General features: G+C 41.0%; 1 protein-coding gene across 1 annotated transcript; it reads right to left on the minus strand.

The window, feature by feature from the left end:
- Positions 1-25,019: 25,019 nt before the first annotated feature.
- PIGN (phosphatidylinositol glycan anchor biosynthesis class N) lies at positions 25,020-121,529 on the minus strand. The gene is made up of 28 exons (XM_086468904.1): positions 121,277-121,529; positions 117,128-117,249; positions 115,943-116,041; positions 111,098-111,204; positions 105,146-105,270; positions 103,754-103,884; positions 99,616-99,732; positions 94,855-94,895; positions 92,869-92,928; positions 91,517-91,609; positions 89,581-89,636; positions 71,490-71,568; positions 69,076-69,258; positions 65,637-65,773; positions 64,477-64,576; positions 64,261-64,353; positions 62,788-62,879; positions 58,393-58,504; positions 52,603-52,711; positions 47,946-48,048; positions 45,438-45,540; positions 43,161-43,247; positions 39,985-40,040; positions 39,426-39,501; positions 38,122-38,195; positions 35,184-35,226; positions 33,424-33,476; positions 25,020-25,434 (listed from the first exon to the last, which is right to left on the minus strand). The coding sequence occupies exons 1-28, from the start codon at positions 121,501-121,503 to the stop codon at positions 25,311-25,313; spliced, it is 2,802 nt and encodes a 933-aa protein (XP_086325030.1). The 5' UTR covers positions 121,504-121,529; the 3' UTR covers positions 25,020-25,310.
- Positions 121,530-138,294: the final 16,765 nt, after the last annotated feature.

Genomic DNA, 138,294 nt, shown 5'->3' on the forward strand with positions numbered 1-138,294 from the left:
TGTTTGCTAATATATTAGAAGGTATTTTCTTTGTTAATTTCCACAAATACCAAGTCCATTCTGCAGACATAATAAACGTATAGAAAAAAAAAAGTGTGATCTATCTAAAGAACATAGATGTTCTCTTCATTGTGTCTAGCTGAAGTTATCAACTTCAGGATTTTGTAATTCATAGTTAAAACTTTCCCATTAAAAAGATATTTCTGATAGTAGATGGCTCTTTATTCTAGGAGAAAAAAAAAAGTGTAGTGAGGCTTAATGGCTGGAAACTTAGCTTAGAAACAAGATACAATTTATTTGATTAATCACAAAACATTGAGAGCAATTAGCTGCTAGACCAAACTACCAACGAATAATAAAAAAACCTTAATTTCTGGATTCATTTAATTAAAACTACATGTTCCTCTATAAGGTATACTGTAGCTCAAACAGAAGTTACAGGACTGAAGCAAAAATTATTCAGCAATATGCTATGACCTGTATTATGCAGGTCAGGCTGGATGATCTAATAGTCCCTTCTGGCCTTAAATTCTATGAATCATGACTCTAGGATGCTTTCCTCAGAGTTTCAAAATGCTTTGCCAACACCAGGGTGAATCCATTCTTGTACTGCGAGCCAGCCACAGCATCGCCTCAGCATCCCAAAAGCTGTGTTATCTGAGTTTTATGGCCATGTCTAAAGGGATGGGTTTTACCCATTGGGGAATTAAATATTCCAAAGGAACAACTACCAGACTTTGTGTGTGGAAAATTTCCCTTTTACAAAGTGAGAGTGGGGCAGAGTGGCATTATGAGCCCCCGGTCCACTCTCTTCCCTGCAGAAGCACCTCTAGCAGAGGCAAGGTGACCTCAGTTAACAATATGGTGGCAAAACCACATAAAGTGACCATCTGCCCCACATTTCTGTACTACAGACAAAAGACAGGGAGCAAAGGGCCAGACCTTCCCAGCTTAGGTACCGCTAAGTGAGCAAGGCAGCAAGTCAAGGAATACTGACACCAGTATTCAAATGTGTATTGTCATAGCAGGGAATAAATTACCAAGAGGCAACTTCCAGCTATGCAGGGATGGCTTATCTTAGTTGCAGACTAGCATGGCTGTGAGTTGAACTTGGCTCTATGAAAACTCAGCTCAAGCTTTGGGAGATTTATCTGCCTTGACACAGTAACACAACAAAGACTGTCTCCAAAGCAGCTTGGCTCCAGGAGGAGATGTCCCACTTTTATGCAGCAGGGAGCCCGAGCTAGCCAGCCGGCCTGGCACAGACAGAAGAGTTTTTCCCTTGGCACCCTCCCACCGCCAGCACAGTGAGATGCCCCAGGGCCAGCCCATGTCCAGTAGCTTGACATGTCTGGGTGCATTCAGGGTTGCTTCAGCAGAGCTGCTGGGGTGCCTGCGCATCGCGTGCCCCAGCATAGTAGATCTCCAGAGATGCCGTGTAGTGTGCTGAGCCACAATTCAGAGCCCTCTCCAAAACATCCAGCTCCCACCTGAACCATGCAATGCTATTGCAGGGCTCTGGGGGGAAGTATTTGCCTCTGAAGATCATCCAGGCGCGGGAAGCCCAAAAACCTCCAATGAGATAGCATTAATGTGCCTGAAACCAAATGGTTTCCGGCACAGAGGCAAGGATTGCTTCAGAGCTCTTTTCTGTCTGGCATACCTTTCAGATAAAATGAGGGCTGACTGCGCCCATATAAGCTTTAATAGTGAAACAGGTGCATCAACATCAAGGCTTGGAACAATTGTAACCATGCAAATTTCTAAGGGAATCTAATCACTGCAGTACCAGAACTGCTGAAGCAAGGTTTGAGAGCAGAGAGCAGGGAATGACCCCCTGAGAGCCTCATCCTAGGCCCCTGCTCTTAACAGGGTGTGACCAGGCTGCTGGTCATGCCCAAGTGACTTTTGTAAAGCCTGTTGAGGCATCCCTCCATTGCAATCATCAAACCACAGATCTCGTATACAAAGCAACCATAGAATGAGCCCGAATGCTCTTCTGTAAAAGCCTGATTCAAACCTACAAAGATGATGTCACCATTAACTCAAATACTTTTCCAATCAAGCCTATAACAAGTGTTTTCTAACATGTTACTGTGTTGTTCTTCATGCCCTTTCTCTCCCTTAGCAGTCACATGGCTTTACTATTCAGTTTTATTTTGACCTAAGGTAGCATTTTCAGCAGGCACACATCGCATGAGCAAACCAACAATTTAACAGGCTGGTGATTTGCTGCTGCTCTTGTTAAGTAGAACAGAGAGAGCACTCTTGTTTTCATAAAACACTACTACGAAAACCACAGCCAACAGGAAAAAGTTAGGAAGCTTTTGCTCTCATCAATTAGCCTTAGGTCTGCTATGAACCCTTCTGTAATCAAGTGAAAAAGTGGGGACAAAGGTCTTCGCTTCCTTGGTGAGTGTAAAGGACAGTCGATTTTTTTTGCCTTAAACAACCTGTTTTGCAGATTTTATGCATGTTTTGAACAAACCTGTTCTACAGTGCAAGTTTTATGTATTAGCCTTAAACCCAGCCTGCTTTGCAGTACAGCCTGCTCCAAGGAGGGAACAAGCCCTGAGAAGGTGGAGCAGTGCTCCCTCCTTGGAGATAAGAGGGTGAGGCAGTGTTCCCCCCTTCAGAAACTTTAATTGGGGCGATCAATAACGGGGCTTCAGCTGGAGCGGCTACACAACCTCCCCTATCCAAACGGACAAACCCTGCAGAAGACGGGTGTTTCCAGACTTGGGGAGGCCCACTCCCTTATCTACAAGTGAACACTGGACTTGGGGCAGTCCCTTCCCTTATCTATAGTCAACAACCCCCGCCTTGAAGTCCCCAAAATGTTGCATACTGTGCCTGTGTCCTAATTAGTATGAAGAGCAAGAAGAGGAGGAGATAATGTGAACAGGACTCATGAATATTAATGGCAAGGGACAATAAAAATACCAATAATCAAGACAGGTGTGCACTCACCACCGAAGAACCAAAGATCAGACTGGACCTGCGAGACGTCGTTGGACCCCAAAAGTGGCAATATCTCTTTCTCTCTTTTTTCCTTTTTTTTTTTTCCTCTCCATATTATTAGATAAAATTAGGGAAAGCCATACCTTTAAGTGATCTGTGAAATATTACTAATAAAGTGCATTATTGCTGCCAATCTACTGACCAAAGAGGGTTATTACCTCACTACCTTTGCTGAGCGAAGGGTCTCTGCCATGCAGAGGAAAACCCCTTTTAAAAGGGAGGATACAAAACATACCTGCCCTGAAACCCACTGAGTGGGATGGGACACCGAGCCTTTTTATTTGCTTTTGCTAAGGACTCCTTGCTTCTGAAAAGGGCTGGGTCCCTTTTCTTATCTGTGGCAGACTGCACCAGGTCAACGTCACAGGATGTATGTCGGTATGAGGCAGATGGGAGCTATAAGCACTAGAGCATTGGCTGCATCATCTAGGACAGGGTTTAATGTTTCTGAATCATTGTGCTGAGGTTCTTCAAGACTTGGGCAAACAGATTAAACACGATAATAAAACATGTATTGAAACAAATATTCTTCTTTAAAAGGAGGAAGAAAACCCTTCCAAGTTCGACACTTTGTCTCAGTTCCATTTGTGTAAAGAGGGGGGGTCGTCACCAATATTAGCTCAGACTGATGGGCTGAACGATGGATTGTGAAAGGCACAGCTACTACAATAGTGCAGCTCTGTAAATATCTTAAAACAAAAACATATGGATAGATACATGTAGCTGAAGGACTTCATACTTCCGTGGGCATAATTACAAAATATCAAAATAATTAAATTAGTCCCTTAGAAGTCTTGAAAACAATTGGGTCAAGTTTTATAAGATAATTGTGACCAATCAATACACCCAGTTTTTGGAAGCAGAATTCTGCAGCTCCTTCTCTTTTCTTTCTGCATCCAAAAAGGTGGGTGAGAGAAAAAATAGATAAGTCTGAGCACAGTTAGGTCTGCAATATGCCGCTGGCTTTTCTCCATACAGCTCCCTTTAAGTCAAACCAGCCCGCCTCTGTACAATCTCTTTCCCCACCACCAACAAAAAAGGGGAATTGTTTTTCTGGTTGCCTGAACCAGAACAGGGCTTCTAGGATTTTTTCATGCACTCTCCCTGTGTAGAAGAGTCGACATATTAGTGCAACACGGCAAGATGTTGAGCCACGGTGCCAAGACAACTTGCACACTTTGCATTTTTCTTATAAGAGATGCATCAGTGATTCGGGAAGAGAAGGAGAGAGATAAAATGGTACAGAACAGTCAATTCCAGTCCCAAAAGCCTTTGTGTTTTCATGTTTGTATCAAGATGGAGCATTACAAGACAATGAGGATTGGTAGCATTCAAGTGTTGTAATAAATTTGGCTCTTTGTTAAAACTGTTTTCCCAGAAAAAAGAAACAAAACTATAACAACAAACCCCACCCAAACCAAAAATTCCAACGGACTGGAAGATTACAAACTGCGTAGCTTCCTCAACTGCAGACCTCATGCTAAGATGAGCAATGGGTGAAAAACTAAAAGAAAAACCTTCTTTCAGATCCCTCCTCCCAGCTTTTCTGGGAGCTATTCCCCCCAGATCACAGTACCAGAAACTGTGAGTTCCATTTCTTAATACCAGGAATCAAGAAATGTTGCATTATGGAAGTTTCGAATGTGTTTTCAAATTTTCATGTTTATTCCGAACTTTGAGCTGATTTTACGCTGGTTTGTGCAGGCTTTTTTGATTTTAAAAATATTTAAAAACTAAAATATGTGGATATCCATGGAGCTGATGTTTCTGAAAACACACATAAGAACCTCGATTCTAAAACATGCTTCCCTACCAGGTAGCCATTTGAATTAGATTTTAAAAGACTGACCCACGAAGTTGAAAGGGACAAAAATTTACTACTAATGCTGTCATCCAGCAAGTGGATCAAGGAAGGAAACTCTTTGATCAAGAGAGAGGACAAGAAAATCCACTCTCTGAACATTTTGCAGGATGAACATTTTCATATTCTACACCAGGCTTTCAGAAGGGAAAGGGGGTTTGTACTTTATCTCTGCACCTTTCCAAATCAGGGCTCTCCCCAGCACCAAGGCAGAGAGCAGCAGCAGCCAGAGGCAGGCCTTATTTGCTGTGGTGCCCCCTCCTGCAGCAGCCTGATGGTTGGGTGCCTGCTGTGGTATCCCTGGTCAGGGCTCCCAGCCCTGCTCTGGCTCCCCCTCTCCAACCCCAGGGTGCTGTGTAGGAGGGGGCTTTGAGCCAACCTGAGCATCCAGGGTGCCTATTCTGGACCAAAGTGGCAAAACCATACTTGGGTAATCACCCACCTGCCCAGGCTCGCTGCCTCGCAGCAGAGCATCAGGGCCACCACTGCCCTTCTTCCCATTTGCACCCTGCGGGGGAACAGGGATGCTAGAGAGGCATTGAAGCCCATCCTATACTGTGTCCCCAATCTCACAGGGAGCCTCATGCCCTCTCACAGCTCTTGAGCCCTTTTAATCTGCAGTGACTGAGAAAGGAGTTGCCCATTGCTGAGGAACCCCCCCACCCAGGACAGTCTTGTCTCCATGCTCCAGCACACACAGAGCCATTCAGTCATAAGGAGAAGGCAGTTCATTTTCAGCCTTTATCATTGTAAATGCATCGTGAGATTATGGGGAAGGAAGGTGGCAGGATTTCTAAGGGAAATTAGCATAATTATAAATTAGAAACATTAAAATAGATTATCTTTACAAATGAAAGTATTAGCATGTAACTGTTACAAAAGCTCCTACTCTGCTGTTTTAGCACAGTCAACTTAAAACCTCAAGGCCAATAAAAAGAGTTCACTCTCAGTGCTCTTGTTTTCAAGTATATAATAGTGACAAGATTTTTGGATAGACTTCCTGCCCCACCCCCTCATGCTTTTAAATGTCACTAAGTTGCATCATAGTATTACTAACCCGTGAGCTGTACTGTAGATGTTTGCTCTGAAAGGTCCACAAAACCCAACCGTTTGTTAGGTGACAACCTATGCCTGCGGCCCTGGCAGAGATTATTAGCTTTACCATTTTGTAGGCTTTCTGACAGAGATTTTTGATCCTGCAAATTATTTTTAGAAGGGTTACATCAAGCAAACACGCATTTCAGAGCCGCTTTATCATCTATGAATCAAGCCTCGGCTGCGAATTATGAACATCATCCCTACTTGAGAAGGGAAAACATATGCACATACAGGGATATAACAAATTAATCCTTCAGACCCATCTTGACGATTAATCTCATGGATTTACATTATAAAGATGCATCAAAAGAAGGACAAAAGGTCACAAGTTGCTTCCAAATAAAGCCCTATTTTAGCCCCAGCACAGCTTCGGGTACAGAATTGTTAACCTGAAATTTGCCAGATGCACTTAGCAAGTGGCAGAGTAAATTTTCTTTTTCAGTGAAAAGAAGATTAATTGGAGCCTTGTTTTTTGGAATATGCTCAGTGAAGGGTTACCCTCTGTTAAGATTCTGACTCCCACACTGAACCAATCAACATTTCTGCAAAAATAATTTTTTCTCTGATAAAAATTTAAATATAGAATCTAGGCAAAGGAGACCTACTTTTTCAGACAGAAATCACTTTCCAGCAAAACATTTCTCTTTAGCCTTGCCTTTCAGTTAATAGTGGTTTTCCAAACTACCTTTTTAAAGACCATAAAGTGAACTCTGAAAGGGCTGGGCTTTTAAGGAAGGGCAAGGCTTTTTGTTAGATTTTCTTTTTATATATCTATCTATCTATATAAAGAACAAAGTCAGTAAGATAATTTCTCAGAGAAAATTTCTTCACACTTTTTACCAGCTTCACTGCTATCTCTTTCTAGTGCAAAGCAGATTAAAAAAATAGTCTCCACACCCTTCAAACTCCCTAAAATTATTTGGGGGGGGGGGGGGGGGGTGTGAGTTGAAGAGTCTTTCAATTAGCCCAAACTGCTACTTTCATTCAACTGTTTGGGGCCCAGATCTGATCTCAGTCATTTCATTGGGATTTTTGAGACTTTCTGGTTCAGCTGATGTTAAGCAATATTTTTGTCACTTGGTTTCATCGAGAGCAGGACTGGAAATAAGGGAGATGTACTTTATGCAAGGGGTTAATTGAAGCAAGAACGTTAGGAGCATTAACTGGCTGGCTGGCTGCCATCCATAGGGTCACATCCATAGTACCATTACGCAGCTGTGGATACCTTTTGGCATGTGAGAGGCAGGGAGGCAGAGGCCATGTGTGCACACTTACACCCATCTGCACATAAAGCCAAAGGAGAACGAGGCTTGGCAGATACAGCAAGCTCCTTCCTTCTTGGGAGAGCCCGTTAGCCCATGACCTCTCTGTCACGGCAGCAAAATGCCATTGTCTTAGCAAGGGCCCACTGAGCCCTGAACTCCACAGGGCTGAAGAAGCCCCTCCTCAAGGCCGCCAGCTGGGTGCTAGAGGTCCCTCACTCCTGTGGGCTTGCATCGGCCAAACGCCGATGGGGAAAAATCGCTGCAAAAGCAACAACACGCTGCCAAAAGGGGCATGGCAATGGGTACGGGGTTTGCCCTTCATCGGCTATGGGAATCCCAGCATCTCTTCTGTAGCTGGTTGGGGTGGAGTCTTAAAAATCTAATAAAATGGGAGGCAAGCATCACACTACTTTGGGAACCGTGTCAGGAACCACGTCCTCAGATCACCCTTTGGTTGTGTTTATGCATTTAGGCTGTATGCAAAGTTTGTGGTGAGCTATCAATTATAAATCATAAAAGGAGTTTGTACTGTTAACGTTTCTTATAATATATCATTTATAGAGCCACACCACAGTGTTTTCCTAAGGAAAAGCATGCAGCCTGAAGCCAGGAATGAGGTAATTACTTATACAACAGAAATGCAAATTCAGTAACCTGGACTGGGGTCGGGGGAAGACAAAAGTGATACAAGTCCTTACAGAGCCAGGACCCAGGGGTAAGTCACAGACACCAAAAGGCAATCAGACAGAAAGAAGAGAAAGTTTTTCTGTGAAGGAACACAGCAACCAGAATAGTTTCTCTAGCAGCCACCTTGAAAATCAGAGGAAGAAGTAGCAGAATATGCCAGCCCCAGGGGCAGCAGCTAATGAACTACCCCAAAAAGCTAACTGGGTTGCAGAAATAGCCAAAAAAAAATACTTAAAGCAAAGTACAATATTAATAGTTCTTTTCTTTCATTAACTTTATTCTTGGTATCACACACCCACAGTGCTAAGTAAATGTCCTTTATCCTTCAATCTTGTCTAGTGAAAATGCTGACTGCTGAGTAACACAAACCAGAGTTTCCATTCCTAACGAAGTGGAATCAGAGAATTACCACGTTTTTAAAACAAACAACAGACAAAAAAAAAAAAAAAAATCCTGCAGTACCACAAAAGCGGCAGCACAGACCGCCACTTAGCTGTGAGTGCAGAGAGGAAATCTTCAACAGCAGCTGGCCACGGAGCCCCTCTGATACGCGGCAAGAGAGCAGGGAAGGACCCTGAGCCCAAAAGGTGTCCAGCACAGATACACTAGCAGCTTTGAAAATCTTTCTGTCTCGTGATAAAAACCGACCACCAAACCCTCATACAGCAAGAGCCCAGGACACATACCTGAGGGTGCTAAAGGCAGGAGAAGGAGGAGGAACAACACTGGAGCCATCAGGAAGGAAATAACCAGTAGAGCCCCCAGCAATCCCACCTCTTGGGCTCAGCAGGCAGCCCCCTCATCCCCCAGCTGTTTCCCATCATGCTCCAATCCCTCTGTCTATACAGGCCACCTGAAACCCGTAGCCCGAGGGCACCCCGTCTGAATGGCTCACAACCCCGAAGGGGTACAACAGCTGTATTTTGGCCAGACCTGACTCAAAGCCCCAGTCCTACATGCAGCAGAGCACTGGCAGCAGGCACCGAGGGCTGTGTGCATGTTGGACCACTGCTTTGGCAGAGAGCTGGGAGCAGGACTGTGGTCCCCCTGCCCACATGCAAGTTTCCCCAAAGCAGTGACTTCCCCTACCAGCTCAAGCTCATCAGCTGGTGAAAATCAGTTCAGCACGCCCACCGCAGGCACGGCTATAGGAATTTACACCCAGCGAGGCTCTGGTCTGTAGAATGAACCCCGGTTTCCTTTACAGCTCTAAAGACAAATCTTGGTATTTGCTGGGGTTTGGGATGGGGCTGTGACACCTACATCCTGAAATGTTTAAATAAATGAGGGCAGCAGCGTTTTGAAGCATTGCTGGGTCCTCTAGAGGCTTTGCCAAAAAAAAAAAAAAAGTGTGACCTTGCGACTTTTTTGTAAAACCTTGCTACATCAGAGAGTTCAAATATAAACAGCTGCTTTTACTGATTACATCAGTGCAGCTGGGCTGAGCGGCCTAATCCTTGGGTAGCAGTGTTTACAAACACTGTTGAGACAGGCAGGTTAGATCAGATTAGCTCATGAGCTCATTCAGGACAGGTAGCTTTTATAGGTGGGCATGTTATCTCTTTTAACTGCCAGCTTTTGAAAGCCAATCATGGTTTTCAATGAGTCAGTCCTGGGGAGGAGGAGGTGGCAAAGGAGATCATCTTTCATCACAAACCTAACATAGGTGAAGCTGCAACTGGATTGATGCCACCAGAGAATATATCACTCACTGTCAGGCAGAGCCAGGCTGTTTCCGACAGGTAGCTACAAACCTGCAGCACAGCCCTGGGCTCTCCCTGACAGGCACAGGCCCCCTGGGACAACACTGCCCTTGAGGCACTGTGGTTTTGCCCTGGGGGGGAGCATAGCAGCAAAGGATATGGAGCTGACCTCCTCCCTCTGCACACCCAAGAGCATCCCAGCACCCTGGCAGCCAAGGTCTGGAGTCTTCCCATTGCAATGCCTTACACCAGAAACACTAGTGGGGGAGGACAGAGAGAAAGGACGTGCATATTTGAACATGGGTTGCTCACCTTACCATGTAAGCCAAAGTTGTTGGCACCAAAGGGCAGCAGTGCTCTTAGTCAGATCTGCTGGCACTGCGGTTGCTGGCCCTCGGGGGTATTTATCCCAGCAACACAGTCACTTCCATGGAGGGCTACATACCCTTAGCTAGAGGAAGGTATCCTGCAAAGAAAGGATTTACCTGCCATAGAAACAATGAAAAGAAGCTGCAATGCCAGTAGAGCTCAAATATAGGAGGATGACTAATTAGAGCATAGCTTTGGACAGCCTGTGCCTGGCAAGAAAGCATTAACCCAGACCTTCTCTGCCAGGACACAAAATTTCTTTCAGTTTTGCTGCCTTTCAGTTGATCATTACAGAGGTGCTTCACTGCAAATAGAGAAAGGCAAACAGAGGGCTGCAGCCCCAGGGAGAAATTAAACCATCAGAAGTGAGGCAGGAGAAGTGCCACACAAAGAGCAGATTAAAGAGTGTTCTGAAGAACATGGCACAAGGCCCAATGCCTGACGCTACCTCGGTACTTGCCCCCTATGCTGTCCTCACGCCAACCATCATAACAGTCGTTGTAGCTGTGGGCCACAAGCTGCCGTTCCTGTCAAAATACATTTTGTGGCAATCTTGCTGCGGGCATTTGACTGATGCATCAGAAGAGCCCAGAGGAGCAGGAGGGAGGTGACATTATTGCTGCTGCGGAAGAAAAGTGCAGATAATAAAAAATTGCAACTGTGTCAACAGTGCTGCTGAGGAAAGGCTTTTTCCTCCCTATGTTTCTATTCCTTTAAAAAGAAAAGCAAACCCCAAAGCACTGGCAAAAAGTGTTTTTTATGGGAGCTGACTGAAACATGTATCAAGCATGAAGCCATTTGAGCTTACTGGCTCCACTGGTGTTAAACCCAAGGCATCCCTCAGTGAAGGACATTGGGCAAAAGGATTTTTTCCCATGTTTTCTTGTGTGTCCTTCCTTAGGGTGACCTCACTTCACAGGTGGTGCCAGCCCAGCTGAAAAAAAGAAGTAGAAAAAAAGCAATTACCACTGCTGGTGGTAATGGGCTGGTGCATGGCAGCAGCCTGGCGGGGGGAGATTCTTGCACATGTCAAGCCCACAGGGGACAGAAGTTCCCTTTCTTTCCCAAACTCCCACAATCCTGAAAAAAAATCAAAGCTCAGGTCTTTGGGGCACCCTGCCAACTTCAAAGGAGTTGGTAGTGAAGAATGGGACGAGCTTTGTTTGGGCCCTTTTGGACCACAAGGTGCAGAGGGCTGCCTCCCCAAAGGCAGTATTTGCCCAAAAAAGAGTGATCTACCTAGATGATTTCTACCAGAGGGCACAAGTTGTCTTTAATCTCCAAATGCCATGGGCTGTGGTAAGGGAGGAATGGGGAATAATGGGCAGAGAGAGGCCAGGGTCATTAGCCCACGTCCTCAGGAGAGAAGGCTTCCCACATCCCTCCCTGTCTCTTCCTCAAAGCCAATTACAGCTGAATTCAATGGAGTCTCACAGGTATAAGTCTCAAAAAGAATTGAATTTCTACAAGGCTAATGAGACATAGCAGCCTGGGAAAATAAGAGATTCCAGGGGAAAGCATGCGGCCAAGACTGGGCACAACTGGCCAAGACTGGGCACAACTGGCCAGTGGGTCAGCAAATGCCACTCATCCACCTGTCCCCTGCCTGGGGCACCCAGGTGACATGGTCAGGCACCCAGGGGACAGGGGCACAGGCACAGCCTTGACCAGGCTCTGCTGGGTCTTCTGCTCACAGGACAACAGAAGATGTTGCTGGGAAGGGGAAACAATTTTTAGACTTATTTTCTGTGACTGATTTCCTTGATGGGGAGGTTTCTGTGCTATACATATAACTCAGTATCAATTCCGTAGCTGCAGTTTGAAGGTACATAACCTAGGTTGAAAACAAGCTCCGTATTTTCAGAGGTGATGGGGATTTGTCATGTACGCTACATGAACACAAAGTTTTCCGCTCGAGCTTGCACATCTTTCTTCAGCAACTTCCAGTTAGAGCTATAGGCTTGATGCAGTAATATCTGGTAGCTGAGCACACTGGTCCTTTGAGCATTAAAATTAATTCATCTAAAAATGAGAGTAAGCTAATCACTTTCAGTTATAATTGTATATGTTTCACAGATATCAGTATTTACTCAACAGTTGTCTTAGTGTATCAACGAGATTACAAGGAAAAAGTGGGGAAGACAACAAAAATTCCTTCACCTTTGCTTACATATCACAAAGCAAAAAAAGAAAATGAAACAAAACAAACAGATGCAAGTCCTTCTTTCACAGTCCATTTTACAGATTTCTTCAAAAAAACCCCAACCCCACCAAATCAGTTTCTATCACTTCTGACATGACTTACAGAAGTAATGCAAGTTTGTTTTGCTTACGGGTCTCTGTGCATAGCTGGTGGTAATTATTCTTACTGAGCCGTGGGGCATTCTTCTTTGTGAAAAAATCAATAAATATTTAATTCATAAATGTAAGATACAACTAATAAAGATAAATGGCTTTCGTACTCATGAAGGCTTCTTATTAAAGAGTCAGTGGAAAAAGTGTCCCTGCTGGGCAAAGAGAAGAAAATAAATTGTGGACTTTATACTGCAAACACAGCATTTAAAAAAAAAAAAAAAAAAAAAGAAAGAACAACGTTAATGCATCATTAAGGTTGAGCATTTAAATCTACAGAAGCCAGCACAAACATGAAGGAAGATTCCTGCGGCAACGTTAATTGAGACTTATTGTGGACTGTGTTATTGATGATTGCATACATTCAGTTGCATAAACAAATTGCCAAAGCTGTATACAACTGGAATGCAAATGAGGGATGTGCAGCCATGTGGCTTCTCCTACACTGTGAGACTCACCAGGTCACAAGCGCAGCCAGTATGGCTTACAGGTCGCCTACAGATACACACACATGCATGTATATTACATGTACAAGCATAAGGCAAAAAAAAAAAAACCAACCTACCAAATCTTCAAGATACATCTTCTAGTTATTTGTGTTTGTTTACTTGCAGGCAAGTTAACAAAGACTGTGGCTAACAACGCATTCCTTTAGTGCATGCATAATTTAATTTGCTTCATCTGTTGTCTGCAAATCTTGAAACATGACAAGAATGTAACACTCCTGAAGTCGTAAAGTTCTTCTATTTAGTCATTTCTATGGCCAGATTAAAACTTTGTGTTATTTCATGTCCCATATTGCCAATAAAACCGCAGCTGAGCTAATACACCCCAGTCCCTATGCCTGTTTTACAAAGCACAATGTCCTGGGGACATATTCTCTAAATTGCCTACAAAGGCTTCGAAGGCTTCGGAACAAGACAAAACCAGCCCACAAAAAGACCCCATCCACCCTGGCAAGCACATACCAGTGCTATGCTGGAAAGGCTAGCGCTTGTCTCAGCTCCAGCATTACCATTGGACCATATCGGCATCAGGCGATCAAAACCCGGGAAATGGCATTTAGCCAATGATGGGGGAGGGTGTGCGTGTGTGTGTGTATTATTCACATTACTGTGGTTCCCAGAGACCCCAACTGGGATCAGACTGCTGCTGCACACAGTACAAAGGTAGCGATAGGAAATTACCTCTTATGTCTGGGTGAGCTATTAATCTTTGAGAGAAGGGGTAAAGTGTGGGTCATTGTCTCAAACGATTCCCATCTCACAGGGGAAGTACTGGCATGGGCTGTACCTCCTACCAAATGCTGTGGATTGCAGTGGGAATTTTGGTGTCATGATGTTTTGTTCAAAATGAAATCAAATGCAAAAAAGCAATCCCAGACACTTTATTGAGTTGCCCGAGGTCACACACAGTGACCGAACCCTGAGCTGCCGATTTCCCCAGTAGCGTTTCTTACAACTAGTCAGCCTCTTCCCAGCTTTTTGTGGCTCCTCTTTTATCAGAAAAAAAATAATGGAATGGCTCATGCAGCGTTGCATCTTCACTGCCACTTCGGCTTCCAAGTTCCCCAGCATCTGAGCACAGGGTGAAACAGATAGGGGGTGACATTCTGCTTAGAAGATTCAACTAATCTCATGCAAATGTACTCTGCAGTCTTGGTATCCATTGTGCTTTCACCTATGTAACGGCCAAGCCAGCTTTTTTCCAAAGATAATAGCATTTTTATGCATTATTATGCTTTTTATGCTCACACCTGAAAAACAGCTCTGGCTGAGGAATAACTGAAATTAACACACTTAGTCTCTGTCCAGGTATTTATGCATCCTCCTCCCATGTCAGCTGAAGAGAATATGATGATGATGATAGGACATTATTAACATGTCTATTCCCCACTTCCCCCCCCCCCCCCCCTTACTTTCAGCATATGGAATGGAAAACTGCAATTAAACATTTATCACTACATCTTTTCTGGCTTATATCAGAAATACTGCCTGCCTGCATTATCTTGCATTTGAGAAGCAGGAAGGATTTTGCAGGCAAGACAAAACATAGAACTGGTTTAAACCAGAAAACAATAAACTTGCCACTCCTGATATGAATTTATGTGATTCACCGATTTCTGAATTGTTTGAGTCTGGAGGAAAAGAACAAAAAAAGCCATATATATATATATATATAGTTTTCTTTAGTAACAGAAGCAAACCAAACCCACTCAATAATGGTAATGGAAGAGTTGTGATCTCCTCGTTCGCATCACTCAACCCCTCTCAAGTTAATTTGCTGGTGACAAAATCCACCCCAATGTACCTGCTCCCCAAGGAATCACGGTTGATTGTGAAAACAAATGCTACCAATTTTTCCCTCTTCACAGCTGATCAGGTGTTGCTCCTGCCCATGCCTGTATAAGCTGACCAATATACTAAGAGTTTTGGGTGAAGGTTGGGATTGCAAATCTGAGACCAAGGGAGATGGAAGATTTGGCTGGAGGGAGTGGGGTGGGTTGCATATGAGAAGACAGTCAGCTCGTCATCTCAACCAGAACCATTACTTGGAAAAGCTGCAGCAATGTGGCACCTGTAATAGCATACCAGAAAGCCACGACTTGCATGTAGTCCAGTATATCAAACCCGGCTTTAAAAAACAAATGACGATAGACTTACAAAATATGTAAGCGCTTGAATTTTGTAACAAGCAGCCTTTAAGTTAGACTCTTGAAAGAGCGTTGTGACTGTTGATCTATCTACAGTTGACCTTTCAATCTATTGGCTTCCACAGGTTTTGGGAAATTCCTGCTGATTTTCGTGGCTGTTGGCTTATATCCACGGTCCATGCATTACACAAGCATAACATCTATTTTGATGCTTTAAACAGATATGGAGAAAGCTCCAGCCCCCATTACCTTCTGACTACAAAAAAATATGGCTACTTTCGTAGTAGTTGTGTTGTGTGTCATGCTGTTTGACTGTTTTTCAGTGTCTTTCAAGCTATTTCCATTATGAGGAGAAATTGCTGAGGGATTTAGGTATTTTTATGCAATCCTGTTGATTTTGCAAAAAAAAAGAAACACAAAAGCACTGAAGGTAGTCTGAATCGGATCAGAGATAATTTCTTTAACATTCTCTAACCTGCACTTAAACCTGTAAAGAGGCTTTTCAACCATTCTCTCCGGATCAAATTTCCAACTTTTTTCTGCCTCCAGGACTTTCTAGATCTTTTCCCCTGCTTGTTCCTTGGCTACTCTGGAAAATACACACTCCAGTAACAGTATCTTATTGCTTAGATCTGAATTCGGGCCCTATAAAAATCTTTTCACCATCCTTTTCTATTTCTTGTTAATTACCGAAAGCCTATGTTTTAGGCTCTGAATCCATTCATTTTTATTCCAAAAAACGGAGATTCTAATCTTCCTGCATGTCTCCTGAATGAAAGACACCATCACACTGACATGCTTTAATTAAGCTTCACCCAACTGCTGTGAATTTTAGACATATTTTAAGAGAGATATCAGTGAGGTAAAATGAAGAAAAAAAATATTAAAATTATGGCATCAAAAAGCTTCCCAAAAAGCAAAGAACACAAAACAGTAGTGGATTCTGCTGTGGTGATGTAAAAGCCCACAGGGATCATTGTGAAGATTGCGTGCTTGAGTGAATGCTTGATGAATCTAGAGTAGCCATTGCTTTCAGGTATCTCCTGGAGCATATGTTTCTGACAGTGATACAAGACCAAATATCCTCCTTTAGGAGTGATAAAAGGAGAAAGCAGTAGACTTCCCTTGTAGTTCTAGTTAGCTAAATTTCACTCAGGCACATGGAAACATTCCCGCATTGTTACGTGGAGTCCAAAACCAACTTCGTCAGAATAACCCTGATTTGGACCTTCAACTTTTGCTTAACACTTGTGGTTCAGAGCAGCTTTTTACCCCTCCAACTCCCAGAACTTCCAAATACGCTGTAAGAAAGTGGCTTGTGATGAAGCAAAATTACTAACAGAATTCCTGGTGGATAGTGTAAGGCCAGTGCAAGATGAATGGTGGAAGAGAGTTTCAAGTTACTGGAAAAAGAAAACACTTTGTTGGGAGGTTGGGGGTTTGGGGTTTTTTTGGCCTAATTCAATTTCCAGTTAAGTCATTTAGTGAAAGCAGTATTTGGCCAAAGCAGAATGAGATTTTCATGGAACAACAATAAAATATTTAACATGTTTATGTTCCCAAAAATTAAACACAAAACAAAACTGAACAAAATGCACAGAACAAAACATTGTTCTGAAATGGGCAGGCTAGATTAGTCTGTTGCTGGAATACCTCAATTTTTGCCCTAAGTCTGAGAAATACCAGGGCCACGCAGATGATCAGGGGGCTGGAGCACCTCCCCTGTGAGGACAGGCTGAGAGAGTTGGGGTTGTTCAGCCTGGAGAAGAGAAGGCTTCGGGGAGATCTTCTAGAGGCCTTCCAGTACTTAAAGGGGGCCTACAGGAAAGGTGGGGAGGGACTCTTGATCAAGGACAGCAGTGATAGAATGAGGGGTAACAGTTTCAAACTGAAAGAGGGGAAACAGATTAGCTGTTAGGAAGAAATTCTTCACTGTGAGGGTGGTGAGGCCCTGGAACAGGCTGCCCCCTCCCTGGCAGTGTTCAAGGCCAGGTTGGATGGGGCTTGGAGTAACCTGGTCTAGTGGAAGGTGGTTGGAACTAGATGGTCTTTAAGGTCCCTTCCAACCCAAACCATTCTATGGTTCTATGGCTCTCAGACTCCATAACTGACAAATCCCACTTCATCAATAGGAGTTGGGGGTACTCCATTCATGATGAGCTCTGATCTGTCTACAGTCCTACTTACTGCTGCCATCCTGATTTAAGCATTACACGAGAAAGCTCTTCCCTTTTGTAAGCTCTCTTAGCCAGACTCTGGTCCTCCAGGTCACTTAAGCACATGTTTAATTCAAGTGTACAAACAGTTTCTTGAACTTAAGAGAGGACCTGACGCTGTCCTACCGCAGTCAGCAGAGCCAGGTTGCTTGAAGTTAAGCGCATGCTTAAGTGCTCTGCTGGATTTTTGCCCAAAGTGTCAATCTTTTATAGTTAATCATTTATCACCCTGCTTATGGGCTGGTAGTTATGCTTCAGTGTGCAAATATGTAAATTGCTTTCATAAAGCTCTGCGCACCGAGCACAAATAATGCTTTCTCAGCCCTTTACAGGAGTTCTCCAGTCCTATGACATCTCAGGTAGATCAAATGGCACTTAGAACTGCAAGAAAGTTACTTCTCTGTTAATTAAACAGAATCATTACAGTGTTCCTCTTCTTAATAGTGAGGCGCCTTCACAGACTTGCAAAATAAACAAATAAATAACATCATTTAGCTCTAACCTGACAAGTGTCGCACATTTTGCCTTTAGGAGCGTGTACATTGATCCATCTTACATACACCGCCACTCGCCACTCGGAGAGTGAGAAAGGGAGCAAGCTGTCAAATGCATGATAAGCATATTTCCATAACTGTGGCACAGATTAAGTAAAATAACTACCTACAAGGGTATTTGCAATGTATCACAAGGTAATTCTCCCAAACACAAGTGACCATTTTAATTTTTCTTTCCCTTGCTGAGGTTAATTGCTGTGAACTACAGGGGAATGTCACCTCCTCTTACCTGTGCCCTGTTGCTTTGTATTCAGAAAACTCACAAAGCTTTTTTCTTTAAAATTCTTTTCACAAATTAAAATTGCCATGAGGAGAGAAAATATAGCTACTGCCATTCAGTTCCAATATACTGTATTGGAATGATAGGTGGCAATGGTGCCCCACTGAAATAGAGCCTTAAAATACAATTAGTTGCAGTTCTGAAGATTGCAGAGCCAGTTATTCTGCGCTCCTGCCCGTGGGGCCTTCCATGCATCCACTAATGAAAAGGCTGCTTTTCCCTAAATGTCAGGTACTTTTGCAAGAAATGAGTATCAGGAAGGGAAAATGACAGAGTCTGTTCCCTTGCTCTGTAGAGCAATTTTTACAAAAATTTATTCTCTATCAAGCAAACTGCCTGAAAATAAATGCAGTCAGCCACTTTTTCTAAGAGGAAGCTTGAACACTTCTCAGATTGAGTCATATTAAAATGAATTCATGCTGACAGCTGGTCTCCCAATCATTAATTGAAAAAAACCAAACCCCAAGCTTTAAGTGCCATTAAAAAAAAAAAAAATCCAAAACAAACAAACAAAAGCAGCAAACCAAGCAAACTGGCTCCCCCATGACAGACTGGCTGCCATCATGACCTACCGAACAGGACAAAACCCGTCCCCTGAACCCTCCTGGGCTCGGGTGCTGACTCTGCAAACACTCCCAAGCTTCTGCCGCAGATCCAGGCTGGCAGGTCAGGTCCTGGGCCACCCAGGACACAGGCAGAGAAAGGCAAGGATAGGAGCGACTCTCGAGGGGAACTGGGGAAAGCCATGCTCAGGGAAAACATCTTAGGCAGGGTTCACTGCATGACTGTTTTGGGATTGGCAGGGAAATAAAGCCTGAGGAAATGGAGGAGCTTGGGACAATGTTTTGGAAGGCTTGTGTTCGACTCAGGTCCTGGGTGAAGATTTGGCTGTCATCCCAAATAAGAGATTTTCCTTCACTACGTAATTCTATAAAAATGACATGCATGTTTCATTTCTACTTTTGGCTGTAAATACCAGTCAATTGCCAAGTTATATTAAAGCAAATAAGTTTGCAGCACCTTAAAGAAAATATAATGTGTTAATGTAGGTTAGAAGAGATGTAGAAAGATACTGCTTGTTTGAAAATATGCATGGTGGTGAAACCGATATTTTCCTTGCACAGTAGGTCAGATATAACAAGCTTCCTCCTCAAAGATCACGATGGAAAATATCCACTCATTTCTGGAGATCTAGTGAGATGGAGACACAAACATCCGAGCAGCTAAATATAGCTCTGGATAGCAGCGCTTTGTAATAACGTTCTACTGTGTCTTAATATGGAAATATATACAAAAATAAAGTAACAGTATTTTCAGACCCTGTCTCTGCTTGTGTGCTCACTGGGACTCACACCATCAAATTTCAGCCCCTGTTGAAATCACTCTGCAGTTTTTGTCCTGCACTGTCTCACATGCCAAGAAGGCAGAATAATGATGTCCAGCACAAAAGGCCACGGCTGCTGAGATATATAAAGGTTACTCCACAGAAAGTCAATATAAGAACTGCGCTCAGAGTGCCTTGTCCTTTAGCATTTCTGCAAGAGCGATAAGATAAGTTTAATTAGAGGAGTTTAGGTCTTGGTCAGAGATTTCCCCAACCCTAAATGCCAGTGGTTCAGTTTTGCAACGTTTGTTACTGGACACATGCCCTTTGGATCTGCTTGCTGTTGCTGAAGCGTGGGGTCGGGCTTGGGCAGGTCCTGCTGCAGCAACGCTGCAAACACCCTGAGGAGGAAGAAGAGGTGGTGAGAACAGTGAAGAGCTGTGCTAGTGACACATGGCTTCCTCTTATTTCTCCTCCCATCTTGCTGCGAGGCAAAAATGTTGGACCTGGGTGTGACTGCACTTGCAGTGATTTAAATTTGAATTCCCCAGGCCTGACTCTGCACTATCCTGGCCCTTGCTCAGCCACTGGCCCAAGCACAGGGCGTGCAGGACTTGGCAGCCTGTACATTGGATCACAGGACAATTTGGGTCAGGAAGGACCTCCTTCCAGTGGAGGTGACATCCCAAGAAGCAGGGCTGCAGATGGCAAGAAATTCAGAGCAGAAATGGGCTCCACCACTGGTCATTTCCCATTGCAAGCACGCTCAGCTGGAGATCTTGGTGCGGTGCTTTCTCCCTCTCTCAGAGAATGCACTGGATGGTATCCAGCCATTAACAGCTGTACTGACCTGAGTAAAAGCTAAACCTGTATGTCAGCTTCACCTTATGTAACACTAAAGGAAATAAAAAGAAAAAAAAAGGCGTTTGCTCTTACAACTCACATGGAAAATAAAATTTTTAAAAAGGTGTGTTTTCTTCTATTTCCACTTGATATTATCCACCTTCAAAGTTAGAAAGTTATGAAGCTTGTCAAGCATAGGTCAATAAATAAACAAATAAAGCCAGTATCAACAAGCTTCATTTCAAAGGTCACGGGAAGGGAGTGAGTCCCATGCTTTCAGCCTTCTCCTTCCCCTTTTCAGTCCTCAAATACTAGCTGTGCCCTGCCTCAGGGCGAGGAGGGTGCCCTTGCAGGTAGTAGCTGAATTCAGAGCTTCTTTAAGCTGACAAACTGTATTCAACCCTGCACATCCTTATAAATGTAACCAGAGCAGGAAAGACTATTGAGGAGAGAGTTGTAAATAATTTGGTGACCACCAGGCACTGCGACTGTCAGTTCCAGCTCACCCACAAGCCCTGTCTCATGAACAACCAGTGCCAATCTGGGGCTGTCCCACACATGTGGCAGCAGTGCAAGATAGGTTCCCAAACCTTCCTCAGCCATGGCAGCTCCCAAAGCAGCTGCCCAAAGACAACACAGGAGAAGGAAGTCAAAGTTTCTTGCCTTCAGGCTCGATGAAGCCACCTCATGACAGAGAAGGGGGCACCCGGAGCTGCCCCACCACTGTGACACAGAGCACACTTCAGAGTAGGTGCAAGACAGAGACATTCTCCCTTCCCCACCACAACTGTAGCTCCCCAAAATATTCACTCCAGCTGGCTCCTGCTCACAGCACCCCACATCTGTCAGGATGCAGCAGCAAGCCTGGCACCCTCCATGCTCTCATTCTCTTTGCCAAAGGCATCTGAGAAGTACCCTCATCACCTCAAAGGCACAGGAAACGGAACTGCAGGATTCACGCGTACAATTTTGAAAAGCTATGAGCATTACACCCTTACAGATTAGCTGGGGTGGCAGGAGCTGGAATGACATTTGTATCAAGGCTTGACCAAACCAGAAACCACAGTTCAAGGGCAATGCTAGAGAGCAAGGTTTAGGTAAGACCATGAACGTTCATTCATATCTTTGTTCTTACTCAAGAATGCGAAGGCTGTAGCAGCCTTACAACCAAGCGCCACTGCATGCACTGAAATTGCTAAAGCTTGTAAAATCTGATTTACTCTGTGAGGGGGAAGAGGAAGTCATTTAGTTTGAGTCATAAGAGGTCTCGATACAATCTAAGCTTCATCATCTCTGAAGAAACAGCTCACTCCCTGGACGGATATCAAAAGGCTGCTGCGCACAGCCTTGATAACACAATAGCAGAGAACAATTCCTAGCACTGAAGATTACAAAATCTTTGTATCAGCTGTTCTCTAGTACAGCTTCTCTCGCATTACACCACCTGATGAGCACTCCAGGTTTATGGTTAGCTCTTCAGGAGTCCATGGCTCTGAAAGCAAGAACGTATAACCTTTGCAGAGGTTTTTGCACTACAAGTACAGTTAAAAATATATTCTGCAGCCTCAGGTGTAAATAACAATGTCTATCTACCTGCCTTTCCCTGCCTGGGGTTTTCACTGTCTGGAGTCCCACCTGCTCTAGGAGTCAGATACTCTGCAACTCTGCTGCAGGTGAAAGAAGGTAGGCAGGAGGGCTCGGTGTAATTCTGCCTTCACACTCTTAGCAAGGAACACGGGGGCTGGGTGATACCCGCACTGGCCTGCAACACTGTGGGCTCACAGCCCCTCTTTCTGTGGCTCAAGTCCTGTCTGGGCCTCATGAAGAGGGATGATATGCAAAGACCCACAAGTAGAGGAAAAGAAAGCTTAAACTCAGGTGAAAACAACATTTTATTCCCTACCTTAACTCCTAAAGTTGGGGAAGACTTTTCACTGCTGATGACATTTGTTTCTGGAAAGAAGAGGAACACGCATCTGTGGGAGGGAAGAGTCGACTTTGTCACACACCCTACGGGGTTGTGTAAAGTAGCTGAGTGGGAGAAATTTTGACACCTCCCTGTGCTGGAGTAAACCCAAAAGTGCAGGCCAAGAGTCCAGCAAGAGCCTCCCCTGGTGAGACACAGGAATAGCACAGCCAATCCTGCCTTTCCGCGAGAGCTGCTCTCCAGCATTCCCGCAGCCTCGGCTAGAAACCAAACTTACAAATGGCACAGAGATGCAAGGGACCAGCGGGGGAAAGGGAAAGGTCAGCTAAGGTTGCTACCACTATGGCCCAACCAAAGCAAATGGCAAACAAGAACAGACTCCTGCAGCACTTGTCTTACAGCAACAGCACTGGGGAAAAACCAACGCACTCGTTGCAATGTTCCCCCGTGCTCATCGTCTCCTTTCTGCTCTTAAAAGAATGGATGTAAAAAACTTTGTGGAAAGAGACACTATGGAAGCCATAAGCAGAAAGAGTAATTGAAGCAGGTTGTACTTTGGACAGCCATTTCCACTTGCCTGCATACCAGAGTATATGGATTATTCCTTCTACCATAGATGAGCAGCATCAGATGCAGTGGGGTGAGATGCTGTTTTATTACAGCCCCCTGTGGTAAGAAAAGACATCAGGCTTGAGCTCCTGTGCAGCACCAGACAGCATGTACCTCCCGTGTTTTCGCTTACTGGGTAGGATATCCACTTGGTCTTGTCATAGACAACAAGCGGTTTTGACATAATTGCAGAAGATGTGCCTTCAGGGTGACAGCCCTGTGGGTCCCACATTCCTACTTTTTCAGTCAATCCCATCACATCACACCAACACCAGCTGTTCAGCTGTTCCCATCAGTGAATTTGCTCCACAAACAGTAGTTTTGCAAAGAAATCACTCCAGCAGTGGAAGCTGGGATGCTGGATGGTACAGCTGCCTATAGCCGACAGCGCTGTAGAGAGAGGTCTCAAGACATCAGTTAGGTCACACAAAGCTGATGGTACAGCACCCCGCAATGATACAGGACATTGTAGAAACTTGTACACTGGGGATGAGGTGGGGATAGCTCTCCATAGCAAAGACTCACTGGATTGAGGGAGAACAAGCGTGGCAGAGTCCCATGCCCACACACAGTTTTTGCTGCAGCAGCAACTTTACACGTGCTCATGGTTGCTCCTTGCCTTGGCCGTATGGTATGACTGCCAGCAGGGGGCACATGCCCACCTTCCGGCATGCAGGTTTGCGGGTATAGCCTGTAACAAATGTGAAATACCTTCTGTGACTGAGGCCAGCTGTGCCAGCAACATGCCCAGTAGGAGCACCGCACCACTACCTAGTGGAAAAATGACTCCCTCTCCAGAGCTCAGACACTCTCAAGAGGTACGGGGAAGCTGCATGGATGACTGGAGGCCCATAATATGATATTTTTCTAGCACTCAACAAGCAGATGGAGGTTTGTGACTGGTTTCTCCCAGCCAAACCTCCTGCAGAGGGATGACTAGATTCCAGAGTGTTAAACAGACATGTGACCACGGACAAATGCCAGATGGCTGAAAAGAGTATTGGAGCAGCCCTCTTGATGAACGTCTAGCCTTGGCTGCCAGCATCACATACCATATATATCAGCTCCCAGATAGGAAGGCCTCGCTGCAAGTGGTGAGCATGACACAGGGATATTACACAGCACAATTTTTAGTGATGTCACCATACAATGGGGCAGAAAGAAGACTATTTTTTCTTTCACTCCCTTCCTCCATTCTGCAAAGGGATCTTCTTCAAAGGCCCTTTTACTGATGGTGTAGATGGAAAAAGGCTCTGTGCAAGCCTCCTGCTGAGCAGGAGATAAAATTTTCGTGCAATTCTCACAACAGATGACTTCAGGAAAGGATGAAGCACTGAGGTTTAGGTGGGTACTGTAGTTTGTGCTACTTAACTGTGGGCTAGTGGTAGCAAAGCTGATGCTTGCTGTTGGAAGGGCTAGAAAGTTACAAGTCTAGCTCAAAGCCTCATGCAATGGATTTAGAGCTACTGGGTCCCCAGAAGCACCCACAACAGCACAGCCTCTAAGCACCCTGGCTCTTTGCTCTCACTTGTAATCAGTATGCAGCCAGGGGATTTGTGTCTGTGTTTGACTCGTGGCACAGCCATTACTCCAGCCGATGCTTGTGATCAGCAGTAGAACACAAGTGGAAAAGAAAACAAGGAAACAAAGGAAAAAAGCCTCACAGTGTGGCATCACTCTGTGCAAACCACCAACTCCAGCTGCAATTCCGTGACCTCTTTATGCTGGTCTAACTCTGGGCTGCAACTGAAACAATCAGCCCTAACCTTCCTGCTCACCCTGTCATGAGCTGGACCAGGGAATCTGAATGCCATTTTACAGTTCTTTAATCAGGTTCTTTTTCATTTGGATCAATTACCTGAGCTGCCACACTGCTCAGCCCACCCAAGCGAAGGAGACAGCAGGAAAGCACGGTCAGTGGCAGGAATCTGCACCAAGGTTTGCTAAAAGCTGTTGTCTTGCAGCAACGCCCTCAGAGCACACCAGTCTTAACCTGCCTCAACATATTCTCACACGTACTTTGACACAGCTTGCAAAAAGCACAGCCAGTTTCAGAGATATTCAAATATGTATGCCACATTGGCGACATACAAATCAGCGATCTGCCCAGACTGATTTAATTTACATTTTAGTCTGTGAGATGTTTACGCAAGACATGAAATCAAGCTAGGACTTTGCAGACTCCTAAGGAGAGTGAGCATGTGAGACAAACAGCTGGCAGACAAGTTTTAACAACCAAAAAAACCAACCCGAAAGATGGTTGCCTATTCCTTTTAATAAGAATTTTGTTGCTGTTTTTATTTTCAAGAAATAAGTACACTTGGAGAATAAAGCTGAGGCTTTTTTAGCCCCGTTGATGTCTAAATGGCAACCTCCAAATGCAAATTTGAGTCATGGGACAGCATTTAATCTGTATCAGCAGAGCACTCTGATCCCTGGACGGGATTTTGGCATTCTAGTCTGTTAACTTATATTTACATTCCAGAGGTGGAGGTTGGTTCAGAGGAAGCCTGAGGATGGGAACAAGGCAGGAACATTTATCAGTTTATCACATGGAATGGTGCTTAGTCCTTCTGAGAAATTCAAGTCTCCGTATAGTTAGCAGCTGGGCCAGTCCATTCATCAGCATCATAAATATGGTCAACGACATCACCAGCACATAGTGGCTAATGCTGCAAGGAAGAGAGAGATAAAAGTAGTGAGAGAAAAATGCAAATTTGCAGAGTAAAAAAAAACCCTGACATAAACAACCCTCCAAATATATTTTTTTTCCTTTTTAACTAGGCCAAATTACTGCCCTAGTATGTAATTTTATAGATGCTACTCCTAGAAGGCAACTATTATAACAGCACCATCACGTAAAAAACAAAATCTGGAAGAAAATAAAATGGTGGGGACAACAGAAAACACAACTGAGCGTATACCAAGTGAATAAGAGGTACTGGGTATATTTTTCATTCAAGTGGTAATTCAATGTATGTTACTGAAACCATTGCAAATCTTCCATTTGCTGTGACTTGATAATGCAGGATCCAGGGAGAACCCATCAGGTAGACATTCCCTGGTAGTAAGACAACTCAGCTGAAATGCAATTTTCTAGAGAAAACACTATTTCAGTGATGAGCAGTTTTAAGAAAAAAAAAAACACTACTTTTTCAGTCAACATTTCTAAACATTGTGGAATTCTTTGCTGTGGTAACACATGGTTTCAAAGAGATTAAACAAATGAGTTAAAGAGTGGCTAATACACACAATGTGAAGGTACAGCTTCTGGGTTAGGAAGTCCTTAAGTCACTAACGATTAAAACGATAACAAGCAGAGAGCTTACTCTGCACTGGCTCAAATTTTGGTACCTGATGTTCACTAGTGTTACATATGGGCTATTTAGGGTCAGACTGAGATTTGACCTAGGATATTCAGCATCATGTGTTCAATGTTGGAATTGAGCTGCTGTTAATGTAAACCACTAGTCACTGAGAAATTAGAATTTTTCCAAATCCAGTGACATTTCAGGCTAGAGTTGCAGATGAAATGCTACTGCACCTGTGTCCATCATGCATCCAGTGCAGCTGTTTGTTTTTTTCCTGGGACTACTGAAAATACTGGTGTTCTGACATGAGAGGTACCCATACCTCCTGATGCACCCATACCCACTATTGCAAAGCAGACAGCTCTTTAGGTTGAATAGGGTAACTTCAGACTCAAAGAAGTCTGAGTTTAGGCACAAAAAAGGATTGTAAGGAGCACTTGCCCGTTTAATGACCCGGAATTTCTGCCAGAGGACTCATTCAGTTTGAGAGTTTAGCCACGGAAGAGCAGTAAAGCTCATAATGCTGATGCTATCAATCCTCAAGACCCCAAGACTGTGGCTAGCCTAGCGCAATTTAGCTCTGTGAAGTGGAGAAGCACCTGCTCTTAACAAAGCTGGGCCACTAACTAGTGTGAGGTAGTAAAAGTAATCCAAAAAGTTCACTAACGAGCTGGAGCTCTTCCACAGCCGGGATACAAGCAACCAAAGGAGCTGAGGTCTAACCAAAGTGGACAGAGAACACTGAAAGCAACTGACTCATTCTACCAGATTTTTCTGTTTCAGTTGAGTCTGACTAAACCCTCTCACAAATACCTTGCCCAAAATACACAGTTTTAAGAAATCAATTACAAAAATCCACCAGCATAAAGGGGTTCAGACCTCAACAAGCATAATCCACCCCAACAGCCTGCAGCTTGCACCTGTGTAAACTCCCACCTGTATGCAGCACAACTGAAAATATTCACTAATGCGAACAACTCAAGGTTTAAAATATCAGACGGGAACATCTTTCCTCCAAGCATATACCACGCCCCCTCCAGCTTTAAGGTGCAAGACACAGTGAGAGCACAAAGTCAGGCACAAAGCCCACTTTCACCTGCTCTATGCACTTTGGACTTCGTCGTTCGTTCACAGCACATGTACAATAACAAAGATAACACAACTCCCTCAAGAGCTGCCTTTGGAAGGTCACCTGCCTTTGGGTGTGTTACAGGTTTGCTTTCAGTTTGCCACAGGAAAGTACATGTTGCCAACTGAAAGTCAAACCCAGCTTTACTTCTCAGCTGGCATCAGAATTGTAGTTTTTCAAATAAGTAGCAACACCACTTTCCTTCCAGCTTTCAAAGAAAGCTTGAATGAGAAATCTGAATCCAAATGAAGACCCTGCCTTTATTCCTACAGACACCCTGAGACAGTCACCAGAGGATTGGTGACTTGCAGCCATCGGCATGGTCCTTACACAGGCATCTGAGTTCCTGTCCACCCCAAAAGGAGCTTTTCCAGACGTGGGTGCTAATAAATGTTTTGGGGGGGGCATAGACAGGGGCTTTCTCAAAGGAGAAAAGTCTCCACAAACTCTGCTTAGTTACCTGTCAGTTGCGAGACTGGGTCCTCCACACTTTTGTGAAGAGGAGAGTGCTGCACACACTTCTGCCCTGCTATACTGCAAAAGGCTGAATAGTTATGCTCCTTTGTTAAAATATCAGATGTTCAGAGTAAAGAAACATATATATGTATTATGCCATAGAGCACAATTAAAAACAGTTTCAGGTTCCTTGTCACAATTACAAGGAGGCAGCATCTCTGGGGCTATCAGCAACTGGTACTGCAGTGCCTGCAGGCAGCTCTGCTTGGTAAATTAGTTCTCAGGCTGGGGTAATGCTGTAATAACAAACAAATAAAGCAAGACTCTTACAGGTATATGCCACAACAGCAGTGGCAAAATGTTGATCCCTATACAACCCAGAACTGCACCCTGTTATAGTGAAGCAGGTAATTCTCAAAACAAGCTTCCTCCATCAGAAGTCAAACCTGAGCTAGTAAGAAAAAGGAGCGAGATTCTAGGCTCCAGGCAAGTTAGACCCATGTGGAAGGAGAGGAGACATTAAACAGGCACAAGAGAACCACACAGTGGGGCACAGTGGAGCAATGCTTATAAAGGATGAGATAGGCAGAGGCAGGTAATGTAGAGAAGTAGCTGGTGTAGGGGCTCACAGACGATCTCAGGTAGGGCAGCACTGTTCACTGGAAAGGAGTGCCTATGCATGGACTAAGGTCAACAGACAAAGCTGGTGCTAGGAAATTTTATTATCAGGGAGGAAGACACCTGTTTTGGTGGCAAGAAACCAAAAGGAGAACATGAGGTACTCCCATCTCTTGGCTTTGTGACAGTATACATTGGTGAGAAGTACTCAACAAAGACAAGAGGAATCAAAGATCAGCAAAAAATGAGGGGAGGTGATGGGGGGGGGGGGTAGGGGGGGGATATATCAATCTTGCTCCAAAACGTGGCTTTCTCCTCAGACAAGCTAATTCCTAAGATGGCAGACCTGATTAGAAGCTGGGAAGAGGGGAAGACAGAGTAAGTTACCATAGCAATTAGAAAACTAGAAATAAAACAAGTAAAACAAAAACAACTCGTGCAAGGACTTGGAAGACCAATTTCCAGAAGAGTCTGAGGACGTTATTTGTACGCGACATGCTAGTTTGAACTGTGGGATCATTCTCAAGCACACACTGAGACCCCAGATTTTGATTCTGAATTTTAAGTCGCTTGCATTTCCAGCCAGTATCCCACACCTTCTCTCCTCTGTTTCATATAAAACAAATCACAAAGCACATCACTCCTATGTCCTGTCTTACAAATTGTTGGTAAACGCTGTTTTCTTCCTAGTTACAAGACCTTTGCTTTAAGTCAGACCTAGAAGCTCTAGCATCCCAAATCTGAAAATGATTCTGTTGTCCTATAACGTAAAAAACAGTTTCCTGTGCTTTATCTGTGCCCCCTCCCCCCCTGAACTTTGAAACTGCAGAACTGTGAAGATTGTATCTTTATCTTCCAGCAACTGTTACAAAAAGAGGAAGGGAGTAGTACAGTATGTGTCTGTATAAGATTAACTAATTCTATCATATAAAGAAGCTTTTGGGTTTATTTTGATTACCTGAATATATAGCTATTTACAAATTGTATATACTGTATAGGCTTTAAAGGATATATCTCTCTATCTAGATAGAAAGATACAGCCTTTAAAGCCTACTATATCTATAGAGATCTATAGATAGATAAACACACCTTTTAAGCCACAGAGAAATTATTTTAGTGACAAAGAAGCTGAAAAGCATCTGACTGTTATTCAAAAATAAAAGAACCTGTCAGAACAAACTTCTCATGATCAAGTACTATACACTGATACATCAGAAATACAAGCAAAACTGTTTTATTATTTTTATAAAATGTAACAGTGCATTCTTCTAGGGCACATGATGTAATTTAGGGTGACCTCAAGATACATAGGTAGACGGTAAGGTCAGCAGACCTCAGAAGCTTGCATAAGCCACTGCTATGAGTTCTGCATTCACTGCAAGAATATTATCCTGTTATTATATCAAAACAATGAAAAGCACACTCTGAAAAAAAAGTTCACATTGATTTTGACATGACCATTAAGCAATGGGGCTTTAAAACTTTCTAAGAAGCCATAAATATTTATGTTAATTGATAATTTACTCAGAGGAGGGAATCAATGGTGCATTGATAATTTGCTGAATGTGGTAATACGGTACTGCATCTTGGATTTGTTGCTCAGCATTTTATTAATGACCTGGAAGAGTGGGAAAAGTAGAAATCTCTTTACATTGAAAGACAATACTGAAGTGGCATGGTGAATTCAATCAGGAGAATAAAGACATTGAATTGTTAAGGCAGATACGAGGCATGGTAAAATGACATGTAATGTGGTTAAGGCATGGTAGAATGAGATGTAAAAGCCAGCAGTTAGGGGTGAAATTAAAGAAAAAGGAAATATGTCAGTTCAGTAAATAAACCCTACTTCAAAACAATGAAAGAGATCCACTAGGAGACAAAACATCACCATAAATGCAGTGAAGCTCATCTTTTTTTATCACAAGGGATTTAAAACCAGCTCTTACACATGTAACTTTTGGGCACTGGTACTGGAAAACCCAAGTATTGCCTAATGAGGGCTTCACACTGAACTTGCACACTCTTAGTATGAGAGGGCATAAAGGTTTGAAGCATGGTAATTAGAAAAACCATAGAAAGCTATCACCACAAAAAAGAATGAGTATGGAAATATACATCAGACGCTTTGCAAATGCGGCACGTACAGCACTGGACTCTGACAGACTTTAGAGGAATGAACCTTCACTGGGCAATTAAATTGCTGCTTTTCCACCTGTGATTTCAATGATGCAGTAACCAGTAAAATAAAATGAATCCTTATAATTGTGTGTCCTGGGTTACAGTGTAAAATGTGCCAAAAGGAAAAAAAAAAAAATTCTATTACCATCTTCAGGAGCTGTTGAGACCAGGTGGGGCGGTGCTCCCTGCCTCCCCCCTCTGGACTATCTCCTGTTAATGGGCACAACAATGCCTTACCGCCTGACCCATCGATAACTCGCTCCTGGGCTATCTCCTGCTAATGGCCCATCAAGGAACTGCCTCACGACTCCCCATCCCATTGTGAGATGCTCCGCCCGGCGGGGGGGGGGGGGGGGAAGGAGCCAAGCAGTCCATGCCAAATAAAAACGGAGATTTTGAACACCCTAGCAGCCTTCTTCCACTGGATTCCCAGAGGAGCTTTTCCCCCCACTGGAGTTCCAGAGGACAAGAGCTACCTACCTACCACTGGACCTTCGGAGGAAGACCAGACACTTTTCCCTGATTGCTGCTTCCACAGAACTACATCCATCGCTTCAGGAGGACTGCAGCCAGCAGCTTATCGGACTGCTACTGCCACCCTAACAGGGTGTCAGGTTGTATTCCTGACTCTGTCAGTGTAAACCAGTGGGTTGTTTGTTTTTTCCCTGCCTTGTGTTATATATATATATATTAGTAAAGAACTGTTATTCCTATTCCCCATATCTTTGCCTGAAGGCCCGTTAATTTCAAAATTATAATAATTTGGAGGGAAGGGGGTTGCACTTTCCATTTCAAGGGAGGCTCCTGCCTTCCTCCACAGACACCTGTCTTTCAAACCAAGACATTGTGTGTGTGCATGCACACACACTTCCTATCAGTGCCACAAAAAATATAGAAAAAAAAAAAAAAGATGAGAGCAGCTATCCCTAAGGATGCTCCTACTCTTTGTTCCATGAAATCCTACACAGGTTTTGCTGAGATACAAACAGTTCGACAAAAAAGAACTGTCATTTCCTTAACTAACTCAGCCTTCTCGGGAAAATTTTGGCAACACCTAAAATGTCAACTGAGATGGGATATTTTCAGCCCTTACTGTCAAAGCAACAACAGAGAACACTGCAACGGGAATGCCACAGAGCTGTCACTGCAGTTGCAACAGGAGGACAGGAAAGAGCTATGTTGGTATCTCTTTCCCACTGGCTTTGGGAATTGCCCAAAGCCCCATGAACCTCATCTTCCCTTTCAGGAATAAACAAACAAACAAAAAAAATCTTCTGCTGTTGCCTGTTAGTTTTGCCAAGCTTGAGGCAACACATTAGAAATCCACTCAGAGGAGAAGGTTCAGGTGCCAAAATATTGCTCCGGCTAGGTAGAAGGAGGACTACTTCAGCTCTGCACCCGTGGCTTCGCCTCTTATGCAATCTAGTCATTTTTATCCTATGTGCACATATACACACACACATATATAAAACCTATATTATACAAAGACACTACAATAAAATAATGTAGGTGGCAAAGTCAAGCACTCAAAAGTAAAGTAGTGACAAATTTAAGGCTGCTTGAGCATTATGCATTACCACATTAAAAATGAATCACAAATTACTCTTTTGAAAGGACTTTTTCGGTGCTTCCTTCAGTGCCCAAAACACACACACACAGGCAGAATTATGGTTGTGCATAATGAGCTCCCTTAAACTCTTCGCGATAAGGCAAACTTCCAGCTGAAACGGATCCAACAATCTATCACTACTCTAAATCTCTATGCTAGGAAGACCATGTATCAGAGAGGAAGATTTTGGGTACCTGTAACAACTTATATTTTTGCTCACTAACTCCCAATTAGAAAGCTTCTTGCCCAGCAGAAATGGAGCTTTTTCTGAGGTCTTTAACATCCTTATTAATCTGCATAGGAATTCAAACCAAAGGGTGAAGCTACCTGATTTACTGTAAACTGACCACAGCAAGGAAGTGTGATGCTAAACCATCGTTTCCGCTATTTGATCTAACTGTATCTCCTCCCATTAGGAACCTTCAAAAGGTAGCTACAAGCAGGAATTTGAACCTCCAAAGAAAACAGGCAGAATAAGCGTGAGCGCATGTGTACACACGTGCATGTGCTGAAGGGAACACTGGGGCTCAGCAAAGCACAGAGTAAATGTAGACTAAACAGAATATTAACAATGGGTCACTATTCAACTTCTGTTTAAATAACAGTGTCAAGTGACCAGATTGGCTGGATTATTAACAACACATTCCCTACTAAATTTATTACAGCATATTATCTATCCCCACAACTCAGGGAAGGTAAATCTGAAACGTGTATTTCTTTTACTTGTTATTTCTGGACTAGTCACAAATAAGACCGCACAGTTGAAAACCTACCCTTACATGATGTATGCTGTGGAGGCTAGTACGACTCATCATGCAAAACAAATTCTCTCATTTTAGCTGTGATTTCTATGTTTAAATGCTTCAGATTTACTCTTCCCCAACTAAGTGGGGAATAAACACATGGGTCTTGGTAGCCACCAACATATTTGCACAAGGTTTATTAATTCACAAGGGATTGTATATGGAGGCTTAATTAGAGTCAAGACAACCAGCAATTCTGATAAATTGTCATTTTAACAGTGACTACAACTAATTAAAATGCAAAACAGTAATTAAAATATTTTTTGTGTAATTACTATTCTTTAGAAATCAAACAATCCTACTAACTGTATTTCTCACCATTCTAGACTCATTACTTACTCCATGTTCCTCTGGCACAAATTTAAGACACAAGTTTTAGCTTGGGATATACATACACGTATCCACATGTGCACATGCATTTTAAGTACAGGGAACATCACTGAAGCATTTGATTAAGGAGAGTAATTGGAAAAAATTACAAGAGTTCTGAGTAGATAAACAACAATATTAACCTATGAGCCTTCTAAAAATGCAATGGAGGCAAAAAAATACTGTACCTTGTTCCAATATCCAGCCAGCTTCCATAATCTTTAACCAAAAAGAAAAAATGCTAGGAAATAAAACAACTTTGATTACTACATCAAAATTGCACAATTTGAAGCACAAAATTAAAAACCATGTTTTCACGCGGTTTACTCCAAGTTTTTAATTCTTCAAGTAGAACAAGGGCAAGAGCTTTCCAGGAATGCTCACTGGGGACAAAGTAAAGAATAGTCTAGGAGACAGAAATAGATTCAACATGGTATCAAACACAGCTGAACAACGACTAAGTTCTGTCAAGCTGGGCTTGCAAGAAACAGCAGAGAAGCTTTTCAGTAAGAAAAGCCAAACCACCTTATTGTTTGAAATAACGGGATCCTGAATAATGCCTAGTGCTGAAGAGAAGGCTGCATATTGTTTACATAGAATTCTGCCACAAATTTCTTTGGGCAACTCTGGCAGTTCCTCACCTGTAAAACAGGAATAACATTGGGAGATAACAGCACTTGTCTGTTAGTGAATCCCCCAAATTTTAGCTGGTGGCCACATTGATTCAAGACCAGAAATGAGTTCTCTTTCACTTTTTACCTTCCTGTCACTTTCTTATTTCTTGATGTACACACAGCTCCTGCCTATCAAACCTCTTTGGTAATATTTTGGTTTATACACCAAGCACATATTTGCTAATTGTTTTAAAATAGTTAAACCAAAATAGGAGAATACGTGAGATACAAGACCTGGATATACTGGGTCTCGCTACACACTAGTACATGCCTGCACCCTTTTTTTGGTCTAGTTAGACCGATTTTATTAGTGAAATGCTGTGAGTGTGGTTTATTGGTATTTTAATCCTTTTCCTGTGGAAGTTATCAAAAATCAGATTATTCACAGAGATTTATTTGAAACTACACAAAACTATACCTTCTCCATTTCTCACTCTACAGACAAATTAGTCATTATTTGCTTTTTTACTCGCTGTTTTTCCTACCAGGTGATATCCACAGATCACACTGCACAAGGAAATCACATCAGGAATGCTTACTCCAAAGAGATGAAACTAAACCAGCACGTACAAAGTGAGAAGACCAGCTCTACCTGCTGCTTTGGAAAGGTTTCTGTTTACCCTGTGATACTCAGTGGCATTGCTTGCTGGGCTGAAGACAGTTTGAGGGGGCAATAAATATGCACTTTTAATCTGTAAAAATTACGTTGGGGTATTGTTCAGCTTCGGGTTGTTTTGCTAGCTTTGTTTGTGGACACAAGCTTTCTGAAGACAGCATTTCCTAACAGATTATTACAAAGGGCACAAAGTGTCTTTTCAGATGTTGCTGATCTCCTGGATTTTGACAACTCTAACAGAGCTGGCGGGTAACAATTTCTCCTTCTCCCTTTTTCAAGGAAGGTGGGGTGAGTAAAAGGTTCAAAATTCCTGAAAAATGAACTAAACCCTGCACACAGCTAAAACTGATATTCTTCTTTAAATTCTTCCTAGGAATTTGATCGGAAAGCACATGAAAAACTCAGAATGATAACTTGTTACTTCATTTTTGTCTCATTATTATGAAAAATATTGCTTCTTTAGAAGCGTCAATTACATGAAATTCAAAGAGCAGTGATTGGAGGAGTTTTATCTCTAAATTATGCTAGGATTTCAATCCAATTCACTGCCCTAGTTACACAAACTTTGAAGTCTGAAACAAACTCAGATCTCTCTAGACGGAATTAGGAGAACTCTCTGCTTCTTGATCTTATTTGAAGAGAATGTGCAACAACTTACCAAAGCCATAATGTCTGAAATCACAAGAACAATGAGGAAAAGGCTGCAAAGAAAAAAAAAACAACAAACCAACCATCAACCTTTATTTACAGCCACAGATGTTACAAAGCTTACTAAAACCCCCATAAAGAAACTAAATAAGATATGATTTCTTGCACTTGCCTTTCAATCACTCAAATACATTTCAATGTATTACAGAACAGTTAAAATGCATGACTAGGACATCTGGCATTTGTAATCCCACCCTGCTTGAAAAAGGCATTTCACATTAACAGAGTTTAAATTTTGCAACCGAGGAACCTAACATGAATTATTTACCAGAGAAGAGCAGCATCTTACAAACAGCATTTGCCCATCCTTGATGCAGGGAGCTCATGGGCTGCTTAGGCCAAAAAAAGCTGATTTAGACGTTTCAAGATGGACTCAAGAGTGAGCAAAGCTGTTTGGCGGAGGCAGACAGATATCTGAGCCAATCGGTCCCATCCTGACAACCACCCTGCTGGGCAGGAGGCTGCTAAAGGAGGTGCTCACCCCCCTTCCAGATCTCTGGGTGCGCGTAACGTGCTCTGGGAACGCCAGCATTTTGGTGGCGTGCTCCCAAACCCACGGGCCTCTCTGTAAGGCAGCAGGTTATTTCTGGAAAGTAGGCTGCAGCCAGTAAAAGGAACCAGAAGGGAGCATGCAGAACTATTTTTTTTCCCCCATTAACCTAATCTTCTTTTCATTAAACTATGGAAATCCTAAATTACATGCAAGCAATTGCTGTAACTGGTTATAACCAGTTCCTAAGTTAATGATACTGAAGCAATGTTGCAAACAGCTGACCCATGAACAGAAAAGTCCTTAACTACAATACAGTTAATTTAGCAGTACTACAATCACAAATCCATGAAGCTTTTTTTGGGACAGTGTCCTGCTGCAGTGTTGCGTGAGCATGTACTGGGGCGACACTCATACCAACACCTTCTGTTAAGGAAGTTTCTGATATTATCTATATAAGCTATGCTTCATTAGCAAATAAGGATGCAACAAACCAACTGTACCTCAGGCACACTGAAAGGCTTCTCTCACCTACCTATGGCTCAGATAGGATGTTGCAATCTTGTAGTGCCTAGGGGGCACTCAACTAGAGAGCTGTTTTCACAGGCAAGCTCCAAGAACATATTCTAACAGAACATTCCCCACAAACAGCAAAAAAACAAACAAACAAACAAAATCTTTAATGTGTAAATGAGGTGTTCAGGAACAACTTATCCAAATCACAAAAATCTGCTTTTTGCCTTTCTGAACTGCAGGAAGCCTTTCACCACAGAGGCACAAAACTAATTTCAGGGCATGTCTATACACTGCAAAGGCAAGATTGTCCCCTGCGATGGTTTAATTTATCCAGTAGGGACAGCAAGAGCAAAAAAAAGAGTGCAGCATAGACTTCAGGACGCGCTGAAAACCAAAGCACAACCTCTCCAGTGATCCTGGGCATGTTTTCCGGTTTCTGCCTTGTTCCCAGGCTGACGCTGTGGCAGTATCACTGCTATTATTACCTCAGCACAGCTAAATGAAGCCGGCACAAATACCAGCCAGAGTTACAACCACAGCCTCCTAAAGCAGCACAGACCTACTCATGTCTCCCGGTTTAAGAAGCTGGTATTGTTTCCTCTCTCACACACTCACATGCACATTCCATAAAAGCTTTCAATACTGCCAGTGCTGCCAAAGCAAGCATTTGCAAGTTCGGAAATGCTGATCTTTATGATGCCTAAGCCCTAGAAATGGAAATCACTAGCTGGTCTTTTGAGCAACCCCAGTTCCTCCACACACCCCTGCTCTTCTACAAGCCTTAGTGAGGATGATGAATAGCCTTCCTTGGGGGTCCAGGGAAAGCCCAAGCATGCTGGACACACAGCTATGGCACAGAAGGTAAAAGGGAGGGTGAGCCTTGTGCTGCCCCTCCAACAAGAAGTCAGACTTTGGGCTGCCCTGTCCCTTGTTAGTACCAGGTGGCGTTGTACAAGGAGACCACAGGCGGGATGAAAACAAACAGAAAGGCAGAGGACATCACACTGAGGGAGGGCAGCTTCCTCCTGCTCAGCTGAGCAATATGCAGGACAGAGCCCCTGCAGTCCCCTTGCCACTGACAACAAGACTTTTGGTCAAGCCCACACAACGTCCCACAGTGACAAACTCAAAATCATGTGGCTGACAGGGATCTCCTCCATCTCAGCACCATCCGTAATCTCACATTATGAGCAGAAGATTCAGTCATGTGCACTGGGTCCACTGAAAGGGCAGGGAGGGCTAACAGTTAAAAGAAAATAAAAATCTTGAGACAGTGAAAAGCGTGAGAGTATTTTGAGTCTGGATACAGCACTGTGCGAGGCAGGGCACCTGTCTCACATTCTCTCTGATAAGTCTTTGGAGATGGGGAAAGCCTGGCAGCCATCTAGTCCTACTGCAAAAGTACTGAACACACCTGGGAAGCACTGAACTGCAATAGAAGGGCATCCAGTCCCCTCTCCCCTTCACTTGTGGTGAAGTCATCACTACAAAGCTATAAATTGACATTATAAATGGGTTATTTAAAAAAAATTATACTATAGGCAGAGATGCAATATAAAACAAAAAACAGACTTTAAATTCTGCTCATTTTTCTACATTATGGAGGGAAAATTGCTCCTTCTGTGTATTGTCAACAAAGAATATTAAATATCTGATTGTTTCAGACAGGGCCAACACCTCCATTTATACTCATTTATCACTTACAAAAGAATTCCTGAGCTTGCAAAAATCACTGAACAAAAGTCCAAACCATAATAACAAATAAAGGTAACAATGTGATCTACTTTTTTTTTTTAAAATTAGATTGAGATTTGACAATTCTGAATTTTTGTAAAACAGATTTGAAACCCTTGCTAATGCATAAATATAGCACTTACTGTACCTCTTAGAAGACAGTTGTGTTGTGACTTGAACAGCTTCGAAAGCACATGATACCAGAACAAATGGGATTACAACCTGTTTAAAACACAAGCTACATTTTGGTTTATAGCCATATTTACAAAACAAGCTGGCAGGTTGTGGAAACATTTTTCTGCTTTTGAAATTATCACAGAATGCGTATGTTACAAAACCAAAGCATTGGCAAGAAAGGGTAGAAACTCATTTTGCAGGAAGCACATTTAGTAAATGAATAGAAAACCCCTTCCATGGTCATAGCTGAACTGCAGTGAAATAAGCCATGAGGCAATACGGAAAACTATAATTAAAACACATTAATGATCTTCACTTCATTTATCCATTTTATCAAAACGAAAAAATCATATCAACCACAAAAAAATCTGAATATACAATATATTCAGTAAGGCAAGGATCACCCTGCCCCTCACAATCCAAGTCAAGCAAATGTAAACAGTCCAGTAAATGAAGAACAAAACAAACAAACAAGTCAGAAACATGAATGTTGCCTATTGTTCCTTCCAAAGTTGACTTGTAATCCTTAAGTTAGTAGTGTAAATGCATTGCTAAAACCCGTTATCTCGTATAGAGAAGGTCTGCATTATTGACTTAGGTCCTGCAATAGAACACGCAATATACCTGTAACTGAAGTCTGTTTTCTCTTGGACAGAAGCAGCAGAAAGGCAGAGGCATGAAATACTGCTTATTTGAGCAACAACCCATAAATTCCATGTCTCCCTTCCTGTTTGCCTCTTTATCCCTCTGGCAGACCCTTTACTCAAATATTAGAAAAGAGCTCCCACACCTTGTCTGCAAACAAGAAGTGCAATCCAATATTTGATAGACTATGAAAAAATATATAAAAAAATAATATTCATTGTAAAATGACAATCTAATCAGTAGAGTATCCAAAGCCTACTTAATGGGATGTAGACAGAGCTAATAAAATATACATATCCTCAGTGTTTCTGTAGATATTATAATATAGGGAAAACTCACAATTTTAAAAATAATTTAGGTCTTTTCAACATTTAAAGTTTCCATTTTAATACAATAAACCAGTCTAATGCAGTTAAATTATACTTCCATGCACTTACCTCTTTTGGGAAACAGAAGGATCCGTCTCTAGAAACACTACAAAGGCTGAAAGCTTCACACATGCTTAAGAAGGCTTATGAAGCTCAAATGCATATATATGGTTTTGTAAATTGCAAAGTAATAAACATGTATTTGATACATTATTTATTAAACAGCTCTTTGACAGAATTTCACTAAGGTAAGATTACTAACCTTCAGCAGAAGCAAGCCTCCCATCACAAAGGGACTGAACACAGTCAAGAAGCAATAGACAGAAACAGGATCAAAACTAGAGGAAACATGAAAAAGACATTACAACCTGTCTTTGAAATGGCATTTTCCACTAAAAAACAGAGCATTTAGTTACTCCTGTAACACACTGAGTATATACATTTTTAAACAAGGCTTCCAACTTTCTCTTCTCTCGCTCAAACTTTAAATTAGCAGGGACTCTCTACCTCACTTTTCCTTCTCTACAATCTTTCTCATGTATTTCAAGGCTCGTGCCATGCTGTTGGTGAGCAGCCAAGCTCTCTCTGCCCACACTGCTGACAACTTCTAAAGGAAATTGATATGACATCATAACCAACAAGCTCAGGCTCTTAGGGAACATACTACTGAGAGCAGAAACTAAATAAATTGTTATCATTATTCCACTAACTATTGCTTTAATTCTGCTGCCCTGATTTTGCTAACCAAATTTATATTTAGTACACCAACTGCAGGAAGAATTTTTTGTACCCTGTGTCTCAAATCAATGAATAAAATTTACCTGTTAACAGAAGCTATGTTTCCAGTGCCAAAAAAGGCTGTCACTATGAAGAAAACCTAGATGTATTTAAGGAAAACACGCCACAGAAATGGCTGGAGTAAAACAAACCACTGCTCTCCCTCCCTTCATTCCAATTTACTTTCAAAATCCTATCATGAAACTACAAAAAAGCTGACCCACTATTACAGCTTTACACTGCATTAAGAAATCCAAAGTATTGTCTAGCTCTACCCAAACTTTCACACATGACTCTCAATTTTAAAAGACAGGGACTGTCTGAGTAAGATTTTAGAGCCTGTCTTGAGGCCCCTGCTAGAAAGCTGCAGCTTGCTTTTTCTGGGCCCCTACATAGCAAGATAGGAACATCCCTGGACCACAGTCCCAGCTGTGCATTTAAACACACAGGCTTTCACAGCAAGTAATGACATATGCATGTGCACTGCACAGCACAAGAGACAGCTTTATTGAGGAACTGACCGTGGAAGAGGTAGTTGGCTATGAAACAAGACTAAAGGTTCCTATGCTATCCCTCTCATAGGTTTGTTGTCCAAAGGTTATGCTGAGTCTATCCATTGCAACACAGGACTCACTTTCTTTACTTGAGGGAGGGAGAACTACTCTGGCAATATCTGTACAGCTGGAATTTTTTTATAAAACCTACCCTTTCCATCTAGGTACAACACTTGCTGCTATATGAACCTACAAAAGACATTTTTCTACCTCCTGAGCTCATTGGGGCTCATTATAGCTCACATCTCTTCAGTCAAAGAGTAGTTTTTACTTTTAACTGTTGTTTTGCATCAGGCAAGAGGGTTAGTCAGTGACGATGTCTGCTGCTGGCAGAGCTCCCTCTGGTCCTTCCACTCCTGTTATAGCTCCTGCACAGGATCATTTAAGTCCCTGCACAAACAACTTGCTACCAACTGTTCAGCAGAATCATTTGGATTCTGCATGTAATATTTTGGAAGGATTAGGTCAGCATAACTAAGAAATTATGCTTCCCAAGAGTATCACATCATTTCAAGTTTAGTAACACAGCAGTCTAACAGCATAGCGCAGTTCTGCCAGTTAAGATATAAAGAACAACAGTTCTGCAATAAAACAAAAAAAATACCAGTAGCACATAGGTCTAATCAAAATGCTAAGCATAAGCAATTTGAATCTTTTTCTGGAAGATCAGGCTATAAGGTGTCTCAGCACATGCTGACTTTTGGGCCCTCTATAAGAACCGTAGACAATCTTAAGATAAATAGCTCACAGGGCTGTAATTGCAATGTGACCGCTCTAGTAGAAAAGGTTTCTTTTCTAATACCACTATTTATAAACATCAAGCCGCATCTAAATTAAAAAAGCCACAACATCTTTTGAGCAGGTGTGTATCATACCCGATCTCTGCAAAGGCAACCTGCAAATTGTGTATTTTTTCAGCTGCTGAACAAAATACATTCAAGTATTTCAGATTAAGATGAAATTATAGTAGTGCTACATTCCAGTGTTAGATTAAAGCAGTACTATGCTGGAGCTTTAAAAATACTACTTGATTGTTTGATTTTTGTTTTTGCTAATTTTAGCATCTGACAGACAGCAGTAGCTTCACTAAAAGTTCGCTCATTTTTTGTTAAAATAGCAAAATAGCAAATGAAATTGATAAATTTACTGCAAGGATTCTCAGAGGCCTTTCAGGTATACTTGAAAGCATTCAACACCTAGCAAATTGTTTTGCCTCCTTCCTTAGCATGAACTGCCTTCTTCATGAGGGATCTGTCACTCTTCCTCTGCTGCAGGTTCCCAATATCCAACAGCATTATCCCGAATTCCAACAGCGTAGCCTCTGCGACTGTGATCCACCCTCTCAGATTTGGCTATTCTACAAACTATAAAGTCTGTTTTTGCAGAAACCAGTACTGAGACAACTCCCTCCCCAGCTCCAGTTATGATAACCCACCTGCACTAGAAACCCATATGTTCTAAACTGGCTCATAATTTCTCTCCCACTTGCACACCCATCACCCTTGCTACCAGATACCTCTCACTTAACTGCAGTCCCACGATGGAAAAGAAAAATGACAATGTTATCAAGTCTGTACAGTATTTTTTTTAAAAAAACCTGTAGTTTCAATTACAGTAATGCAAAATAATTGCTATGTTAGTGAACAAACAACTCCTCCCTCCCAAGACCATATAATTTCTAACAGCAGAAACCACGTGTGATATAAATAATTCCAGGTCAGATTCTGGGAACACTTAGTGACTAAGAGTCTGCAGGAACTTTCCTTGTCATCTCACCTGCCTGGCCATGGCCAATGCCTGCTCCCCAGAATTTTCTTCCTAACACACTGCCATACTCTAAAAATGAGAAAATGAGAATAACTTTGATATCACATTTTCCAACTGATTTAGAATCATAGAACCACAGAATGGTTCAGGTTGGAAGGGACCTTAAAGACCATCTAGTTCCAACCCCCCTGCCATGGGCAGGGACACCTCCCACTAGACCAGGCTGCTCAAAGCCCCATCCAGCCTGGCCTTGAACACTGCCAGGGAGGGGGCAGCCACAGCTGCTCTGGGCAATCCCTGCCAGCATCTCACTACCCTCACAGTGAAGAATTTCTTCCTAACAGCTAATCTCAATTTCCCCTCTTTCAGTTTGAAATTGTTACCCCTCTTCCTGTCACCACACTCCCTGATAGAGCCCCTCCCCACCTTTCCTGTAGGCCCCCTTTAAGTACTGAAGGCCACTAGAAGGTCTCCCCGGAGCCTTCTCTTCTCCAGGCTGAACAAGCCCAACTCTCTCAGCCTGTCCTCACAGGGGAGGTGCTTCATCCCCCATTTCTGAAGGCTGAATGAGTTTCCCACAGTCAAAATGTAATAAAACAAAACCAAACTGAAAAAAGGACTCCTTCGGAGAAAGTTTACCCCAACTGTAACGGTCATAAAAGACCAAACTTTGAGAAGTGGCCAAGGAACCAGATTCCAAACCACACAGTTCACAATGAATTTTTTACTACTTTATCAAAAAACATAATGTACAAGACCATTGTCTTTTACGCAACACGAGTCAAATCATCTTCCCCAGCTTCTCTTTCCAGTGGCTACCAGGCTACAACTTTTGATGGCAGGGCCTTTTGAAACAAACCCTTCTTTTCCCTGAAATACAGCAACTGGCAAAAGGATACAAAGAAGAAAGACCTGCGGACGTCATCTAGGTGAAGCTGTCGAAACTGAGTTATATCAGTAGCACAGGCAAAGTTGAAAACAGCAAGCTGGAAAGACAGCAGAAGAATCAATACCGAATATCAACTGACGTACTTTGATAGAACCACCACATTTTTACTTAAATGAATGAGAAATAAACCTACTTCCCTGACGTACTTTGATAGAACCACCACATTTTTACTGAAATGAATGAGAAATAAACCTACTTCCCTATAAGCTGTTATTAGAGTAGTATTATAACAAGGCCTGCAAACCTTTCCCATATTTCATTATACTTTAATGAATCTGCCAGAAAGATTGTACAAGTGAGATGATCAAATGAACAGTGGAGCTTCCGCTGTTATCTACCCTAAAAATGAACTGCTATGCCTTAGACTTATCATCATCTTTTTTCATCATAAATATTCCTCACACACACATGCACTTCCACTGCTCACGTGAGCATGTGGATAAAGACCCACAGAAATAAAAGACTGCAATTATCCTCAGTTGACTTATGTTATGAGTGAGAATGCTAAAATATTCTCCATCTCCTTCACTCAGTTCTCAGCACAGTATCGCTTGACCTGAAGAGAAATTGTCTTCATGGATTTAAGAGGCCAATGAACTCCTTTTCACTGGGGAAAAGAAAAAATTCAAGTAATAGATATTCAACATTGACAACATTCTAATTAAAAACAATCTCACATGATCAGAGAACTGAGCTGGATTCTCTAACACAAGATTTACTTCGTGGCATATATTAACAGGCATGCTGGAGATGATTTTTCTAACTTAAAAAGAGGAAGCAGGGGAAGCATTATTGTTCCTTTCACTTGAAACCAAAAGTCAAATGACATACAGGGAGTGAAAACAGAAAACTTAATTACAGCTTACCTATGTTATTTTCATTTGTATTTGATTAATAAAGTGTTCATCACTGTTTAATACTGCTTTAATAGAATTGTGTTTTAAAGCAAACAGAATATCAGACCACCATCAGAAAGGCAAAGATCACAGCTGCTTGTTACAAGATGCAAAAGGTAGAGTGGGTTCTAGAGTGGAAGAGAAAGTATATCCCACAGATGACTCTGCTGTGCTAGAAACCTCCGGTTGCAATCATGGCCTCATGCTAAGTGTACGTTTTTACATTCAGATTCCTTCTCTATCGCTTAAGATACGACAAAACATGCTCACACAAAATATCATAACTATATGTAGCATAAATAAAAAGTGATTCCCATTTCCATTTCTGGTATTCAGCCTTGAATTGGTAAAGCCTGTTCTTTCTCAAGTTCTAAAACTGCCCCCCTTGCAGGAAAACCACAAAATCACAGTATGTGTCAGGCCCACTCTGGTGACTGCCTTGGCTCACATTTTACCTCCTGGCACTTCTCCCTAATTATTATAAGCTGCAAAAGGAAGGAAAGATATGTATCACCACTTAGAAGTGCCTCTGGTCACTCCCGTGCACCCATACCCAGGTGCTGTGACCTGCACCAAGGACAGCACATCTGGGAGAAGCGGAGGAGAGCTGTGCTGCACACCTGGCTGGCTCCAAGTACCCAGACAACTCTGCAACCAGCACTTCGGACCTAACCAAATCAATGGCATAGCCACAGTTTGTTAAACCCTTGACCTAACCTAAAGTCTAAGCAGAAGGGATAGCAACATGGGCTTTGAAAATTGCTGACACTATACTAAATGTTAAGGTGAAAGAAATTGCACTGATTACAAAACTCCTTCTCCAGGCAAATCCAGGAAGGTGCTAGTTCTAAGTTAGTCTCTGGCTCCTGGTATGTCTAATCAGAAATAAAACTCTGTCCTTGATGAAAGAGTGGAAGAACAAAGTCAAACTAAGGTTTCTGGTGTTTCCTATGGGTCATTTCAGAAATCAAATTATTTCTTTTCAGCCTCTCACTCATGACTCTGCCATCAGAATAAAAAAAAGTACAGTGACATTGTCCTTAGTCTAAAGAGTTACTGTACCTTATGCTGAATCAGCACTGCACTTGACAACAGAGCTTTGTATTCTACAGAGCATACCACTAAGTCAAACTGATTTCCTGCATGCCTAGAAATGGCTCTGATGTGGAATATCTTCAATAACATGAATTATAAATCTCTCTTAGAGTCAGATTCCTACTTCATAAACAGCAAAGTGTTGCTCTATGAAAACCTCTCAGAATATATATCCTCAAAGAAAATAAAAATATAAAGCTAGTAATTAACCTGATATAGCTATCTGGAGCTATTACCTTTGGTTTGAGTGAAAGACCATAGTATTGCAGTGCTTCTTGCTCCATATAAATCCACACAAACATCAAACCAGACAGTACCAGTGGAAACAGAGCTTCATACCTGAAGAGCAACATAATAATCATAGTAAGTGCAGCACTAACAACTCTCTAACATCAAATACTGACATGTTTCTTTTCTTTTTTCTTCACACAAATGATATATCGAAGACCTAGTGGCCTTCTCCCCCTTCTCTACCCATTTCTGAGGAGTACCCACAGTTGGTTGGTTGAAGCTTAAAGTCATACAGTAATTAAATGGTAAAAGCAGGAAAAACAGAGGCTGCTTCAGCTTTGTCATGTTCTGCACACATTTTCTCATTTGACGGCTGCTACACCATTGGACGAGTGCCCTTTCTGTCATGATTAATTTTAACAAAACTGGAATAAAATTTAAAACAAACGGGAAAAAATGAATCACATTTGGCACCCATTTTCTGCAAAATGAAAAATTTTGTAATGAGAGCTATTGGAACTGAAGGGTTACAGTCTAACTCAGACAGTGACTACAGATTGTGTCTCTTTAGGACCTAATCACACAAACTCACTTCGGTGATCTCAGCCTAGTTCCAAGGAGAGAGGCATCTGTATAATAAAAAGAGTATTATATTGCACCAAAGTGAAATGTACTTTTCTTTACTATCTACCAATCTATCGCAACAGCAGCATCAAGTCACACTCTAGCCAAGGCCACTAAACTGTTCTAGCTACACCCCCAATCTCAGACAAGTACTTCTGGCTCCTACAGCCCTCAAAACCAGCAAACTGTACTTACGTGAGAGAATAAAACCCCCAGATAACTTAGGGTGTAGATTGTCATTGGATAATAGTAATAATTGCCCTCTGCATCTCAGTTGCACTTCATGGTACCTCTCAGTTTTTTCTTCTTTCAGGATAAAATTATAACACTGACACTGACTGTGACACTAATACTGACAAGATTGCAAAGTTTTTCCTTTTTACTTTTTTTCCTCCTTGGTCACACACTTATTTGTCTAAAAACAAGAAAATCATTGCAGTTAATCTTGGTATTGTTTCTGTTGTGCCTCCCCACTAGTGTAGCTACAAAGCAGTTTCAAACTGGAACAAAATGTTTTGGACAGACATTTCTGCTTTAATAATCAGAATGACAAGCAGTTAAACACGAAGACAGCAACAGCTGAGTTGTCAGTAACAAATTCTCACAATAATCTACACTTGCCTACAAATTGAATGTCTTCAACCGAGTCAGTGACAACTGGTTGTGTACAATCATTCTCTTCGTCTGGCTTCAATACTTCCACTGAAGTGCACCTAGAGAGGTGCTGTAAGCACCTGGGCTATCATTATGTGGTGTAACAGAGCACTGAGGATAGTTTTGGCACAGAGTGCCTCATTTTTGCTATGATTGGTTGTTTTGGCGTTTTGTTTTGGTGGGTTTTTTTGATTGTTTGTTTTTTTAAAGAATTGTTCCAAAATTCGTTGGTCTATTTGAACATTGTAGGAAGACGGCAGAGTGCTGTCAGAGTTTAAATGGTTTGGTGTGGGGCCAAAATACAAAGCAGGAGGTTACCAGCCTCAGAGAACAACATCCATGTTTTATCCAGTAGCCAGGCCAGGCTAAAAAGACTGAGTGTAAGACAGCATGTGTGCGGACAGGAGTAAGATCAGGATTAAAATCTTAATGGGGAAGTGGGAGGAAGGGGAGGCCAGAGATTTAAGAAAATAATAATAAAAAAAGATGCTTCGTCTAAAATGAGAGTATCCACAAGAGGCAGCTATTGCAAAATGTCTGCTGCAAGATATTTTTTTATTCCACTTAGGTTTCCAGTGTAATTAAATCCAGAGGATAAGTGGGAGGGAAGGTGGAAAGAATGGTTCCTATACTCTCCATTAATTATGCTCTTATGAGCTACTGAGTCTCAGAAAAAGAGTTGTCTGACACAGTGTTTTCTTCATTTACAACCTCTGAGGAGTTGTCTTTCATCCAAAAAGAAGCAAGTCCTACTCTTTATGGGAAGCAGCATCCCTTTGAAAAAAATTACTTCCATGAAAATCTCTCTGAATAAAATTTTGTCTCATTTTAGGGCTATCTGATTCCTGTCGTGCATCATTTAATCCTAACTAGACACCAGTGCTGAGCTGCTGTGAGAGAAGTTACTTCCTTTTCTTTGCAAGCAGAAAAGCACATGCCAAAACAACAAAAGACATAAACTAAACCAGACTTTCTTATTTTGGTGTAAGATTGTTTGAATATCTACCCTTCCAGCTGCTTGGTCTAGCTGAAAGGAATGTCAACGGAACAGTGTTTATAATTCAAGGAAACACGGAAGTTCCTCTGAAATTTTAGGAAACTAAACAAGGGGATAAATGTCAAGACTATACCTGGAAGCACAAGTTACACCTTTAACAGAAGTGTTCATGAGATTCAGCAGTTTCACATAACATTTCATAAGTAAGATTGATCCAAATAGAGCAAGAAAGAAGTACCCTGTGCTGAGCAGCAGGTAGGTGGACATCAAGGAGAGCAATATGCTGAACAGTCGTTGAAAGAGAAACGTGGGGCTCAGTAACGGCAACACCGAGGAAGAAACTGCAATAAAAAAGAGATCCATCAGTCACTACACGTAAAACATTTAATCCTTGGTAATGAGATAACATTGTTCAAATCTTGACAGTTTATATACAGAAAATCAATTCTGGTCATATGAACTCTTTTATTTTCAGAAGTTACTTTTGCTAAAGAAAACCCAATGTTTGGAATGCTTAATATTTATCAAAGGTAATTTTAAGTCTCTCTCATTTTAATTCCCTGGCTTTCTACCTCACACAGCCTTTATAATTTCTCACAAACTGATGTAAGTTCTTAAGATGATGCAGAAGCACTACCTCTAAAAACAGTCAAATATGACTGTTTAATACTGCTCTGAGAACCACTTACCATGGCCCCAAGGACCTCTGGCAGCTAAAAGACTGCAGTTACAGAGCCACTGCTCAATTGGATTAGATTAGGAAACCTGATACATTTTGAGGTGCAACTGAAAATACTGGTATTAAAGATACAGGAACTATCAACTTATTAGCCTCTCTACTTAGAAGTTTTAAAACAGGAAAATTTAAGGAACTACAGGGGACCTGTCTGTCATGATTCATGCCTCTTGCTTTCAACTTGTAACGCATTTCTGTAATGCGGATGCGGGACCTTAGAGTTGCATGTCACTCCTTAGTGCAGTCCTGTCCTGGTTTTGTCTGACAGAGCTAATTTTCTTCCTAGTAGCTCATACAGTGCTATTGTTTGGATTTAGTGTGAGAATAATGTTGATAACACACTGATGTTTCAGCTGTTGCTAAGTAGTGCTTATCCTAAGGCAAGGACTTTTCAGTTTCCCCTGCTCTGCCAGCAAGGATGCGCACAAGAAGCTGGGAGGGAGCATGGCCAGGACAGCTGACCTGAACTAGCCAAAGGGAAATTCCGTACCATATGACATTAAGTCCACAGGATATTCCATACCATATGACATCATGCCCAGTATATAGACTCAGGGAAGCTGGCCAGGAGGGATGGATCACTGCTTGGGGACTGGCTGGGCATCAGTCAGCAGGTGGTGAGCAATTGCATAGTGCATCACTTGTCTCTGTTGGGGTTTATTTCTCTCTCTTTTTGTTATCTTCCTTTTCATTACAATTGATCCAAACAGCAACTAAGCACCAAACAGCCACTTGCTCACTCCCCACCCCATCCTCCAGAATGGGACAACTCTCCACTGGACAACTCCATGCGGGGACAATTCCACACGGGTCTCTCACAGGAGGCGAAGCGGGGACCAACTGCCAGCTCATTCCTGCTGTTCATGCAGTATACCTCATAAGGGGGAGAGGGAGGAGGTGTGCAGGCAGAAGCGTGAGCAGCATGGGAGGCAGCAGAGGGGAAGGAGCAGGTGGAGCAGCTCTGGGCACAGGGAGGGAAGCCTGAGCACTGCCTGGCCAGCTCAGGGTGTTGGGTTGACTGTGACGAGTTGTCCTAGAGGCCCCACCCCCAAAAAAAAGAAAAATAAACAAGCAGAGGCCATCAAAATGGCAGGGTCTCCTGCCAGGCAGTGCTCAGGTGGCCAGCATCATCCCCTCGTGCCCAGAGCTACTCTCCCTGCTGCTTCACCCCCTGACTCCGCTGCTGTTCACCCCCTCGCCTGCACGCCGTAGCCTCCTCCTCCCCCTAACGCAATGCACACTGCAGGCACGGCAGGAATGAGCTGGCATCGCACAGAGCCCCCGCCAATGTGCAAGGGCTTTGCGGAGCTTGCCGTGCAGTGAGGAGGACCAGCGTGGTGCCGTGCGCTGAGGACGACCAGCGGAATCTGCTGACCCACATAGAATTGTCCCTGCGTAGAGCTGGCCACCTAGAGCTGTCCCACAGAGAGCTGGCCTAGACTGCCCCCTGTGGTGGGATGGGGAGGAGAATCGGAAAGGAAAAAGTAAATATCATGGGTTGAGAAAAGGACAGTGTAATAACTAAAGTAAGAAGAACAACAATAATAATAATGAAAAGGGAGATAACAAAAAGAGGAAGATAAGCCTTTCAGCATCACTTGTAGCTTCTATATTTAAAGAAGGCCCAACTCAGGGAGGAACTCCAGGGACCTCAATGCAAGTCAGAACAACTGGAAAGAAATTCAGCATGGCAAGTGTCCTTTGTGAATGACACTCACCACATCAGATGTGTATCACTCTCTGAGTGCAATCATAGATGAGAACAGATGAGTGGCTGGTAGGTGACAATTAACCTTTCCCTTCCATCTCTGATATGACACATCAGATATTAACCTTCAAAAGACCTGTAGGTTTCTGGCTGACCTATACAAATCTCTCTATGTGTCCCCTGCACACAGTTGTAACACCAAGTTCCTCAAAATTTGGCAAGTTGCTATGACAGATTTCCACAGATGAAAACTTTAAAACATAATATACATTAATTTAGAAATATCTGCTAACATAAAGACTGTTCTGAAGAACATGGGAAGCAACTCAATTAACTTTATGCCTCCTGATTTTTTCCTCTATGTTTGTGGTTAATGTACACCGCACAAACCATACAGTTTAACAGCTACAGCCAGCCGGACACAGGTCTGCAGGAACTCACCCACCACTAACTCACTTGCCTGATTCTCCAAAAACCAGTATTACTTTAAAAAAATAATTTTAGGCGTAAATTAAAACCTTAAACAAAGTAGGCTTCATATCAATCAGAATGATTATCTGGGGAGGGGGGAACAATTTGCTAGAAAACTTCAGACGTCTTACTATAATCCTGACATGATAATAATAGTCATCAGTATTATTATGAATACTGATAACTGTGTTTCTGGTTAGATAAACACACACAGATGTGCAAAATGAGAGTTCAGCAGGTAACCGTGCTATTCTTCCACAACTAAGCAAGAACATGAAAAGGAGTTTGACCACCTGTAATGCCACCAACCTTGGAAAAACTACAGTAGACCTTGGTACTTAATTCTTATGGTGCCACATTTGTGGTATACACTAGTAACAAGGCAGATGCTAGTTGCAGTTATGGTAGTGACAAGGAATCTCTCTCCAACAGGAGTACTGAGGACATGTTGTTGGATGCCTCAGCTTTTCACCTACTTAGTTCTGTGTTTTACTATGTAGAGCAACTTCAGTAAGTACATAAAGCTCCTACCTTGTATATCATACTCACTTAAAATGATTACTTCCAGTCTGAAAAACTTAGCTAAAATATTCAAAACTACTGTGGCAGCAAACAGACTTTTTGGGTACATAGTTTACGTCACTGTCAGCTTTATTTTTATCACAGAAACATCACCCACAGAAAGAGAATTTCTAATATACTTTTTTCGTCATAACTCTAGACCTCTCTGACTGCCCAAATCATCTCTTAGATGAAAAATGATTTTCTCTCACCCTTACACAGGAGAGAAAGATAACCTTTACCCTCAATTCCTGCTCCAGTAAGCCAAGCATGACCTCATTGATTTAATCGACTTCACAACTGCAAGGAATTCATCCACACAGAGATCCCCACTTAGCTTAGCAGGCTGCGAAGAGTTGAGTTAGGAGAGCATGGTGGAAAGGCTTCAAAGAAAACTACATTACAAAGAGAGTATTGCTCACACACACGAACTGATCACAATCAGTTGTATTAATCTTGAATCCATTTGCTCAAACAGAAGCAGGATTGCTAAAACTAAAAAGATCTGCTTAAGTTAAAAAAACGTCACCAGTACAGGAATGTACAAGACATCCAGCAACTAGATAACAAGAGTTATAATTCTTCCATCAAGCTATGTTTACATTCTTGGTCCTGACTTAGCAAAGAGCTGGTATCAAAATTTGCATGGGATGTGTTTAGCTCTAGAACAAATCCCACGTTTCAGATCACTCAGGGATAAACAATGCTTAACATTTTCTAATGGAACCCTACAGAACCTATTTTATAGCTGAAATACAAAAGGTATTGCTTTACTGTAACCCATAACCCCAGTGATAATTACATTTGTTCTGTTTAATCATCCTAAGATTTTAATTTTAGAGCGGTGAAAAATCCATAAACTTGTAAACTGTTTTTTTCTTTAGTAATGAGGTTCTAACAGATATCAAACACACATTAGCATCATTAGTTCACTGTCAGCTCTGAAAAGCACTTCCATACTCCAAGGGTCTCTGCCATCAGCTGAAACTTCAAGTTTCTATTGAAATACAGCAACGATCTTTCTTCACTTCCCTATGCTTAACTGGATTGCTTGCAGAACATCTCAGATCACCCTTATATGGCTCCAAGTGAAACAAAAAGGGAATTTATACCATTGTATACCGAAAAGGCATCTTCAGGGTACTCAGAATATTCAAAACAAAAGATAAAGCTACTTGTAAATCAAAGTTGTTTGCATTTTAATACAAACCTACAAAGCAGCAATATTTTAGAAGACTAACACATTCCTCAAAAAACCTCACTTAGGAAAGAATACTGAACACATGGAAGAACTATTAGGAGTCAAATAAAGGAATATGTTCAAAAGTAAGATGTTAATGAAAAGTCGAACTGCCCCCCACCCAACCCCAAACTTCACATACTATCAGCATATACGTTTGTGAAGGAAGATGTTCTTACCTAGAGTCATCCAGCTAATAGTTTGATTCAATAAAGGCAATCCCTGTTTGTTCTTAAGACTCTCATGTGTACTGCTCACAACATATGTCGAAAGTGCAATACTCAACATCTAGAAAGAAGAAATTGGACAATGAAACACACAATTAACATATGGATTTCTGCCATCCCATACTAAATATGCAAATATGCTGTAGAGTTGCATAAACACCTCATCTCAATCAACATAAGAACAGAAAGTCTGATATGTAGCCTCGAGTATTTCTAGCTTTTTGCAACTTATGCTTTTTAAAATTTCCTTCTAAGTTTTTTTTTTTTTTTAAATTCTTATTATTTATTTGTGCCCTGGATCACTGATGTGACATGGTATGCTCTTTCTCAAGAGTAACTACTTAAACACTCATGTAAACCACAGAAAACATATGCCTCCAGTGTTTCAAGGAGCACTTGTCCTCAAACAGCAAAGGTGAAGAAGTAGTAGAACCTCTGGCTTTGCTGCAGGATCAGGTACAGGGTGAAGGGGAAGGCTAGTTAAGGCAAAGAGCTTTGCATGGACAGCACAGCTCCTGTAAGAAGAGACAGCAGCGGTAGAGAAGACCGGAAGCGGATTTTAAGAGATGGAAGGAAGCTGCAGACTGTTCAAATGAAATGGTCTGAACCACTTCAAGCAGAGTCCTCTGCCTTGGAGAAGCAGTGAAGCTGAAGAGGGTTTTTTTTTCTTGATTAAATCAAGAGACACCATTCAGTCATCAAGTAGGTGCAAAAAACCTTAGGAAAATTACCCCATGAGTCACTTATTTTTGAAAGCGACAATTATCCAAGAAAATGCTTGAGCCAAGTTTGCAATTACTGCTATTTATTCACAACTCTGCAGTTTCACTAAAAGGCAAATCAAGCATGCACTGTACTTTGCCAACATGTACTTTAAAACTGCATTACAAGATATAATTGCTGTTGTGGCTTTTTTAGTGCAAAGCAACTACACGGTGTTCACATCCATCACTTTTTACCATATGAATACCTGCCATTCCCTTTCCAGACTAAGTGATACCTAGTGGTACCTGCCCAGAGGATACAACTTGCTCAGTATCTGCTGCTTCTATTTAATTTCAGGCCACAAGAACATGTAACTTGTAATTCTGTGTGACATCAATAAGCTAGGTCAAAGCATTAACCCTCCAAAAGCTCAGGGAATTGGTCTCTTTAGACCTGTTATGTTATTGTTGGGATGTTATTTCGATGCTTTTGATGTATTCAGGCCAGATCTCTCCCCTTCAATATACCTTTTCAACTTCTTTTAGTGTCATGAGCTCTGGTAATCCCTCTGTTATCCCCTAGCCGCTGGTGAAGTCACTTTGCACTCACTTTGTGTCATCTCCCATAACACATCTCATGCCTTGGAAGACTTGTGACGACCTGGGCACATTAGTAAACCAAATTTACTGCTGCTAGATCTATGCTAGTGTCCAGGGAAGGGCTCAGCATCTGCTTTTGAGACTCCTGTGTTTGCAGTTCAAGTAATGTTCAAACTGTTGTCAGCTTTCACCATCATCTCCAGGACTGTATAAGAGCATAGAAGCAATCTGAAGATGCAAACTGAGGTCTCTAGCTAAGAATCTGTCTTTTTTTTTCCCTTCACAACTTTCTTCGAAGTTCAGGTTATTCTTGAACAGCTTAAGAGATGGCTTCTGAGAAACAGTCATCCATCAGTCACAGCTAGACAGAAGAAACCAAGGGTGACACCTGCAGTCCCAACACCTCTTTGCTAGCAGCTCTGGCTGGGAGCTCTCCTAAGCATCGAAGGTGTAACAACCCATAGAGAGAGAGAATGGTAGGAGAACAAGCATCACCAGCTGGACACCATACATGGCTGGTTGAAAACACTCCTGGGCCTAGTTCCATTGATACAACACAGGTTCCTACTGTTTATTTCTCATCCTGATTTAGAGGAGAACACTAATAAACTGACCATCTTGGACCCACATGAAGTTCAAGCCTCCTAGGAACAGTAACTTGGCCCAAGGTTATCAACCAATGGAAACAGCAGTGGTTTTAGTAGTGCAGCAAAAACTGGACTTCATCTATGAAACTGCTGGCAAAGAGAAACTGGTGTTCTCTCCAGCAAAAAAGCTGTACAGTAAGCACTGCAGTAGTCCAGCTGACGGATTATAAATAACTCCTGTTTTCACCATTCCTGAAGCCTTAATGAAGTCTCAGAGATCATAGAATCGTTTAGGTTGGAAAAGACCTTTAAGATCATTGAGTCCAACCATAAACCTAACACTGCCAAGTTCACCCATAAACCGTGTCCCTAAGCACCACATCTACATCTCTTTGAAATACCTCCAGGGATGGTGAATCAACCACTTCCCTGGGCAGCCTGTTCCAATGCTTGACAATCCTTTCAGTGAAGAAATACTTCCTCATATTCAATCTAAACCTCCCCTGGTGCAGCTTGAGGCCGTTTCCTCTCATCCTATCACTTATTACTTGGGAAAAGAGACCAACGCCCACTCGCTAGAAGACAGAAGTAGCATTAACCAAAAGACAATTCTCTCCTTGCTATAGCAAACAAAATTCAACAAAAAATGTTATTTCTGCTTTAGGAATATCAAAAGAAAGCCTGAGAAACTCTTGGCAATTTTCAGAAACTGGGGGGGTCTAATTAGTATCCTCTGCCTCAACCAGAGACATCTATCAAAACTTCAGAACTAGGCCTAAATGTAACTGAAGCTTTTGTAATAGAAACGTAAATGTAATCATATGGAGTTACTCAAGCTTGCATTTTTACTTTTGAATTTTTCTTTATTTATACACTTTTGAAAAAATCTTTTTGATCATGCTGATTGGTTGCCTAGGACAAACAACCAAGGTTGTTTCTTTAAGGCTGATACCGACGTTGGAAATCCATAGTGTGCAGATGAGAAAAAAGTGAATAAATAAGTAGCCTGTAAATGGCCTCTCAGATCCATACAGGTATGCAGTTCATGCTCGTTTGCTAAGGTGTACACTCTGTCCCTTCCATGGGGAAACCCACACAAAAATACATAGTTCAGGACCTGATCAGAGGGAATTACCTTTTCTGTGGAGGATTACACTCAAACTGGCGGGTTTTTTGCCTACTCTGATGGTCTCTGCCAACTCAGGTTTCTTTTTGAACAAAAGGAGAGCAATTAATGTAATGGAATAAGCTTTGTTCTTTACCAGGCATATCGTCTTCACTACAGGCTAATTCCCAGATGGAAAAGGAAGCTCACTTGGACAAGAAAGAAGAAAGTTGTCTTCAGAAGAGAAAAAAAAAAAAAAATCATAAGCACAACAAAAAACCTAGGCTATGCTGAATCCCTCTCTTTCTCCAACTGAAATAGGAAGAGAACTGAAAAGGGAAGTGATTTTATTCAGATGCAATCCCGAAATAACTTGTGAAGAACAAGCCAGGCAAATAAAAACTACTTGAGCCTTTGGGAAATACTATCTTATTTCTTGTATCATACAAAAATGCATCTCGCCCCAAAGGAGCAGATGCAAAAATTTGAGGTGAGGGGAAATGAAAGATGCAAAAGAAGGTTCTTGCACACAGGCACTATCAAAACAAAGAGGAAAAGGAATGAAAAAAAAAGAAGTCAAGGGATCCTGATCAGAGTTCAGCTGGATGAGTAGGCTTTTTGCTAAAAAGAAAAAACCCTAGAAACACCAGCTATTCCTTCTCTATTGTGTAATTTAAAGGTTTTTAGTCAGAGCTGAATCTGTAAAAGATGTTAGCAGAGTGGCTAAGGGAATCCCCAAGACAAACAATAAAGAGTATGAGGAAGGGATGCCATATTTTCCCTTCCACTTCAGTCAATACTTGGGAGGACAGTGGCACAGAAAGAAGAAAGACCCGTCACAAATTTATCTTCTCGGTCCCCAAAATGAAGAAACATCAAACAACCAATCTTAGTTACCCATCTAGGAAGGAACGTTACCAGAAGAAAGCATAACCTTCACTGACTGCCTCCAGACACCCCATATGGGGCAGCTGCAAAAATTACTTTCAAGAAACACCTTGTCAGATGCAAAGCAGGAACCTGATCATGTGTGCTTATGTGTATGAATGTCAGTGCCCTGATCACCGTCTGTCATTGCAAAAAAGGTACGTTTCCTCTGACTAGAGGAATCATCTTGCCCTTAAAACTGGGAGTTATAAGTCAAAACCAGCATTTTTGAAGATTACCCCCTTACCTGTCCCCACTGAAAACTCCAACTCAAAAGAAAAAGGAGAACAAAGGAATTCCATTGCCTAGAAATACTAGTCTCTGACAAACAATTTCCTTTTGTATTCCTGTATGTTTCAAAGCAACTAAATGCAATTTAACCTCAAAACTAATTATTTACTTAGAAAGGGGTAATGCCTCTGTAATGTCCTTTTCCCCTCTAAATCTGAATAATCTCCCCCTCCCAATCCTTTCCTCACCCAGAGTGTGAATAGTGGATCCCATGTTTTCCACTCCCAAGTAAGCTTTTGAAATAAAATCTAACAAAGACTAGTAATTAGACATCACCATTGTAAAACATCCTCTGCTTAAAGAGCAATTTGAAGAGCTTTATGATCATCTTAAAGGTTGAGAGAAAAACAGACATTACTCCCCGAACAAGCAGGCAGAACACTTCCATCTAACTAAGTAATTCAGGGCTCTGTGAGTGAATTTCCTGATTCTCTAAAGTTGGCTCAAGAATAGTCTGGCATTACTTTTTGGCTACAGATCTATTCCATCATCATCCGTGAGTTTCTCCACAAAGTTACACTGCATGAGATGCCACACAGCAGTTGTGTGATGAGTTGATGTTGGCCAGCTGCCAACCCAGCTGCGCTCTCACTCTCCCATCCAGCACAATTTATTTTCAGGCATTCCAGTGAGAAATCCGCTGCTGAGTATATACTGAAAATATCTGTCCCAAATGCTTCGTAAAGGAACTGATACCTCTTTTCCACAGTTAAGCTGGAAAAGTTAAAAGAAACCACTAGCACATTATACATGCTCAGATAAAGGCATTTTAAGCACTCTCTATTCTTTCCCCTCCTCCCTCTAACCAATTTGAGCTCCATACCTAAATCACTGATATAATGAATGCATTGCTTAGCTCAATAAGAAACTCCAGCACATAAGTCATAACCAATAAAAAGCTGGTCCTGAAATAAAACCATTATCTTGTAATAAGTGTTTTAAAAAGAGGACAGCAGACATGCAAGGTATTATTAGAATCTTAAAGGCTCTCTAGAACGTAATTAGCACCTACTATGAAAAGATCTACCTACTTCATGAAGCTATAAAGAAAAAAAATCTCATCTTTCATCTGGAAGAAGATTTAACCAACAGAAAACCAGCTCAATATCAGTCCCACGTTGTTATTCAACAGTCAGAAACTGGAAAGAACCCCTTGAACCAGCAAGCCAGTCCTTAGTGTGCACATGCAATACCTGCAAAGGTCACTGGAAGTTACATACAGACTGAAGACAGGACAAACTCTCAAAATCTCCTAGCAGAGCATCAAAATGTGTATGCATGTCCATGTATCAATATATATAAAAATGCATAGGATGAGCTTTTGAGAACACAGCATTATGATATTTAAAAAGGCATATTTCCATGAGCACATGGTCCTCTTGATATAGTCAAGGGGAAAACACTTAAGAACAATAATTTTCTTCTTGAAAATTGTGGCCTTGGTAGGAACATGTTCTTAGAAAATATGGAAAAATTTGCATGTGAAAACCCTCTAACATTCAGAATTACTGAAAAGTTAGCAACTGACCTGATAAAAATGTACTTTCAGATCTTCGTTATTTCTGTACTTATTTTCACTTTTACAATGAGATGCCAATGAGAAGCAAGAGATCAAGAGAGTCAGCAAACCAGTTGCTATTCTGTAAAAACAAAGAACAATAAAATCCCAGGAAATATCATCAAAAGGTTCAGGAAATTGTCATAGAAGTGTTCACTAAGATGAAATAATTCATTGTAGTATCAAGACTTAATATGTTAAGGAAACTTCAACATCCAGCTTTAGAAAAACAAAATCCAACCCAGAATCAAGTGTGGTGGTGGGTTTTTTTTGTGGTCAGTGGTTTTTTTTTGGGGGGGTGGGAGTGGTTTTTGTGGGTTTGGGTTGGTTTTTGTTTTAGTTCTTTTGTTCATTTGTTTCGTCGGATTTTTTTATATACAAGCTTGCCATCCACAAATACAGTTATGCTCTTTTCATGGCAGTGGCAAAAAATACAAAAATCTCCATTTTTGCCACATGTCTGATCTGTCACCTGTTATTTTCAGGTACTTTCAGTTAACTCCAAATAATATTTTGAACAAAATAATAATGGTGATTGGTGACCCAAAGACAGCGGTTTCAAGGTTTGTCAGGTTTGTCATTTAACAAGGTAATTACACCACCATTACTATCAAATAACAGCTTTGTTTAAATCCAACAGCAAGACTAACAGGAAGATTGTCCCTCATCATGTAAACACAGGAAAAAAAATAATTCTTTGTCATTATTGAGTAAATCTGCTAATTATGAAACTGTTCCAAAACAACAGACATGATTGACTGAAAGATCAACACTAGTATCGCCTCCAATTGTCTCCCTTCAGTCATCAAGCAAGCAGAGGAACTGTAAAGGCAGCAGAAGTTTTTGCATGTATTTCTCTGTCATGCTACAACCTTGGTATGGAAGTAGTCAAACCACGCAGTCCTCACTTCCACTTTTCCCTTGGCATCGCCACTGAGAGACTACTGACAAAAACGCCCATTTGTGACTGCTCCACTCATGTTTTCTCAAGCATAACATAAAAATATACAAATACCTCCTATTCAGTAAAATCAGTCTACGCAGGCATATCTCAATAGCAATTTTCAAGTAATGATCCAACCAATAAAGGAACACAGTTGCAGGTTACTCGCCCACAGAATAGAGGCTGGAAGGCATCTCTGGAGAGCAGCCTAGTCCAACTCCCTACTCAAAGCAGTGCCAACTACAGCAGGCCGCTCAGGGCCATGTCTAGCTGGGTGTTGAATACTTTCACTGATGGAGACTCCACCACCTTTCTGGGGAACGCGTTCTAGTTCTTGTCCTCCCTCAGTATAAAAAAAAAAGCTTTTTTTCTTATGTTTAATCGGAATATCCTGTATCTGAATTTTTGTCCATTTCTTGTCTCTTCACTGGACACTGAGAAGAATCTGTCATCTTTACTCCTCTCCCCTAGATAGGAACTTATATACATTGATAAGGTCCTCTTGAGTCTTCTCTTCTTCAGAATAATCAGTTCCAGCTCTCTCAATCTCTCCTCCAGGATAAGCAGTCCCAGCTCTCACACCTGTGACAGGTTCTAATCCCTTACTCATCTTAATGGCCATTCTCTAGACCTGGTCCAGTATGTCCACACCTCTCTTTCTGGAGAGCCCAGAACTGGACACAGCATTTTCAGATGTGTCTCGTCAGGGTGGAGTAGAGAAGAATAATCACCTTCTGCATCATCATCCTGGTGATGCCAAGGATACCATTGCCTTTCCTGCAAGGGGCACATTGCTGGCTCATAGTCAAACCAGTTGGTCCCGGCCTGTCCTGGTGCATGGTAATTAATTCTGCTCAGGTGCAAGACTTTGCACTACTCTTTTTTGAACGTCAGGAGCTTCCTGTCTGCCCATTTCTCCAGCCTGTTGAGGTCCCTTTGAAGGGCAGCATGTCCATCTGCTGCTGCATCAACCACTTCTCCCAGTTTTGTATCACCTACAAACTTGTTGACAGTGGATTCTGTCCCATCATTTAGGTGATGTTAAAATAGTATTGACCTCAAAACCAACTCCTACTGTACACCACTAGGGACTGGCCTCCAGCTAGACTTTGTGCTGCTGATCACAATCCTTCAAACTTGACAGTTAAGCCTGTTTCTAGTTCACCTCACTGTCCACTGATCTAGCCTGTACATCATCAGTTTCCATATGAGGATGTTATGGGAGACTACCAAAATCCTTGCTAAAGTCAAAATAAACAACATTCATAAATTCATGCTGACTACTCCCAGTCACCTTCTTATGCTTCATAAGTTTAGAAATGGTTTGCTTCCAGGGTTAGTTGCTTAAGTACCTTTCCAGGGATTGAGGTGAGGCTGACTGGTCTGTAGTCCACTGGATCCACTGTCTTGCCCTTCCTGAAGATAGCAGTGACAACATCTGCTTTCTTCCAGTCCTCAGGAACCTCTCCCACCAGCCCCTGGCACAATCCTTCAAAGATTATCACAGTGACATTGGCCAGCTCCCTCAGCATTCTTGGGTGTATCCCATCAGGGCCCATAGACTCATGCGTGTCCAATTTGTTTAAGCGTTCCCTAATCTGATCCTCTTCCACTAAGGTTATGTCTTCCTTGCTCCAGACTTTCCCACAGCGGTCTGAAGGCTGGGGTTCCTCATGGCCAGTCTTACCAGCAAAGACAGAGGCAAAAGAAGGCCTCAGCCTTTTCCATGTCCTTTATCACCAGGTCCCCATCCCAATCATCAACAGGGCTGCATCTTCCCTAGTCATCCTTTTGCTGCTGTGCGCTGCCTTGTTGCACTTTACATCCCACACCAGATTCAACTCCAGGAGACCTCTGGCTTCCCTAATGTATCCTGCATATTCAGACAGCATCTCTATGTTCCTCCTGGGTCATCTGACCCTGCTTTCACCTCCTGTATGCTTCCTTTTTATGACTGAGTTGAGTCAGGAGCTCCCTGTTCATAACATACAAGTTTTAACAATGCACTCAAGAAGCCCTGACCTGCCATATAGTGCCACTGCTCAAGAACAGATTTAATAAATGCACCTATTTCTCACTAGCACTGTAATTTCTCCCTCCTGTGTCTTTTCTCCCAGCATCTCCTTATCTTCAATATCCTGAAGCGCCACATATACATGTATTTTTAATTGTTGCTTCAAGCCTTTTCAGCTTCAAAACTCCCTTGCCAAGATTCAGACAGGTGCAAACTGCTTCACATGTACAATGTTTCATTCGAAGAATAAATAGGAAGATGTACAGTTTGCGTAAAGTGAATGTAAACAAGTGTCAGGGAGGAAGATCTGAAGGTAATTTAATCCCATTTTGATTTCTAAGTTGTGCTCAAATGTTCTAAAGTCTCAGTTTGGACCAGCAGAAATACATACATGTATATGTACATATGTACATATAAAGCTGAGCGGCTGTAATACAGCTAAAGCAATATTTCTAACATGCACAAGCATCAAGACTAAGAAGTGTTTTCAATAGATTTAAATTGCAGTGAAAATATCAAGGCAGAATGTCAACAATCTTGGAAATACCTGGGCTCATAATTCTATCTGCAATCACATATTAGTGCTCAAATCCCATATTTTACTGAGGATCAGGCACCCAGGCTATGATGGGGCACAGTATCTTCTGCCAGGCAGCAGAAGGAGACGTTGCAGTCTAGGTCAATTCAAGTCTCTCTCTGCAGTAACTACAATACCACAAGCCTAATGCCTTCAGGCCAGCCACCTGGATTGCATCCAGATATAAGAGAATCCTTGTATGATGAAAGAGTACCTCACAAGGGGAGAGGGACAGATGACAGATGCACTAGAAAAAATGCAAATTAACAACTGTAAAAAAAAATCAGACAAGCAACACCAGAAAGGAAAAAGCAGAAGAGAGACGCCACGGAAGAAGAGAGCTCTGCCCATCCTATTTGTCCTATTTCCTGAATATCTCATTAGGTACAGAGTACTATTCAAAGACAGATTATGCAAACTTAGATGGAGGAATTCAGAAAGATGCTGTCAAAGTAAATTGCTTTTGAATAAATGCTTTTATTTGCATATGTCAGGCTATTTACCCCATTTGCACCCCAGCAAAGCTCCTCCTTTTATGATGACCTTTATTTTCATGTAAAATTTGCCATTTTTTGTATTGTGCGAAATGTTTCCCTTGACAAGAAATTACAGAATAAGGCAAAGAGCAAATGGATGTGGCAAAAGAATTAAAAGTCTATTCTCATTCACATTAGTGAATAATGGAGGTCTCTATAATCACGTTAAATTCTCAATTTCCATACCCATCTCAGCTTTCAATTACACCACTCCTCACATATATCAAAAGTCAGCATAAATTTTGAATATCAAAGAGGGAAATAAAAAGTTTAAAGAACAACATGAGATTCTTACACCAGAGGGATGTTTGGTTCTCTTCCTACAACAGGCATTAAAGGAAACACTGCCAGGAGAACACACAGTAGAGTCCAGATTAACGCTGTTGTCTAAAAGAAGAAAAACAAATGTGATTTTTTGGACATCATGTGGACAGACAATTGTCTAATCAGAAAAAAATACTTCAGCAAACTACTAATGGCTACTAGCATGTCCCACAGGCAAACCCCCTGCATCTATCAAGAGTAAAATTAACTGAAAAAGGGTACAGGGTCATTGGTATTACAAAACTTACAGAATCTTCCTTACACAGCTGTCAAAATCCTATCAAAGACAACGTGAATTAAGGCTAAGCTTATACCCAAAAGCATTTTCTCAAAGTGTGGCCTTTACACACATTGCAGTCACCAGAAACCGATGAGTAACGTTATGGAAGAAAGGAATAAAACTAATCTTATCAGAGTTTGCAGCAGCTAACTAATCACCTATTCTCTAGCAATATGGTAACATTTTCCAGTCTTTAAATCTGAATGTCATTTGATTTAACCACCATAATCATCTAAATAGTTCTCTAAATTCTTTGCTAGGAGGAAAAAAAAAAAAAAAGTATCCCAGATATTTTACTCTAAATAGTGTCATTCAGAGCTATATCACTTAAAGTTTTCAAGCTCAAAGGTTCAAGTTCCTGAAAGGAAGTTTTCAGTGCTACAAAACATCTTCTGCGTGTACCCTGCTTTAAGACAAGTTACTTGATTACTCAAATACAATTAAAAAACCCTGTAAATAAACAAACACAAGTCTCCATCTTGACAGTTCTTGCAGAGCAAGACTTAGCAATTTGACTCCAATTTTTGTTGTTTTAACTAAAATCTTAATGTTACCCCAGAACTCTAGGTTTTAGGTATCCGGTGAATTAAGAGATGTTTGAATAAAGCAATGGAAGAAAGGCCTCATATTAAAGGCTGTGTCACTTCATACCCATATCTACAAAAGTGAACTTTTTCCCTGGGAAAGACAGTACAGAAAGCTGCCATTGAGGAACAATGCATGCCAGCTGACTGCAGACAATAATGAATTGACAAGCATTTTTCAGTTATCATCAATTTTTTTTTCAAGAAATGATCATATTACTTAAATGGTGGCACTTTCTCCAATCATACATGTCAACACTTTCGTCACTGTGACAATTTGATAAATTTTGTGTATTTCAGAGATTTTAAGTCAAGCATTTTTTAGTTATCAACAATAGAAAACTGACTGCTAACTTCTAGCTACCCTGAAATTCTTAAGCAGTTAAGACTGCTTACTTGTCTTGTGTAAGAGATCTATCCAGATATATTAAACTCCCTTGCCCTGCTACATGCTGCTCATGACAGAGATCAGAATAAGAGCATAACTGAAGAATACAAAGCAGCATTCAAAAAAGATCAACCTCAACATCCTAAGTTGTTAGTAATTTAAAACACTCTTTTTAAGTGAGCAATACCATACCTTTGCTTGAACCCACATCTGTGTGATCACTGGCCAACCAGCAAAGACAAGAAGACCAATAGTAAGCGTAGAGCGGTAGAAAAAGCTGAAGACCTAATAAAAAAAATTCCAACAGAAGACTGAAAAACAAGCACATTAATAAAACCTACAATTCCTCAAAGAGGTAGAATGCTGGCAATGAGATACCCTGTCGATACACATGGATGAAATACTTACTAGTATTTCAATTCCCAGCATACAAACCAAGAGGAATCCTACAGACTGACTGATATGAAGTGACAAGAGACTTGTGGCAAGGTCTTGAATAACAGGAAGTCTGTTCAAAATGATGGAACAAGAGTGTCATTATTTTTAAAAAACAGAAATAATATAGGATTTTACCTTTGAAGGGCAGGGAGGAGGTCAGAGCACAAGCAACATTTCAGCTATTGCTGATCCTGCCTGCTCTTTAGAAACAGAGTAGGTGATGGCCTGAGGCCCCTTCTGCCCAATTTTACTTGATATTATAAAATCTACAATAAAACCCTCCAGCTTTTTTTCTCCCATTTCTGGCACATGTTTGCCAGTATTCAGACAAGCTTCAGATTATTCTTTATTCAAACCAACTCTGAGTTTATCAGCGTTTTCGGTTATGCTGTGCTTAATGTCCATCATAACTGATAAAACATTTAGAAGCTATAGAGAGAGAAAAAAAATCCCCAGTTAGCTTTTCCAGCGTTTTATGAGGCACCTCATTATCTAACTGCAGTTGGTCTCATTTTCTCTGAATATCATCAAGTTGGTATATACAGAATTGCCAGTACATTAGGTAAGTAATAGAAATCAAAGAGTAATGAGTATTTTCGGATTTGGAGTAAAAGGAGACCCAAACAAGACAAGTTTGTTTCAATATCAGAGCACAATTCTCAATGTGACTAGCACATGTTCTCCAAAAGTATCTGGAGTTCAGCATACTTGACAGTTTTCAGGATCAGACTATTTCAAAATTACTGAAGAAAAGGACCAACCTGTCACAATTTACAAAAGTCAGCTGCTACAGGTATTTGCCCAAGATTTTAGTACACTTTTGCTACGGTTATGAGAGTACTAAAAACATTTCATCTTGGAGAGACATCAATTTATTTTTGCTAATAGAAAAGATAGCTTCTAGAATTGGCAGCTGTATCAGTTAATTTGGAAACTACTCTATATGTCAACTGAAATATGAATCAGAGTCCTCGGGAATGTCTCAAGAAGCATTTCAGGAAGTTTAATACAATTATATCTAACTTTTTCTCCCAAAGTTATGGGAAAAAATTAATTGTCAACAAAAAGGAAGCACAACAAAAAGATATAGTTTTATAAAACATTCTTTGTAAAATGTATTCTTTACTTACTCTCTCACAACTGCATACCATACTGGTACTGGCAAGAGACAGTATACATAGTATGTCCAAGGACATGTTTGAATCAGCAGGAAAAAAACTATTATCATTCCAACAAAGGCAAAACCATAGAAGAGAACAGCAGATTCCTGAAAAACAAATGGTTGGACAAACATTCCTGAAACAGCAATAAAATGTTTTAAACTATACACTATTTTCCATTTGTTAGTCATACAATAAAGCAAATGTTATTTTAACCCAGCCACTCAAGTTGCCTTTTGACTATGTACACAACTCTGGACACTGTTTCCAGTCAGATGAAAAGAAACTCAACAACACGATTTGAAGATCTAATTCTAAATACACCTCTACCTAAGGTCCTGCAGGAAAGTCTGCCCAGGCACGGCACTTGTACAATCTGGAAGCCCAATGTATGCAATGTTATTTATGTTCAATGGATATCTGAAATCCAATTCAAGCCAGAATTGCTAAGGCTTTTGGAAAAAAACAAACAAAACACTCTCAAATTTAAATTCTAAAACCAGACTTGGAGCACAACCTTTTGAGTTCAAGTTCATAGCATTACAGTCAAAATGTTTGATTCCATTAGCACATGCTTCCTCCTCCTGCCTGAGGACTAATTAAATTAAAAATACAAAGCATTAACTCCTACTGGAAAAAAACCCAACTCCTCAGGATCTAGGGACAGCTACTGAAGGAGGCTTGTGACTAACCTTCCACAGGAGAGAACCTTACTCAAAGAATCCACAATTTCAAAACACAACAGAGGACTAGAGTCACACGGCACTAAAAGTTACTATAAAACTTACTATATGTAATCCTAAACCTAAACTACAATGCCAGCTTTGGGCTTTTCTAAAAAAAAAAAAAAAAATAAAAAAAAAAAAATAGGAGATTAGAACATTCTCCCTGCCATGTACTCAAAGAGACACATTGTAGGACTGAGAAAGCTGTAAGGAGGCATATCAAAGAGAGAAAGGGAATTTTTTAAATGGGTAATCTCAGACAGGTGGGCTAGTCCTTAATCATCAGGTAGCAGCAATCTCTTGTTTGTGCAAAGAGGAGCATTTAAACAATCTTTCTGCATCTGCCTTTTACCTGTTCATTGAACTACTCCTCCTTATTTAGGGACATTCAGATATCAGAAGAATTACTGGTAAGGGAAAATTATGTAAAAGTTTGAAATAAACAATTTTATCTTTGTGTGTTGCAACTTGACAAAAGGCAGCTTCAGTGACTGAGCAGTCTCCAGCATATTATGCAGCTAATGACTGCGGACACTGTTTTCGTCTACATAAATATCAGTTTCACTGAATGAGTTGTGTAGACAGATATACAACTATGTTAAATATGCTGAGAAGAAAAGACATTAAAGTAGCAGTTCACACAGATGGGTTAACATTTTTTCCTGTGTCCCCCCCGCTGGAACTGACACGCAACTGCCTTGATCTAAACTGACAGCAAATACAAGTTCTAAATGATTTTTAAAATAGAATTTCTGCTAAGATATGCCATTAAAGTAAGACAAAATATGTCATATAGAAAGCTGACCTAATGCAATTTTGTTTTATTAGTTTTAAATTTTACATTTGTTAGTGTACAGACAGAATGAATATGTATAGATATGATAGACATGCAATATCATTTATCATTGAATGAGTAAACATAAACAGTCAACATTTTATTCACATATAGAGACATGAATATTATAGAGTTCAGTATAGTTGGTCATGCATTGAAAATAGAAACCAGATTTGCATTTTCTGTGTATGTTTAAGAGGTTAGGCTTCTTGCTAAGCAAAACAACATGCCACACAAAGAAAAAAGGTTATTTCATACACAGCATAAGTCATCAAAAACTTTTGAAGATGATATATACAGGATATGCAGTTTTATTTATTCAGATTTTATAAGGCTGTGCTTTGCAGAAGACTTATTTGTCAATGATAGATTAGTTTCTTAGCAAAATTCTTTAAGTAGCTCCAGTATTAGCTATAAACCAAATAACTTCCATATATGAACCATTTGCCTCACACTGTGATTCCCTCAGTATTTAGGAACACTAAAAAAGGTTTCTACAGAAAAAGGCCTCTTACTAAAGCTGAGGAAAGAAAAATTCTATAAACAAAGAATCAAGGAAACTATTTTTTTTTTCTACCACTGGCATTAGCATAAAATTTGTTTTCAACATGTAAAATCAATATACTAAATGAAAATCTGATGTCAACTAAAAATATAAAGTTTTTGCTTAATGTAGTTATTACTATGCCCAATACTCAGCCTATTTATTGTAATTATTTTGTTCATATCTAACATAACATGCATCTTGGATTATTTCTTCTCAATTATTTGATGAAAGAAAACATAAATCATGCAGTACAGCACTTATGAATAGTTTCCATTTCAATTTTGTTTGATTGTTTTCATAAAAGGCCAAAACTATCTCATTTCAGCCAGTAGTAAAAACCTCAAGACAGCAGGAATTTTCTCAGAGTAATATACTGAAGGGCAGTAAAGATGCTAAATGAGTGCTCATTCTCACTTACATTACCAAATGAAACAATTCCTTTCATTCCGAAACAAATTCTTCAAATTTGAGAGATCCTTCCCCCGCCACTCCCCAGGCTTTAATCCTTCTCTAGTGAAATGCTAGCTTTTTACCTGTTCACCTTTTTGATGTATCTCTTTTTCAGATTAATGACTGAAAGTAAATTAATTTCCTAGGATTTCTACTTTGTGAAAAATCAAACCATAACAACCTTGTCAAAAAGAGCTTCCTTCATCTTTGATGTCTTCTGCTGCACCTTTGCAAATCACAAAGAGCATGAGAGGCAGGCTGATCTGCAAAACCACAGTTCACCTTTCTACTAAAACAAGCTATACATTTTAAAAACGCCATGATTGGGCTGTACCGCTTCTAAAATCTAATTTCACATTGTCAAAGAGGACAGGAATAAAATAATTTACATGCTAATTTTTTTTTTTGGCCTTACAGTAAAGAGCAAAGATCAAAATGGAAGCCTGAAGTCTATATTCTTCCAAAAAAGTATTATTACAAAAAAGTGCTGACTTTTCTAAAATTAATGCTGAAAATTGACTTCTAAAGACAGACCCTCTACTAGTTTTAAATCACTCATTTGCTTACACTTGCATTAGCACCTAGTAAAATGCATAGCCATAGGAAAGAAGAACCTAAGAAAGCACAGTATTGTATACTCAGACTTACACAGCTTAGGAATACTGATCCTAATAAATGGACCAAATACTAACACTAGCCCAGATTACAGTAGCTAGAAAACTCCACAGCTTGCCAGTTTCCACATGCAGTCAAAAGAAGTGGAAGGTGTGCAATTTGTCCCCCAGAGAGAGACTGAGCAGACATATAATGCTGAAAACTGACAGAAAAAATCATCGCATATTTCTGACCTACCTTATTATTAGTCTGGACAGTCTTGGTCAAATTGGTATGGGTATTGATAATCACCAAAATCACGTAAATTGTCCAGCCCACAAAACTCACAGCAATACTTAGACCCAGGAATAATCTGTCATAAGTATGATAATAAGACAAGCCTTCCAAAGCAAGGTTAATCAGGGTTTTGCACAGAGATACCTAGAGGCAGACAAAACATATAAGCAACAGTTTAGAATAGTGTAAACTCCATTCCAAAAATCAACCTAACTGACAGCAACTGCAGCTCAAGCAGCTCTGCCACTCTTGGAGTGTCTGTCCTTTCTGCACTCAGGTATAGTGTTTTGGATGGCACCAACTCCCGGAGCACACTCTGCTTTGGACTCCTGTTTGACATAAAGGCAACCATCATTTGGCTCCTTCGCCATCGCCCCAGGCCATGACAGCGGTCAGATGGTAAAAGCTACAGAACACACCTTGAACACCACCTACTGCCGAGCTTGCCACCTGTTTTTCCCATGAGCATTTGACCATGTATACATTCCAGTATAAGTGACTCTCTCCCAAAAAACAGTCACACGCTTATGAAGGCACCACATTTACACAGAAAGATTATGGATGCAGCTGAAACATGGTCAGTCTCCACAGCCTGAAAGACCCCCTTCCTGGTGTTTGATGTTCTCTACTTCAGTAGTACCTGATACCTCCAGTGCTTTGCCTAAGCACCTGAGGTGAATTCAGAGACTGAACTGGAGCCCCAGTTTCATTCACAAAGCAGCTGCTCGAGGATATCAGGATGCAAATCATTTGGACACAAGAAGGGTTGTGCCCAGTCTAATCAAGGTCCCCTTACACCATACTCCCACTGGTGAGGCACCATGATAAAGACAGTGGTTTTTCCCACCATGAGTTTCATCCCTTACACAGAGGTGTGCTGACCCCTGTGATTTACCAAAAAATGGGAAGCTCAGCTGTGTAATTTGTGGTCACAAAGGATTCTCTGATGATGAGAAGATCTGTAAGAAAGATTATAATAAGAAGTTGCATACATGATGATGCTTCTTTATATGTCCAGGTATCCAGTTGGGACTTAAAAGCAACAACCAACAGAAAAAGGTGTGTCAACTACTGAAGAGATTACAACTCTGCCAATGGGCAAACTCACCCAAAATCACATCATTCCTAAGGATACAACTATGAATGCAAAGAACTGCAGAGTGGAGACGGCAAAGAATCATCTACACCCCAGCAGCTGGTAAGGCACCTACCTTTCTGCATTGCGATATAGGAAGCTGAGGATAACCACGGCACAGGCATAAGCCCAATGTGTTAGTGATCAAGAGCGGACTTGAACACATGAGGCACTCAAGTGAACAAGGGGTAAAATTTATATATAACCACTACCACAAACTTGCAGATTCTACTGCTGAAATGTGTAAAACATCTCCTATAAGTAAATGTGTGACAGCCAAGTAGCAGTATTAGGAAAATAAAAAGAAAACCTGCTTCCACAGCAAAAGAGAGCCATTGATTTAAACTGAGCTATTTTCAATTTACAATGAGGTAAATAAAAAGGCACAAGGTATAAAATAGATTTAGCTGTCCTGTGCATAAAATAGTAATTTATTACACTGAGAAACATATTAAGGAAAAATAGAGCTGAACCCTAACACATAATGGAATTACTCTTCCACGCATCTGGCAGGTTAAATGTAATCCTACATATTCAACTTTTTCATACACTTTTTAACACAAAAGTCAGTGACTAAACTAAACCTGTTAAAATGAAAGATGACTTTGTATCATTCAGCTCTACAAATTATTTCTGTGAATGTCAGAACACAAGCACTGGTGAACTGCACCCTTCGAGTACTGTCGCACATTGAGGGCTAGCAAATGCTTAGGAAAGTAATACCAGAACTGGGAAGCACAGAATGATTCCACCCACGACTCCTAGTCTCTGCCAAATTGAAACGTGAAATTAAAAACAAGAACAGCTGGTTCAGGTAAAAGAACAAAACAAAGCAGGATCTATGATGAAGTAAGACATCATACTTTTTTCATGCAACTAGCAACCTAAGAAGTGAACATGAATTACATTCCTCAGTTTCTCTCTCAATTTGCCCTTTTCTGCAGTGGAAAATAAAAACATACACTGTGTGTTAGTATACTATGGAATGGTAACAAACAGTTTAAGAAGTATGAGGAAAAAATACCGCAAGTCCATATTACTCATTAGAACTGATGTCAAAATGCAAAATTTTGGAGACTTACAGTGGGATTTTATTTATGTTAATGAGACATGCACTGTAAGGAAGGAAAAAAAGTTTTACTTCCCAGTTTCATCTCAAGTTAAACAAATTAAATATTTACATATAACAGAAATTGCTGTAAAAAGTTTCTAGAAGGCATATAGCAAAAAACAGACTTACCGCTTCATCGTACTTCTGCTGCTGAATATATAGTCTCGTTTTCTTTAAAAAGTTGATCTGTTCAGAATCAGAAAGTGGTCTATACAACAATATAAAGAGATATTAATGTTTTTTCTTGTAACCAAACAGAGGAAGAGGCAGAAAAAACCCGCTTTGTAATAAAAAAAATTACTCTGAAATGAAACATACCAAAATTTTCTGAACTTCATTAGAGGTAATTAGGTAATTGGAACTAATCCATTCCTCTATATTCATCTTCACACTTGTGTCAACACTGCTGCTAACTTACCCCAAGATCTTTGCATTAAGAGACATTTCTTTTATGTAGGTGTTCCCATCTAATACTGCTGAAAGTTACCTCCCTTGTGCATTACTATTGACCATTGCTCCGGACAAGAAGCACTGCACATAAAAGAACTAAAAAATTTAACTTATTTGATAGATGGTTGCAAGCAGTTCATAAGCCTGTCAGCATAGGATGAATTGCTCAGGTTCCACACTAACAGTGGATGATGCCTAACAAACTTCTCTTTGAAAATTATGAGTTTGTCTCCTGTTACACAGTGAGCTGTTAGCAGAGTCCCCAGAGCAGGGGATAACACAGATATCCAGCTAAACCGAGATCAGTGACAAAAATCTCTTTGATTTTAATGAATTTGATCAATCTAGATAATTGTTACAACTCTTCCCTTACAGAAAATAGCAACATGGAGAAACAAGCCAGTCAATCAACTTCCACCAAACAAAAGGGGAAGGAGCCATTTTTCCCTGTACCATTTTTTTTCCAAGTTAAGGACAGCAGCAGGCCAGAGGATCCCAGGCTTACCCTGGGCAAGTTATAAGCCACAACACAGTCACCATCACTCTAGGCACCACAGGCAAACTATCATGGGTTACAACTTCCTGACAGCTGATGAATGCATACAGCAGTTTTCCTTCATACCCTCCACAATGCCACTGTGGCACAGCATCACCTTCTCAGCATCCCCAGCACATGATGGCCCAGTTGCATACCTCCCTCCCTCACATGCACTCCTTCACATGCCTCTTATGCAAGCACTAACATCATGTTGCAGCTGTGCCAAATCAGGATCGACCCTGAGGTGTCACTCCTGCTATTTATATCAGCAGCGGTCACCTGTGGTCGCTCAGCTGAGCCACAGGGGCAGGTCTTGATCTTACCCAACTACTGCATGGAAACGTTCATTCCTGCAGCTCCTGAACACTTGGGAACCACTTCTGCCTACAAACCAGAAGCAGCTGATACACCGTCAACAATATACATATCTTCTTTTGAGCCGTGAAATATATTAACAGGATTCTGTACCTGAACAATCTGAATTTTTATTACTACTAACATCCTGGTATATTTTGTGTGGTGGTTTGGTCCTGGCCAGATGCCAGGTGCCCACCAAAGCCACTCTATCACTCTCACCCTCTCAGCTGGACAGGGGAGAGAAAAATATAACAATGGGCACGCGGAAGTAAAAGCAGAACAAAAGATCTTATTCTCTACTTCCCATCAGCAGCCGATGTCCAGCCACTTTCTGGGAAGTAGGGCTCCGGTACGCGTAGCGGTTGCTCTGGACGACAAACGCGAAACGAATGTCACCCCCTTCTTCCTGTTTTCCCCAGCTTATATTGCTGAGCAGACGTCATGTGGTATGGAATATCCCTTTGGTCAGTCTGGGTCAGCTGTCCTGGCTATATCCCCTCCCAAGTTTTTACCCACCCACAGCCTACTGGGGAAATGTTGGGGAAGCAGCCTTGGTGCTGGGTGAGCCTTGCTCAGCAGTAGTCAAAACACTGGTGTGTTATCTAGCTACCACTGCACAGCACGGTGACGGCTGCATCTCAGGCAGACCCATTACATTTTGGTACTGTTTCCTTGAGTTCAGAGCACAGCAGGATTGTGCAGGAGTCTTCTAAAACATTGGACAATAGGAGCAGCAACACATCTTACTTTTGAGAAGAGTAAATGAAATAACTGTATCAAAAAATGTTTGACTTGTCAATCCAGAAAAGAATTGAAGGATGGTATCTACAAACAGGTAGGAAGAGAGAGGTCCCATAGAAAAGGAAGAAGGGAAGAAAAGATTATGTCAAGGTGTCAGTAAGTGTTTGAACTTTGGGGGGAGGATTTTAGAAAACTGAGTTGAGAAATAGCAGAGTGAACGTTGGTTGTTCCTGCACGCTCATGACACATCCCTATGAAAGCTAACCTTACAGCTCCACAGGACGAGGGCTACCAGCATGTAGCCAGCAAGTGCACACCAAAGTTGATGATGACTCAAGTTAGAATAAATTCTTCAAGTATGCGAACCAGACCCCAGTACTGCCTCAATGAAATCTATAATCCTCAAGTTTTGCTAAGTTTTCGGCAGGGGAAAGGGAGCAAACAACCAAACCAAGGTGGGAGTTTTCACCATATTTGGAGAAAGAGAGATATTTTAGCTTTTAGGCAAGGATTTAAAAATATCTGGAATAAATATTAAGCAGTTTTATTTAAGACTTAATACATCCAACATGTTCCTATGTTCACTGTCTCATTGTTATTGTTTTACACATACTATTTCTGTGGATTTTGTCCTGGTCATATTCAATGCAAATTTTTAATATGCTAAAATTATCACTTTGCATCTTTAGTAATTTAGCTATAAACCCCTTAATTATCTTTTTACTCTCAATGAATCATTTCATTATTAATGAACAATAGTCTTTACCTATTCCTTCTTAGATGACAGCACCTGGGATCTCTGTACACAGATGGTATAACAGAATAAATGGGGTTTTTAAACAGTAAAGCTTCAGTAAGTCAAATGCAGAAGGCAATTATTTTGTCAAATAGGGTTACCATTAGCAGGTGCATTGTTAATTTTCCATAGCTAACATCATACCACACATTTTAACTTACTTCCATATGCATGCTTTTGAAGATGCTGAATTTATAATTGTCTACAGGTTGTTTCTGTAAAGTTTATTAATTACACCAGAAACTAAGGACTGTTCACATATAACTGAATCAAAATCCAAGTTTCATTCTGAATGCAAGGGTTGGTCATCTTCTTAAGATATTTTTTGCCTCTCTATTAAGCAAAAACTCAAAGAAGTGATTAGAAAAATTTTGCATGTCTCATCAGAATAGAAAGAAAAGTTACCAAATATGCTGATTATCTCCCAGTTAAGGAATGGGTATAGTTTACCATAAGTGGTTTATCATCCATTGAGGACCCTGATTCACTTCCTAAAGCTGACAAAGTAGGTAAGAGATTTAAAAGGAGCCCCTTGCCAGGTGTGTCAGAAAGCATAAAGAGACAAAGCTGAGCCGTAAACAGAAGTGGAAAGTTGCCTATAGAAAGAAACCAGGAACTTCAGAAATGGTGATTCTATAAAACCTACAAGACTCACCAAACAACAAAACCACAAGGAAAATTTACATCTGAGAAGTTAAAGCTTGAACTATTCTTAGCACCACTTAAATTTAACTTGCACTATTTAAAAGGTTTTGGATACGAGACAGTGTTAGAAAAGAACAGAGTTATTTCCCTGTGTTTTAGTAGGCCAGGGACACTACTAGTATGTCAATGTATTCTCAAGGTCACTTAATGCACATATTCGTGTAATTAATATTAATAGTAACAAAGTGAATTTACAGATCATTATTAGAAAGATTATGAACTCTATAAAGAAAACGAAGGTATGAATGTGTATGTTCTTCCCAGCTACCCATCACCAAAATCCAATTCTACCAAATTCAAGATGAATAGTCTTGACTAGTAAAATCAAAAGTCTTTTTCCGTAATGCAAAAACATCTGTCCTACTATTAACAAACATACAGAAAGAGAACTCAGTCAGTGGACTCAATTCTGTCCTCCTATTCTTTTCTTGAAAGTATTGCAAAACACATGCACTGTAAAGTGAAGTACTCTGTGGTTTAGCTTAAAAGAAAACCCAATAACTCTATGGTCGCATATACTATAAACATACATGTATCCACAGTATCATCAGGATTCTAAAGACTTAAGATTGCGTTCTTTACAGAAAATGATGGTGGTTCTAGAAGAGTAATTTTGTTTTTCACAATGGCTATTAGATTAACTTTCTAGTTAATCTAGTTCCAGACAGAAATCACAGCTTCATCCATGAATAAACATAATTAATTATGAAACAAAACAATTCGGCTAATCATGCAAGTGTTTGTAAACTATCCCTTCTGAGACTGTTAGCTACTCTTGTCATAAGTATACCTGACAAAATTAATCTTTCCATCACATCATTCACACTTCATATAAGCTAAGCTATTTGACAGCACTAACAACAAGCCTGTGATGAAGTATGTTCACCATAGCAATGTCAAGGGGACCACTCTTTGGCCAGTGAGTCTTGTTTATCATCAGACTACAGAAATTACCATCCTCAATGGTATAGGTAGCATGCTGCAGTCAAACCATGAAATAAAAGTCTTGGAACAGAAGGAGATGTCTTGCAAATACATCTGTATCCACCACTGCTAGTTTGTTAATTTTACTATGCCTGGTTAATTGGGTAACAATTTATACTCATTTTATTGTACAGTAAATTTTCCAGAATTCTACTATAAAATGTAACCCCTTAGGATCTGTAGTAGTTTAACACTTAAAATGCTGCATATTTAATAATGAAAATCAAGGAAGCATCACAGACCTACAGACACAACGTACCAAGAGAAAGGCTGAAATTTTGCCTAGAACACTGTCAGATGAAAACAAATTTATTTCAGCTGCTTCACTCCACACACACAAACTCCATGTACCTGACTATTGTCAGCTCATGCACATCTATACCCTTCTATCACTGCCTTTTCACTCTCCCCATCAGAAAAAAAACCCACTGTACATCCTACAACCTCTGAGAGTGGCAAAATTTTCAGAAGACACAGTGATCACATTTCTATGACCCATACCCAACAGCAAACCAGAAGCAGCTGCTCAGCAGACTTCAGTCTTCTAACTTTTCATATTGGCTGTTTGGGGGATAGGGAGAAAAGGACCAACTTCTGTTGATGTAAAACTAAAAAAGCTAGAGGACAAGGATATACACCCCTTGAACCTTGTGATAGCCCCAAGATGAAGCAAGGCCATCTGAATAAAGCCTGCTAGGATTTTGTATGGGTTACCTTCCCCTGAACACCACATAAGGCAGACCTTCTCACTTGATTTGCTATGAAATTTCTAACTGCAAAATTGTTAGCAGTAAGAGAGGCATCAGGCTGCCACTGTCCAGACAACTCCAGCAACCACTTCTGCCAAAAGTCTGAGCAATCACATGTTCTTGTCCTCTTCTCCAGAAAGCTTATCCCTGGCATCTTAGTAACCCACAACCTGAAAGAAATCACCCAGGTTAACATTGACCTTCTCGTCATGAAGTTCTTCCACTGGCACCATTGCACAGAGCATCCCAGGCCTCTGCCACCCACTGCTGTCCTCCTGCCACTTGGACACTGAGGGGGGCAGGCACCAGTGCCTCTCTGCTCCCACCATGTGAGAAAACTGCCAGCCACAGAAGCAACTGAGGATGTTCAAACTCTATTGCCACTCATCCCTCTGTAAGAGAGTCAAACTAAGGAGGAAAGATGGCTTCCAGTCTAGCAATTCTGCAATGAGCTGAAATAGTACTTACAGGACCCACTATTACTGCTTTGATCCATATCATTGCTGCTGGGAAAATGGCAACTTGAAAGCGCAGATGTAAGACTGGCCCAGTATTTTTGCAGGGCTGCTATTCAAAAGTTACACAAGTAAGCCTTTTTCAGAGTAACAACAGGCTTCAAAAACAAAGTCAGTTGCCCATGAGAGCCACCTTCAAACATTCCCACCATACAACAGAGACAGCACTTCAGAAAGCATCAGGTGGGTAGTGGGAAAGTAGAGACACAGATCTTGCAATGAACAATATTAATTTAGAAGAAACACGATTGCATGCTTATTCCTGCTCCACATCAAATTCACCCCAGTTAGCATTCCAGTGCAGAGACTGGATATTAATGATAGTGCAATCACAAACTAGCCTAACTTTATCCTTCTGTTGTTTCTTTTGAAGGTATGGTACACAGCCTTCTAGGCGCAGAATGAAATACACAATACAAAACCTTCCAACTTCATCAACAGCAGAGAATCATCAGAAAGAAAGGCAATAGCAAGTGATACAAAGTCATGAGTTCATTCAGCAAAGCATGGAAAAATTGACCAAATAAATGTTTCAAAAATCAAAGTCTGGAACCATGATGTTTACTTTCTGTTGAACTTGCTGTCCAGTACAAAGTACATGATGCTACCAGAGGCAACGATCAGGAAAAAAAACTGTGTTACAGTTCTACTGACTTTACCAAATTACATATTTACATAAATTTTAATAGCCAGAAGCTGATTTTTCCCATTTTCAAAATATGTTCAATTCCAGTTCTTTAGATGTGCCTACTCAAAAGAAAGAACTGTTTTACTGTATCTGCCAAAGACAGACTGAAAGCACATACAATGAAATATACAGACAGTCCTTTGCATGTGTCTTAGTTTTGATCAAAGAGTGAAGTTTCAAAGATTAAATGATTTGGTGGGTAATTCAAAGATCCTTAATCTGTTTAGATGGCCTGAATCTTAATTGTTTACCAAAATACTTTCATTGCCTGCTACTACAACAGGCAAGTGTACAAAACTTGATTTTCACAATTCAGAAGCAAGATGCATGCAGTTTACAGATAAAAAGTTACAGCGATGATTCTAGTGTGCTAAACCTGTGCTTTTTTAAAGAAAAGGTACTCCACACAAACCTACACTAAATGGTTTATTATGGCTTCTAAAAGCCCAGGACCATCAATATTCCCGCTCCAGACTTGATCTCCTGTCTTTTCTCCTGCTGTGCCACTGCCAGGGGTTTAAACTTACAGGGTTTAAATTTCAACTAGGTTTCTGTGCTTCTGGATTTTCTGACTACCGTGTTAGATTGTAAATCAGCCAGTCTAGCTGTAGGGTTGTACTCAGTTATCTTTGCAACTTTTTTCTTTTAAGAAGTGGTAAAAAGCAGTGCTGCATGTATCAGGCACTCAAAAAAACAAAAAAAAAAAAAAAAAGAGAAAAGGGGTAAAACAGACAATAAGAGGCTCCTATTTTAAGTTCTGAGGTTTTTGTTCTTTAAAGCATAATGAAGAGAGGGGACATTCACTTCCACAGGCCAAAGATAGTAAAAAACATCTTTACTGACACATTGCAAAAACCTACCAGTACACGGTATGCTTTTGTATTCAGATTTACAAACATGCAAAGGAGGAAACAGTGGGACATCAGTGAAACCGCAGGAAGTGGTCTGACTGCTAATGGTCTAATCCTGGACTGTCAAGTTCTAGGAATTAAAATGGCCTTTTAATTTCCACAAATCAGCACCCCTGATGCAGCATACTCACATATTGAACAGTAAAGAGCCTTAGGATATTTATGTAAATCCTTTAGATAGCAGAGATGAGAGAAAAAGGAGGAGGCAAGCTAACTGCCAGCTGCCAATTCACTGAACAGAGAAACAATTAAGATAACTGGGCTGCACACAGCAGATTTTGCATGCAAACTACCACGGCAAGAGCTGCCGACAACCAGAGGCCAGGAGGGAGGAGGCCACGCTCTGAAGTGGTCCCTGCAGCCCACTCAAAGCAGAACTGAGAAGCTGGATGCAGGGATCTCACAGGAGCAAGGGTTTTGCCCGAAGAGCCAGTAGGACATGATAAAGCAGCTTTGGGAAGGGAAACAGCTTAACAGGGCAGATGAAGACCCCTGGAGGAAAGGAAATGTACAATTTTAAAGTCTCTTCTATTTCACTACTGCGGGGAACATGTAGTGACTCTAAATAACAATGCCCTATACCCATGCAGTAAGTCAGCCCTCACCTCTGCAAAACATATGGTGATTTATGTCATACATCAAGCTGGATCTAGATATCTGCAGTGTTGTGGCTACGTAGTGTAATACCACAGGTCCTCTTCCACTCCACAGTCATACATGTCAAACCTGAAACACAGTGACCATTTTCCAATGAGTTGCCCGTGGAGCAGGCAGCACACGCTGGGTTTGGGCCCCTGCTAGCGGGGCCCCATGGCCACTGAAACATGTGTTTGGGCAGTCCCCCTCCACTGATCCTGACCAGGAGACCATCATACACCAATAAGTCGGTGACCCAGGTGACAGCTACTCTGAGTAGGCCCAGGCCTGTGCCGCCTGCCCCTCATGGCTCCAGGCTGTGCTGCACAAATCCTCGGCTAAAGGACTAACCTAGCCAGCTAGTAGTAACCGAGGGGCCTGCAGGCAGCTCCCACTCCATACCGGTGATTACGTTGTCTGTCCTCACCTTTATCTGAAATGCAGCAAGAAGTTCTCATGTGAACCTCCATTCCGTTTGACAGCAGAAATGATTTCTAGAGTTGATTTCTTGCAAGAAAATCAAATAATAGCTTGAATGACCAAAAAGAGGAAACGTCTCCACAGACAAGATCTGTGCAGCACCATGGGAAAACCCATTCGGGCTCCATCTGATACTGCACAAACGCAGGGCACCCAGCATCTGAAGGGACATACGATCTACTTGCTATCTATATGCTTCTTTTTATTTTATCTTATTAAAACAGCTATTTTATTAAGCTATTTGTTATCAGGCCTTCCTTACTGAGATCCAGAAAGAGCTCTGCACTGTCTCTCTTACCTCACACCCTGGTGCAGAGTATCTTCTGCCCGTCCCACCACCCGCCTGTACACCGTCCCTCACCCTCACTGCATGAAGCCTCACAAGACCCAAGAAAATGCCAAAGGTATTTATACAAGGAACCAGAGAAATACACATAAATCTTGTGATATTCTATCTTATACGTTAGCCTCTTAGCTCCTTCTAAAGACCTTACCCTGCTTCCTACTTGATAGTAAATCCAATTGTGCCTCATCCTCCTGTGCAGAAGCCACTGCCAGTAACCTTTTCACGTACAAACTAAAAGCTCCTGAGGGCACTGCTGAAACCCAAGACCAGCAGGATGCATGCTTTCTAAGAGAATGGCATCCTCCCCAGCAGCGTGTAACTGGGGAGTGCTTCAGACACAGCCCATTCAGTGAAAGAGAAGCTGACATTTTTGCCAAAGAACATGCATTTTGCAGCACATGCATTGATTTCTCCCTAAAAAGATAATACATCTACTATTCAATCCTTTTTTTTTTTTTTAAATAATACAAAGCCATTATTTCCATTTGAGTACTTTTGTCACTACTGCACTGCATTTCTATTTTTTGTTCATATGTATTTATGTAGGTTTCAAAAGCCAAGAGTGGAGGGGTGAGGGCTGCCAGCAGGCTAAAGGTGCCCATACTGCCTGCTTATACTAGCTGCCTCGGAAGCAGGCTGATGCCTATGTTCCCACCTGGTAACAGAGTTGGGAATAGCTGGTCGCTCTTTCAGGGTTCACTAGAAGTTGACAGAAACTGCTGTCCCTCACTCTTGATCACAGGATAAAGGGGATGAAATGCCTTCTTTGATAAATCAGTGCCTCTGCTAAATCAAGGTTCCTCTGGAAACACTAAGTATTCAGACAAATGGAGAGTAATTGCTGTTAGAAACACCTTTCCCTACTGCAATAGCTTTCACCCTTTCCTCCTGACATTCAGTCCTTAAAGTTTGCTCTTGCAATGCATTATCACATTTCACAAATACCTCTTGTACTAACATTTATTTAAACAAATACCATTTATTCAAACAAAACAAGAATAGGGTGTTTCAAAGGATGTACTATGTTTACTAACATCTTAAGGGACCCTGCCCCACTTCACGGTGGAAGAGAAATCACTTACTTCACTTTGCTCCAAATATCAATTTTGTGGATATACCTATTATTTACATTTTGAAAGGCCATCAGATAGAGGGAACAATGTAGTGCTGTATCTCCAGTTATCAGAGAAAGGATTTAAAAAAGAGGTATTTGTGCATATGGCATTTCTTTGAAGTTGCTGTACATCTACAAACACACTCTACATTACAAAAGAACTATTTTCTTTTCTATCACCATGACAAATACGTGATGTACAGTTGTGTGGAAAGACTCAGTCTACATGATTGATACTCCCTTGGATCAAATCCATGCAAATGTTTAAAGGAGTTATATCTCAGTTCATATTGTAGGGCAGAGGAGAGTTCCATTTCATACAGTGAGGGTGAAGCACATTTTTATTGATTAGCTGTACACTGCACATTAAAAATGCAGTGAATTTCTACATAACTATGCAAGTTATAACTCTATTATACACACAAAAATAAGTATTTGGGATGACCAAAATGTAGTATCCAAACAATGAAGTTACTTAAAAAATGTAGCATCAAGTTGATACGGGTTTTTCTCATATACCATAGAATAGTTTAGATTGGAAGGGAATTTTAAAGGTCACCTACTCCAACCTCCCTGCAGCGAGCAGGGACACCTTTAGCTCAGTCAGGTTGCTCAGAGCCCCTTCCAACCTGACCTTGAATGTTTCCAAGGATGGGGCTTCTACCACCTCCCTGGGCAGCCTGTGCCAGTGTTTCACCACTCTCATTATGAAAAATTTTCTCCGCATATCTAGCCTAAATCTGCCCTCTTTTAGTTTAAAACCACTACTTCTTGTCCTATTGCAACAGGCCCTGCCAAAAAGATTGCCCCCACCTTTTCTGTAGGCCCCCTTTAAGTACTGGAAGGCCACAATGAGGTCTCCTGGAACCTTCTCTTCTCCAGGCTGAACAACCCCAACTCTCTCAGCCTGTCCTCACAAGGGAGGTGCTCCAGCCTTCTGATCATCTTTGTGGCCCTTCTCTGGACTCATTCCAACAGGTCCACATCTTTCTTATGCTGGGGGCCCCAGAGCTGGATGCAGCACTGCAGGTGGGGTCACACCAGAGTAGAGGGGGAGAATCAGCTCTCTCAACCTGCTGACCACACTTCTTTTGATGCAGCCTAGGACATGGTTGGCCTTCTGGGCTGCAAGTGCACATTGCCAGCTCATGTCCAGCTTTTCAGCCACCAATACCCCCAAGTTCTTCTCCGCAGGGCTGATCTCAATCGTTTCATCCCCCAGTCTGTACTGATACTGGGGATTGCCCCAACCCAGGTGCAAGACCTTGCACTTGGTCTTGTTGAACCTCATGAAGCTCACACAGGCCTACTTCTCAAGGGTGTCCAGGTCTCTCTGGTTGGCATCCCATCCCTCAGGTGTGTCAACCGCACCACTCAGCTTAGTGTCATCTACAAACTTGCTGAGGGTGCACTCAATCCCACTGTGTCATTGACGAAGGTATTAAACAGTATTGGTCCCAGTACGGAATGCTGAGGATGCCACTCATCACTGATCTCCATCTGGACATGGAGCCATTGACCACTACTCTCTGGATGAGATCATCCAGCCAATTCCATATCCACTGAACAGTCTATCCATCAAATCCCTATTTCTCCAATTTAGAGAGAAGGATGTTGTGAGGAACCATGTCAAAGGCCTTTCAGCAGTCCAGATAGACAACATCCATAGCTCTTCCCTTGTCCGCTGATGTAGTCATTCCATCGTAGAGGGCCACTAGGTTGGTCAGGCAGGACTTGCCCTTGGTGAAGCCACACTGGCTGTCTTGAATCATCTCCTTGTCCTCCATGTGCCCTAGCGTAGCTTCTAGGAGGATCCGTTCCATGATCTTCCCAGGCATAGAGGAGTGACTGACAGGTCGGTAGTTCCCTGAGTCCTCCTTTCTAGCCTTTTTAAAAATGGGTGCAATGTTTCCCTTTTTCCATTCACAGGGGACTTCACTTGACTGCCATGACTTTTCAAATATTATGGAGAGTGGCTTAGCAACTACATCAGCCCATTCCCTTGGGACTCTGAATGCACCTCATCAGGTCCCATAGACTTAGCTATGTTCAGGCTTCTCAGGTGGTCACAAACCTGATCTTCTCCTACCATGGGAGGGACTTTGCTCCCCTAGTCCCCATCTTGCAGCCCATCCACTCAAGAGGTGCGGGAAGAGAGGCTGCCAGCGAAGACTGAAGCAAAAAAGTTGTTTAGTACCTCCGCTATCTCCTCATCCACTGTTACCAGTTTGCCAGCCTTGCTCATCAGGGAGGATTCTGCACCTTGGTCTTCCTGATCCTATCACTACACAACCGGGCAGTATCCCTATACTCTTCCCAGGACACCTGTCCCTGCTTCCAGTGTCCGTGCATTTCCTTCTTGCCCTTTAGTTTGACCAGCAGGTCTCAACTCAGCCATGCTGGTCTCTTGCCTTGCTTTCCTTATTTCTTACACCTGGGGATCAAGAGCTCTCATGTTCTATGGAAAGCATCCTTAAAGATCTGCCAGCTCTGTTCTGCTCCCTTGTCCCTCAGGACAGTTTGCCAGGGGGTCCTACTGACTAACTCCTTGAACAGCTGGAAGTTTGCTTTCCTAAAATACAGGTTCCTGACTTTACTCTTCACTTGCCCCATATCCCACAGGGCCATGAACTCAACAAGTGCATGACCACTGCAGCCCAGACTGCCTCCAATCTTGACATCTCTCATTAGCTCACTTGCGTTGGTGACCATCAGGTCTTTACTTTAAGATACTTAAGCTGTTTCCTGTTAAAAAAACCCTTATTGATATAAATTGTTCAAGACATTCCACAAAAAGCACAGCTAGTGGAAAGCAAGCACTGATTATAATTCAGCTGCTCGTCTCTTGTTTCTTGTGTATGGTTCTTAAACTACTGCTCCTGCCATCTTACCGTGGCGCACCAGAACCTGAACAGCTGGAAATACAATCTTCCCTGAAAGCACTGTATACACTAGGCGTACACAAAAAGCACTCCTGTGCTTTTGTGTAATTCAGTATCTTAAATCTCTAGTACCTGTTGGGGTAATGAAATTGCATTAATTGGTTAAGAGGATTTTAGTGCAACAACTGATGTCCCATCTACTCATCTCACTACAATGTTCCTCCTGCTACTCCTTGTCAGGTTACTTTCACAGCCCAGAGATGCCAGCTTTGGGAATGCTTTTGCAACAGTAGCATCTGGCCCCTTGGCACATTCCACTTCAAACAGTGCCAGCTCTGCAGTTGCCTTAAGGTACCTCAAATGGTCAGAAAGCTAATAAGATAGTTCACTACCCTGGACATCAGTTTTCCTCTGTCAGCAATCTTCAGATTTGTCCTCACTCACTCTTCCTCCAAAGCATCTGGCATCTTGGTATCTCCTTTTCTTACATGTAAGGGTCAAAGCATTGTGCCTGTGTCTCAGAATCCTGGTAAGAAAAGTCTCTGATTTTGCTAAGCAAATAATTTTCGAAAACATGTCTTTCATAGCTGGGGAAATAAGGTAGGGAGCGTAAGGAAGTTGGAAGGAAACTCATTTCAGACAGTAAATCCCTTCAGGTATCGAACTGGAACCGCAGATAATCATTCTAAACAAGTACTTAATACCAGCAAGGGATGGCGTTCTGCTCTTGTGCATTCATTCCGCTGGGAGCAGGTTGTGCACCTTGCCTTGCAGAATCAGCATACTTGCAGCTGAGCTCTTTCTGAAATGTATTCTCAACATTTTCACAGGTAGCCTTAAGATACTCTTTTACACATCCTTATTAATAGATACAGCTATCCAAATTCCAGCTTGCCTCAAACCTGGTCAAGTAGACACTACTAAAGTTTCTGTCACATAAACTTCACAGTGATTAGCTCCATCCTCCTCCTCCTCATTATACACCTGACAAAGGATTTCAGAGAGAGATGCAATTCAGATCCAAGTAGGAAAGGGCACATGTCTAAAGGCCTCCTTCATTCCCTGTCCACTGTGCCAGCCACACTGGGATGAGTGGGATGAGATTCCCCATAGAAATCAGAAGCCTTATATCAATTCAAGGTACTTTCTCTGTTGCCAACATTGTGTAAATAAGAAGTAAAAATAGGCTCATAATACGTATGTGTGTGTGTGTATATATATCTATATATGAACAAGCTTAATGCTTTTGGTGCAATATATTCAACATACAACTCAATCACTAGTCTTTAAGTCATTGCATCTGAAGGTCATGAACAGTTTTCCAGTCATTTAGTAATAAACCACCTGAAATTCAAGCTCAGAAAGAGGATTTTCACCTCAGAATATTAAACCAAACTTTTTAATGCTATTTCTTGAGGTTTTTGTTAAGTTGTAGTTCTACAGAACATGTTATTTGTGAATATATTCTTCCCTCCAGATAAATACATCTTCAACAGTAATTGTATCAACTGCCCTGAAACCAGAATGTCTCAAATCTGAAGTTCTAGATTAAGAGTTCTTCTGGAACTCATATCTCATTTCTGTTATACAGACTTTATTCAATTACATAATTTAAATAATTTAAGAAAGGCAGTTCTTAGAGAACAGGTTATCAACATGCTGAAATATACATAAAATCTATAATATTCCAAAACAAAATATTTACATTTTCAATTTCTACATATCTTGACAATCCCAAAGCACTTCAGACATGAATTATGCTTCACCAACCTCCAATAAACTAGGAAGGAATAAAGCATTATGTTGGAGCACACACTTTCTGAGCTTCAAGTTACAGATTTCAGGCATCAGAAGGATTAAAAAAGGATATAATTTCTTTATACAACTGAAATCAATGAACAGTGGTGGAAGAAGCTATTTGTGTCTGAGTAAAAGGACAGTACTGCCTAGCAGAAACAGCACAGAACTGAGCTCAGCTGCAGCAGCAGACAAGGCCAACCTTAGATTAACACATGGTAGTGGGCAAACCTGCCATTAAACATCAGCACACATCAGCATTGATCAGTGGTGCAGTCAGTTGGAGGCCTGTGGCTAGCAACGTTCCCCAGGGGTCAGCACTGGGTCTGGTCTTGTCCAACACATTCATCAGTGACCTGGATGAAGGGACAGAGCACACCCTCAGTGAGTTTACCGATGATACAAAACTGGGAGGAGTGGCTGACACACCAGAGGGCTGTGCTGCTGTTCAATGAGACCTGGACAGGCTGGAGAGCTGGGCAGAGAGGAACCTAGTAAGGTTCAACAAGGGCAAGTGTAGGGTCCTGCACCTGGGGAGGAATAACCCCATGCACCAGTACAGGTTGGGGGTTGACCTGCTGGAGAGCAGCTCTGCAGAGAAGGACCTGGAAGTCCTGGTGGACAGCAAGCTAGCCATGAGCCAGCAATGTGCCCCCAAGGCCAAGGCAGCCAGTGGTACCCTGGGTTGCATTGAGAACAGTGTGGCCAGCAGGTCGAGAGAGGTTATCTTCCCCTCTACTCTGCCCTGGTGAGGCCACACCTGGAGTACTATGTCCAGTTCTTGGCTCCCCAGTTCAAGAGGGACAGGGAACTACTAGAGAAGTCCAGCGGAGGGCTGTGAAGATGAGTGGACTGGAGCACCTCCCCTGCGAGGAAAGGCTCAGACCTGGGGCTCTTTAGCCTGGAGAAGAGAAGACTGAAAGAGACCTTATCAACACTTATGAATATCTAAAGGGCGGGTGTCAGGAGGATGGGGCCAGGCTCTTTTCAGTGGTGCCCAGGGACAGGACACGGGGCAACAGGCACAAACTGCAGCACAGGAGTTCCACCTCAACACGAGGAAAAACTTCTTTACTTTGAGGTTGACAGAGCACCGGAACAGGCTGCCCAGAGAGGTTGTGGGGGTCTCCTTTCCTGGAGATATTCAAAACCCACCTGAACGCAATCCTGTGCAACCTACTGTAGGTGAACCTGCTTTAGCAGGGGGTTGGACTACAAGATCTCCAGAGGTCCCTTCAAATCCCTGCCATTCTGTGGTCCTGTAAACATGGGCTGACAAGTCCAAATAGCATATAGATGTGCAGAAATGCAATCTCCGTACTATTACCAATTACAATGAAACATAGCACAGTATACCAAGAGATTTCTTGCTCCAGAAACAGGAGTAAACTATCCCAAATTTTGCCTTTTTAACTTCTCCTGAATAAGGCAGAGTAACTTACCCTTTTATCTACCACCAAAAAAAGTGTTGCAGTATAGCCAACAGAAGGGGATACATGCCTTTCCCTCAGTATCTCACTCTGATTCAAGCAAAATTTGTTTGAAGAACTGATGAGGGTTGCCTTACACTAATGCATCAAATCATGACCTGCAGCTGAAGCTCAGGTTCATGCTCACTGCTCACACACAGTCACCTCCATATAAAGGAGGGGCTAGATCCATAGACAGGTCATGTCTAAAGCTACCTCAGTTTTTCCTTCAGGTTCCTGCAAGCTGGAGCACTCGGAAGTTACTCGTCTGCTTAAAAGCAAGTTGGTGTTCACTTCATCCTTACTATTAGTAACTGGTTGGACAAGGCCCCTTGGTAGCTTTCCAGACATGGGCCAGACAAGTTTTGAAAGTCAAGGAGAGTGGTGAAGAGTAATTAGAATCTAGCCAAACTCCCCCCTCCCCCAGCACACTGTGAATGAGTATTTGCAGTAATGTGTAATCATCTGTGGTATGTGTATTCTTCTGTTTTCCTAGAGCAAAGATAAACAATATCATCTTGAGGAACCAAAGAAAGTCTTTACCCATACAACACACAAGCATAGGCACCTTTTATAAGGTAATTCACACATCCAAGGAGTTCTTTTGGCCTCATACAAAAACCTTTCCTGGAAGGACCATTAGCCCAAATTCTGATTCAGAGAAGTTTTAAGAATATCTAAAGAAATTAAAATAAATTTATTTTTGCCATGGACCAGACCAAAGTAACAACATGTTCATACCAAGCTTTAGTCATATTTTCAAAGTGATGAATGTCTCAGGCATTTCCACTTAAAATAATCCAATATAACACAAAAATAGAAAGATATCAGTTCATAAGGCAATCAATAACACTTAGTTCCTTGAAAGATAAATTTAGCATTAAGAAAAACACATCTCATTGTACAGAATCAGTCTTATTTCTTGCGGAAAGGTAAAATTTAAACAAGAGCTGTGAAATCAAAGTCTTCCCACAGAATCAAAGACAACTGACCATCCTTTCTGTATTGCATTTTTGTTCCATATAGATTTGTAAATTCTTTGATAATGCACCTGTCATTCTTAACCAGAATTTGATTTAAAACATTCATTATGTACCTAAGATTGACTTGACCCATGCCTCAAAGTGTCTTGAACCCTTCCTTTTGAAGAAGCCAGTGCCATAAAGTAACACAGTAAATCTCTGTTCAGAAAGACAGCAACCTTATTTAGCGATTAAATATACTTCACATGAAGAGACTGAAGTACTTTCTACCGCTCCTATGATTTAAAGATCTTAATTAACATCAGTTTTATTTCCCAAAGGAAAACAGCTGCTCTTGGTGACAAAGCGTTTTTGGAGCACTCCACAAACTGAAAGCTGAACTGAACAGCATCATGTGCACCCACAGCAAAGCTTTCAAAAACCTTTCAGAGGGGAAAAAAAAAGGAAAAAGCAGCTTTAATTGGATAAGACTGAAGGGTGAGCGGGTCAGTAACTGCTCCACAGACTACAACACAGAGCTTGCAGATACACAAGTCACTACAGAGACTCCTTTCAAGCACTGGAAACAATAACACTAGGCAGCACAAATTCTAAAGAATATGAGCTTCTTATCTGGATGCAAGGTATTTTGTTTGTTTTCCATTAGAATTTAAATCACAGAAGAAACAATTCTTAGTTCAACTTATATATATATGTACAAGAACAGATTGTATTTCCTGACCCTATAAGGACTTACACCTCCCAAGGAATGCTAAAAGAACATTGAAAAAAAAATTAAAAAACAGTGAAAACTACCATGCAGTCTATATATAGTTACATTGCCAAAAAGGTCAAGCAAATAACTCTTATCGGAAAACTAGATGTAAGGAATATATTTTTTAAAAAAATCTACTTCTAACCAGAATTTTTGAAAGAAGTTAATGGCACAGAGTTCTAGTGCGAAGTTTTATAGTCAGATAAACACTATCATTTAAAAAAAGACTGAAGAGACCAAACTTCTGTTGTTGTATCTCACTGAAATACTGATGTGATAAGACAAACAGTCAGATAAAATACATACAGTTTTTACAGACACTTACTTGAACGGTGTGAATAGAAATGACAGTGTTGTTTCCTTTTTCTGATTCATCTTAACCTGTACAAAAAGCATTAAACCATTATATGCAAGTTGCAACAAGACTAAAAATTGTATCAGGAACGAAACTAAAAATCACAGAAGAGTTCTCAGACTTTGGAAAAGGAATGAAATCACACTGTCAATATATTGTCCAGGAAACTGGGTGTTATACTCCCATATGTGCAACTCCTCCAAGTTCCTAGAAACCCAGACCTGCTCTAAAGTAGGTAAAAAACTACTCCCCAGCCAGTGACTTTCACAGAAGGACTTCTACAGGTTGCAGGACAAAGGGAAGACACGGCCAGAAGCACTGCCAGACTTCAGTGACAACCTCCCTTGATGAAACCAGTATTATTTATGCCAGAAAGGAACTAGTACACTGCAGCAACACTGCTGAAGCAATGTTGTTAGATTGATTAACCTGCACATGGATAAAAATAGGAGGTTTTGATGCCATCAGAGCCACTTTGCCCAAGGCCCTTCAAAACATCTTTAAGACCTCCTGCAGCAGCCTGACTCGAGTCTGACTGTCAGCATAAAGCGCAGACAGGAACTTTCTAAGTGTACTGCTCCCAAAATCTGACAGCTTGAAGTAGCAATCTGCACATCTCATCCTATCCATCCAAGGCAACATCCTCTCCAGGGAGTACAAACTGTGGTCAGGTCAGTCTATCACAGAAAAAGTAAAAACCCACTTGGCATGTCTAAGCCAGTGCACTACTGCTTCAGCAGAGAAATGGAAAGGAAATTCGCACATGATCCTTCTAAAACAATGCTAAAGACAAGAAAATAGATAATTTAGCACTAAGTTTATTTTTATTCTGTCATTTTGTAAAGAAAAGAAGGACCAGAACTTTTTCTTCTTTTAAAAATAATCCCTGAGACGCCAATTTAACTGAAAAAGACCTGAGTCACGTCCTTAATTCTTAAAGCAGAAGTCTTCAAACTGTGGAGGTTACACCAGCATGCTTCAACTTCACAGCCAGACAGTCGCTTTACCTGCTACATGCCAGCTTTCCACCACAGGTTTGGAAGTGACTCTGCTGCTGACACTGCCAATGTGGTATCAACACAAACTACATTTGAGAAACCAGCACTGAAGGGACAGAAGGTGCTGATGGTGCTAATCTATTGAAGGTACTCTCAGGATAATTCCTTGTTCTGCCCTTCTCACACAGATTTCCCGACAGGGCAACAGTTCTCTCTCTCAGCTTCCTGTGTATGGAAAAGATGGTTTTCCCCCAGAGCATTTCTTTGTCTTGCCAAAACTGAGATTTTTGGATTTGGGACTGTTTCTTATTCCACAATTGAAAAGCACCTAGTAAAACATAACTTCTTTTTGTTTGGACGACATATGTGTTCTCATAATACGATAATATCTGATATTAGATGAATCAAGAACAGAAGCCAGAGATGAACACTTGCAGAGCAAAACAACAGATACAACAGCATTAACTAAAAGTTAATTAGGCCACTAATTTAATTTCTTTAATGGACAGGTGCCTGTTACCTTTTTGATCTGTTTGTGTACTAATCCCAACTTAAGAGCCTTGTCTCCCAACCCGTGTTGCAAAGGCAATACTTCCCTTTCAGGTATCGCAACTCAGATTCTACCTACATACTGCAAGTAGGTCTATATTAATATCGATAAACATTAAAAGAATCAAGAAAAAAGTTCCACATTCTCCTTACAAAAAAGGTGTTTATTCAAGTCTTTCAAGCTCCTTCAGATACGGCTCACAGCTAGACAATCAGCATCACCCAGTATGCACATTCAATTTTAGTTCTTTGAATTACAGCTTGCTATAGACAGTGTATGTCCTACCTAGTATACTTGTTTTACACATAGCAACAACTATTATTCAAAGAAATATTTTGTTTACCATATGTTTAGTTACCTTAAATTGCTCAAGAACCTGAACAGCGTTGGTAAACATGCTCTCTGCTTTGAAATGAGCACTATTGTTCAGGTATTCCAGAGGCAGAGTTCCCTGTGGAAGAAAAAGGCATATATACATAAAAAAAAAATAAATGAAGAAACAGCAATTTCTCTAACTGAATAGCAGGCCAAATGAGCAGTAAGAAACTAACAGTTTGCCCACAGAGGTGGTGGAGGCCCCATCCCTGGAGACATTCAAGATCAGGCTTGATGGGGCTCTGGGCAACCTGATCTAGCTAAAGATGTCCCTGCTTACTGCAGGGGGGTTGGACTAGATGACCTTTGGGGGTCCCTTCCAGCCCAATGCATTCTATGATTCTATGATTCAAATTACTGCTGAAATAACTATTTTAACTCCTTTGAAAATACTCTTCTTGCATAATTTCTCAACACGACAGGGACTGTTTATACTCTCTCTGCTTCTACAGGAATGTAAAAAAGGCAAATAACAGAAGTTTTTATTAAACTACATACTATACAGTAATACAATCTCAACCTCTAATCAGAAGCCATTTTTGAAACACCTAAAAGTCTTCCATCCAAAACCTCACCCAGGCCTGACTCACCCAGTACTGGTGATGGGAAAGAGAGCAGTTCCCCTGCCACCCTATGCTGGGCAGCTTTCCTTGCATGACCAGCAATGAGCGCAGGACAGGGGGACAGAATTTGAGGCAGAGTCTCCAGAAGAAATATTTTGAAAAATGTGCTGTAAATAGGTGTTTTAAATGTGAAACAAGCAGCATGAAAGCACACTAATGTAATGCAAATTGTCTACTAGATATTTATGCAACAACCTTTGGATTATCTAATAATATGCAAAAAATTCAAAGAAAAAGCCATCTCCCAGTGAGGGCGCTCACTGTTCACTAAATTAAGCGGCACAAGATACCATCTGAAGAAAGTACACTAGTTTAAACAAATACTTAAATATTACATTGCAGGAACCAGCTTGTTTACAGGCTCAGCTTTTATGATCAAAATAATTATTCAAATCATACTGCATTTTTACCAACCCTGAAAAACAAAGTAATAAAAAACTTTTATGCAGCTTAAAAGTATAAAGTTGCAATTATAAAAGGATCAGCCGCCTTTCCAATTGAAAGCACTATAAAATATATAAAAAGTTTAAGTTTATGATCTAAACTGAAAACACATACACATAAAGCTAAAACTACAAGCAGTCTCCATACGCTATAGCACTTTTCCAAGTCCATACTCTTTCCCCTCACATGCCTCAAGTCTTGTCCCCAACACCTCCCACTCTATGGCGAGCAGATTTCTATAATATCGAAAAACGTTTGTACTTCTTACCACAGAATTCAGGGGGAAAGGCACACCGATAAGGGAAGCCATCAGTGGTGCTATATCAGCCTGTGCAAACAGAAGCATTGCCATTTTAATACACCAGCCTACACAGCTAATAGATTCAGTTTAATTTTAATGTATCTGCATTTGCAAAAGTAAATGGCTTAATGCTGTGAAGTTATGATGCACAACTCTCCTTTACAATTTATTTTTTTTTTTTTTTTTTTAGTTTCCAGTAGTCATCATGGCATGATTAGATTCAAAATGTGAGGATCCACTACTGACAAAGCTCCAAAAACACATTTAGTTTAAAAGCAAATATAAACCCCCACAGTATCTATTCAAAGGAATGCAGTACCTCCTTCATTGCACTCAGAGAGGCATACCACTTTTTATGACTATTTATACCGCAGAAAGAACAAATTTCATATTTACAGTTTTAAGCAGTAATATACTGAATATACTGCTCTTCACAGCACTCCTTATCCCATATTTCCATGGTGCCAATTACCTCCTCCCCTTCAGTGGGGGATTCTGCACTTTTATTCGTGTTCAGTCAGCCCTCAAGAAGGCCCTTCAATCTACATCAAGGCATCTCATAAAATAAGTTACTATTATCTTCTACTTGTGATGATAAACACTGCCTCTTACCAGGTTTATATTTTCCTTTAATATAAAACTATGCACCAAAATTCTTTGTTTCTCTAACATCTGAAGAAACTACATTGAAAGCACAGGCACTGCTCCAGCCTCAGAGCTACTGTGCAGGAGCAGGCTCCAAACCTTTATTTGTAGAGGACAATGTACATGTACTGTAATAGTAATCAGAAGTCTAGTCTGCTATTTTAGTCCCACATGTACTACAGGACAAAAGCTCTGTCTTTGGGGACTCCGTTACCCAGAACAAAGCAACACTTGTGACTCTTCTATACAGTCTCAGAATAACATTCCCGTAACTCCTGCCAACCTTGAGAGGAAAACTGGTCTCTTAATTTTGTACAAGGGCTTTGCTGAAAGCATTTGATCCAGAACATTCCCAACTTCAACCTTCTAGCACGAGTTTATTTCCCTTGGTTGAGCACATTTAGAGTCTGTTATTCATACAGTGGATTTCATAGGATGATGGGAAGTAAGAAGCAAACAAGCTTCAGGTGCCCAAATGTACATGTGTTGTCGTCATGATTTTAAAAAACTCGACTGATTTAGTATCAAGACTTAACTCATCCACCTTTTTTTTCTTCCTTTACAGTACAAATTGTATAAATGCTAAGTGGCTGGGCCATAATCACAGACTCTGTTGAAAAAACCCACAGTTTAACAGTATAGCAAGAATTGGTTTTGATCCAATAATGACAGCAACCTCTAGAAAAAGTGACAAAGTACAGACATTGAAACAGATAGCTCTGAAAAACTAAACAGAACATACACATGGCAAACTTAAGTGTAGCAAAAAACATACAGCAGATTCTCACAAACTCATCAGACCATGCTTTCTTTCTGTTTTGCTAGGCACCTTCACAGGAGATATCAAGGAGGTGTAAGCTCAGCTCTAGAACATTTTCAAAGGAGAAAGTTGGGGGAAAGCATCAGAAGTTACTTGTAAAGGTTTGCAAAAACAAATCCCACTCTGAAAACATATTAGACACTATTCAGGTTACTTTTGGGCAACTGTCAATGAGTTTGAGGAGTATTTGGCATATTGTACTGCATTCTTTCTACAATGGCAAATGATCACTTCACTAAAAATGATGTGGTAACGCATCTTCAGGAGGAGAAGTTGTACATAGCTGCCAGATGTATTAACAAGCAATTTAAACTTTTCCATATTATGTTCAGTGTTGGTGTGGTTCCTGCGACTCTAAGTAACATGTTCCAGAGAAAGGCTATGTCTGTGTGATCATTCATTCAAATTCCATAAATTAGTTTAAATCACACAAAACTCACAATTTAAGGTGAAAATTTATGAGCTATTAAATTAGGTATGTTTGATACCTGATTGACATCCAGCCTCTTCAAGTTCTCCAGTTTCCATTCTGCAAGGAAGAACAGAGCACATGAACAACTAATCTATAAAGATTTGAAAGGGATAATTCAATTGACATTTAATGTCTTGTTGCCATTTTCTGTAAAGTGTTGTTACTAAAAAAATCATAATTTGGCTTTAAGATGCTAGCTCAAGCAGGGTCACAGATGGAACTCAACAGGCAGAAAGAACTAAATGCATTCATTTCAGTTCACATTTTCTTTTACCCATCAGGATAAATTGCTGCCTGCAATTGTGACCCGGATCAGTTGAAGAAAGTCCAAGGTTTTTATTTTCTTCAGTACAGTACAGAAAGTGATGCATTACCTCCTGTGTCAACTGAAAGATTCAAACTCAGGTTTAGAATGGCTGTTAAATCTCTTCAATAGTTTTTAAAAAAGGTTAACCCAAGGTCCCAAACATACTGGTACAGAGCGGTACAAACATACTTCATGTCTGCCCTAAGCAATACTGGCCAAGAGCAAGCTCAAGGGAAAAGTTCAACAATTTAGCAATCAGAACAACTACAATGAAGGCAGAGAAAAAGCCAAATGTACGAGCCCTTAAAGCTGTGGTGAGTCACAGAAAGAGCTGATTCAAAACTGTATTTTCCTGTTCTCCATTAGCCTCTAAAGAAATAAAGAGGAAATTGCCTATTGTCTTTGGGGGTTGAGAGTTATTTAAAACCAGAGTCTAGCAGGGTTTGGTTTTTTTTTCATGTCTTATTTTCCTAATGTTTAAATTTGCTGCCCTACTACCAACAACAATAATACAAGCAGGAAAAAAAAAAAAAAAACACAACAAAACAAATCCCACCCCCCCCCCCCCCAAAAGATGACAAAGCTTTTTTTTTTTTTTCATTCAAGCTTGGGAAAAAAAAAAAATCAGATACACAGGAAAACACGGTAGGTACTGAAACAGACTTGCTGATATAGTACTTAAAATACTGCCAAGTGACCTACCTAAAGCAGTTCTCAAGTACAGGAGTAAAGATGTTGGGGGCACCTACATTCAACTTAGGAACCAAACAATGTTAGCAACAGGGGCACAGCCACCTTCCTCAGTACACAGAGAAAGCTAAACGGGCCAGTCAGTGCCCTGCTAACACTCCTTGCTGAAATGACACCACAGAAACAGCACAGACAAAAGCAGGAGTCCGCCTAGCACCTCAGACCATTGGTGGTGCAGCCACATTACCCAAAAATATCCTTTGGCTTTATACGAAGTGGAAGTTTACATGCACCAGAAACAGTCTTCATAAAAAATATCAGTAAGCTATTGCTCAAAGGTCTGGATCAACCTCATTTATTTTCTCCAAACAGGCATTCAAATCCTAGATCATACCACCTTTTCTCCATCTTTTGATACACGCTGTCTGTGCCAGACCCAAACCCGTCTCAGCTGAAAATGGCCCGAGACAGGAAACATCCACATTTGCAGTATTGCATGTACCAAACTTATTTTCACTAATTAGACATACAGTTACAGTAAGTTCCCATGGCAACGCAGGGAAAGTATTATCAGCATTAATCATGAATTGTATTAAACTCACACCAAAATGAACAAGTTTGCTTCCTTTTGCTTCCCAGAAAAGGAAATGGGTTTATATTTCTAGAGATACAGACTCTCACCCATATTTCTATTATATAAGTGCATTGTCTGTTTTCCTTTAAATAACGTTTTCCAATGAAAAATATTGGAAAACTGTCTACATGCACACAATGTGCTTAAGGTAGGAAGAAACTGTAGCTGTGCTAGAGAAACATCTAGCTTTGTCAGAAGCTTTTACATCTCTGCTTCCCCTAGTCAGATATTCCCAAAAGGCAGAGTTGACGACAACTGCCTTGGACCAGGAGCCATAAGACATGAAGCCCAGGAGCCATAAGACATGAAGCCCAGGAGCCATAAGACGTGAAACCCAGGAGCCATAAGACGTGAAACCCAGGAGCTCCTGAGGACCACGACACAACTGCAGATCAGCCTGTCTGCGCTTACTCCCAGGAGTGAGACACCTTGGGTGTATGTGCTGCCCATGCTGGTTTACGATTCCAGTTCACTGTCTAGATTTTCTGTACAGTGCTCAGCACAGTTTTCCACCCACTTGAAAGCATTCTTTTTATGCTTTATTTTTTACTTTATCCACTGGGCAGTCAGATGCAAATAGTCCAGGGGAAACAGCAGGGAAGTGCCAGCTCAAGAAGAGGCTGAGTATGAGGCTATGTGATTCCAAGAAAATCTGATGTAAAATCTCACAGAAGCAAAACCAGGGAAGGGATACACTGAGCTCCCTCAGCCATGGCAAAGCTTGCTGAGCCCCCTCCAAAACAGGGATGTGTATAGATGAAAACAACCACCCCACGCCCTTCTGCTGCAGAAGGCTGTGGCTTCACTTACAACCCTGTCTGGACTTGCACTCCAAGGCCACCCAGCAGGGCCTGCGCTGAGGAGCTGAAGAGCAGCTCTCTATTCTCTTTCTTTCTGAAGGGTCAAGCCAATGGCCAAATGGGCAATACTACACGTCCTCCACAGGATGCAGGGCTGCCATCACAAATCTTTCCAGGATGATTGCACGGCCAGGCCAGAGGGAAGCAGAACACAGGTGAAAGGACTGATAAGAAGGCTGTCATCCCAGAGCAGACACTGTGCCCTTCCAGCCATCCAAGGAGCACATTAATTCTTCCCTGACAAATTGAACAGACTAAGCCCTGCCTGTTGGCACTGCCTTTGGGGGTATCGACCCTTGATGGCAATGATGAGAAGAGAGACAATTCACTGAGCAACCTACAGCCTGCTCGCACTGAACAGAGCATAAGTCTGTCAGCATTAGAAATATTCTGCTGTTTCCATGAACTCTTAACTCAGAGAAATTAGGAAGGATTGTCGATAGACACAGGAACTCGAACACTGGTGCAAGTGATCAGAAATGTAAGCCAGACACCCACATACATCAATGACACAGCAGTCTTGAAAACGCTCTCCTCTCCTGCAGTCTCAACTGCATTTGTATGAAGCAGGAAAGGCAAATTCAAAGAACTTTTCAAGAGCCCTCTTTTAAGCATCTTTTCTCTCATATGTTAGCTTTGTGAAAATATCTGGGATTGTAACTTAATGGAGCAGCTGAACTGCATTGACCTGTGAAAGTGCAAAGTTCTGTTTCAACAACAATTTTTTCTTTACTTTTAAGCTACATAGCCTACTAGAAGCTGTAATGTACTACCATAGAGCAAATAGTCACTTTTTAAGAAGATACTTATTACACAAATAGAGATTCAAACTCCCAAGATACTCAGAGACTCAAATCTCCAATAAAGATTACCCCTGGCAATTAAGAACCTGTAAAGATAGTGTCTAAACAGATCAACAACATGCTTGACAGCTAGAAAGCTGCAGAGCAAGTCCAGAACAAACGGAGGATGTTTGCTTTGGGGTGTTTCGGTTTTTTGTCTGGTTGTTGATCTGGGGTTTTTTTAAAACATTCATAAGGAAAACATGAAGCAGGCACAGCAGGATGCAGACCTTTAAGAACATGTCCATATGTCCAAAATAGCTTTCCCTATTGTGTACCTGTAAGTCAGCTCAATACTCACCTCTTTTGAAATACTCTCACACCATTTTCATCACTACTTGAAGTCAAAGGCTGAGGTTTGTATTAAAGCTCGTGAGAATCAAGGAAACTGACAGCTGTAAAAATCAACTATTACAGATCAGCCCTCAGAGACATCAAGCGTCCTTAGAAGTCTAGCAGATCAGCCATCACAGACACCAAAATCAGTTGGTTTTACTCTGTTTTCTATTTTTTATTCTAGAACTCATTTTCAATTTTATCAGAGATTTCATAGTTTTACAGCAGCAGTTAATCACAGTGTGAAATGTTAGCAATGGTCTGTATCTGAGAAGTCCTGTTTAATCTATTACCAAACACCTTCTCAGGAGCAGAGCAGGGTTAAAACATCAGGGTTGAACTAATTTTTGCCTGTTTTCTCTAATGTAGTTTGACAAACAATCCAATAAAATAGAAAGTCATTACGTCATTGATCATGAGTAACAACCTGAGAGATTCAAGGCATCTTAAGAAACAGAGCAGGCTACAAGAATGGGGCACACGAAAGAGAAAGAGCTTTCACAGTTTAATCACATGGTTCTAGAAATCCATTGATATTTCAGTAAGCCAGTATTACATTATATATTTGAAATATTAAAAATGATTTCTTTTAAAAACAGTTTATTCTTAAATAAATTACAAAGGGGAAAAATAACAGTAAAGTGCCACAGTTTTTCACTGAGAAAAACTGTCTATGTTTCTGCAACAGCCAGAAGGACACAAGTAAGATAAGATAGCCCCCGAAAGTCCACAGAGTTGTACTGTGAAGATAGAAAAGGGTCTTCAGACATGTCAACTCATCATGTTTCTGTACAAACAGCTTTTAACCGCTGGGAGTCTTCCTACGAATTAAGTCTCCTCTGGAACCAAGTTTTAGGAGTGCAAATAGCCTCCTGTACCCAAAGAGAGAAAGTCTTCAATTCCACAATTAGAAAAGAAAACAGACTCTGATATTATCTGTCCAATTTCGCAATACCCTTGCATACCTTGTCAACTTTTCTTTCCACACCACACAAAGGAAGTAATATTTACTGTAATGAAATGGAGGACAGAGAAGATCAACAGGTATAACGGTTAAACACCTCCCTTTCCACCAAAATTTTGCACATAAGTTTTGTATCTTACCTACCTTTCAAAAAATTGTCTTCAAAGAACTGGGATGTGACTTTCTGTGGATAATTCACCCCAGCACCCCAAACAATCAGTGGCGTTAAAGTTTCTGAGGGATTACCAGCTCCGTGGGTTCCTAAGATGCAACAAACAAACAAACAAACAAAAAGACTAAACTAAACAAATGAAACCTACACATATATCCACACATGTACTAAGTTCTTGTTAGAGCATAGACACTAAAATCCTGTTACAGATGACCTATTCCAGCTTCAGAGCTTATTTTTATGCCACTAACAATAAAGGCTAAATTCAAGTTGCAAGTTGGGAAATCAGTACCACTTAAGTTCAAGCCTTTAAAGAAAATACTCAAACTGTTAACATACATAAACTAAAGCCAAAGTGTTTGAAATCCTCAAGGTGTAGAGGAGTTATTGGCTCAAAACACATGCATGTGCCTATCCTGAACATCTCATGGAAACCAGGGATGGCTGATATGAGTAAAATTAGGCACATGCTCAAAAAATCACATAGAACTGATCTCTGGTTCCCAAATAAGGACTAGACTTCCACTTCAAAACCAAATATGCATTGCAACTGTCATCCTTTTCCCAGGGATTACAAGTTCATTTTTAAGATTTTAAAGCCTAGTAGCACACTCCTTAAAAATCGATAAAACATGACTTCCTTCCCTAGGGAAATTAATTCCCTCCAGATTAACATATCAGATGCCAGGAGAAGGAAGGCTCTAGAACTAGACATCTCAACAGCAGCTGCACTGAAGCAGAAGTCACACAAGCTTGAAAGAAACACTGGTCATTGAACCCAGTGGGTGAGGCACCACAGCAGTGAAGTAACCCAGTCTCAAAGGGAATGACACTATTGTACAAACTCTATCCCTGTCACTGCATAGTCTACAAGATTAGAATTTTCCTTGTATTTGCATAGACACACACTCTTCCCTCTCTCCATGTGTGTGTATGTATATATATTTTAATAATTACAAAGGACAGAATAACACATTGTTTTAAGGAGAGCTTTGTTTAAAAAACCAAACCAAAACCAAACCGAACTAGAATTTGGTATGAAATTGGAATAGCATTGAGGCAGTACACCAATCGCTGTGGCAGGGCTGAAAAGCCAGCTTTGCTTTCCTTAAACAGCCCTAAACTTAAGAACACACAGGTCTGAGAATAAGATTTCCGATGTTCAGAAATCCCTTGGAAGGTATTCTGGACTCAAAAGCAGGAACAATTGCTCTTCTTCACAGAGCTTGGGAAAAGAGCACATGGAGGGAGCACTTCCTCCATCTCCCAGGCATGAGTTATTTCCTTCTATTGCAGGAGGGAAGTGCAATTTTTGGCCAAGCCATCAGCTCCATCAGCATTGTACTGAGACTCTGCTTCCATGAATACTTGAGGAGGTACATCTGAGAGAGGCAGCTGTATCCACTCTCCCCTGTTATAAGAACCAAGTTTCAGCCTGATCTGAATTATAAGAGGGGGAAACAATGAATTTGATTTTCAGCTGAGTCTGTTCCCTGTTCCACCCCCAGCACCCTCCAAACACACCTTCTCAGGGGAAAGGGAGGGAATAGGTGCTGTTTAGTTTTCTGTTCTATGGTCCAGTGCACCACATAGTAGCACTTGTGTGAGGATGGCAGCAGGAACAAGTGGTCAAGGTGGGTGTGGGACCACCTATGTTGGTGATCAGCAGCCCCACCTGAGACCACCTTAAAGCAAAATCACTGAGTCAGACTGAGAAAGCAAGTGATTTTATTGATCTTTGCCAACAGTCACAGTTTCTTTGATCATGTCAAGTTCAGAACACGTTCTCTTCCCTAAGAGGTATCCCTGCCTTTTTAATTTTTAATTTGTTTTATAGCTGGTGCACATCCCATTCTGCAAATAAACACTGAGACTGCAGCAGTTGCTGATACTACAAGCTCAAATAAAAAGCTACTAAACTAGCCTTCAGATCACTGGCTATGGGCCTCAGCATCATCTCTGGCTTTGCTCTTGGACTCACTAAAGTCAAGTTTAAAGTTATTAACACTTCTGGTAGAAGATCAAGATTTTTCTTCAAGACAGAAAAGTATGACAGACCAGTGGTTCCCAAAGCCTGAAGAGTTACTCCTATCAACTTTTATTCCCCCTTCAAAGGATCCACCACAAGACACCCCAGCAGCATGCTCTGGCAGCAAGGAAGGCAAACAGCACCCTGGCTGTGTTAACAGGAGCACAGTCCAGGGAGGGGATTATCCTCCTCTACTCAGTACCTGCGAGACATTTAGACATTGGTTACAGTTTTGGGCCCCTCCAGTGCAGGAAAGACATCAACCACCTGGAATAGGCTCAGTGGGCCCCAAAATTGGTCAGAGGAGCACTTGTCCTGTGAGGAGAGGCTGCGGGACTGGGACTTGTTCAGCCTGAAGACGAAATGACTTGGGGGAGGATGTAACAGAGCATCGTGCCTGTACCCCATTGCAAGGGGGTTTGAGAGAGGATGGAATCAGGGTCTCACCGTGGTGCATGGTGGGCAGATGAGAGAAAATGGGCGTAAATTGATACAAAGGAGGTTCAGATTGCAGACAAGGAAAATCTTTTCCCCTCCATGAGGACAGGCAATCAGCAGAGCGGGCTGCCCAAAGGGGTTGCATAGGCTCCATCTCTTTAGGTTTTAAAGGCCCTGCTGGATAAATTCCAAGCAATTCTGTCTGATCCCAAAGCTGATCGCTACTTTTAACAGGTGGTTGGACCTCCCGAGGTCCCTATGATCATATATAATATACATAAAAAATATATATATATATACACACCTCCCTTATAAAAATTATGAAATAATTACTTGAAATAGACAAAAAAAGGCAGAATAAAAATTTTATTGCAAGGGGCAGTCAGCTCAACAGTAAATAACATTCAAAACAGACTATTTTGCAAATGAGCAGATGGTTATTAGGCTGATTTTGAATAAATATACGAATATTTTTGTCATCTCTGACAGAAAAAGTCTGCATCCCTTCCATTTAAAAAGTTTAGGATTTCACACAGAATAAGACGCTGAATTTTGCCAAGACTCCCCCTGAAGCATCCTTGGTTCAGAAGTATCACAGTTAGGAGTTACAAACACACACAGCATTCGAAGAGAGACTTACCACTTTCATTGGCTGCACACAAACTAAAAAGTATTCTTAAAATTCTTGAAAAAAGAAAAAAGGGGAAAAAATATTTGTCTAAATGACTTCACCACCATAAACTCTTCTTGTATGCCCTTAGTCTAGTTATGCCAAAATTGCCTCAAGTCATTTGGCCACTGTGGTCATGCCCTTCACAAGCGTCTTCTGTGGGTACCCAGTCTGGCCAGCCACCTGTCTCACTCTCATGGAATCACAGAACATTAGGGGCTGGAAGGGACCTTGATAAATCATCTAGTCCAACCCCCCTGCCAGAGCAGGACCACCTAGAGTAGATCACATAGGAATGCATCCAGGTGGGTTTTGAATGTCTCCAGAGAAGAAGACTCCACAACCTCTCTAGGCAGCCTGTTCCAGTGCTCTGTCACAGCGCTCTCCTTTCTGTACTCTCAGATGCTCCACCTAGTCTCCAGCACCAGCCTCCTCTAGAAAGATCACACAGCAGTCCTGTCCTTTCTGCTGTGCCTAAAAGGCAAAAATAGGCAAAAAGATCCACCCCTTTAAGTTTTTCATCAGCTCCTGGACAGATTTGCCACCTTTTCCAGGTGCTTCAAAGCATCAAAGTGAAAACTCTCTCTCCCAATGGGTTGGAACAAGACCAACTTTGCTGCTGGCAGCCAAACAACACAATCTCCTCCTGTTTGGGCTAGTTTTCTGCACAGAGGCTCTGACAGAGGTGGTATTCACGTCTTTTTACCCCTACTAGCAGTCACTAAGGGAGTTAAGCTTTACCCTTTTAATTTTCTTTTTTCTGTCCAGATATGCAACTGAGCTGTCACAGGGCTGATGAGGTTAATTGCAGACAATTAACCATTTCCTAATTTGCATGAGTTTCATAGACAAGCAACACTTAGGATACCAAATCAAAGCAGGGGCTCCAAAGCTTCTAATGGGACAGAGCTCTAATTGCATTCCAGATACTCACCCATAAACTCAGCTGACTCAACATTTAAAAAAGACTCACCCCAATCTGTCATTCCATGGTCAGAAGTTAGAATAAATGCAGTTTTTCCATCATTTCCATAGAAATCATCAATCATTGAAGCAATTTCTTGTATACCCTCATCAACCTTTTTAATATTCTCCTTGTATTCCCTAGAAAAATAAGAAAAAAAAATGTTAGATTCAAGGTGGCTGTCGCACTTGGTATAAAGCAAGTTATCCATAGTCATAATGCCCAGTCCTTTGATTAGACAGCTTTATCCTCTACAGAACCTCAAGCTAAGAAAAGGCATCCTAGCTGTAAAATCTCTCCTCCTCTAACTCTTATGTGAAATACGAAATTGTCACAGCACAGTTTGAAGGTTCCTGAAACTACAGTCACAAATGGATTTTTATTTATATTTCAAGTCTGACCTCTCCTTGATTGAAGACTATAATTTAATCACCCACAGCTATTAGGCAAGTTAAAGAGAATGCCAAAACTAAGGAACTCTGGAAAACCCAAATGCCTTAAATTGTAATTTTCAAAAAATTACCTTAAGCCAGTAACTAAATCGCAAAGAAAAATCCCTCCATGCAGGAACTGTTTTGAGATGATTCACAGATCAGCACAGATACCAGAGTTTTGAGGGATAGAGGCTAAACCAAAAGTTTGTGGATTTTTAGGAAAAGTGACCATGATTAACTTTCAGCTAACTGATCTTCTATTTATTGCTGTTGCTAAAGTCAGTTTTAAAACTCTATCTTCAAAAAATCATAACAAAAAGAACATGAGACATACAGCAAGTATGAACTTTGGAATGATGCAGGAAATCAGAGCAAGGATTTTGAAAATATGCAAGGATCAAGAGATAACATCCTACATTCAAAGCATGTAAAGAAATTAAAAGAAAGTTCTCAAATAATGCACTTCAAGATGAATCGGTGTTGAATACTGTTAATCTAAACTTCTCTTTGTTCAAGTGTCCTAAGGAAAGCTAAAACATAACACTGGAATTTGCAACCACTATTCCTGAGCTTACTGTTGTCTATAAATTCATCCATACCATTTCAGCTATGAGGAATCCAAGAACTGTTTCCATTTTACATTTAAAACTGCGATTTCCTACATATCCTCTAGATTATGTGTTGACTATAAATAAGACCATCTGCTAAAAATCAGACTTGAGTACACAAGTATAACTAGGCACACTGTATATAGAAAAAATCTATCACTTCTACAGAGGAGACCTTAAAAACAAAACAAACCAAACAGAAAAATGCAGAACAGAAGTAATCACGATGACATATATGACCTATTGTAGAAACCCTCAAGACTAGAAGTCTTGTTTCAGGCTTGATAAATGGCACTGTTAAAAAAGTTACTGTATGCACTTAAAACTAGTAAGAAAGAAATGTTTAATTGCTCAATTACCTTGAGTTTGGCCGATGAGCATGTCCATTTGTGTCTATGCCTAGCAAATGCAGGAACAGAACCACTTTCTCTTCATTCAGTGCAGAGAACAATGTTTTATTACTTCTGGAAGAATTAAAGAAGCTCTGTATGGAATAAGCCATTAAGATGTTAATCTGAGTACAACGGAAAAAGATGATATGCTGCCTATTAAAACAAAAACACAGCTGTTTTCACATCAAAATACTAGTAGCTATCAGAGTTACGAAAGAGAAAAATTAATAACTTCCCAATTTATTTCTTGGAGTATAACAACCATCAGTATAGTCAGTCCAAAGTTTCAGCTTATCTAAGGTAACACTCCTCAGAGGCTGAGGGGTCCTTGCTGGGTTTTGGGGAGGGGGTGTGTGTTTTGTTTTGGGGAAATTTTTTTTTGGGGGGGTGGGGTGGGGTGTTGTCTGTTTGTTTGTTTTCAGTTTCTTTAGGCAGAAATACCACATAACTGCATATCATCCCTTCTTTGCCTCCTGAATAATCACAATGATGAACCACTCCAGAGCATCACTTAGGGCTTTACATTTCCATTGATCTATCAATTTCAAGCTGGAAGCAAAGGTCTCAAATACTCTTCCTTTGGAAGCAGGTTCTGCAGGACTGAGATACCAAGCTATAGCTTGTTTGCAGATATTTAATTAAAACAGAACAAAACAAGACATGCTTTGCAAATACATGAACTACAGAACATACACATGTCCTACTTAAGCATCCCTCAGGCAGATGCCAGGGGGGATTTTCCCCTTAGATTGAATGAGTCTTGACATGGCTATTCTGTATTAGACCAGCCATATTACAGCAATGTGAAATGCAGGCAGACAGCTATTCCAACATGATCTCCTTAGTAACAGCACTGCCCAAGGAAACAAAGTTGGGTAGGGTTTTGAACAAAACCCCCTCACATTCAATAGCAATATAATTATTTTGATGGAGATTTCTGTTTCCCACAGGGTCTGTCCACCTTCACGTATTTGAGCACAAACTGAAGAAGCCTTCCAGAGCACACCAGTAATTTGCAGGATACAGTATAATTCTGTTTTCCTATTTTTAATTAAGAAAAAGGAATCATAGAATGACTAGGTTGGAAAAGACCACTAAGATCATCAAGTCAAATCAACACCACCATGCCCACTAAACCATGACCCAAAGTGCCACATCTGCACGTGTTTTTTAAACACCTCCAGGGACAGTGACTCCACCACTTCCCTGGGCGGCCTGGTCCAATGTTTGACCACTCTTTCAGTAAACAAATTTTTCCTAATGTCCAATCTAAACCTCCCCTGGCACAACTTGAGGCCATTTCAGCTGGCTGTTGACCACCTTCCCCATGTCCTTTTCTGCCAGGCAGCTTTCCAGCTAACAGGAAACTCTGAAAATTAAATTCTAAAATGTAGATCAGTATTAGAAGGCAGGTATTTGTCTAGCATGGATTAACTAAGTGAAAGAAACCGTTGTGAGGAAGGCAAGGCCTGAGCTTCTCCTCTCCCACCAGATGAGTCTCTGTGACATACCAAAACCCCACACCTCCAGACCCAGCCACCTCATAACACAGAGCAGCAGCAGCCGGAAGAACTTGTCCAACCTCTGGGTAATTAAGAACAAGATGACAAAAGGAAGATGAGTGTAACCTAAGATGTGGCATCTTTTCCCAGAGCAAATAGCAAACTTCATTCCATGGAACTTTTTTTAAATGATTTACTAAAAAAATAAAAAATAATCAAATACAAAGTTCACCACACCGTGTTACCTTAGACTGATAAAAGTGGCAAGTAAGTAGGTAGAACATATAACGGTAGGGGCAAAGACCACTTCACCTTACTCTGGAGGCTGCTGAACTGTTTGCCCAGCACTATCCTTGTATCTCCTTGCAGCCTGCTAAAGGCCTCTTCTTTTTGGTACTCAGCATTCACAAAACTTGAGACCTAATGCCACTCCACACCAAGCCACCACTATATGTTAACTGTATCTTTCTGTCTCAATTTTTTTCGTTTCCCTTGTATTTGTTCTGTTCAGTAATATTACCTCCCTCGTATATTTAAGCCAAATGCCACCAAGAAGTTTCAGGGATGGGAGTAAACAACAAAGAAGCTCAGAGTACTCAGTTTCTCCATTCTCAAGCCTAGCTAAGGAGAGATCTCATCGCTGTCTACAACCGTCTTCTGGGAGAGTAAAAAGAAGATTGAACCAGACTTCTCAGAGGACCTTGGTGATGGGACAAGGGCAAACCCACAATTTGAAATGTGGGAAATTCCAGTAAGATAAATACACTTATTAAAATTATTTTTTAAATCATAACTGTAGCCAGATTTTAGAACAGGTGCTCAAGAGATTGTTGAATTTCTGCCCTTGAAGATGCTCAAAACCTGACTAGTCAAGGCCTGAGCAGCCTGCTCTAACTGGACCTCCTTCATGCAGGGAGTTGGATTCCATCACTACTACAGCTTTCTTCCAATGTTCTTTTTCTATGATTCTGGCAACTAACAACAAATAATGCCCTGCCTACAACCCATAATGCAATTTAGTAAGATCAGCAATAAGTTTCCCATTAAAACAATCACAGTAAACTAAAGTTAATTATAATGTAATACTAATTAAAATATTACAAGAGAAGTTTGGTTACAACTATGTGAAATCTTTTAGTATCATCTCCTTCCTTGGATGGGAGAAAGCAAAAAAAGACTATCTATAAGGGCTAGCAAATACATGACTTACTGATATCTGAACAAAATATGGACTCCATAGATGCTTAACATGAGTTGCTGGGATCATCTGTTCCCCCAAACAGAGACCTCCATGAAAGCATGATCCTTTAACAGAGCTGATAAACTGTTGCTGACTATATGGATGTACAGGGAGAAAGAGATCAAACAAACTTTCTCCTTTCACAAAGCTCTTTTATACATAAATCCAGGATAGCTTAATTAAATTGGTTGATTAAAGCTGTGCATGCTGATTTGAGCTGATGTGAGAGTTTAAATAGTTATGCCAGTTTTTAGATGTAAAATAAATGTACAAATGCTGCGTTTATATCAGTTGAGCATGCTTATGCACAAGACTCCCTACACATACTTAAAATACACCATTCAACCATTGTACTGTTAGTTACAGCAAAGCTATCTGTATTGAAATCCACTGGCAGAAATCAACATCCTATCATGGCACTGTCTGCAGAGTTTCAAAGTTTATCTGCAGAGTTTCAAAGTTTAACATCATTCGGTTCTGCACTCCAGCCCCGACCCTGCACAGAAGGGACAGCCTGAATCCTTGATCTGGCCTTCTTCCAGCCGAAAGGGGCCAAAGGAAGAATAAAGTACTGTGTTCAAAATAAGAAAAAAAAAAAAAAAACACCCCAAAAATTTGCCATCTGCACCTGCATGTCCATTTAAGCCAGAAGACATCAACTGAGTATCTTCAGTGTATCCTACCCTGTGGTCATAATAAGTTCTAGTTAGACCATTACTGGGACTCATCTCCAAGACTGTTAGAGTTCCTGGAATTTTAATTATTTTACCCTAAAAAATTAGTTCAATCTTATAAAACTGTTTTTCACAAAATAATTAAAAAATCAGAAACATATTAAAAAAAAGACCTTTTTTTTTCCCTGTTAATTAACCTAGACTCCTAGTATTTTGCTCCCTAATTTTTCTTTAGCAGACTCAAACTATGATGTAGGCAAAGTTTATTTAACTGAGAATCATCGGGCCTCATCACACTAAATTACACTCAGTCCCTTAATTATTTTGAAGGCTTCTAAAAGAAAAAAAAAAAAAAAGTAAAACCAAAAATCAGGAAAAAACGCCAGGAAAAATCTGAATTACTGAGTTTTAACCCAGCTGCTCATAAAACCCCCACCCAGCCTAGTCTATACTCAATTTTCCCTGTCCCAAGAAGGGGCTAGTATCACCTTGTACCATGAGCAGATATGACAGGAACTATCAAATATCACACATTTTTTCCTCCACTCATGATTTAAGCAGTCTGCTTCTGACCCATACAAATACAAACTAGTCAGAGTTTCACATCTCCTGACCAACAGAATTATCATTAGTTACTCTTATTTAAGAAAACAAGCAACTTCAGGGTGCCAGTGCTAGTAGCCCAAACGTTAATTAGCCATTCTCTATTCTATCCCCATCTTTTTTGGGGCAGAGGAAGCCAGAAGTGGCCCTCATTATGCTTGGGACCTGCTGACTACACAGTACAGAGGGAGGGAGTACACCTTAAGTACCTTTTACTTCCTAAAGAGGCAGAAATCCAGGGACCACTTTGCCCAACATAGAGTTAAATGATATGACATTAACTACTTGAGACAAAACTCAAAGGAGAAAAAAAAATGTTGGCAGAGCAGAATTTAGATTTTCAGCAATTATCACTGTTACTATATATAAATCTCACAAGCATAGCTGAGAGTTTGTTTGAGTTATAACAGCAGAGTGACCTCAGGTCAGCCTCAAGTTTCATGCTTCTGAAGCAATCATTGACATGAAATTGAAGAGATGACTTATGGAATGTTTTACAGCAGTCAATCAAGTCCTATCCATTCACAGCATGAAATTTAGATAGGCAAAATAAGTCATTAAAATAATGGTGCTGGGTCCAAGGAAAAAGTCATCAGTAATGACATTTATATCAAGTGTATCATTATAGTTTGAAAGAAGAAATGCCATTAGGTGTTTTGAAGCATAAGAAAGGCAGTAGCACCCTCACATACCTGTGCAGATCCAAATGACAGCAGGGTATAACTTTAAGACAACAGCTATTCAAGTGTAATTGACAGCCTAGTTCGATTTGTATTATTCATACACTTTACAACACACAAGCTGGCACAAGTGCACTTTCAGGGAGAGGATGGCAGTTAGAAAAAACCTCTTTTCACCTGCAAACTCAGAAAATCACTTCTTTTGAAAATTAGTAAACTATAATGAACTTTTCCACCCTACATCACTGTTTAAAGCACACCCACCCTTGGCTTCCTAACACACATGCTGATTTGGTTTATTGATTTATTTGGCCTTATTTCTGGTTTGATTTGATTTATGCTGGTTAACTAATGTTAATGCATACAGCCCCGAGATTTTGTGAAGAAGTTTTATTAAGTATTAAATCTCTTGCTGCACTGACACAGATATTTGTACACCAATACCCACTACCAGCATTCCGTAATGCAGGACAAGTGAGGTAGCATGGAATAACATCAATATAGGAATTAATGAATAATCAGAAACTACGTGCCTTGGACTATTAATACTTACAGTGACAGCATCACAGAAAACAACAGTCGTGAACCAGCACTGACTGAAGTCAGCTGAGCAGAGCACCACATGAAAAAGTCACACTGCTTCAGGGCCTAAGCTGGCTCTGCCCCCTCAAACTAACCATGACTCCTCTGGCAGCCACAGCACAGCGTGAACCACAGTAGATAATCAGGAGCCAGCTACGGGCATCAGAACAAGTCACATTGTATAATTACAGTGGGTACAAGCCTGACAAAAATTTAAGTCATTAATATTGTCCATTTCTTTCTCATAATGAAGACTTACACTTCTGTCATACCGTAATACTTGTTATAAAATCCTTAACTAACCACATTCAAGATTTTAAAGGGTCTGTAGTACTCTAAGATGTGTTTCAAATTGTATGCAAATTTAAGACTAAGAAAAGCCCCAAATTTTTTAAACAGTACTTTTATTAATGTTAGAGTTTTTTATTAGCATTGAATGACAAATACTTCCTCTAAGCTTCCAATACACTAGTCATGATGATCGATTCAAGTAATTTTTACTTATGACCCCAACTGATAGGTCTTTCAAAGATTTCTTACTTTCCAGTTCTATGATAAAAGTTAACATGTTCTATGATAAAGTTAACATCCAGCTGTGCTTTTAATACAGAGGTAACATAAAAAGATTCTCTGCTCACCTTGACATGATCAAAAACCCATGTGTCAAGCTTGGCTGCATCTTGTGCTCCAAAGTCTTCACTTTCTGCCGTGTAACAAAACGTATAAACGTGATCTCCAGTAGCACCTGAAAAAACAATATAGATGGAACAGGAGACATAGAAAAGTTTTCTTTCTTTTCTCATACTTAAAAACATATGAATATTAATGCATGAGAGTAGAAACCTATCAATAATAACAATCTCGAGAGAATCAAAGAAGTTTTCTCCCTATTTTAAGCTTTTCCACCATTTATGTTTTTTTGAAGCCTGGATACCATTTTAACTCATTAGCTTATCAACGCCTCAGAGGAATAAGGAACAATGTTGTCCAGTATGCTCAGGAGAGGAAATAAAGTATGAAAAAGCAGATAGGAGTAGAACAAATCCCAATCAAAGCAAATTAAACAGAATTTAGTTTTGAAACAAGGAATTTCACTGAGAAACTTGTAACAGAGGAAACCACACATTAAGAGCCTTGTTTGAACATGCTTTTTTGGTGGTTTTTTATTTGTTTAAGAAAATGTACTTGGCTTTTGGTTGTTAAACTGAATCATACAAGACAATGCCCCATCAGTGAGGCCTTTTACACAGGAAAACATATATCACATATAAGGAAGGCAATAGGAGGAATGTAACTTAGTTACTGTACATCAATTGGAGGAGGCAACACAGTATTGAAAGCCAAGTGGACAACTTCAGAAAGACAATATTCAAAGTCTGCATCTTTAAAACATTTGTTTAAAAATATGAAAGGTAGAACTACTGGATGATGTTCAGGCATAAAGTACAACGTGAGGGCCACTGATGTGAAATTACAGCATCTGGACAAGGCAATTTTATTCTCTACTCACTGTCAAGAAAGCAAAGCAGAGGAAGGGTAGGGCGAGAAGATAAATACCTAGAAGAAAGTAAACTTCTGAAGTCCTGGAAAAATCTGAAGTCAGGTGGGGTTTAATAAAATAATTCAGTCAATGGCTGAGCTGTTACAGCTCGGGGATTCTATTTCTACCACGACTATGTAAGCTCCCAGAGGGAAAAATGTTCTTCAATCAGTTGATGGTCAGAGAGAACATAATCCATTTGCTGGATGTCACAATTATATAATGCAGTTTTGTAAGCTTCCAGGCTTGTGAATGAACTAACATCCCAGTATAAAGGAGCTGTTTAACCAAGATTATGTCCAAACCCACAAAAGGAATGCAGGTATTTCAGGCCAGGAAGATGAAAGGTGGCACAGATTTTCTGGTGCAGCTTCCCCCTGTCCCCCAGGAGACATTAGTACTACTTATAACCCAGAACACTCACTGCAGTTCTCATGGTCTGAAAGAAAAGGAAGAAAATACTCCCAGGCATTAAAAAGTGATTTAAGGAGCTCCAGTTGGTGGATAAATGAGTTCAAAAGAAGAAATAAGCCCTGGCCATCACTGTCAGGATGACTGATGGTCTAAGAGGGGTAGAGCGCTGTACTGTTTTTCTACAGTGTCAAAGCAAACCCACGAAGACCTGTCTTTGAGAGGTGCCACACCAAAACAAGCCAAATGAAAGCATGAAGTTTGCAGACCTGGCAAAGGAACACATCTACTACCAACCCATTTCTAATTTCTAGCAGAATGAAAAAATCCCCACCCAACCCTACATTCTATAAAGAGAAACAGTGGCAAAGTGAAGTCTACTAGGAAAGTTTTGGAGTGCCTGCATAGCTTACAAAATAATTGGTTTTGTTTTTTTTAAATAAGAAACCCTACTAGTCAAAATGTTACAAAATACTATTTTATTTCTGTCATTTGAGAAGTGCCAGGCAACAGTATGCCCAATACTTTCTTTTAAGTCTGGGGATGAGGAAGCAAAGATGGGATAGAGAAGCAGAAGGAAGCCAGGGATGAAGCTGCCCTTTAGAAGTGAGCATAGAGCTCTGCTGGGTTTGGTGCTGCCATCACACTCAGGGAAATAATGGAGGTGCCAGAAATTCCCACACCAGGTACCACTTATTCCTATTGCAGACTTGTCTGGCACATCATCTAGCCCTCAGCATCAATATTCAAATGTTAGGATCAGGGATCAAGATACTACCCTCTTACAATACGATTTATGTCCTGCGGTAAGCAAAGCACTCACTCTGCTAGCGGGACAGGTCCTGAGTCTGACAAGCCTTTCATGGGTCAGAGCCCAGACCAGCAGGAGACTGTCGCTAGCAAACCTGGCAGGCACAAAAGAGGGGGAGGAAAGAACGGGGGCACAAGGACAGTCAGACGCTGAGCCAACAGTGTGGGCATCAGAGAGCTGTCAAACACAGCCAGGTGAGGAGTATGAGAAATTCTGCATTTTTCTTGGTGCACTGTAGGAACAAGGAACTAGAAAAGGAGACTGAGAGGTCTGTCTGTCCAGAATAACCCTGACAAAGGTTTGTCCTGGTTGTCCCCATGGTCTTGATGATACCCTTCTTCATACTCAAGCTAAACAACAAGCCTAGCCTTGCTGCTAGTTTCTAAGAGAGAGAAGGGGAAACTGTGGAACAAATAGCAATCTGGGTACAAAGGACTAATATCTACTTCCCTTAACAGAAGTAACAACCTCAGCTCATTTTTCAGCATGGCATTTAATAACCTGGATTATACTCCAATCTAGACCCACAACAAAACAGTACAAGACTGGACTGTTCAAGTCAAACCTCAAATTCTAGCAAGTCTAGAAAAAAAACCTCAAAATTTTAAGGAGCATTCTGGAAATAAAATAGGCATTTTCAAAGTACATTATTTTCAGATAATTTCAAGGTCCTAATCTAAAAAGAGTCTAGAAAGTAAAGTTAAAATTAGCACAATGAATTTGTGTAGCTTAAGTAAGTTTAACTATTAGAAACTAACACCTTTCAAACCTGCTTAAAACATAAGTAAACTGCACACCAGTTCCAAAGGTACTTCAGACATTTTTTTCAAACTAAAACACCAACCACACAGTGATTGAGACTTCAACAAATTTAGATTTCATGCATATTTATTTTGATATTGAAAGATATCTGTGAGCATTTTATTTACCTTCTCTATAGAATCCTCAACCATTTCATTGAAATAATTATTTTATGACAGGAAAAGGACCTGAAGAATATCGACAATGACAGGAAACAAAGGATTTTTCTCTCCTTCCCAAAAACCAGCCCACGTTACATACTCTTCATGTATCATCCAATAGAAGCGGTGAAACAGTTAATAAAATTCTGAACATTTTGGTGTGATAAGACACACACAAGAAAAGTCCTGTGACCTCACTAATTTGCAACACAGAAAGAGGGAGAGAAATTAAGCTATGCTCCATGATCTCCCCTTTGGCATTTTTGTAAAAGTAAAGTTAAAGAACAAAAACTTGATACCATTCCTTTCTGTATTCTAAAACTTTTCCTCTTTGGAAGAAGGGGAAATACATTTTTCTACTAAAAGAAATTAACCTACCTTTCTACCATGAGAAACTAGGATTCGTTTTCACATACAGCATCTACTTCTCAGATATAGTGCTGCACTAAACCTTTCTCAATTTGGGGGGATTTTACTCCCCCTGCAAAAGAAAGCTCCATTGCTGATGCCACTCAGAACGAGCCATATTGAGAGACACAGCAACACTACGGCATTACCCTTGCACATCTCTCCAGATAACACCAAAGCCACTTCCGAGTCCTCTGCTTATCTTCTTACTCAAACAAAACTAGTAGAAGGACAGGGCTCTGAAATTCTCGAATTCCCCAAATACTTTCCCAAGAACATATCTCCAAAAATGTAAATAATCTGTGCAAGTGCAGCGTACTACCTTTCCCATCTCCCCAGCCACCATCACAATATTCCCAAACACAAGCTGTAATCTGAGGTCATGGGAAATGATCAAGAGATATTTTTACAGCTTACCATAACCTTATGAGGATTGAGCAAAGAGCAGAAAAGAGGTGTTGTGGGGTGGGAATATCAGCAGGAGAGGGGTAAGAGACTGGAGTTCAGAAAAAGTTCAAGAATCATCATGAGAAATATGGTGTACACATTTTCGAAACCAATATCAGATTCCACTCCTATCCTGCCTATCACATTTTTCTGATTTGTCAATGTCAATAGTTAGAACAGAACAGCAGCATACGCCCCTACCTTGTCCCCTTTTCACTTCAGTCTCTTTTATTCTGAGACTACGGGAAAGGGTGTATATGCCCTCATTCTTTCAATAACAAAATGAAATTAAACTAGGAGACCCTTTAAATCTTTGAAGTGTTGCTCAGCAACCTCTGCATGCTCAAAGACCAATTGCACTGGGCTGACAAGACTTCAACGCACTTCACACCTTACGGAAAAGACCTCAGCTTCAGGAATAGTGCCAGGCAGTTCCTACTTGAATATAGTTCTTCCCTTTACATGTTATTGATCTGGAGTAGAAGCAGAATAACCCACAATAAGCTCAGACACTCAAAAAGCACAGCAGCAGTTCTGTCACCTGACTCACTAGGAGCTGCATGCAGAGGAAGAAAAACCCCAGCTGCAGGCTTGCAAACAAATCTTTAAACCTCAACCGAAGAAAAAAAATATTAGGTCCTTTTAACTAAGGGTGTATTTCCTTAGTATGCTGATAAAATCAGGTAAGACCTATTTAAATGGATGGGTAATAAGCACGGATATCTTCTTTAAAAGCTTGCTTCTTTTCTCCACCCAGTCTTGAATTCACAAACTAGAAATCAGGTATACACAAATATACAAACTGGAAATACTTCATTCACCTCCTCTAACTCAAAAATTGTAAATGTCTCTATTGTACTACCTGATAACTATGTGTTAAAGATTCACAAAGTTTAAACCTTACCTTTTGCAAACATTGGCAAAATATCTGGGCTTCCCCAGCTCCAAGTATATTTACTTTCATTGAAAACAGAGTCAAATTCCACTGGATTCTCCTTCCATCCTGTTAAAAAAAAATATACATGGATTTAAATGGGCATGCCAGAAGATCTCATTGACTGCCAAGACTTATAGTCTATGCAAAATGGTTTTGTTTTTTTAAAGCTTCCCTTCTGTTATTTCACAACGAACTCCACTTTGTGAGTCTTGATTTTACTTCCATTTCAACCTCTATTTACAACTAGTCCCCCATTCATTAAATGAGCTGAAAACTTAAGCCAGACAAAACACACAGCTGGTTTACCTTCTAAACAGCTAAGATTCTCCTGAATTCTAAATTTCCAGTTGTCTGAACTCCGCTTTTGGCATTTTAGGCAATAAATTAAACACTCATATACCACATTTCCAGCAGTCATGCTCTACCTCATCACAATACAACCTTCAAGATCTTCTTTCCACGACAAGGCAGCTGACAGAAATATAAAGATGCTCTTAATGGCAATTCCTGCCAATCCTGCATTTGTAGCAGATATCAGAAGGAAGAACCTGTTGCTTAGGAAGATGGACAAGACCAAGTAATTCCTTTTAACTCCCCTGTCCAAAACCAACACACATCACAAGCGTTCAAGTCTGAAAGCCTGGGGGAAGTCAGAGGACCACACAAAAGACCAAGTCAGTAATGTGAAGGCTTGTTCCACCATATTAACCACCAAGCACGCAGTAACAACTAGCTTTGCACAAAACACACAGTTGTGGGTTTTGCTTTCTTTTGCTACTGATTCTCCAACTCAAACCAGCAATGGTTCAGCTACGACACTGCAGTTCACTTCTCATTTGCAACATCTACTTAGCCATCTCCCATTACATCCCAAATGATAATGAAAATCCCTGTCACATGAAGAGGTGACTCCATAAAATACTTCCACTCTTAGACTCAGGGTGCTAAATTTTACCATGTTACAAAATATTAACTTATGTAAGCTATTTTCATCGCTATCAATACTAAGAGTGAGAAATCCATCCAAAGTGATCCTTTTCCATATAATCTTGGTATACAAACCACTATGCTGGTATGTAACAACAAACCCCTAGAAGCCCAGTACATCACTGAAACACCTTATTTTGGAGGACAGCTTTAGGACCAGCATACCTTTAGCAACTGCACTGACATCTTCATAAAATCCAGCTATCAGCGCAACGTGCCCTGGCCTGGATTCTGTTGGGACCCGGGTGTGAGAGATTCCCCAGCTGCCATTATTCTCTAGAATACCCCTGAAAACAGGATACAAGGTAGTTAATGCTTATGACTTCTTGAAAGTACAATGAATTGCAGATAAAAAGTGACAGGCAGATGTGAGGCAAGAAATGCAAAAAAAAAACCACCCCAGACTAAAACAGATTTTCACTACTACCTGCTGTGCAGCAAAACAAGCAGAACATTAACCTGCAAGTAGCTTTATATTATAACACCCCACAGAGAACATTACTGTGTGGCCCATCAGCACTGCAAACAGAGGAGTTTAGCTGGTGTTCTAATATACTCAGAATTAACATACCATTTTTGGAGGTTTTTTTGCATTTTCTGCTGTATCTTCCTTTTTTTTCCCCCTAACAGACTGTTTCTGCCTGGTGTGACTTTTCTTTGTTCTTTCCATTTAGCTTGAAAGTGTCTGGTTCAATCTTCGCTTCATCATTAAATATGCTCTATTATAATTAGCTCTTGTGACTGCCTTTATCTCTGCTGAATATCGGAAGCCAGCATCAAGAGATTTTAAAAACCATGTAAATCTAAGGTGCAAATCATTTCAGCAACATGGAGAAAATTTAAATCAATTTTGTATCTTCTGCAATTACACCAAAGTGAAGGAGAAAACCTTCTCACCACATATACATAAATACATAAATTGTCTAGGGATTATGCACAAACAATAGTTATAACAGATAAAAAGCAAAGAAAATGGACGATAAAGCCCAAGTGTAAGAAACAGCCTCAACTACCCTTGTCTGCTGAAGATACGAGCAGCTGGAGCCTGCTGGAGAACAAGCAGTGAGTATTACCATATGCTGTTTTCTTGTCTCCATCTTCTGGAAGAAGAGAAAGCTTCACTGTCCACTGGGAGAGCAAGGAGAAAAAGAACGAAAACAAAACACACCAGGACATACCTCATACTAACTTTTAGGAAAAAAGCAGCAGAGTCTTCTGATCAAATTCAAAGCAGTTTTTAAGAGTCAAATCTACCAGGAAATTGTATTTTTGTTGTTTATTACATAAGCTACAAAATTTGCTATATGTTTATCAGATGTGATTTAGCCCAAGTGATTCCAAATTCATGCTTTGTTATTTTATTTTTAATAGAGATTTTATACAATTGTTAATTACAAGATCTGTACACTCAGCTCTAAATGTATTTCTTACTAATGAAGTAAGAATCAAACCACAACCTAAAATTTCAGGCTGCACTCTAAGCTTGCAGAATTCACAGTCTACCTGTTGGGGGTTTTTTAACTCATTTTAGACCTCACGTTCTCAGGCCTACTTGAGAGCTCACAGGACCATTTGGAACATCCCAAATATTACAGTGAAAATTGTAAAAGGTGATATCACACTCTGCTATATAATCTCAGCTAGGTTTTAGCCACGTTGTCCTCAAAAAAAAAGTATTAATTTGAAAAAAGGAGCTAAGTATTAGTTAAAGTGGTTTCTAATTTATTCTCACTGGAGAGTCTGATCAAAATGTGTTGCAGTAGCATCAGTGGAAGTCTTAAGACATAACACTTTTGGCCTTCCTCACACTTCATTGTCACAATAGGTAGGAAATTGTTTTAATTAGAATTTGATTTCTATTGAGTTGGAAAAGAATCCCTTACCTTTGCTTTTGTAGGACAGTATCACAAGATCTGAAATCAACAATAACACATACCAAGCGGAAAAAAATACAGCCAGACACTGTCATTTACCTGTTCAAAATTCAGTTAGCTATTTTGAATTATTTCAAAGCCTTTTACTCAGAAGAGCCACTTAAAAATAACTAATTTCCTTGACAGTATAAACATTAGCTACCCATAACAATAATAATGAATAGGATATAGTAATATGGCTGAAACATGACAGGCAAGGAAGATAATATCTTCCCTGAAATCCCCACCACAGCAGTTCAGATCACCTATTGTCCCTCACAACTATCACAATATTGCTGAAAAACAGATTTTTTCAAGAATATTTGTAAGAGAAAAGACTGGGTACTTGGCATATATCAGCCAGCAATCTGTTCCAAGCCTAATGGATATTCATTATTAATTTTATGTACCTACTAAAACTTTGCTTCTATTTATAGCATATTACTACAAGAATGTTTCTTGCTCATTTAAAGATAATCTTTCTTCATTAACAACACAGTAGTTCCCAAAGTGCTCCACCTGGATGAGACAAGCGATCTGGCTGTTGCCTGTTACTATAAAGATAAGGGACTGAACACTTGGCACTTAAGAATGAATGTGCAAAAAAAAGTGAACTTTATACTAACTTGCGTGTACTTTGGCTTAATATTATTGAAAAAGGAAAGATCAGGCAGCAGTAACTTGGCACAATAAAAAAGGAAACACTTCCAGCAACCAACATCTGATCTTGTCGACCTGTTTACAAGGCTAACTTAAGGAAGCTGTGTACATCAAAGGTTCGGTCACAAAACAGAGCCTCTTGCTTCAAAATTGTAGCAGTATACGTAACAGCGCTGAAAATATGCCCTGGACTGCTGGCCCTCCACCTTTCAGAAGGTACAACATGCCACATGGTTTTTAATTTTCATTATCTCTCTCATACATGTGCTCATACACGTACGTACACGCAGAATGAGAGACAAGAGAAATACAGATAGCACTCCAAGCCTCTACTGGCATTTTACTCCACGCAGTGACCTACCGGCATCTTTGCTTGTTACAAGGCAGTTCTCCCCCTCCATTCACCCATGTACTTTCAGCGCAGGTGACAATGTTTTAATTTACAGATTATGAAACAGAAAGTCTGTAACTCCACAAACAAGGTAAAGCAGAGACAGCAAAAGTGCAAACTTCCCAACACTGGACAAACTAATACTTGGTTTAACTTTTTATTTCTAGATAGGTGCGATAATGCTGAATGGCTGAAACTGAAAAACTCAAACCATTTAATGGCAAAAATATCCACTATAACTCTTTCCTAGCCACCACTCATCACTGCTGCTAGTGATGGGGCCATTACGGCCCTTGTTGGTGCAAAAGACCAACAGTTTTACTGCTAAGAGAAGAAACTGCTCTGGAGCAAGCGTGAAGTCCACTGCTAAAAGACAACATGGAAAACTCACACTGATGTTGCAGGCACCTTCCAGCAGCAGACAGCACCTTACAAAAATACTAACAACAGGAAAGGCAGGTACAAGTAATCCCATATAAGCTGGCAAGGGCTGTAGTGAGGGCTCCTCAGATTTTGGTAGCAGACTGCAAACACCCTAACAGCTTCAGGTGATTGATTATTCAGGTTTGCTCTGATATTCAAGTCAGATCAGTGCTATTACATAAAAGCAGTCCTATTTAATACTGTCTACTTTTAGTCTAAGAAATGATTTGTCTTATGATCAAACAATTATCTTGATATAAGGGAACACGGAACATTGGTGAAAATAGTTTCAAGCACTCGAGGATATGACTTTTAACACTTTTTTGGCAAGATTAGTTTTTTTGCAATCTTAAACAAAATCATTCCATTAGGCAATCAGACACACACTAGAGAGCATAAGGTAGGCAGCAGGGTCAGGCACGCAGGAAGGGCGGAACAAATAGGAAGTGGCAACCTGCTGTTAGATCCATTCAAGCCATCTTTTTTAATCGCTCCTTAAAAAGCTTCATCAGTAACTTAGAATTAGAAGACAAGTGTGTTAATGAACTACTACTCCTGAACGGAACATCCAGGCAGCAGTTTAAACTAATGACTCCGTTAGGCTACCGAATTGATACCATGCTGATGTGAACAGAGAAAGTTCACACTCCTCTCAGTTACCGGCAGCTGTAGTTTTCAGAGGACAATACTGACTCAATTTAATCTGTTTGTGGTTTAGCAGCTTTACTGACAACAAGGGACACCAACTCAAATTCATGCATTTCTGCAGAGTATAACTCTGCAAAGTTTTTTACTTCAAAGTCAGAGGGAAGGCAGTACCCAAGCCACCACAGTTGCTGTCGTTCTCATGTTCTCTTTTCAACATTACATAGAGCTCCCCCCAGAAGTGAAATCTTCTGGATCAGTAGTGTTTTCAGATGCACTTACCGCAGGTACGGTGCTTGGGATGTATCATTGCTGTTCAATTCATACAGCAAATCTGCCCGCAGACCATCAGCAACAAAGAGGACGAGACGTTTTGCCGGAGGTGGCAGTGGAGTCTGCTGAGGAGTCATACCATGAACCAGGGGAGAGCTGAAGTAGATGTCAAAAATGGAGACCAAGAACACAAAATGCACAAGGAGACCAGCGAGTATGAAGACTGTTACAGCCATGGCAACAGCGGGCTGGCCAGGCGAAGTCCAACACTGAGAGGGAGTGAAAAAAATAAAGTTAGGCAGATGAGACTTATCAGAATCAATATTTATTACATCTGTTACAGAACAAGAGTACCATAACCACAGTCATTACCCAGGACCCACAATCAATCTCTGCTTCTAACAAACTTCTTTTCCCAGAAGTTTTGGTTAAAAGTCACTGCATGGTTAATTCAGACTTTCAGATAGTCATTATGTCTCAGCAACCCCTCTCTGGTGTTTAGTGAGGTATCAGATGGCTTCAAAATACCATCGAAACAAGCCCATTTGCTTGACACAGTAGTTTTTTGTTACCTACATCAGTGACAGAAGACTCAGGCAACACAATGTCTCCATGAACACACTACCCTCTAGACCGGCTGACTGCATGACAGTGTTGAGGTCTGCTCAGGCAAACGCACATCAAAGACTTGCTAGGGAGAGCCATCCTGTAGCAAACATCTATTTTCTGAGTTTACTATTAATTCTGGGCTCATTATATTCTGCATAGAAACAGAAAACTTCTTTTAAAGGAACAAAGATGCTCTGCTGAGTGCAGAACTCTATTCCTCTTCTAAAACAGGTGACAAAAGCACAACAGCTGAAGGATTGTTTAATGGATAACAATATTATCTTTTTGAGTGTTTTTTCTGCCCTGTCATCCTCTGAAGTCAGGTTAAGGATACAAATATGCTTAATAACAGGTTACACTGGAAATGCACGTGTCTGCCACGTGTACTGAGGGGTTCATATGATGCCTACTGAAGGCAACGGCAATATGCATATTGACCCAGGCAAGTGTGGGATCTAAGTCTGAATGAGGCTTAGTTCTGACAAAGTCCTGTTAGTGCTGTCCAGGCTGCTAATTTAGTTATTTAAATATTAGCTAATTATCAACCTTAACAAAACAACATCTCCACTCACCAATTTCAAAACAGTCACAGAAATATCATTAAGTTGAACACCAGACCTCATTTTATTCAATCAGTTTTATTTTCCATGGGGCTTTTTCTTTCGACGTAGTTGTGTTTGATAGAAGAATCGAAGCTATTCATGCCTTAAACTGATGGAACTAAACACCCTACTAAACCAAGCAGTTACTTCAATCAGATACTTGCTGTTGTATACTCCCAGTGCTACAATTCTATAGCTTAACATATTCTAAATTCTTCTGATTAAAGTATTAGTAACCTAATCTGCTTCCAGCGCTAGCTATTTGTCTTTGTTTTAACTCTCCCTGGGCCTAAGTCCTTGGTTGCAGCAAAAAACCTGCAGTCAACACAATTCAAATTTAATGCTGTCTTAGACTATAGTGATCTACAGAATCTTTTTTTTTTTTTTTTTTTAAAAAAATGAGTCTTTCTTTTGCAACCACAGTTTGACTACATTGTGCTAGGCTATTTATCTGAGCACAACATATCCAACTGCTCATCACCACCAGATGATTTCAAGACAGGCAGCTCCCAGAGCACCTACTTCTGCCACATCCCTTGTAGCTGCTTCTTCTGCCTCTGGCTTAGCTTACATTGCTCCTTTAATGCACAACTTTGTATGTCAACACTGTGACATAAAATTGTGAGAGCATCCTATCCTCAGGCTTACAAATACTTTCCCACAGGTATAAAGCATTTGGAAAGCTCCTAGCTGCATCTCAGCTGAATGCCAGAACAGCACCTGGTGCCCTTTCCTAACCGCAGTCTTGCTTTCAAACTACTAAGCCATTGTGCAAGGTGTTGCAAACGAGCACTCACCTGTGGTTAGAGAAGGCTCCAACTCAAAGAACAAAGTTTACAGCCAATAGCAATTCTAGAGAGGCAACAGTGACCTTCTACACCTTTTCGTCTTGATCAAGTTACAACTCAACTTGGTCACTGCCAGCCCAAAGTATTTAAAGTTCATTCAAGACAGACAATTTGTGACATCCTCTTCAAACATCCACAGTATCATGGAAGAACAAAACTTTTTCAGCAACTGGTTTTCAATGGAAAAGGAAGTTCTTTATCACTGCCTGGGTTTCTTTGGGACTTCCAAACCAAAGCACCCATTCTACCCCTGTAGGACAAACACCCAAGACTAGGCTTTTTTGGACCAAACCTTCCACATGTCCGTTCCCATTGCAGTGTCAGTTCCTCACAATACATGCTCTGCCACTTGGAGCACACCCCCAATTCTTCTCAGCTCACAATACTGGTACATATTTGACTATCGAGAAGGGCGAAAGAAAAGCAAGCAGGCACACGGATAACACTTATGGTAGAGATCCTCTTCTCTAACAGATGAACAGGGCAGGCAGGAAAGATCTGACAAAGCACAGCAATAAACTGTATCAGAAAAGAGTGACTGTGCACATTAGTCCTCTCAAAGGGAGACAATGCTCAGGGGGAGGGCAAAGTTTGGGTCCTTGAACGTTAAGTTTCTATATTCACCTATGATGCAGAAACATTAGTTTGCCTAAAAGGTATGGCAACATGAATGAAAATGAGCAAGCTAATTTCCAGAAAGCTTTTCCTAGAGACTGAAGACAGCCAGAGGGGTCCCCCAGGCATGCTGCCTGTGACAGACACTGCAAACACCGTATGTATGGACCAGGTTCTGAGCCACCCTACTGCAGGTAAAATGGTATCCAAGATAACACATTCAGTCATTCATATTCAGTGAATTACAAAATCAGTGACCTGACAAATACTCACATCTGGAATCAGATTCAGATATTAATGAAGAAAAGTATCCCTTGTCAAAGAAATGCCTTCACTAGGCTCCTCTGAACTTACAAGTATCACAGTCTAAGACAGACATGGGAGGAAGACAGTTGAACAATAGGCTGAAATGGCCCTTTCCTGTATAAAAAACAGGTTGCATTTTGAGAAAGAGCTTGTCTAAGTGATCCATTGCTGTGCAGAAACAGGTCTTGCCTGATGCTGGTTCATTTCTTGGCTGAACTGCTACCAACTGGTACTTCAAACAGCTCTTTTAACTAAAAAAAAAAAAAAGCCAGAAAGACAGGAAGTCAAAGAAATCAAAAAAGAGCATCAGACATACCATTCAGAAGTCATCTTCAGTTTGTACCACCACTGGTAAGAAAAATGAGGTGCTTTATCTCTCCTAGAGATAGAGATAAAGCAGTCACTCCAGCTACAATCCAAGTTAAGGCCGACAGAGCTGACAAGGCCAGACCACTAGCATTTCAGTATCAACATCAGCATTTAATTGTAAACTTTTGTATTTCAAATGTTAGAATCTAAGTCCTGCAAATCAGAGCATAACCCTTTTCCCTGATTGGGAATGCCAAAGACACTCAAATTCACTTTTGCAGGTATTTAAGTTTCTTAAATCTAGGATAGGGCTAGCACCTTTCTTTCTGCTGTAGAACAAGATGATTTTGTCCATGCATTTCTAGCTACTTCACATAGAGAGTCATTAGTTCAACGGATGCCAAGGCAACATAGAAAAAACATCTCTTCTTGGAGCAGCCATCCATCCTCCAGAACCCTACTATTAAAAGTTGATTTACCATGGATCACTGAACCATGAAAGGTAAACCATCAAGGAAGAAAGTGAAGGTAAAAGACAGGGGGACCTCTGGGATTTCTGAATGGACTGCCATAGAAAAGGAGGATTAATGCTAAGCAACATTTATGCTGTGTAATTGCAGCTACAAGCACTTGTGGCATGAACAGAAGAAAAAGATGAGTATCTCTCACTTCACGTATAAATTGGATACTTGTGGTCATCTCTTCTCCAATGCACTCTTGCATGAGAGGCTATCAATATGGAGAAGGAAAGCTAAGTATTTATCTTGAAAATATCCTTTTCCTTACAAGATCTGGGCACAATCTTCGTAAGTCAGAAAAAAGAGATTTAGGAAAAATAAGATTAGTGGAAAAACCTCAGTGTAGATCTCCTGGGACACCTGGGTTTTTTTCTGCCTATGATGCACTCTAGCATTACACTTTTTTTTTCCCCCCAACTGTTGTGGTTTAACCCCAGACAGCAACTAAGTACCACACAGCCCCTTGCTCACTCCCCACTGCCAGTGGTATGGGGGAGAGAATCAGAAAAAATTTAAAACTCGTGGGCTGAGATAAAGACAGTTTCAAAGTATAGAAAAGGAAGAAAAATAATAACAATAGTAATAATAATAGTAGTAACAATAATAATAGAATTAGACTACACAAAACAAGTCATGCACAATGCAATTGCTTACCACTTGCTGATCGATGCCCAGTCGGTTCCTGAGCCGCCACCCCATGCCAGCTTTCCCCCCAATTTGTATACTGGGCATGACGTCATATGGTATGGAATATTCCTTTGGCCAGTTTGGGTCAGCTGTCCTGGCTGCATCCCCTCCCAACTTCTTGTGGCCCTCCAGCCTTCCTGCTGGCAGGGCATGAGAAGCTGAAAAGTCCTTGACTTAGGATAAACACTACTTAGCAACAACTGAAAACATCAGTGTGTTATCAACATTATTCTCACACTAAATCCAAAACACAGCACTGTACCAGCTACTGGGAAGAAAATTAACTCTATCCCAGGTGAAACCAGGACACCCACGCATTTCCAAGAGGAGTGGAATCAGCAGTTGATCTGTGTTCTCAAAGATGCAATGCAAGGTCTCGGACTGCAGGTCCAAGGGGGGATGTCAGCAGTCAACACAGCCTCCACACACCCAGTGCAGGAACAGCTGAAACTAGTTGACAGTACATCTAAATTTGAAAATGCACTCTTCTTGAGTGAAAATTCAGTCATCCGAGTCCTCTGTCATACAGAGATCTCTTCCACTCCTCTTTTCTTCCCCATTTGCACTTTCACATCACCATTTGACAGTGTGGTCCAAAAGCCAGCCTGAACCTGCAGGACCAATGTGGGAACCAGAAGCTGAACAGGATCTCATAGGTGTTCTGACAGGCCTGTTGGCATCAGGAGGAGCTGCAAATTGAAGCATCAGTATCAGACTCCTTGAAGCTCAGCAGGCTTCTGGCATGCTTTTCTGGCTGGGAAGAGGAGAGAGCAGCTAACCCAGTAAAAATTGGGTGCTCAGACATCCCTCAAACCCATAGTGTCTACTCTCATGCCTTCTAGGCAGAGAGCAAGCACAGCTAGCACTGTGTACACATCTCCCCTAGCAGGAAACATGCTTATCTATATACAATTTCTCTGTGTCTCACATAGAGATACAGAAATGAAATCCATCTTCTATGCTTCTGTGAGATATCACACAAAGGAGAGAAGAGTCCTTTAGTTTTCTCCTCCTCCCCCCTCCATTACAGAGGTCATCATGAGCAAATTTCTCTGTAGAGCCTGGTGCTTGATGGTTCAAGGCAGAAATCTCGCAAGGCATGCTGATAGGAAGAAATAACAAGGATAAAAGAAAAAAAGTGGATTAAGCACTGCTTATAAAAGAAAAAGCAAAAGCCACAGCCTGTCAAGAGAAGAAAAATAAAAGTGTATTAAACACACACACTCCTTTTCACTTTGGAGGACAAGGAGGCAGGTTCAAGTATTTATTACTAGTGCAAAAATGTCTCTGCCCTCAGGTGCCTGGCCCTCCAAGAAATGGATAAACAGTCACTTGAAAATATATCTTTCTGTCAATAAAACTTAAGCCAAGGATATCTCAGCATTTTTGTGTCCTCTGATACTTGCCCAGGCAATCCCTCAGCAAGTGACTTAGTGTGCTAACTCCCATAGTCTTTACTTCCATAAAGCAAAACACACGCTTTGGCCAAATCCTGACTGCATTATTCTACTTAATTCTGTTAAGCCATTGCCTATCACACCAAGAGGAGAGAAAGAAGCTTCTAGTCCTGTAGATAACAGAGGTGCATGTTGCAATCTATTTGCCACATTCCATTTCTAACTGCTCATCCAAACATATCACTTGTTATAATACAGTTCAAACAGCCAATTCACCTCCTCTACATACTCAGCCCAATTAGTAAACTGTGTATCAGACTCGGATTTATTCTTTTCTTTCTATATTTTTTCTCCTTCTGTCAACACCTCCTAAACTACACACAGAGCCAATAATGATACTGTCCAACCTCCAGAATGTCAGAATTTAAACTACCCAAATAACGTATCTTTTGTTCAAACAGTCTGGAGCCAACACCACAAAGCTGGCACAGATTCTTAACTAAAGAACCTTTTCAGATCCTCAACAGACCAGTACTAAGTATCCACCAAGGCACTCACTGACTGTCAAATACAAGTTGTCCACAAGAACAGAGCAAGTACAAAATTAGCACTGCCCTGGCTAAGCAGGGGCACACTGCTCTGCACACAGCAGACTTCAGATCTTCTCACATTACTGCATGTCATACACAAGCAGAGATGAGAGTGAGCAGATGCAGGGGAGCAAGCACTCTGAGAGACAACAAGGCAGAAACAGCAGACACCTGTCTTAAAGTCTAGGAGATTAAAGAAAGAAAAGCAGCAAGGACCTCCTGACCACAATTAATTATTTTTCCAGAATAAAGTTATTCACACAGATTAAGAAGGGGTTTTTGGTTGGTTTGGTTGTTTGGGGGGTTTTTGGGGACGGGTTTTTTTTCCAGAATCCTCAGAGAGAAACTGCAGCTCCTGGCTGGTGGCAGACGGGATGAAGAGACTCTTTCTTTCTCAAAGCAACACAAAAATATTCTGCTATTAGCTGCGAGTCCCTCACGGACAGCCATGTCAGTGTGAGGACTAAAACACCCAGACTGCAATGGTGGCAGGGAAGCAAGACAGCTGCAATGAGCCACCTAAGCCCAACCATCAGAGACAAGGAGCAGGCAGTTTATTTCACATGAGCTTTTCCCTCTTTTCAAGCTGATCCATAACTTGCTGATTTTTTTTCCCCCCTTCCTTCCCTTTCTTTGGCTCACGCCAGAGAAGCTACAGCCATAGCCCCCAGGCTGCATCAGGTCCCTCAACGCTTAACAGGAAGGCTAACATAATTAAGTGTAGCCCTCATTTTCCCAAACTAATCTACATCTAAGCTGCATTCCTCTGAAGTGATAATCTCCCAGCATTATTTATAAGGCAAATAAAACTATACTTATACCGCAATACAAAATATGAGAAATATAACATTTCCCTTTTATATTTTTCTTTCTTCACATATGCAATAAAACACACATAAAATACTACACGGAATATGCCCCATCGGCAAGAATATTTTTTTAAGGATAATAAAGTGTCAAGACAGGGAGCTCAAGGTACATTAGTAAATACTTTTAGAGGGACCATGCTTCACTAATACTGCCAAGTCTGTTGTTTAAGATGAAGAAAATCCATTGGAAATGCATTTTCAATAAACATCGATGGCCTTGGTAAGTGTCTTTTACAGAAAAAAAGACAAGGATGTCTGCTATGTTTCTGGCTGACTAATGCATTTTTCAGCTAAAGTGTTGTGTATTTTTGTAATTTAAACTGTCAAAGCGGTGACTGTACCATTTGTCTGTACATAAAAAATTATCCTTTTGCTTAGGGCAGGGGAGTAGAGTGGAAGTTGTGTGGTCTAACTGACAGTATTTTGCACAGTATGGCAGTTATACATCATCTAAGGTGGTACTAGCAGTCCCTACCCTATTCTTTTACTAATTTAGGTTTTTAAAGTTTTATACTAGTCAGGAAATGCAATCAAGCCATTCCTGCTGTCACAGCACATACACCTATTGACTCCAAAAATTAATTTATACAAGGGACTTACCAGCCAGTCTCAGAGTGACTCACTCTCATATCTTTACACACTACTCAAGCATAGGAAACACAAAATCCTCATCTTGACTTCATCATATAATCATACTACGACTAGAAGTGGGGGAGTGATAAAGTCCCTTTTCCTCCTTTCCAAAATTTCATTTTCTTCCTCTATTAAGCATAACACACTCTGCCAGACAATGAAACTGCAAGTACAGTATTTCCACTTGCTCTTGCGCTGAAGTGGCTTTTGTAATTCAAACCATCTGTTGAAAATTATTTTATGTTCAACATCTTCACTGAATGTTTTAGGGATTATAATAACAGATGACATCTGTTTTAAATTTTAAATGTGGTTCAGTAAAGCACATCCAAACCTGAGGCAAAGAGCAAAAAGAATATTTAATTTTCTTTTTAACATCATTTGATAATCAAAATTATGCTGCCTGCCTAGAAATGTCCCTTTTGCCAAAACTTTTCAAGGAGAAATTTGACTATGGCCTGCAAGGCGCCAACAAAACATCAAGTGTCCTAATACTTGAACGTAGTACAAATCAGCTACCCCAATGTCAGCCTACACAATTTTCTCTGACTTATCCTGTAAATATGGGAAATCACATCTACACATCTCCCAGGCACAAAAACATACTTGAGAAAAACACTGACAACAGGACTGCATTGATAAAGAGAACAAGGTACTTCTTTAAGAACCAACAACTGCTTTGAGGCATGAAAGAGAAAACAAGAACATCACCCTTTGGTAACACTTGTTAGCCAAGTGGAGAAAAAACAAAGAGCAAACATGCAGCATTACATCTGCTCAGTATGCAGGCAGCCAGAAATTTAGAACTCAGAAAAATCAATACCTAACTACAACAAACCCTGAAGGGTTTTGCTGCAAATCAGCTATTTCACTGAGCAACAGCACCTGGGGGGCCTATGCCTGTTTTTCGGTGGTATTTGCAAAGCCTCTTGGGTATTTCTTGACTTCAGAGTCATTTGACAATACTCTATCAGCAAGCCTTCCTCAAGCACCACTGTTACACAGCTCAACATCACATTTTCATCTCAACATGGACTGTTTAATTCTTTTTGTGCTGCCAAGAGTGTCTTGCATTACTCAGATTTCTCCATTCTTGCAAAAAATAAGGATTTTTTTTTTCTGTCATTGTTGTTTCTTGCCCTGTTTGGAGATCTTGTAGACAGATTTTTCATATTACAAGTTTCATGGGATACTTTTGGAGAAAGAACATCAACCCGAGAGCGTCTAACAGCACCCAGCCCACCACCTTCCACGGCTGCTAGGGTCAAGGGACAAGTTGCGGGAGCTGCGTGAGGACACTGACACGATCAATGTGATCTAACAAGTGAACCTTTATTTCCGTGTTTCCAGTGCAATTTATAACCCTCGACCACACCCAATAAATACTGATTGGCTTCATCGCAAAAAACAGCCCATAGTCCAACCCGACTGGCCACATTGCGAGTCATGTTCAAGTCACGTTCACAAATGCTCACACCCATCTTCTTCAAGAATTAAAATTGCGTCATTAATGGCGGCTGTCTCTTCTCCTGCACCTGTAAGATGTTCATGCCCCCTGCACCGGAAGTTGTTTATGCTTTCAGCAGTTCTGGTGCGTCCCAGCTCGGATTCTCTGGAAAGGCTGGATTGTTCACATGTCCCTTATTTCATAAATGTCCTCCCACAACAAGTGGCACTTAAGAGAACATAGGCGCACGGAATACAGCTTGCCACAGCGGTCTTGCTGTCTCATTGGAGCCCTCCCTGACAAACCAAGGTTGAAGGCCCCCTGAGATATTTTTAAAGAGATTTGCAATAAAACTATGCAACAAAGCACATGCACTAATACAAGCAGCACAGTTCTTCCCTTTAGCAATAAAAGGGACAAGGATCAAACTCTTTAAAGCCATACAACAAATATTAAAGGGAAAAGGATGGGAAAAGAACAATTTTCAGCTGCACTGAGCTCTGCAAAACCAGCTCGCAAATGTATTCTGTATACACAGAGAATAAATGACCCTTAAAAAAAAAAACAGTGTTTAAAGTACGTTCCATAGAAGCTAGCATGAATAAGAAAGGTTTAAAAAAGCCAACAGAAGTTATTTGTCTTTTGTTAAGTTACATTTTCTTATCAATATCAACCACTACAAATAAACAAGAATTATGTCAAACAGTAACAAGCCACATCTGTTGAATCCTGCACATAAGCCTCTGAATGCCAATTTCCCAATAGAATCATAGAATAGTTTCGGTTGGAAGAGACCTTCAAGATCATTGAGTCCAACCTTTGTCCTAGCTCTATCAACATCACTAAACCATGTCCCCAAGCACAACATCTAGCCGTCTCTTAAACACCTCCAGGGATGGTGACTCCACCAGTTTGAAGGGAAAAAAAAAAAAAAAAGGACTACAAGATAGCCTAAGCACACAGTAATACTTTCAATGAAAGTAAAATAACCAATTTGCAGGTTTCCACCCTTTCAAAAGCAGTTTTTTTAAAAAAGGCCTTCAGAGCTTTTGAGTTTCAAAGAACTCCTTCACTATGCTCGCCAGCTGAATACAAGGTACAGCCGGGCACTACCCAGCGGGGCAGCATAACTGGTGTTTTACGTATCTTCACCTGCCAGACCTCCGCTCACAGCAAAGTTCGCGCAGACAGAGGCAGAGGAGCCAACGCTCGGCTACAGCCCGAGCTGAGCGTGCGCGAGGAGCGCGACCCAAACCAGACACGCGCCGCACGACGCCCTTCACCGGCGAGCGCAGCGCGGCACAGCACCCCCGACCGGGCGCAGGGACCGCCCCCCCGCCCCCCCGCCCGGGCGCAGGGCAGCCCCCCCTCCGCCCCCGGGCACTCTCCAGGGTCCTGCGCCCCGCCCGCGCCGATCGCGCCCCTCGGTGCGACCCCAGCACCGCGACAGACCAAGCCGCCGGGAAATCCCGCCCTGAAAACACCGTCAGGAAGCACGGCTCCGGCAGAAAGGAACAAGCACAGCTCGGGGGAAAAAAATCTCCAATTCCTTCAGTCACTCAATGAAACGAAGTATTCAAAAAAACCGCAAGAGCCAAGTTGTAAAGCGCAGAAAACCACTAAATGGAGGGATTATATCACCTTCAAGGCAGCATTCAAGTTCTCAAGCGGTAATGGAAATATACTCAGTATTTGCCCAAGGATACTTCGGGGTCTAGTAGGAAATCTTTATGCAAAGGAGTCACCTCTTCTAACTCTTCCACTAGCAGCCAGAGTTGCACGGTGTTCATAGAAAGCATTTTCCGAAGCGTGTAAGACACAAAACCCACTCAAACTACCAGTTACTGCAGCCTGAAATACTTCAGTTCACTTTAGAACAAAGTTCTTTTTGCTCCTACAGCAATCTCTACCAACAAAGTCATTAACATTTGTTATCATTTATGATATATCAACTTGTAAACACCCTCTGTTGAAACCCTATGAGCTCACATTTGTTTTTAAGACAAAGCCAAGCCACTTTTTGTTTCTGTAAGACACCTTTATTTTCAGCTGCTGACTTGATTAATAAAGCCACTAAAGAATTGCTGGAAACAATCAGTATTCTGCCTCTACAATACAGGGCACTGCTGATTCAAAATGAAAGCTCCCCACCACTCTAACTTTTGTTGGGGGGGAAAAAAAAACACAAACAAAAAAAAACCCACACCACAAGAAAAGGCAATGGTTTCATTGTAGAAAAAGGGCTCAGAGAGCAAGATGAAAACTGTTAGACAGAGACCCAGAAACCTGGAGAACACAGATGGGCAACACCTCTCCAGTTCTCATCTGGAATGAAGAATCATTTGTAGTTTCCTGATCTCTCTGCTGGCAAACAGAGGGGAGCGATACAACACTGGTAGGTAGAAGATTACAAACAGTAGGCAATTACCATTATGAGAGAGACAACAAATAAAGTTTCACATCAAGAACACAAAGGCAACGTCTACCTGTTGTAGCATCTGCTTTCAGGGAGGACATAACCAGCTAGTTTTGAGATGACAGAAAAAGTCTATTATTCACTTCTGTGTAGCAGTTATTCACCTGTACCCTACTATCTGTAGGAATTTGCTTGTAAATAAAAGCATGTTTTCCAAAATACTTAAGACCAGCAAGGGAAATGCATTTTATCAGGCTTTGCTACAAAAATACCTGACATGGCAGTAGCAGTTAGAAGAACAAGAGACCTTCGCAGTCACAAACACTGCAAGGAAAATGAAGTCAGTAGAGCTGCAGAAAGCAGAAAGCTGCCCTGTCCTCCTCTGCTCCTGCCCACTTATTCCCACGTCAAACCTCTTCCTTGGGCTGGCACAGTCATCTGTACAACTGCATAGTCAGGCAGACTGGAGAATGAATTCAACTGAAAATAATCTCAAAAAAAAAAAAAAAAAAAAGAAAAAAAAAGGAAAAATATAGGTAAGTTGTCTGTAGTTTAGTTCCCCAGTCTAATTCCCAAAACAAATCTCTGCGTTGGCACCAGGACAGGACTGCATCTCCTCCCAACAACGGTGCTAACCCAGCATGCTCAAAAGCATGTCCTCAGACTCCTGCTTTCTTCTCCAAAGCCTGCATCTCACAGTATTTGTATCCCTTTTATTAACACCATAGTTTACTGCATGAACTCCCCCACAGGCTAGCTCAAATCTCTTACATTTTCCCCTTATATTTCAACATGACTGAAGAACAGCAGGCTGTATAAGGAAAATAGAAGGGTTTTTTTATGAAAACTGTGTGCAAATATTAACTTTAAGAGGAATAAGGTGAAGCAGGTAACCCTCGAAAGCACACAGCAGTAGCATGGAGCCAGCAGAGCAACATCTCGGCAAGTTGGCCCGTGCTTCTGCAAGGATAGGAATAAATAATGTCAAGCCTTAAGTGTCCTGACCTCCACAAACCTTCAACAAAAAACCACATTAACAAATTCAGGTAAAACAGCTTTTCAGTTGAACTTAGAACCTTTAAACCTCAGAACTCAAGAACGACTTTACGATGACTGTTTTCATACTTCCGTTTCCCTTCCCCATCTACCCTGTCCTCCCCCATGGCGAGGCGTACCATCTTACACGGAGCGCTCTGTCACCCTCTACAACAGCCTTCCGTGCAGCCTGCATTTCCAGACAACACGCTCCATCTTCCAGACCATGGTGAATGAAGCCCAGGCAGTTCAACACTCTAGTGTTCGTGCTGTCACAAAAGGTCGTATCTTTTATTCCCAAATTATGTCTCCTCACTCAACTGTAACAGCATTTTCTCCTATCTATTCATTCTCACAAACACATAATACATACATCATGAAGCCTGAACAAGTTTTCTAAAATACTCCTTAGGCTCTGAGTGTGTTTGCTCACTGTATTTTTGATGGTAGACTTCCAAATATCCACTGTTCACAGTAATGCTTCAAAACAAGTTTTAGAGGTAGCAAAACACAGCCAAACTTTGATTCAAAATGAATGTGGGGGTTTGTTTTGTTTAACTCAGGACCTCATCTGACTTTGTGGGACATTATCGCATTTTTGGTGAGGCTGCAAATATTTCCAAGAGCCCCTTCACACTGCTGTACTACTTTTACTTCAAATCCCAATTTAACAAGCACTTTCAAAGCCATTTTCCCTGGGTAAAGCTATGCCTGTACTTAACACACAAGTAACTATTAACTACTGATACAACCTATTCTTGTTAAAAACCATGCCCTTAAAACTTGGACAGATACAGTTTGAGAGAATGCAGAGGTCTTTAAACACAAAGTCCCAACATTATGAATCTCAACATTTGCATTATTCAGCTCCTGCAGATTATCAAAATATTTTTGAGGTCAGAGAGTTACAAAACACTGAAATTCAATTTCTTTTAGAGTCTGAAAATAAACGTAAAAATCATAACTTCCACAAAGTTTCTTTAACTTCAAAAAAAAGTTAGTCTTAAGTAAACATACATAGAAAAAGATTCTTTCAAATAGCTCAGTTTGAGCTTAAGCAAGAGTTGGCAGAACTCACAGATCTGCATTATTTTAAAGTAGAAATCAGATTTGCCTCAGATTTTCCTCCATTATTTTGTTCCCTGTGCCTTGATGGGTATTCCAATCAGATGAAAGAAAGCTACTCCACTTCACTGTAGGACTCACTAGAACACATTAATTCATGCAATTAAAGGATTCGTCACAGAAAAACCCAACATGGACCTAATAATTTTTTCTTTAGAATGAAATTAACCTTGTCTGTAGAAGCTGAAACAGAAACCCCCTTACAGCTTGACTTAACCCGTGCGTTCACTCACTGTGAGTGCAGCTGACACCGCACCAGTGTAGCACAAAAAGCAAGCATACTTTACACACACATGACCCCACCAAACACCGCAGAGGCAACACGAAACCGGTCGTACGTTTAAGTTCATTAAAACTTCAAAGCATTATCTCCAGATCTAATACTCCTACCAAAATCAACACAGTAAGAATAAGGACAGATATTTTTCTACTTATTTTCCATCTCAAGAATCTTAAGTTTAAAAGTTCATGAAAAAAAATGCATAGACTGAAAAAAAATTTATACTCCGCCTCCAGAAAAACCTGAAGATTTCTACAAGACTCTTCTTTTTTAGATACTTCGTTTGACAGACCCATTTTTAGAAATCAAGCTTTCTGAGATGTATTTAGGTTTGCTGTTCTTCAGATATAGAACTCGAGTCCTTTAAAAGTTAGAAGGAAACATTAATTCCAGTAAGAGACAACGCAGCTTGATGAACAATCTGCGTGTCTCAGAGTGACTGGTGAACAATAAATTAAGGAAAAAAATAATTTGTAGCTGTCTGCCTCAAGTAGACCTATATAATGCTTTGTTTCCAGAACTCATGCATCATCTTCTGCCTTGCACATCCTCCAAGGTACTACACTTTCCTTGTCACGTTTTCTTCTCAGGTCTCTCAAAACAATACCCCTTTGGTATACCATAAGAAACTGGTTTTAAGGATATTGTTAAAAGCACATTTTACTCCCTTTCTTCAGCTCTGGAACACACATTTCAGTTGTGTTGACTTTATCCCAGCCATCTGTAAATTATTTTGGAGCAACTGAGTGACACCTATGAATATTTCAGTTAGTATTACAAACCCAAACAAACTTCTTCCAAAGCACCAAAACAGGAATATTTTTACATGATTTTAGGTTAAAAAGGGGGGGGGGGGGAAAGTTAGTCCTTACTGCAACAGCACACAGGTCGGCAGAAATTATTCTCTTAAAAGAAAGGTAGAATTTAGTGTTTGAACTATATTTAAACATCTTCAAGGCACATGTAAACATTGCCGATCGCCACCAGAGGCCGCTACAGGACATCAGTAAGTTTTTCCATTTTAAGGGAAGAGGCACATCACCAGCACATCAACTATTATCAGGTTTATACTTAACGTGCTTTAATTCTCCAAAAAGGAAAGGAAAAAGCACAAGATTTATTTAAGGGTTCCTAATTCCACCGGAGCACCCAAGTAAAATATTTTTATTCTTATTTTTAGTGTGCTTTGAGTCAAATCTTAAAGCATTTTCAACATACCACCATTTTATTTTATGCTACAAGTTCATGCTCCACAATTTACTCTCTTACAGTATACCGACAACATAAAACAGTAAGTTAATAAAAAAAAAAAATCAGTTTATTATAGGACAGGATGCAAAATTGATTACACTGTTTACAAAATTTATGCAAATTAAAAAGGGAAGGAAAGCACCAGTCTTTTATAGCATGCTATCATGATATGAATGGAATAGTTGCAGTCACAGTACTGAATATTGCTCAGTCTAGATCTCAGTATCACCACAAAACGTTGCCACTATTTTATTACCAAGATTTCAGCCCCACTTTTGCTCTCAGCCAACCAAATAACTCCTAGTAAATCAGCATTACACAAACACAGCTCCTATTATGGGGAGTGGGACATTATTTTCAAAGAAACAGCCCAGACACCACCACGGAGCCTGTTCCACATCCTTTCTAGTGAGCTGAGCTTCCTCTGGTAGCAAACATCACCTGTTGCTACACTCCAGCTTTGAGTTTCTTGCCAGGTGTGGGAGAATAACAGAAGATCGGCAAGGAGGATAGTAAACATGCTCAAGTGACTTGCAGCTGGGGTGTCAAAAGACACATATATCACCCTAATTGTTGTTTAGTTCTGTGTTTGACAAATAGAATATCTGTGTTCAGATAACATAGGCCTGCAATGGACTCAAAGGCACCTTATCAAACACACTTGAGATTCCTGCCCTGCTGTGTAAAAAATTAAAGCGCAGTGGAAAAATATGCCTGAAAAGCCCCTATTATAACAGGTGAAACACAGCAGGGTTGTTAGCTTTTTGCTCACTAGCAAGACCGAGCTCCGCAGTGCCTGCGGGCCCGCTCACGTTTCTCCGCCTGGGTGCTGCTGCAGAGATCCCACGGATTGCGAGGTAACTCTTTGCATTTCATCCGTGGTTTTGGGGTTGTTCCTGCATCCTGTCTGCGTCGGCCCACACACCAGGTAACAGCTTTGCATCACCTTTTTAAGAGCGTTACTTGCAAATGACACAACTCAGGCCCACCCGTGCCTGCACCCTCCCTAACTCCAGGCCTATCACGCACACCTGATGCCGGACGAAGCCTCATGCCCGTTGGGAGGGCGGGCCTCAGGCCGCCCAAGGACCTGCCCGGCCCGGGGACCCCACACGGGCCCAGCCAACACACGCCGGGCATGGGGTCGCCCGACGGATACCTTGGAGCCGCGGCCCCAGCCCGGCCCCCGTAGCCAAGTCTTCCCCCCTCGCCCCTTCGTAACAGCGCCCTTACGCCACGGGCTGGGCGGCCACCAGCAAGCCCCCGGCCCGGCCCGGCCCGGCCCCCAGCGCTCCGCTGGCCGGAAGGCGCAGCCCCATGCCCTCCCCCGCAACCAGGCACCCGGCCCCGCAGCAGCCTCCCCGCAACCCCGCGGGAACTGCCAGCGCGCACGCGCAACACTCACTCATCTCCCCGGCCACGAATCCCGGCAACTTCCGCTTCCGCCCGCCCGTTCCGGTGCGAAGGCCACGCCCTCCACGCAGGCGTGC

This window comes from Leptosomus discolor, chromosome 8 (genome assembly GCF_034619465.1).
Source record: "Leptosomus discolor isolate bLepDis1 chromosome 8, bLepDis1.hap2, whole genome shotgun sequence".
In the NCBI taxonomy this organism is placed as follows: Eukaryota; Metazoa; Chordata; class Aves; order Leptosomiformes; family Leptosomidae; genus Leptosomus; species Leptosomus discolor.

Excerpts from the sequence above, each read along its gene's own strand:
- PIGN (XM_086468904.1), bottom strand. The coding sequence starts at position 121,503 with ATGGCTGTAACAGTCTTCATACTCGCTGGTCTCCTTGTGCATTTTGTG. Across the intron at positions 43,248-45,437 it reads GTCTTTCACTCAAACCAAAG|CTTGCTGTTTTCAACTTTGC; the intron begins GTAATAGCTCCA and ends CTGTCTTTCCAG. Across the intron at positions 25,435-33,423 it reads TGGCTGGATATTGGAACAAG|CATTAGCCACTATGTGCTGG; the intron begins GTACAGTATTTT and ends TCTTCCTTGCAG.